This window comes from Suncus etruscus, chromosome 16, assembly GCF_024139225.1.
Source record: "Suncus etruscus isolate mSunEtr1 chromosome 16, mSunEtr1.pri.cur, whole genome shotgun sequence".
In the NCBI taxonomy this organism is placed as follows: domain Eukaryota; kingdom Metazoa; phylum Chordata; class Mammalia; order Eulipotyphla; family Soricidae; genus Suncus; species Suncus etruscus.
Window position 1 is genome coordinate 86,566,612 of NC_064863.1, and position 140,843 is coordinate 86,707,454.

Here is a 140,843-nt window from a genome sequence, read left to right on the forward strand (position 1 = left end):
CAGGAAGACATTACTCCCAGGCCTTCTTATACACCTCTGTCCTGTGTCTGTCCATTTGTCCTCTCTGTCCATCTGTCCTTTTTGTCCATCTGTCTGAATCCATCTGTTTGCTGGACTGTTGGTACAATAAATGTGAGAAGGAGGTTCAGAGATTCCTGGATGCTGGTGCTCTCTCCCGCCACAGTTTACCCCTCTTCTGGGTGTGGGTAGGGTCCCCAGGACATACGTGTATCTCCTGTTTTACCCCAGTTCTTCTCTGCTGTGTGTCAGATGCTTTCGCCCTGTTCCCAGGACATTTGGGGGAATCCTGGTGAATGTGTCGAGGCTGGACCCCCCCTGCTCATCAAGCAGGTTGTCTGCCTCTGAGTCTACTCCTGACCCCAGTGACCTCTGTGTCTCCAGGGGGTGGGGGTCAGTGAGCTTCCACTGCCTGGTGACTCTCTACCTGTATTTGTTTCCCTCAGGGCACTGTGGAGAGAGCAAGGACAAGGATGATAGGCACCCACAGCTGGGCCTTGTGGGGCCTCTAGCTGAGCCCGTGGTGGCAGCACACAACCATGTACCGGGCCGGGGAGGCGTCCCCCCGCCTGCGGAGTGTGGAGGTGGCACGGGGTCGTGCAGGCTATGGCTTCACGCTCTCAGGCCAAGCACCGTGCATGCTCAGTGGGGTGATGCGGGGAGGCCCCGCAGACCTTGTGGGCCTTCGTGCTGGAGACCAGATCCTGGCAGTGGACGACATCAACGTGAGGAGAGCATCCCATGAGGATGTGGTAAAGCTCATTGGCAAGTGCTCAGGCGTGCTGCACATGGTGGTGGCAGGCACCAGTTACCCTGAGTCCTGCTCCAGTGATGAGGAGCTCAGCCTCTGTGAGGGCAGGGGCCGGCCCAAGGCCAGGCTGGACTCCAAGGCCCTGGGCATCAACCGCGCCAAGAGAGTGGTGGAGGAGATGCAATCAGGTGGGATCCTCAGCATGATGTTCGAGCATCCAGCACAGTGCCCCGGTACTGCCCAGCCCCCGTGGCTGAAGGCCCGGTCTCTCTCTGAGTTACCAGCAGCTGCAGCATGGCCCAACCTAGCAGCTGAGCGAGGACAGATGCTCAGCCCTGGACAGTTGTTACCTAAGGAGGAGCAGGTACACATCCTCTATGATGACTCTGTGTTTGGCCTTGGGCCCGGTACTCCTCCCGATGACCTAGGCCTGGATGCAAGTATTTTAAACGTCGCCATGGTGGTTGGGTATCTGGGCTCCATTGAGCTGCCATCCATGGGTGGCAGTCTGGAGGCCAACAGTCTGCAAGCCATCCGGGGCTGTCTGCGGCGCCTGCGCGCTGAGCAGAAGATCCATTCGCTGGTGGCCATGAAGGTGCTGCATGACCGTGTGCGGCTGTGCAGTGACCGGGCGGCAGTGCTGGCTGAGTACCCGGCTGAGAAGCTTGCTTTCAGTGCTGTGTGCCCCGATGACAGGCGGCTCTTTGGCCTGGTCACCATGCAGACGGGAGAGGTGGGCAGCCTGGTGCTGGAGGAGGAGGGCGCCCTGCGGACCTCGTGCCACGTGTTCATGGTGGACCCAGATTTGTTTCAGCATAAGATCCACCAGGGCATCGCACGGCGCTTTGGTTTTGAGTGTACAGCTGATCCCGACACCAGTGGCTGCCTGGAGTTCCCTGCGTCCTCACTGCCCGTGCTGCAGTTCGTTTCAGTGCTGTATCGGGACATGGGCGAACTGATGGACGGGGTACGGGCCCGGGCCTTTGCCGATGGCGAGGGCAATGTGCCACACCATGCCAGCACCAGCAGCAACAGTGACAGTGGCATCGGCAACTTCCAGCAGGAGGAGCGGAGCAGCCGAGTCCTGGTGGTGGACCTAGGTGCAAGTGCTGCCAGCCGCCATGGCTTGGCAGGCAACTCCTGGGAGTCCACGGGGGGCTGGACCTCTCAGTCCTGGGGTGTCCCCTGGAACAGCACCTTCCATGACCCCAACGAACTCACTGTACCGGACGACAAGTGCTGGGACTTAAGCCAGCACCTGGGACCCATTTCCCATGGGGAGGGCCCACCAGCTGCCTTGCGCAGCTCCATGCCCCCAGCCAGAAGGAGTGCCACGGGTCCCAGTGGCCCTGGCGGACTAGGCCAGCGGTGGTTCCCGACACATGTTCTCCAGGACTGGCAGTGTGGACATGCCAGTGACCAGGAGTCCTACACCGACTCCACAGATGGCTGGTCCAGCATCAACTGTGGCACGCTGCCCCCACCCATGAACAAGATCCCTGCTGATCGTTACCGCCTGGAAGGCAGCCTGGGGCCTTCTGGGCTTGGCGTCCAGAAGAGGGACTGGCCGTGGAAAGCCTTCGGGGTACAGAATGTCTTCAGCCCTCACCGGAACGTCCGGAAAACGAAGGAAGACAGGAAGGTGAGTCCGGAGGGGTCGGTGGAGATAGGCTTGGGCCTCTGCTTCTCGAGACAGTGTGGATTCCAAGAGTTCCTCGTGCCACATTACCGTCTGTGTTCTTTAGGGGTGCCACATGACCCCCCTGAGCCACACCTGCAATCCTGGGCAGGCTGTTGGGATGGGTCCCAGGTCCCAAATCTCTGATTGGAGCCGGTGGGTGGAAGGGAGGGTGATGTGTGGACCCAGAAAACCTGCAGAGGCATGATGGCAGGGTGTGCAGTTTACCTCAGCCATACCCAGGACTGCTCCTGGCTCGGTGCTCACTCAGAGCTATTTCAGGCTCATTGCTCAGGGGCTACTCCTGGCTTGCCACTCAGTGCTTATTCCTGGCTTGGTACATAGCACTTTATATTCAGGAGCTACTCCTAGCTGTTACCAGTACTCAAATTCCTGACTTACTAGTACTCAATACTTTGTGGGGTTTTTTTTTTTTTTTTTTTTTGGTTTTTGGGTCACACCCGGCAACACTCAGGGTTTACTCCTGGCTCTACACTGAGAAATCATGCCTGGCAGGCTCAGGGGACCCTATGGGATGCCGGGATTTGAACCACCATCCTTCTGCATGCAAGGCAAATGCTCTACCTTTATGCTATCTCTCTGGCCCCAGTACTCAATACTTAAAGGCTGCTCTTGGCTTGGTTCAGTATGCAGGGCCTGTTCCTGGCTTGATATACTTAGTACTCAGTAACTTCTCCTGGCTTAGTGCTCAGTATTTAGGTGTTTCTCCTGACTCAGTACATGGAGGTTGCTTCTGGTGGTGTTCAGGGAACCTCACTCCACATCCCACTTCTCCAGGTGGTCACCAGGCTCCTGACAAAGTGCCTGAACCAGCAGTCCTGGGGGTGAAACTTGCTGGGTAGCCTCTGCTTCACTTTCTGCGAATGGAGGTAGAAGTGAAGGGGAGCAATGAGTGAGAGTGACTTGTGATCTCTGTGAGCAGAAAGGATCCCATCACATTCCTGAGCCTGGTGGAGTTTTTTTTGTTTGTTTGTTTGTTTGTTTTTTGCATCACACCTGGCAGTGCTCAGGGGTGACTTCTGTCTCTACACTCAGAAATTGCCCCTGGCAGGCTTGGGGGACCATATGGGATGCCTGGATTCGAACCACCGTCCTTCTGCATGCAAGACAAATGCCCTACCACTGTGCTATCTCTCTGGCCCTGAGCCTGGTGTATTTAATTCTTTCCCTCATACCCTCTCCTTTTTTCCTGGAGCTATACCTGGTGGTGCTGAGGGATTACTCCATCAGCTTTTGTGGCCCCAGTAGCAGATGAAGGGACATACCGTATTTTTCATACTATAATACGCACCCGTCCCCCCAAAGTGGTGCATCTTATGGAGCAAATGCTGCCTGGAGCTAAAAGCCTGAGTCCAGGGTCAGGGTCATAAAAACTATGTGTGTCTTATGGTCAGATGCGATTTATAGACTGAAAAAATATGGTAGCCCAAGGGAGAGAGCACAGGTTTTGCACAGCATGGGGCTTGATTTTAAACTCCGTGCACTGCATATTACCCAAGCACAGAGCTGGGAGGAACCCCTGAGCACTGCTGGGTGTGACCCCAAAATCAAAAAGGAAATAAACAAGATCTGAAGTAGCAAAACCCACACAGTGGATTTTAGAAAAATTTCAAGTGAAAAGACATGATTTAGGGCCTATGTAAAGGCCTCATTGTTCTTCCGAAGTGTGAATCGAAACTGTAGAGTCGGCACCTAAACTCCAGTGTCTGAGAAACCCACTTGGACAGAGCCCCTGTGTGAGGTGAGGTGAGAAGAGGACTGGAGAAGGAAGTCACTGTCAGAGCTGCTGCACCTCAGCTTTCCCAGCGAGAGGGCCTGAAGAGCCTCTTACCTCCTTCTCTCTCCTCTCCCTTCCTCCCTCCTCATTTCCTCATCTCCCCTCCCTCTCTTGCCATCCCTTCAGCTCTCCTCTCCTCCTCTTCTTTTCTTTTTCCTCCTCTCCCCTTTTTCTTCCTCTCACCTCCCTCATCTCTCCCTTTCTCTTTCTGTCACCTCCTCCTCCCCTCCTCACTCCCCATCTCCTCTCCTGCTCTCCTCCCTCCCTTCACTCTCACAGATGTCTCTCCTCTGCCTCAGGGCCCCAGGCTGGGTCGAGGGGTCAACCTGGCACAGACCGCTCAGCGCCCGGCCACCCGCAGGTCCTTCACAAGAGCCAAGAGGTTCAGTATCACGCGCTCCCTGGATGACTTGGAGGTGAGTCCCTGTTGTCAGTTCTGTGTTGTCGTTGTTCAGGGACCCCAGGATCTGCCCCAGGACCTTGCATGGTGGGGCACTGCCCTGGTTCTCTCATATCTGGGCACCCCATAATGCTGTGTCCCTGAGCATCTTTATATCCTGCTTACTGCCAGCTGCTGTCAGACTTGTGTCAGGCTGGCACTGTCAAGGATACCACCTGGTCAGGGGCCAAGTGTCCATGTTTTAACCATAATGTTTTTTTTTTCTGGGCTATTTGAAGTTGCATTTGGTCAAAGTGCTCTCCTAGCACCCCACTATGGATTGGCTTGGCTTGGCTTGGCCTGGAGATGTGCCACAGATACTCATCCGTGGCCCCTGCATGTGGTCCCTCAGCATATGGGTGTGGCACCTGAGCTGGAGTCCCAGACTCCTGCTGGGGAGTCTGCAAACCACTAGGCTGCTGATCTGGGGAGTGCATGTTGGGTTGGGTTACGCCTGTGGCACGTTTGTGACTGCTTCTCACCACGTGACTATAGGGGGCTGTGGTGGCCTGAAGTGAGCCCTGTGTGGTGGTACTTCCTGGCACAGCACAGATCCAGCACCATCTCTAGAACATTATGTCTTCTTTTTCTCTTTCTAATTTTAATTATAACACTGTGATTTACCAAGTTCATAATAGTCATTTTAGGCATTAAATATTCAAACATTGGGGCCAGAGAGATAGCATGGAGGTCGGTGGTTCAAATCCAGGCATCCCATATAGTCCCCTGAGCCTGCCAGCAGCGATTTCTGAGCATAGAGCCAGGAGTAACCCCTGAGCAGCACCGGGTGTGACCCCAAAACACAAAACAAAACAAAATATTCAAACATCAATCTTACCATCAGTGTGATGATCCCTTCACCATTGCCCCAGTTTCCCACCTACCATCCTAGCCTGCCTCCATGCAGGCACAAACAAATCTACTTTATATTGCTTGTTACAACACAAAGGCAATGGAATGATCAGAACTTAGATTAACACAGGCCATTTTGAAGTGATTGTTCTGTTTCTCCATAGTCAGTGTGTGAGTATTGACAAGGGCTAGTTGAGCTAGCTAGGTTCTAGTTGAGCTTCTGTGTTACTGGGTTACTGTTACAGCTCCCTGAGCTTAAGAGATTCCTGTGGAACTTTCCCATCAGATTTCCTGCTATACTGCTATAAGATATTGCGCAGTGGCAAGATCCAGGTTTTACAGATCTGAATTGGCAGTTTGATAAGGCTAAGTTGTGAAGCTGGGCCAAGTCTATTGGAGGGTATAGGGGGTGGTGTTTGCTATTCTAGTTTATGCAGAAAGGGGAAGCTCTCCCAACCCCAGAATACCACAGAGGGATCAGTAGGCCCAAGCTACCTGGCAAGTATCAGTGCCCATTATTTTCTTTTGGAGCTTGGTGCAAGAACCAGACTCTTTTCCTGCCAGGAAGATGGTGGCCGTGGGTGGGGGCTGCTGGTTTTCCCATCTTCTGTTCTTTTGTTTGCTTGTTTTGTTTTTGTTTTTAAGACATATCTGGCAAAGCTCAGGGGTTACTCCTAACTCTATGCTCAGGGGACCATATGGGATATCAGGGATTGGATCTGGGTTGGCTGCATACAAGGCAAAAGCCCTACCCACTATGTTTTCACTCTGGGCCACCACGTTTCCATCTTGTAAGCTGAACTCTGTCCCCTGGTATCAGGCCAGACTTCTACCTCACAGCCCTGTGTCCCTCTCTGTCTCCTTGTTGTGGGATCTCATGTAAGGGGTCATGCAAGCTGCTGCCATCGATGCTGAACTCATACAGTGGGGTTCTTGATGGATGGTGCTTGATGGTGGATGCCCGGGAAGAGTGCAGGAAGGGGACGTGAGGGGATGGCTGGGGGCCTGCATGGCCAGTTGTCCTAGCTTCCTAGCCCTGGGATCTGTGGTTTCTAGCAGGGCTCCCCTATGCTCAGTGGGACCCTCCTGTGGGTGGGGGGACCTGTGTGGAGCAGCCAAGATCTGTGTGCAGAGCAGGGGCCTGAGGCATAGCTGTTCAGCCCCTAACATCAGACCAGGTACCTGCCCTCTTTGGTCTCTGGACCCCTCATTTGGATGCCCCCCTTTAGCCTCTGGATTTCTCTCTATCCCCTGGCCAGGCTTTGGGGGTCTGCCACAGGGACCTGTTGACTGGTGAAATCTAAGGCCCAGGGGATGGTGGCAAGCAGGTGTTATGTGGGAGCTCACTTTGGAATTGCCCACAGTGGTTTTGCGAAAAGCAGAGGGGTCCACTCATTCTGAATCTTTGGTGAACCCTCTTCCACAAAGTGGAGACAGGAGAAATGGGAACCCTGCCTATTGCCAAGTATCACCCATGGGATCCCCTGATAACCCTCTGAGATCCCTGAGATAAGATCACTCACTTCATCATTCTTTTTTTTTTTTTTTTTGGTTTTTCGGGCCATACCCATTTGATGCTCAGGGGTTACTCCTGGCTAAGTGCTCAGAAATTGCCCCTGTCTTGGGGGGACCATATGGGACGCCAGGGGATCGAACCGTGGTCCTTCCTTGGCTAGCGCTTGCAAGACAGACACCTTACCTCTAGCGCCACCTCTCCGGCCCCGACTTCATCATTCTTGATAGCAGGAATAACCTGTGAGTTCTGGCTCCTTTTGATAGCCTCAGCCCAGACAGAAGCCCCTGTTCCGCATAGGAGGTAGGTGGAGGGCCTGAAGAACATGCCCTACTCCTCCGGCCACAGGAGCCTCTCCTCCCTATCACTGCCCCATGGCTCCTCTGCTTCTCCCAGAACCCTCTTTTTCCTCATCACTGTCAGGGTGTTGCAATGCTTTCTGTCCCTGCCATATGCAGGGGACATAGGCCAGATGTGGGTAAGGCTGGCAGTCCTGAACCTAGACAGCAGGGGGCGCTAGGATTCCATGTTTCCCCTCCCTCAGCTGGTGCACAGGGCAGGTGAAAGAGTCAGGAGCCACATTATGGCCCCTAGCACACGGGTTGCTGTAGCGCGCTCCCCCCCCCCCCCACACACACACCCCTGTACTCTCCTCAGATCATGCCCCCTCTCCAGGTCCTGGGTCATCTTCAGTTCTCAGGTCAGGAGTCTGAGTTAGAGTCTCCAGCCAGTCACCCCGTCGGGGTGAGGTCCTGGACAGGGGCAGGTGTCCTGGAAATGCCTCTTTGGCAGTCAGGCTTTTGCCCTCGTGAGCCATCTCTGAAGCCAGGCAAGAGGCAGAGAAAGTTGATCCAGACACCCCACTGCCAGACTGCCTCAGGCTGGGCCCCTCCTTCTGTGGCAGCATAGCCAGAGGGTCCGAGGATGGAGTAGGAAGGAGTGTCCTCCAGGGTCACTGCTGAAGCCCTGGTACTGGGGTGGGTGAGTGCGTGCAGTGTTTGTATGTGGGTGCAGGAGTGTTTCTGTAGGGATGTGTGGGCTTGTGTTGTTGCGTGGGCATGGATGTGTGTGTTCCTGAAAGTGTGCATGTGTGTAGGTGTGTGTCTCTGTGTTTCTGCAGGTATTGTCACTGCATGTGTGTTCATGTGTTTCTGCACATGTCTGTAGATGTGTGTTCATGTGTGTATGTGTCAGTATGTATGTGGGTGTATGTGTGGGTGTGTTTCTGCTGGTTGATACGTTGGTGGGCCTGTGTGGGAGGTGTGTCTGCAGATGTGTTTCAGTGCATGTGTGGGTTGCATGAGGGTGTGTGTGTCGGTATGTGTGTATTTGTGTTTGTGTATATCTGTGTGTGTGTGCGATGTGTTTGTGTGTGGATCTGTGTTGTGGCCCTCTAGGAGGAAGCTGGAGCTGTACTTTCTAAGTGCTCTGAGCACCGTTGCCCTGAGTCTTTTCCCCAGTAAAGCTCTCTGAGGAACTGCTTGGCCTTGTTCTGAACTCCAAGGAACCCTGGACAAGGCTCATCCTAGGCAGTGCTCCAATCCATGTTCCAGAAGGAGCTGAGGTGTGATCACATTGGGCTCTGTGGCCAGTGGCCAGGTTGTAGGGTCACAGCAGCAAGGAGACCCCTGCTGTGAAAGATGGCCCCCCTGATTTTCAGCGCTCCCCAAAGTCAACAGATAACTTTGCAAGAGAGCCTGGGAATGGTTGTTTCTCTGCCGTGTTTTTTTTTCTCCTTGCTGGGCTCTGCTCCCTCTTGGCCTTATATTAAGCAGGTCTTGAGGCAGAGGTGGCCCAGCTGGGACATGGGGAGTCCAGGCGCCCCCACCCCCACCCCCGCGCTGGCCAGCACAAGCTGTAATTAAGGCTGCGCTGCCCGTGGACTGCTAGCGGCAGCTGTGCTCCTGACGGGGAAATTACTGCTCTCGAGGAGAGGAAATACTGAAAAAATGATCTCACAGTGTGATTTATGTAAATGCTGTTTTTCTTGGGAGACAGTTGAGATGGAGCCTGGCACAAGCAGACCTCACTTCCCTCCCTGCACGTCCCGTTGCCCCGGGCGACGGTGGGCGCGTTAACTCGGGGTGCGTGGCATCTTCAAAGTTTCTGACGCACTCAGTGGGTGTGCTCGCTGGACGGCTCCACTGCTCTGGCTCCACGCTCTGGCCCACGATGGAGCTTGCACAGGGACTGTCCAGCGAGGGCCAGACTCCGGTGGACCCCCCAGTGGAGCAGGAGCCAGAGAAGGGACTGTCCGGTGAAGGGCAGGTACTGGAAGAAGAAGCGATGGAGCCTGAGCAGGACTTGTCCAGTGAGGGGCTGGCACCAGAGGAGCAGGTAAAGCCGGGCCGGCCATTGGGGCGAAGCCACAGGCACTGACTGCTGCTTTTCTGGGGCCAGGGCGGGAGCTGCAGGGCTTCTAATGAGACAGGCAGGCCTCGGGAAGCCCTGCGGGAAGTGCTCTTCCTGCCTGGGAGCTTGTGTTGAACCCCTGGGAGCTTGTGGGAACTGGTCTGAGGAGGAGGCAGGGGAGGGCAGGGAGATCCCACACCTGAACTCCTTGGGGGACAGGCTCTTCACTCCCTGGGATTCTCTGAGGTTTTAGAGATGCAGGTGGCAACTTATTTGAAATGGTAATTTCCCAGCTGAGAAGTGCAAATGAAGTGCTGATTATTTTAGTCTTGGGTTTACATTTTAAGACGGAGGCACTTAAGACCAACCAGCACTTGGTGCTGATCCCAGGCCCTGAGACCAGATGCTCACTGGACAGTGCACAGTGCAGTGGGCAGCACTGGCTGTTTCAAAGGTTGGCAGTAATTGCCCGTGTCGCCCGCTCTAGCCTGCTTTCATCTCCATGACCTCACCAGCTCCTCCTTAGGGCTCCACTGAGTACTGCACCATATTCCAGCAGCGGGTCAGAGGGACCAGGGGCAGCTTGTGGGAACCTCTCTCAGGTGTCGGGGTGCATCTGGACAATGTCCCAGGCTGCCCAGGCTGAGGGGAGAGGCCAGTGGAGGGGGGAGGGTTTGAATGCTGCAGGATGCTGCGGCGTGACCCAGCTCCTAAATTCCAGTCTCCACAGTCTGTGCAGGTTGAGAAGTGGTTCCTTCTGGGCAAGAACTGGCAGGACTGGGAGCTGCCCCCTCTGGACCCCCGCAATGGGCTTTGTGTGGCAGGTCCTGGGGGTTGGAGGGAGAACAGGAATGGGGCCCCCTCTTGCTGGATACCTTTATTCCCCAGGAGGCTGCAGGATACTCTGGGGTAGGGGTTGGGGTGGCCTTGATGACCATGAGGATGCTGCCTCTTTGGGGGGCCCCATGGGGGTCCTGTCTGCTCATGAGCCTTAGCCCTCCAAGAGTCCCAGATTGTTCACCTTTAAGAGGATCCCCTGAAGGTTGGGGCTTTCTCCGGCTGTGCCCACAGCTGAATGAGCTTGTTTAACTTCTGGCAGCTGACCTAGAAAGGCCAGGTTTTCCCCACCACCACCAGTATACCAGCTCCACCAGAATGGCTGTGCCTGGGTATGCTCATGGGATGGAGGGATAGGAGAATCTATCAGTTCCAAGAGACTGGGGTCCCAGGGAAGAAAGTTGAATCCTTTTCTTGTGTGGCCTTGGCCCTGGGAACAGGCCCCATGTCTGTTCACACATGCCTGGATTCAGAGACAGAGGCTGTGTTTTTTTCTCTCTGGTTGCTGAAGCCCTTTGGGCACAGAGTGCAGTGTGTGTGTGTGTGTGTGTGTGTGTGTGTGTGTGTGTGTGTGTGTGTGTGTGTGTGTGTGAGAGAGCACAGGACAGTGCAGATACCCAGACAGGAGACATGAGAGGCACAGAGTGCAGTGTGTGTGTGTGTGTGTGTGTGTGTGTGTGTGTGTGTGTGTGTGTGTGAGAGAGAGAGAGAGAGAGAGAGAGAGAGAGCACAGGACAATGCAGATACCCAGACAGGAGACATGAGAGGGTCCCTGTGGTCTGGGTCTTGCCTGTCAGGGAAGGACAGCAGGGTATAAGAACAGCTTGGCTCCTGTCTGTCTCTGTCTGCACACTAGAGGTGCCAGGAGACCCCAGAATAGAATCCAGGACAAGCACAGCTGCAGTCCAGGCTGCTTTGGAGACCTGGGGGTGTCCAGGACTGTCCAGGTACTGCCCACCTCATCCCCACAGCTCCACACTGGCCTGGCTCCCCAGACTTCCACATGTGTATTCATGTGTGCCTCACTTCTGTCTCCCATTTTCCGGCCACTTCTTTCCCTGTCCCGGGGGTGCTGCCCATGTCACCCCCATGTTCTGGGCTCAGTTTCCTTCCTTTCTTGAAGTCCCTGAGTCCTGCTGTCACACAGGCTTCCCACCACCTCCTCAGCTTCAAGAGCTCCCTCTTGTATCCCATGTTCTTCTTCTGGCCCTGGGGGACTCCTGTGGCTATGTAGGAGGTCCCCTGACAGGACAGTCCATGTCCACCAGCGGCCCCCTGCTCAGGGCCCCAGGGTAGAGATGTCTAGGCCCCTTGTGGCTTAACTGGAGACCCCAGGGATCCGACATGCAATCCTAGGCCCTGGGAACCTAAGGGCATCACCCATTCTTCAGTGACTGCTTGGGGGACACCCACTTTTGCCCCCTCATAGCACTCTCTTTAGTGGGACTGTCTCTTGGATGGGGCCTGGGACAGCTTTTGTGTGTGTGTGTGTGTGTGTGTGTGTGTGTGAGAGAGAGAGAGAGAGAGAGAAAGAGAGAGAGAGAGAGAGAGAGAGAGAGAGAGAGAGAGAGAGAGAGAGAGAGATTTGGAACAAGTCCTGCATAATTCTTGTCATGTGTTGCACAATACATGTGACATGATTCATGTATACACAAATGTGGCATAGGCTGTGATACAAATGTGCTATGTTCTCTGTCATGTGTGGACTGCACGTGTGTTCTGTTACACCGTCTTATGTGTTCACAGCAGTGCTTTCACATGTGCCTGACATGTGTATTTCACTCTAGTTTGTGATGAACATGTGTTGTATATTGTGTTTCTTTGGCACATGTTCCCTGTTATGTGTGTTCCATGTGCTTGCAGGTCTGGAGGAGTGTGGCTGTGGTTGACCCTGTCCACTGCTCTGCCTAAGCCACTCTGTGTATCTGGTTTGTGGGCCAGGGGAGCAGGTGTGGGCCTCCAAAGGCTATCTTGAAGTGGTGTGGGGCAGGTTATCCCTGGGCTGAGGGCTACAGGAAAGATGCTCTGTCCCCAGACCTCTGGGTGCTATGCACATTTCCTGCTCCAGCAGACAGAGAGCCAGTGTTTACTCCCTGGTGCTGGAGAAGGGGTGGGGGGGCACGGCTGCACTGCTAGCCCTGAGCAGTGTGTCCTGGGCACCACCTAGGGCCACTTTCTCTGGCCTCTTTCTCCCTCCAGCCCAGGGCCCAGTGCTGGGCATCTTCTACCCGGGGCTAGTCTCCTCCACAAAGCTCTGGGCCCTTTTTATCTTCCCCATCGTTCCTCTGGTCTCCCCGTTGTTGGGGGACTTGGCACTGTGCATTCACCCCAGTGAGATTCTGTACCGATTGGAGCTCTCTGCATTGTCTGGGTCATGCCTATGTGCATGTGCCCATGTGACCCAGCACAGGCCATGTGTGCTGCCCTGGGCACTGCACCCTCCTCATCCCTTGCAGCTTATGTCCCTCCTTCAGTCCTCACAGGGGCGGGGACGCTGTCCAGATCCTCTGTGTCCTGCCCACGTACATGTTCGTATGCCAGTGAACACACACATGTGAACGTGGCAAAGCCCTTGAGATGCAGTCCTGGCATGTTGGCATACAGTACAGTCCACATGTGTGTTCATGTGTACACACAGATTTGTGTGTATCATTTGTGTGTACATGGGATGCTGCCCTGGTGCATGGACGTCTTTTTATGGCTCTGTTCTCACATGTATGCATTTTTGTTCACGGTGCTCTTGTGGTGCGTACACCTCTGCATGTGGCTGCTGTGTGTGGAATGTCCTAGTGTGGCCCTGAGTTTGGGTTCCTGGGAGGCAGGGTGGAGAGGGGCACAGCTGTCCATTGATTCTAGGCATTTGGGAGGAGAAGTCTTTCTAGAAAAGGCGAGGCACAGAACATGAGCAGGCAGGATACAGGGGTCAGTACACACCCACATTCAGTCACTGCACACAGCAGAACAGTCCACATACCTGCAAGACGGACCCCACATGCCAGCACATCTGCAGTCACGTAGCACACTTCTACATAACTCGTACCCATATATATGTTTCTGCACATAGTGGACAGAGACAGCCACACACCCTAGCACACACCTACTCAGATACACCCCACACCCCTCATGCGCCTCCATGCAGGACAGAGCTCAGCATGGTCCCTAGACAGCCTCCACTTTTCAGCTTTCACAGTGTGTTTGATGGCATTTATCTGGCAGGACAGCCCCAGCCCCTAAAGGTGAGACAGCTGGGGGTTTGGGGCATTCGTTGCAGTGTGTCTGGCTGAGTTGAGTTCTGCACCATGACCAGGTGCAGCAGAACTGGAGATCCTGCGTTAACCATACTCCCCTTCGCCTTGTTCTATTTATCTGACCGTGACCTAGTATTACCTTCAGGTATGAGCCTGGAGGTGACAGGCTTTCCGACTACTGGGATGATTTCACTTTCCAACACTCTGGTGTCTGAGCTGCTCTCCTGTCCCTCTGCAGCAGAGACGGGCCTTCCGGGAGGAAGTGGGAAGTGGTGTTGGCGGCCAGAGGCTGCATGATTCACCCGCATTCTTGGGTGAACATAGAACTGATACCCAGTTAGTGCCTGCGGTACTTGTGCGTGGCCCAAGCTTCCCAAGCACAAACTCCGAGTAGAATACTCCAAGCCCAGTAGCACCATTTGCCTTTTGGGAGCCCAGCTGATGTGTGGGAGGGGTGCGCGATGCTCAGAGCCTGTTCTGGAAAACAAGCTCCTTTACTTCAGGATAATTTTCAGTCTTGGGTGTAAGTGATGATGATCGGCGCTGCTTTCTTGTGTCCCTGTGTGAGGCTACCTCGTATCTCCGCCAAGCTGCCTGCTGTTTTTATTGAGTGGGCAGTAAGGCTATTCTGAGCAGTCCCACCCAGGTTTACAAGTAACAGTCTCTGTTTTGGGGTAAATCCAAACAAATAAACAAAGGAACCGGGTTTGAGCTTTGTTTTAGGTAAAATAAGGTGTAACCTAACACCCCCCCCCCCAAAGTGCAGACACACATACAGTACAGGTGTGGACACATGAGCCAATATACTGGCACATATAAGCATGATGTGGACCTCTATGAACATGTGGACACACACAGGACAACAAATACATGTAAGCACAGACATGAGCACATACTGACACCTAGATACTCCTTGAGAACACTGGCCTGTGTACCTATAACTGGACATACTTATGCTCTCCAGAGGTAGGCAGTATGGGGTGCCCCTCTGGGAAGGCTCCCCAGAAGCCTGGGCTCTTGAGGCTCTGCATTGTCCCTGTGTGGACCTTTTGGCGGTTTGTGCGCTTCATCTAACATGGCCCCCACCTCTGGCCCTTGGTGCATGGGTCCCGGAGTGGGTCCAGTCCCTCTGTGGTGCCAGGACCAGGGGGCCACTGTGCAGTGACAAGAAAACCCCAGGCTAGCCCCTGCTACTTCCCTCCATCAACTCCCAGCCCTCCAGGGAGCCGGATGAGTGTGCCCACAACCTTCCTGGGACCTCCTCTATTCCTTTCTGAGGAGAGAACCCCAGCCCAGCCTTATTGGTTTCCCCACCTCTTCTGGAACACCCATCCCTGTTCTTCCCCTCTGGGCTTTGCTCCCCCTGCAGATAGAAGGGGCTGTGAGGGGTTCTGGACTGTCGGGCTGAGTCTTCCCAAGTCAGGAAGCCCTGTCTGTAGCTGAGGACTAGGGCGGTGGAATTTCCGTGATCTGCAGGATCTTCTGGGGATGACTTCCGTGGCGCAACGTCCTGGAGGTGCCGCAGGGGCCGGGTGGAGCTGCTCAGGAAGTGGGAGCGCCCCTGACTCAGAGGTCTGAGCTCCCCACCTGGAGAACCAGGCACTGTGGCTGCCGGGCTGCTCTGAGGCCCGAGTAACCCATGTCTCTCTCTCTTTTCTTGCAGTCTGCAGCTGTGTCCGATGGGGGTAAGTCACTGTTGCTCTTATCCCTTGGGAGGGGGCCACGTTTTACCATCATCCTGGGTATATGGTAGGGAGAGGCCCAAAATAGGGTGCGGAACTGGGTAGCCTGGCTAGAGAGTGCCAGGCAAGCTGGGACTCGCTGGCCTGATGTGAAACCAGCTTTGGAGCAGCTGAGCTCCCACTGTGCTCAGGGGCCCTGAGGTTAAGCAGAGGTGCCCCATGGCTCAAGTTCCTTTTCTGGGAAAAGGTTTCTTGTTGGGGGACGTAAGGGAGAGTAACCGAGACTGCAGTGCTGCTTAGTGTCACATCTGAAAGCAGCACGTTTGACTTGGCTCCTGGCTCCTAGCTCTGCTCCTGGGTCCTGTCTCAGCTCCCAGCTTACTCCTGGGTCACGGCTGGAAGAGCTGCTGCCCTCACTTGGGTGTTCAGAGGCATTGCCACTGAGGGTGTAAGCAGGAGCTCCCAGGCCGCCCCTGGGCTGGGTCTGAGTCTAGGGCCACTCTGTGTCTGCGGGAGATGTCCAAGATATGCTGGGGACCAGGCCTTTCCACTCAGAGTGTGAGGGTGGGCAAGGGCAGCTTGAGTTTCCTGTGCCTGCTCTGGGCCTAGTCTGGGAGGAGAGAGCTGCTTTTGTGTGGGACCTTTGTGAAGGAGAGAAACTCATGTCTCTGGATTCTGGGTCTGGCGATCTGTCATCATATTGTCATTAAGCTGTCCGTGGAAAAAGCTGGCTGGGTGCAGGTCTGGGCTGGACTGAGACGGGGTGACTCTGGTTAGCCCAGCTCTTCCCTTCCTGGGAAGAAAGGTCCTCCTCAGTAGGACCCTAGGGCCATTACCCTTCACTTTCTTAGTGTTCAGGCCCAGCTTGCAAGTGGTGCCCAGGCTGCTTGCAGGCCCCCTAAGAAAGCATTGTCTTGGCTGGGACAGGGCTGCCTCCACTCCCATCCTCTCCCTTCTCTCTGTCTCCATTCTTGCCCCCCTTTCCATAACTAAAAAGACGTACTCTTGGAACCAGAGTAATCGGACTAAAGTAATAGAGAACTTGTCTTGTGTGCAGATGACCTGGGGTCAACCCTGGCATCCCAGATGATCTCCCAAGTACCTTCAGGAGTGATTCCTGAGTGCAGAACCAGGAACAACCCACACCCCCAAAAAAAGCCACGCTGAGAGTAGGGCCACACTCAGCAGTGTGTAGGTGTTCGTGCCACTGTCCGGGCTGGCTATACCTTCCCAAACCGCCAAAACTCCATCTCCTCAGAAGTTAGCATTCAGGGGCTGGAGAGATAGCATGGAGGTAAGGCATTTTTGTCTTGCATGCAGAAGGACGTGGTTTGAATCCCGGCATCCCATATGGTCCCCCGAGCCTGCCAGGAGTGATTTCTGAGTGTAGAGCCAGGAGTAACCCCTGAGTGCTGCCAGGTGTGACCCAAAAAAACAAAAAACAAAACACAAAAAAAAGTCAGCATTCAAAGGCTTATTCTAAACTTCTTTTCTGCCTGAGGGGCTGGAACAATAGCAGAGTGGGGAAGGCATTTCCCTGGTATCCCATATTATCCCCTGAGCCTGCCAGGAATGATTTCTGAGTGTAGAGCCAGAAGTAACCGCTGAACACCACTGGGTGTGACCCTAAAGCAAAACAAAACAAAACTTCAAACCTGGTCTGCCCTGATCTGGCTTCTCCCTGGGTGCCATCTGGGACTGGCCTGCACTCTGTGCATACCAGGAGGTTGGGAAGCTGAAGGGTTCCCCAATATCCTTCCCATCATTACCTGCCTAGGGCTTGTCCCATCTGGAACACTGATTCTGTTGGCCCCTCAGTCATGTCCACTAGCTCAGCACTGGGGACCCCCCTCATCTGTGAGCTGGTGCTTCTCAGCAGGGCACTCAGAACATAGTGTCTTGTGGTGGAGGCAGTCTCGAGGGAGAAGCCAGCTCAGGCCCTGGAGTGGGGCAATTCCAGGCTAGTGGGAGGCTTTGCCCAGCAACTGCTTCCAAACCCAGGATTTTGTTTTCCTCCTACACTGCATTTTTTTGTTTTGTTTTGTTTTTTTGTTTTGTTTTGAGGCCACACCCAGTAGTAGTGGTGCCCAGGCCTTACTCCTAACTCTGTGCTCAGAGGTCACTCCTGATGAGCTTGGGGCACCATATGGGGGGGGGGTACCAATATGATCCTGGTATTTTAATTAATTTATGTGTGTGGTGCTGGAACAAACGAGCCTCTTACACAGACAAGGCAAGTGCTGTACCTGTGAGCATTGTCTTGCAACCTTGTTACTCTGTGTTTATTTATTATTGTTTTTCTGGAGCCATACCAGACAGTCCTTACTTCTGGCTCTGTAAGCTTATATCAAGCTCAGGCTCCATGCTCTGTGCTCAGAGATCACTCCTGACATGACTTGAGGGACCATGACCAAGATTGGCCACCTGCAAGGCAAGTGCCTTAATTCCTGTGTTGTCTCCACCCTGTTTTAGTTTTATTCTTCCTGCCTTATTGAGGTGTAATTAATAAATAAAAGTACATGTGTTTGGGGCCAGAGAGATAGCATGGAGGTAAGGCATTTGCCTTTCATGCAGAAGGTCATCAGTTCGAATTCCTGGTGTCCCATATCCCCCCCCCCCCCCCCCCGTGCCTGCCAGGAGCAATTTCTGAGCATGGAGTCAGGAGTAACCCCTGAGCACTGCCAGGTGTGACCCAAAAACCACACACACACAAAAAAGTATATGTGTTTAAGATACACATGTTAATTTATGAGGTATCCACATCTTATCATATCAACTAATTGACATTTTCAGAAACCACCTCCCGAGAGACCATTTTTCATGGTGAGCAGAGCCAGAGACACCCCAGGATGTTGGCTATTCTGGAGCATGGGAATTGTCTGTCTGACCCAATCCTATGTCAGGTGACCTCTACCTACTGACACCCCTGTGTATCTGTGGTACAGGAAATGTCACAAGGAAGTGAGGTCCAGAGGGAGATGAGGTGTTGGGCCCTGTCAACATGTGTTAAGATAGCCAGCACCAGCTATCACGAGCCCCACTGGTGGGGGCCTTTTGCAGAAAACATGGTCCACAGAAAAGCAGGCAGAGGGCCTGGGACACAGCCCCAGGGTGGGGCCCAGGCCTTGTGTCAGTGTTGCCCTGGGTTGCCGCTAGGTGCCTTGGGAGAGAGACGAGGCAGGGCCCAACAGAGTGCTAGGGAGAGCACAGGGGTTCTGGCTACTTAGGGGTACTGTGATTCTATCTTAATTATGCCCATCATGCAGGCCCAGAGGACCTTACATGAGAGTCACCCATGGGAGATGGGACCCTGCCACACAGGACTGCCCGAGTCAGATGTAGGCATGTGAGATTATTGGCAGGGACAGCTCACGCCTCAACTGAAAACTGGTTTTTTATTTATTTTTATTTTCTTTTATTTTTTGGATTTTGAGCCACACCCAGCGGTGCTCAGGGGTTACTCCTAGCTGTCTGCTCAGAAATAGCTCCTGGCGGGGCCGGAGAGATAGCATGGAGGTAGGGCGTTTGCCTCTCATGCAGGAGGTCATCGGTTCGAATCCCGGCGTCCCATATATGGTCCTCCCGTGCCTGCCAGGAGCAATTTCTGAGCCTGGAGCCAGGAATAACCCCTGAGCACTGCCGGGTGTGACCCAAAAACCACAAAAAAAAAAAAAAAAAGAAATAGCTCCTGGCAGGCACAGGGGACCCTATGGGACACCGGGATTCGAACCAACCACCTTTGGTCCTGGATCGGCTGCTTGCAAGGCAAACGCCGCTGTGCTATCTCTCCAGGCCTGAAAACTTTTTTTAAGTACTAGTTTTATTTATTTGGGGAGAGTAGGGTTTGGGTGCACCTGCAGTGCTTAGAACTTACTCCTGGCTCCACTCAGGGGTGACTCCCAATGCTCAGGGGTCGCTCCCAGTGGTGCTCAGAGAACCCCTGGTAGTGCTTGGGGATCATTCTTATTTAGGGATCACTCTTACTCCTGGTAGTAGTCAGTGGCCCCTATGTGGTGCTAGGATTGAAATCAGGCTCAATTACATTTAAGGCCTTATCCCTGCACTATCACTCCAGTCTCTGTTTTTAATACAGTATTTTGGTTTTGGGGTTACACTGAACACTGGTTAACCTTCTGGGTCAGTCAGTGCTCTGGGCTGCTCACGGCATTTAGGGGATCATGAAGTGTTAGAGGTCAAATCTGGGTTTCTGCATATTTCTGTCTTTTGAACCATCTTCCTGTACCGCCAAATACAAGATCTTTGTTTTGTGTTCATAGCCAGTAGTGCTCAGGGGACCAAATGGTGATGAGGCCAGAAACCCTGGGCCTAGGTCACACGGAGCATCTCTCCAGCCTCAGTGTTCCTAAAACTTTGTTTTGTTACTTAGTATTTTAGAAAACTTGTAGTAGGGATATTTTGTCATTGGGTGTTTTGGAGGGCATTCCTGCCAGTGCTCAGGGTTTACTCCTGGCTCTGCTCTTAGGAATCACTCCTAGCAGGTTTGGGGGACCATATATGATGCTGAAGATCAAACCCAGGTTGGCTGCGTGCAAGGCAAGTGCCCTCCCTGCTGTGTTATCGCTCTGGCCTCAACCCTTTTTTATTTTATTTTATTTTATGTATTTATTTATTTATTTATTTTGTTTTTTTGGGTCACACCCGGCAGTGCTCAGGGGTTACTCCTGGCTCTGTGCTCAGAAATCACCCCTGGCAGGCACAGGGGACCATATGGGATATTAGGATTTGAACCACCATCCTTCTGCATGAAAGGCAAACACCTTACCTCCATGCTATCTCTCTGGCCCCTTATTTTTTAATTTAATTATTGATTCATTGATTGGTTTCTGGGCCACACCCAGCAGTGCTTTAGGGCCACTCTTGGCTTTTGCACTCAGAAATCGCCCCTGGCAGGCTGGACCATATGGGATGCCAGGAGGTCATGTGCGATGCCAGGAACTGAACTGGGTCCCTCTCAGGTTGGCCACATGCAAGGCAAACGCCCTATCGCTGTGCTGTCTCTCCGGTCCCTCAACCCCTTTTTAGGGAAAACAACTGAACGTAAAACAGAACATTTGGTTTAAAAAGTCAATCCAGGGGCCAGAGAGATAGCACAGTGGTAGGGCATTTGCCTTGCACACAGCCGATCCAGGACAGATGGTGGTTCGAATCCCGGCATTCATAATGGTCCCCCTGCCTGTCAGGAGTGCAGAGTAACACTGAGCGCCTCTGGGTGTGACCCAAAAACAAAAACAAAAACAAAACAAAACAAAAAAAAAAAGTCAACCCAGGGCCAGGAGGTGGCTTAAAGATCTGGAGCCTGATGTGCCCTGCAGGCAGGAAGAATACCAGGGTCCCCTGAGCACTGAGTGGGTGGCAGATATCTGTACCGCCAGGTGACCTCCACAACAAAAAGAGTTCAACCCAAAAGGAACATCCCAGAGCAGGTGGCTCACCTACGCTGGGCTAGGAAGGGCAGGCAGGGCTCGGCAGGTAAGCACAGGCCGGACCTGCGTTTTGCAGTCTGCTGGGCTCCTGGTCTTCATCCCTCCCTTCGGAGCCACAGGGTTCCCTGAGGGAAAGTGTCTCCCGCTGCCCGCTCCTACTGTGTACTGTTTAGTAGCCAGTTCCTGGAGGGTGGGCACACAGATGCCTTGGCTGCTCAGTTGCAGGTCTTGGCCAGATTCTATTGATAGCTGTGCCTACCCTGGCTGCCCTTTGCCCATGACTTCTCCTTCCTGTCTCAGGTGGTCAGGTGTTTACTAGCCTCCCAGTGCTGGGTGGGGACCATATCACCTACAAAGACTCCCAAAAGCCTCTTTCCCTCCTTTTTTGGGAGATTATGCCTAGTAGTGCTTCGGGGTTACTGCCGTCTGCCGAAGAATCACTCCTGGTGGTGGGACCACGTGGGGGTGCTAGGGTCGGAACCCAGGCCAGCTGTGTTGTCTCCAGCCCCTCTTTTCCTCCTTTCCATGCCAACTGGCCTGAGAATATAGGTTGCTCCATCAGTCTGGGGCTGGTTTCTCGTGCTGAGAAGGGAACAGGCTGCATCCCACCTCCCTTGCTTTTTCTCAGGAGCCATCTGAGCACATGGCCTTTGCTTGATTCTGAGGTGGATCCTTGGGAAGAAGCAAAAGAGGAAGGGAGCTTGTGACACTACTCCCAGCCCTCATCTGGGCCCTGTCCTCAGACTCAGGGACTTTCTGGGCTTGGGGGGCTTGAGCCCCCTGCCCCCCTGAGCCTAGAGGTGCCCAGATGTTGGCAGACTCCTCCGTCTGGCACTTGGACAGCACCTGTTCCACAACATCTCAGGAATGTGGAAAGTGAAGCCTCACTGTCCTGCCAGAGTGAGACGCCACAGGACGTGGCATGGGAAAGCCCATGGCCACTTTCATGTGAGATGCACAGTGTGTGCCTCATTTGGGCTTTCAGGTACTCCATCAGTCACCCCCTAACAAGGCCCCAACCTCCTGCTCACACCACAGGCTCCTGGAAAGTGCCCAATGCAGCTGCCTGCTGGACCCTGCCTCTACCTGCACCTAGATGTGTAGGGCAAATAGGGCATCCTGAGACCATGCTGTGGGCCATGTTGCATGGTCATGCTGCAGGGCAGCCCCTCAGCAGCAGCATGGGGGTTCTGGTTGCCCTTAGCTCCGACCCCTGTAGAGTCCGGTACAGTCATGTGGCTCATTGGCAGCAGACAGTGACTTGTACTCTGTACCTGCTAGGCCCTTGAGCCTTTTTCTCTCCGGTTTGTTGGAGGTTTGTAGTTTGTGTGTTGGGGCCGATCCTTCCCTCAGATGTTTAAGCATGGACATGCCCTTGGCCCTTGGGCCAGACATGGCTGTGATTGCCGTGAGTGCTGGCCAGGTGGCCAGAGTGCCTAGGCGCTGTTGGCAGGCACAGCCAGGTGAAGAGGAGAAGAGGGGCCAGGGTACCCTAAGGAGAAGCCCAGAGAAGGGGGCGCCTGGAGGCTGAGAGGCTGGTTGGAGCAAGAGGAGAGAGCCAGGCAGGCCATGGGAACCTCACTCTGGCTGGCAGGATGAAGGGGGCATCACAGGCTGTACATGGAGCCCCGCAGTGTGATCCTCATGGCCCAGCTCGGCAAGGTGTGTTTTGGGTTTGCAGTTGGTGCTGAGGCTTATGGTCTGCACTGATGGTGTTGGTTATTAGGCCAGAGTCAGAGGGTCTGTGGAGTGCAGAGAGTCGGCAGGGTATAGTGGGAATAAATAGGTAGTAGGGAGCAGGGGTGGTGGAGGGGTGGGGGTCTGCAGGGGCATGTGAGTACCTGATGACCCCAGGCTGCCTCTTACTGGACCCAGACAGGAGGGGAGATGGAGCACAGCAGCTTCATCCCGCCGTCATTCTTGTTCAGCAGCTTGTCTGTTCAAACTCTGGATGGCCACTTGCAGCTCCAAGGTCCTGGGCATCTTCTTGTCCCCTGCTTAGCCCAGTGGTTGCCAGTGCAGGGAGGGCCACAGGATGGGACAGGAGGGGAGGAGGAAGGGAAGGACCAAGAGGAGGGCCCAGGGCAGGGCTGCACCAGGTCCTGGTTCCCAGGGAGTGTCTCCAACCCCCCTTCCCCTAGTCTGTGTGACTGAGGACTGGGCCTTCTGTGGGGTCGAGTGGCTCTGTCCCTCTTGGGAACCCCCACCCCTGCACTAGCTTCTGCTAAAGGTTGGATTTCATTTCTAGATCACTGTCAGTTTCAGATGATCAGGGAGGAAGACTCCAGAACACTGACTCCCCCTGGAAGCCTGGTTCCTTCCCAGCCTGCTTACCCCAGCCCAGCTGCCTGCCTAGAGGAGAGGAAAGAGTATCGCAGCCAGAGGGAGGGTTGAGGGTGGGGCTGCTGCTCTGAATAATTCAGGTGAGCAGGCAGGGCCCTAAGGTCCTACTGTGAATTATGAATGTGGCTCCTGGGCCATGGGGACTGCTGGGGCTGCGCTGATAAGAGCCAGTGGGCTGAGCCCAGGGCCCAGGCCTGGGCCTGGGCCCTGCGCCCCAGGGTTCCAGCTGACCCGGGATGGGTTCAGAGAGCTGGCCTGCAGCACCTGGCTGGAAGTACCTGGTTAAGTGGCATCACTGTGGCGCTTACCAGCTCTGCCCAGGTAAAGTCCCCGTGTCTGTGTTGGCAGGGAGGCTGACAACACCTCAGGTATGTGTGAGGGGCCTGCAAAGGGCCCAGCCCAGCGATGGCAAGGGGGTCGTCCTTCTTGGTGCCTGAGCATATACTCTCGGGGTGGGTGTACTGGGGCTTCAGCCAAGGAAGATGTGTATTCAGAACAATGCCATGGGAGACCAGCAGCCACAGAAACACACCTGGATGTGTGGGTGGTCCCTCTCTGAGTCCCACCCCCTCCTCTCTGGCTCTTTCTCTTTCTCCCTCCCTCCTTCTCTATCTCCCTCTTTCCCTCCCTCCCTTCCTCCTTTCTCTCTCCCTCTCTCCCTCTCTCCCTCCTTCCCTCTCCCCCCTCCTCTCTCTCCCCCCTAGGGGTGGGGCTGGGAGGGGACTGGATGAAGGGGGATAGGCGCAGCTTCTGAAGGAGCAAAGGCCGGTGTGGGAGGTGGCAGGACCATCTGGCTGCAGATAGCACAGACCTCTGCCTTGGCTTGGTGGGGGGAACAGAAGGAGTTTGCAGTCCTGTGCCAGTGCCCCCACAGTCCTGGAGCCCCCAAACCAGTGAAGGGCGCTGTGTGCTTACTGCCTGCCTTGCCCTGACCTGTCCTCTGCTGCTTCCTGCAGTACACTGGCTCCGGTTGTCTTGTGCTCCCTAGCTCCCGACTCCTGGTCTAGCTGCCTGTACTACCACTCAGGGCTCTGCAAGCTCCCTAGCCTCCCTCTCCGAGCTCATTTTCTCAAGCTCCATAACCATCCCAGGATGTCAGCGGTAAAGGTGGGCCAGTGCATAGCATCTCCCACAGGCTGAGCCACAGGTGCTGATAGCCCTGGCACAGGCCCACGGCTACCCTGGAACTTCTTTTTTTGGGGGTGGGTGGGGTGGGTTTGGGTCACACCCGGTATCGCTCAGGGGTTCCTCCTGGCTCCGTGCTCAGAAATCGCTCCTGGCAGGCTCGGGGGACCCTATGGGATGCTGGGATTCGAACCACTGGCCCTCTGCATGCAAGGCAAACACCTTACCTCCATGCTATCTCTCTGGCCCCTGGAACTGCTTTTTTCCAGGATGTATCTATCCCCCGAGTGTCTGGGTCTAAAACCTCTCACAGAGTAGAGCCGGGGTTACCTGTGGACCCCAGGAGGGCTGACTTCTGAGACTGTGTCCACGTTCCTCCTGCCAGACAGGAATCAAGCCCCATGGCTGGCCCTCCCACGACCCTGCAGGGTGTGAGCATGTGTGCGTGTGTGGAAGGGCAAGTGCTCAGATGATATGGGGGAATTGTGAGCATGTGTTCATGTGTCCATGTAGGTGTGAGTGCACAAATGCCCTTGAGCACTGTCGGCATGTTATGAGTGCCGACGTGTGTGCGATTGAGGGTGCCCGTGATTCTGGACATGAGAACAGGAAGATTGAACCTGTCTGTAAAAGCAACTGTGTGAACATGTATGCACTGATATGAGCATATACTGGTGTCTCCACCTCTTCCTAGGCTGTCTTCTGGATGGTTCTGTGTGGGAGCGGGCAGGGACATCAGCACTGATAGTTGCTGCTCTCTCTCAGGAGCTCTTGGGAGTCATTGGTGGCCTGTGCAGGGGGAGGACTCAGGCCAGCGCACTAGCCGTCACAGAGGCCCCATGGACCTAATGCCTGTGCATCTGTGCATAGCTCCTCATGTGTGCGTAGTCCTGCGTACAGGTGCTGATGGACCGCCTTGGCTTGGCTTCTGTACTAGGACGGACTGACCAAGGGTCAAGGTGGCCTGGCCCAGTCCTGCACCGGCTCTCCCGGGTGCCCCTGTCGTAGCACAGGGCTCATGACACCGGACAGCGTGGCCATCGTGGCCAGGGTGTCCCGTGAGTCACCCGGTGTTCTGTTTCAGCTCAGGGAGCCCTGCCCCCTGCTAGGAGGGAGGGTGAGTTCCCCAGAACTGGGTACACAGTGTCACAGGGGGCCTGTCTGCAGAGCTGAGTGGCGGGGACCTGAAGGACTGCGTGAGCACACACAGCCTGAGCAGCAACACCAGCCTGCCCAGTGTGCAGAGCTGCCGGCGCCGGCGCGATAGGAGAGTCGCCAGCTGGGCCGTGTCCTTTGAGCGCCTGCTGCAAGACCCTCTTGGGGTGCAGTATTTCTCTGTGAGTAGGCCCTGGGTGGGGCGCGGCGGGAGGGGGGGAGGTGCTCTGAGTAGGGCTGGGTGGGTGAGCAGTGCTGTGTCCCTCAGGACTTCCTGAGGAAGGAGTTCAGCGAGGAGAACATCCTGTTTTGGCAGGCCTGTGAGGGGCTTACCCACGTGCCTGCTCATGACCAGAAGGAGGTGAGGCAGGCAGTGGGTGCTCCTGCAAGCTCTGTGCTGGCCTCAGCACTCCGAGATCCCCCCCCCCACAAGGAGCGGGAGGGTGTTTTGGGGCCTGGGACAGGGGGCCCTGGTTCCCACCAGAACTGTGGAGAGGGAGTGGGGCTGCACAGCAGCATTAGTGGGGAAGAAAGGCTCCAGATGCCAAATGGCCCTGTCCCCATAGCTGTCCTACAGGGCCCGGGACATCTTTAGTCGGTTCCTGGGCAGCAAAGCCACCACGCCTGTCAACATTGACAGCCAGGCCCAGCTGGCTGATGACATCCTTGATGCCCCACACCCTGAAATGTTCAAGGAGCAACAGCTGCAGGTGACAGCCTAGGGCCTGGGACCTTGGCACAGCTGGCCCCAACCCCTGTTCTGTGCACTGGCCCCCGAGGTGCTGATATGTGTCCCCCCGAACCCATCCATTGACCTGTCCCAAGCCTGTCCCATGCACCTGTCACTGAGGCCCAGCTTTTGGGCATAGTATGGTCAGGGGAGGCAGGTCGGGATTGTGCTCAGTTCTCATGCTCAGAGCTGCCCCCGGCCACTGATTCAGATGCTGGGTCTGGCCACTGCCCAGATGAGTTTGACTGTGAGGGGCTTGTTGGGGGTGTGGGGAGACCCAGGCTTGTGGGATTACAATGTGGTGGGGCCTCTGAGCCATGTCCCCTCTTGGGCCGAGTGCTGCGGTGCTGGTGACACAGGTCTGTGGTGGTGTGGTCTCTGGCAGATCTTCAACCTGATGAAGTTTGACAGCTACACACGCTTCCTGAAGTCTCCTCTGTACCAGGCGTGCATCCTGGCTGAGGTGGAGGGCCGTTCCCTCCCTGACGCTCAGAAGGTGCCCAGCAGCCCCGCCTCCAGACACGGTTCAGACCACTCCAATGTATCTACGCCAAAAAAGGTGGGCCTTAGAGAGGGCACTTTGATCTCTGGCACCCCATATGTTCCTCCAAGCTCGCCAGGAACTATCCCTGAATGTGGAGCCAGGAGTAACCCCCCGAGTATCATCCAAAGTGCCCCAAACAAAATTCGATGGGTCCTGACCTGGGAGCAATGTGGCCCTTTGTGGGACCCAGAAATGGGAATTGGGAGGTTGAGGGGCACATGTGCTCCAGCACTGCCAAAGGCCCCGGAGGATTGAGCATGTGGATACACTTTTCCCCCCAGCAGCTCAGTAGCAAGTCGCGGTCAGGCCGGTCCCTGGACGAGGAGCCAGAGGAAGAAGGCGAGCGGCAGCGCCGAGGCCCCTTTTTCTCCTGGTCACGTGCTCGGAGCACCGGACGATCACAGAAGAAGCAGCAGCTCGGGGACCACTCCCATCCTCAGGGTTGGTGCTGCCCACAGCTGAGTCCCCTGAGGCATCAGCCCTTACTCTATGTGTCCTCCACATCGCTGGGGCCCCGGCCTGGGCAGATCTGGCTCTCACTTCTCTAGTTCAGGCAGATGGGATGCTCTGGGCTGAGTCATTCTAGTGACAGCTCAAGACACCTTGTCATCTGCACCCCTCCCCCCACTCAGGGCTGCCATGGGGGGGGTGTGCCACTGTCCACTGTGAGGAGGGCATGCACTGAGGCCTTGTGTCCCCCTGCAGAATCCCCTCATGCCAATGGGGGCATGGGCCGCCGGGAGTCACAGGCCTCGGTGTCGTCGGCAGGAAGCCTGGACTTGGTGAGTCCCCTGAGCACCATGTGGTCAGGGCTGGGAGATGCCCCCAGAGAGGCTCTCTAGGGCCGTGTGGCTGGGCGTGTGAGGAGCTGGCTGCATGCCCCCCACAGTCCTCCAAATTCCAGCAGTGATGTCAAGTTCGTGTCAGCTTTGTCCTTGCTTAGGCAAGGGCAGCTGCAGCTGCCTCAGTCCATTTCTGTCAGACAGACACCCCATGCTGGTGCTCCCACACCCTCGCTTCCGGTTTCGGCAGTGCTCTGAGCTTGGAGCACGCCACGCACCATCACCTCATCTCTTTCTGCAGTCGGACTCCAGCAGGGTTCCAGCAGCTGAATGGGACCGTGGGCTCCCTCACTGCTGCGTGCAGCTCCCAGATGGCTCGGCCTGTGTGGTGCTGGTCAGGGCCGGGCTGTCCATCAAGGAGCTGCTGGCCGGGCTCTGCGAGCGCCATGGCCTCAACGGGGCAGCCGTGGACCTCTTCCTGCTGGGCGGGGACAAGGTACCCCGGCTCCCCCAAACTATTCTTAGCCTGAGCTAGCAGCTCTGGGGGCGGGGGCTGAGGATGGCTTGGAGGTGCTTTTGTTCTGTTCAGCTGCATACCTCTTGAGTGCTTCAGGGTGCTGGGGGGGCCCACAATGATCGCACTCCCCGCCACCCCTCCCTCAGCCACTGGTGCTGCACCAAGACAGCAGCGTCCTGGAGTCACGGGAGCTACGGCTGGAGAAGCGGACTTTGTTCCGGTGAGCGCCTCGCTGTACCCCACCCTGCTCTCGCCTGCCCCTAACCCCCACCCAGTGATCCTCACCCTGTCCTCCCAGGCTCGATCTCATCCCCATCAACCGCTCCGTGGGACTCAAGGCCAAGCCCACAAAGCCTGTGACAGAGGTGCTGCGGCCCGTGGTGGCTAAATATGGCCTGCGGCTGAGTGAATTGGTGGCCCGGCTGGTGAGTGCCCACTGCTCAGTGCGAGGGTGGCTCTAGCCTGGGCAGAACCCTCCCTGCTCACCCTGGGGAACCCAGCTCCCTGTCAGCACAGCCTGGATGCTCGGGCCTCTGCACTTTTCCCTGGCCCTGCAGTGCCAGTGGCACTACACTTTCCTCTATAGCACCCACAATATGTGGGACACCCCTACAACATTTTATACCCAGGCCCAGCTGTGTTACCCTCCTGGAGAGTGGGTGAGCCGCCCCACAGTGCAAGGCTTAGGCACTGGGCCTGGCGTGTCCAGCCGGAACTGACTAGGACAGGCAATAGGATGCCCGGGGACCTCCCTGTGGCTGGGCAGCTGCTACCACCTGCTGTTCTGGAAAATTCCCTTCTGGCTGCGTCCTGATGCTCCATCTTATCTAGAGTGGAGAGCAGGAACCCCTAGACCTGGGGGCTCCCATAGCCAGCCTGGATGGACAGCGGGTCATCCTGGAGGAAAAGGAGCCCTGCCGAGGCCGAGGTGAGTAGGCTTGCAGGGCCAGAGTCCCACTGAGGAGCCTAGAGATCAGGCCGGGTGGAGACTGTCCCTGAAAGGGCTTATCCTGGGCAGGGCCTTGGGCCCAAGAACCTTCTCCCAGAAGGCTCCTACCTGAACCCCCTCCCCACTCACACCCTGGGGCGTTAGCTGTCCTAGGGTCATTCTTGGCTTCTCTCCTCCAGCAGCCGCAGAGAAACCCAGAGGTGTGTCCAGCAAGCATGGCCTGGCTGCCAGCTCCGGCTCTCGGAACCCCTTAACCCTGGTAATGCCATGTCCTGGCCCCCTTCTCATCCCGTCCAACTCCCCACCGCCTCCCCTGCCTGGGGGTCATCGCTCACCACTGCCCTCCCAGCCCTGCCCACCTGCTGCCTGATGGGAGTGGAACTCTGGCTTTCCTTCCCTGCAGGGAGAGGGCAGAGCTGTAGGCAAGTCTAATTCTATTAAGATAAAAGGAGAGAACGGGAAGAACGCTAGGGAGCCCCGGCTTTCAAAGAGAGAAGAATCTATTGCAAAGATTGGGAAAAAAAAAAGTCAGAAAATTAATTTGGACGAAGCAGAGGGTATGTGTGCTTTCACAACTTGGGCGCTTGCTCACAACCCCAGCGCCATCCCTCCCTGGGCGCAAGCACTGTCCCCCATCAGTCCAGCCGGTGGAACAACTTTGCAGGAACCCCAGTTTTCACACTGAATGGGCCCTGACGTGCCAGGAGTGCTCGCTCACACTACGTGGGCCCACTGGCCTGGGATGTCCTTCATGTTAGCGGGGTGCCCAGACCTGCAAGAAAGGGCAGATACCCCCGAGGCTGAGAGGGACAGAAGCTTCCCTCTCAAGTTTAGAAAAAGAGAAGCAAAGCAGAGGGGACAGTGTCCAGCTCCCCCAGCCTGCCCCTGGGACCCCGCTTTGTTGACCCTGCATGCACTGTGCCGTCCAGGGTCTCTGAGAACTTCTGTGTCTCTTCACACACGTGAGCCCGGCCTGCTCAACTCACCTCAGCTCTGAGCTGCCCTCCGGAATCCCAGAGCAGGTGTACAACAGATAGCAGTGGGGGGCTACCCCCTCAGAATCAGTCAGGCCCAGAGCACGCCCCAACCCCTGGGCCTGCCCACGGAAAAGTCAGCTGCTTCTGTGGCTCTCAGGGTGACAGGATGAGGGGCATTCTGTATGGGGGCAAGCTGAGGGCTGCGCCGCAGGACTCACCCTGCTCGGCCTTCCTTCCACAGAGTTTTTTGAGCTTATTTCCAAAGCTCAGAGCAGCCGGGCCGATGACCAGCGTGGTCTGCTGAGGAAGGAGGACCTGGTTCTGCCTGCCTTCCTTCGCCTGCCCCCTGGCGCCACCGAGCACCCTGGGGGGAGCCCCACCTCCAGCCCCAGCTCTGCTGACAGCGACAGCCTGCCTGCTGCCTCAAAGCCTCCCGGAGGGCAAGGCGGGGCTGGGGGAGCCCTGGAGGGGGCACCTGAGGCTGACCTGACTCTCACAGGGGAGGGGGACATTAGCAGCCCCAACAGCAGTTTGCTGCCACCCCCACCTACCCCGCAGGACGCTGGACCTCCGAGACCAGGTACCTCCGCCTTCTGAGCCTGTACCTCACCAGAGCAGCGCCCAGTGCAGGCTCCCGTGCCCAGTCCCCTACCTCTTGGACTGCCCTCCCCCACCGTGTCGAACAACAGCAACAGCAGTGGGGGGCTCCTGTCTCCATTCGTGGGACTTCCCCCCTGTCTGGGGCTCACCCCTTCCCATCCTCGCTTGAGTGAAAAGCTGCTCTGAGCAGCAACTCTGAACCTCTGCCTGTGGAGCCCTCAGGGATCAGGCACCGGGATTTGATAAGGTGTGGCCTTCTGACCTCACAGTGTCACCAATCTGAATGGAGCATAGATCTCTGGGTGACCACGTGGTGGTCAAATTATGGTCAGAGAGGGACAAAGCCACTCCTCCTCGAAAAGGGTCCCAAGGAGCACACTAGCTCCCACTAGTGCCATGCAGGGGCCACACCCCCCTGGGGTTTCTCCCCACCTTCATGAAGGCCCTCTTGCTCAGTCACTCCAGGTCTGCCCACATTCGTTCTGGGGGAACCAGGGACTCTTGTGTATGAGGCACAGGGAGCATGGAGCAGGGCGCTGGGTACCTGCACGCATACTGCCCCTGTATGCCTTCCTGGGGCTGAGTCCCCAGGACTAATAAAGATGTCCAGTCCTTATTCCCTGCCGCTGAAGCCAAGCTATATACTCTCGTTCACTTGAGAACAAGCACCAAGGGGAAACGTGTCCAGGAAGCAGTGGTCTTCCTTAGAGAATAAGGAATTCACACACACAACCACACACACACACACACACACACACACACACATACACACACACACACACACACACCTGCTTCTCCCTGGAATTCTCTCTCTCTCTCTCTCTCACACACACACACACACACACACACACACACACACACACTCACACTCACACAAACAACCCTCAAAGTTGAGCATAATGATAGCACAGCAGGGAGGACATTTGGCTTGCACATGGCTGACCCAGGTTCGATCCCCATTATTCTTTACGGACCCCCCAGTCTGCCAGGAATGATTTCTGAGTGCAGAACCCAGAGTAACCTCTGAGTGCTACCAGGTGTGGCCCCAAAACAAAAGCACCCTCACAACTGACTCATTCCCTTGCACTCACTTTTCTACGCCCTCACAACTCATTTCCTCATACTCAGCAGCCCTCTTGCTCACATACCCTTAGACTCATTCCCTCACATAGATTCTGTCTCACACACTCATGGTCACACCCTCACGCACTTAAACCCTCCTCCCCAATATTCAGGCTCTCACATTTTCCCTCACACCCATGCCTTCTCTTGCATGTTCACACGCCCTCTCCCTTCCTCTTGCACTTCATGTCATAGTCCCTCTCACACTCACCCTTTTTCGCCCTTTCACATACCCATTCTGGCTCTCTTCCTCTAATGAGGACTCTCCTCAGTGGGTGCCTTCTGGCCGCCCCTTGCCTTCCCCAACAGTGGTGAGTCCAGGATCCTGGTCAAAGGCACCCTCTGATCTGGTGGATTTGAGAGGGGAGCCCCTTCAAAGTGCTTTGGCACCAGGAAAGAATACTTTAATCACCCCCTCCATTAGAGGGTGGCCGGAGGGGCCCGGAGATGTTACCATTGCAGACATGAAGTTCCTGTTACCTGAGGCCTGGACTAGGAGCCCTGGTCTCTGCCAAGTGACCACAGTGACCCCACAGAGCACAGGGCCTGTGGTCAGTGAAAGCCCCTCGTCAGTGCAGGGTTTTCCCCCAACCCCCATCCTGTCAGGGCAGCCCACAGCTCACAGGCCTGAGCACTGTGGGGCCTGCCGATTTCCCTCTCTGCTTCTCCCTGGTCAGGTGCTGCTCTCCCGCCCTGCCCACTGTGGGCCCTAGAGTCCCCCAGTCTAGGCCTTGGCCCCAACTACAGCCCTTCCCACCACCCCTCTGCTTCCCTCCCCTCACAGACTCAGATTGGGGGTATGAGGAGCTTTCATCCCTGCTACCCTTCACAGTGTGCAGGAGCCTGGAAGGCATCCTCTGTGTTAGAACCTGAGCTTTTTCAGGACCCCCACAGAACCCATCAGTATTCATGACAGTAGAAGGTAGTGGGCCACAGGCTGGCAGAGACCTCAGAAGGACTGGAGGGGGCACTGAAGCAGATCCTGGGGTTCTGACTTTTCAGTCCCCAAACACTCCAGCACATCTTTGGGAGGGTACCCAGGAAGGCTGCACAGAGGAGAAGGTTGAGTGCGTTAGAGATGATAAGGCCATGGCAGCTGGGAGTGCCAGCCCCTGGGATCCAGCAGGGATCTCCTTTGGAAGAAAGGACCATACTTCCTGGCCGGAGTTCTGGGGCCCAGAGCACCTGACTGTCGAGTGTGTCAGTCCAGTGTCTGTCAGGTCCTGGCACAGGCAGCAACATGCCTGGCTGGGGCAGGAGGCTGATGGCAGTAGGGATGGGTGGTGTGGGTGTCCCTGCAGCCTGGACCAGCCCCTGGACACAGGTCTGTGTTCCCAGAGCACCGAGTTGCCAAATGTTTTGAACACACACACACACACACACACACACACACACACACACACACACACACACACACACACACACACACACACACACACTGGGGGACCAGTGAAGAGAGCTGTGTTCCCAGAGCACCGAGTTGCCAAATGTTTTGAACACACACACACACACACACACTGGGGGACCAGTGAAGAGAGCTGCCAAAGCCTTGGTGAAATCGGCCCCCTCCATGACTGGCTACCGCTGATCCCCAAGAAGCTTCTAGGCCCTGAAGCTCCCCCAGAGCCTTTGCTCAGGAGGAGGTGCCTGCCCCCTTCCCATGCTTCCTCATACTCACACCCCCTGGGACAGCATTATGGTTTCAAGGGAAGGTGCACGGGGTGCCATGTTCCTGCCCACAGGCCCCCATGGCACCAGTAGCCAAGTGGGAGTCACTGGGAGGAGTGGGGGTACATCAGAATTGCGGGTGTAGCCCAACAGCAAGCAGCGTCTCAATGTAAGTGTGGTTCCCTGAGGCAGGGAGGGTCTTCTCCCCACACACCACATGGACATCCTGGCCAGGAACAAGTCTGCAGAGGTCCTGAGGAGTGAGGAGCCTGCATCGGGAAACAGGGTCGAAACAGAATCCTGTGTCACTCCATTCCCCCATGGAGACTTCGGGGTCTCTGCCCTGCACTCCCCATCCTGTGTGCCACTAGGACAGCAGGCAAGAAGGCCCTCTGTACCAGGGGGTGGGAGAAAGGAGATGAGATCCTGGGAAGTCCAGGCCTGCAGGTTCTGCCTGGAACCATTTGCGGGGCCTACCCAGACCTCAGCCCTCGGTCTGCCTTTACCATCACCCACCTAGGCCTTAGGGTGTCCCCTGTTGGTAAAAATGGGTGCTGGAGGAAATCCTTGCTTGCATTCCCCTAACCCCATCTCTCCCCACAGGAGGTGGGCCTTGCTGCAGCGGAGGCCTCCTGTCCAGCACCAGGGACGAAGGTGTTGCTGGCTCAGGCTCTTCAAAACCACTTAACAACAGGCCTCCCCAATCAGACCTCCCTGCCTTGAGCCCCAGTCCAGGTGGTACTGCCAAGGCCAAGGCCAGCCCCCACCATGCCACCTTCGTCTGAGGCTGCCTAGCAGCCTGGCATCCTGACAGCAGATTGTGCATGCCTTGGAAGGCACGGGAGTGAGGAGGACAGGCCATCCTGAGATACCGCAGTTGCTCCGGGGCATTGTCCAGCCTCCCACTGTGGAACACACCCAGCTGTGCTCAGGGGTTACTACTGACTGTGTATTCAGAAGTTGCTTCTGCCACTGCTCGGGGACTAAATGAGTTACTGGGGATTCCACCCAGGTTGGCCACATGCAAGGCAGATACCCTCCCTGTTGTACTATCGCTCTGGCTCCAATAAACCCTCTTTAAGGACCCCACGTGCCTGCTTGTTCTGGAGTATGGGATGTGCCTTGGGACTCAGCGAATGGACACGAGCAAAGGGACTGAGCTGAGGCCAGAAGTGGTTCCAAGCATAGGGTTTCCCATCTTCTATAGCAGGGTGGGGGCCTCTCCATCCATGAGATGAGGCTTGGTTCCTGGCTGGTTCCGGTCATGCGCCGGCTCTTGCCTGGGCTAATGTGGCTCAGTGGCACCTCCAGATGCCTCCTCTTCCTCTTGGCCTCATCGGGGCCAGCCTCCAGCAATAGAACCTTTTTCTTTCTTGGCCACACTCTTTACCCTCACAGGGAGGGTGGGTGGGTGGACTCAGCCTGGGAAGTAGAGACCCCACCCACCCAGAGCCTGGTCTTAAGACTTGTGTGACGCTGTCCTCACAAAGTGGAGCCAGTGGGATCTGTCAGCGGGGGCCCAACCACAGGGAGGGTGCTGGGTGGGAAAGAGTTGTGCACCTGTCCTGCTGGCACTCTCCCCTCTTTCTCTGCACTCCCATATCCACTCTGCCTCCCTCGGCCACTGCAGGTGGGGAAATAGGGTTCATCGAAGGTGTGGGGGTTCCAGGGGACAGATGGTCACCTCCCCAAAAACTAGGAGCTGAGTGAACTGGCTGGGACCCAGTATGCACCCTGTTGCCTGCTGTGGTCACTGTACCCAGAACCCAAAGTGTAGTGCACCCATAGACCAGGCCACACCACAGGTCTGGCTTCTGCTGGGGGTGCCCCTGGACACCAGCCCAATCAGCTGGCTCTCGGAAAAGGTTAAGGATAGACCTCAGATAATGTGCAAAAAAGCCCAGCCATGCACAGGAAGGCTTCTTGTAGGAGGAAGCATGTAGGGAAAGTGAGAGTGGTATGCCCCTCCCCCAACTCTCCCATGAGAGACAACTCCCCACTGCAGGCGGGGGTCCAGGTTGGAGTGTTGTAGGCAGTGGAGCATCCCCATCTTGGGTCACTATAGGCCCAGCACATTGCATTATACTGGCCTTGCAGCATGAGGAGCTGCTTTGGGTCCAAACAGTTCACCAAACAGTTCACACTGTAGACAAAGACGGAGAGAGACAGGTCAGCCCTGAGGTCCCAGAAGGGCTGGTGCAGTGTGGACTGGAGGACTTTGGAAGAGGCAACTTCTGGGCCGAGACCGTGGATGTGGACAGTGACAGGGCCATGACAGTGATCCCAGAGGGGCTGGCCGGGCCCCCAGCATGGCTAGAGCAGAGCCACAGGAGCCAGTTAATGATTCTCAGGAGGCCCTGACCCCTGTAGCCTTGGCCCTCAGACCTGGTCAGAAGCAGTCATGGGGTACTGGGCCTGGGTCCCCGCTCCCTGGCCACCGTTCCGATTCACCCTGTTGCTGCTGCTGCCGCTGCTGCTGTCTCAGGGAGCCCAGTCCCAGTCCGGTGGGGTGAGCACTGGGACCCTTTGAGGGGTTTGGAGCCAGGCCCATTGGGACCTACGTAGGTGTTGCAGGGTACAGGCCTTCAGAGGTGAGTGGAAGGCTGAGTCACCCGAGGGCCTGGAGCTGACTCTGGTTACCCCTCCTGGGGTCTCAGTCAGTATCTGAAGTGGGCGGGGGCCCCCCACTCTCAATGGGTGCCAGGATTCCCAGACTGCCACATATAACCCCCAGGCCACGGATCAGAGGAGCCCCAAGAGAGGGAGGGGGCCACTAAGAAAAAGGGGTGAGCAGAGCCCCAGAGTCCTGTCCCTGCTTCCAGACCAAATGATCCTTCTATGAAAATGAGGCACGAGAGGGACCGTTCCACAGGACATTCTCTCTGATCCTAGAACAAGACTGTGACACCAGCTCCTAACAGTACACTGACCATCAGGATCCTAGGGACCCCCCAAACCACCATGAAATCTATGACCCCAAACACAAGTATTCCAGAAACAGAGCAACCCCACGGTGCGGGGTACAAGCCCCTACCCAGAGTGGCTTCCTCACGCAGCAGCCCTGAGGGTGCAGGTGAGTCTGGAGGGCTTCCTGGAGGTGGTGGGCAGTGCATGGATGGGTGGGTTTTGGAATGCTGGATGAAGGTCAGGAGGTGCTGTCTCCCTCAGCAGTGCTCACAGAGGACGGACAGACCTGCAGGTTCCCCTTCCGCTATGGAAGCCGCATGTTCCACTCCTGCACACTGGAGGGCAGCACGCACAGGAAGTGGTGGGTTGGGGTCAGGAGGGCCGTCGAGTGTCCCCGCAGTTGGGCAGAACACGGTAGGCCCCGTGGGCCCGCCTGGCAGCACTGCATTGTGCCTACCTCATGAATGAGTATATGGGGACAGAGTGGTGATAGTGAATGATGACCGGATGAGTAAATGAGTGAATAAGAGGGTGGGTGAATTAATGAGTGGATGAGAGCCAATGGGAGGGACACCCTGGGTCCAAGGAGATTGGCACCGAGGAACTATCTCATGACCCCATCACCCTCAGGTGTGCCACCACCCACAACTATGACCGGGACCGGGCCTGGGGCTACTGTACACAGACGCCCATTCCCGAGGAGGGCACAGGTGCATGCCAGGGGTAGGACAGCAAAGCCAGGCCAGGGGGCACTGGTGTGAGTGCCAGGGCCAAGGAGTTGGGTGTCCCATGGGAGGGCAAAGCCAGCCTGGGATGGATGACCCATGGCTGCAGGAGTGCTGGGAGCTACCTGGACCTCTGGTGACCGACCCCCTAGTGCAGTGGGGTCAGGCCAGATCCAGAGCCACTCACCAGGGTGGGTGGGGGAGAGAGGAGGAGCGAGGGGGGAGGTCTGGTCCCTGCACCCTCCCTGAAGACCCCAGGGCTGTTTGGAAGAGACTCACCCCAGCTCCCTGCCGCCGCCTCAGCTACCCCGGACCCCTGCGCCTCCAGCCCCTGCCTCAATGGGGGCTCCTGCTCCAGCGGTGCCATCCCAGGGTCCTTCCACTGCACCTGCCCGGTGGCTTTCTCGGGCTTGGACTGCAGCTTAGGTGAGTGGCCGTGGAGAGGGGCCAGGGGCGGAGGCGCTGGCGACCCCCGGGTGGGGGCTCACAGTGCGAACTCTAGAGAAATGCTTCGATGGGACACGCCACGAGTACCTGGACGAAGGCGAGCGCTGGGCCCGCGCGCAGGAAGCCCGCGTCCAGGAGTGCGAGTGCATCGGGGGCCGCATCCTCTGCGCGGACACCGCGGGCGCAGGTACGCGGCCGACCCCGTCCCGCCACCCGTCTCCCTGCCCCTCTCACCCCCGCCCCTGCCCACCCCCAGAGTGTCCGGGCAGCCCCTGCCTCCACGGAGGCACCTGCCACGCGGTCGTGGCCACCGGAGCCACCGCCTGCGCCTGTCCGCCGGGCTACGCTGGGCGACACTGCGACATCGGTGAGCCGGGCGGGCGGCGGAGGGCACGCGGGCGCGGGTCGAGGGAGGCCTGGCCCATCGACCCGACCGGTCCCGGCCCGCAGAGCCCGCCCAGCGCTGCTTCCTGGGCAACGGCGCGGACTACCGCGGCGTGGCCGGCACCGCCGCCTCCGGCCTCCGCTGCCTGGCCTGGGACTCGGACCTGCTGCACCAGGAGCTGAGCGCGGCGGCGGTGGGCGACGCGCAGCTGCGAGGCCTGGGCCCGCACTCCTACTGCAGGTGCGCGGGGCGCGCGGGGCCTCCCCGGCCTCTCCCGGCCTCGCCCGCCCGCCCACGGCCCTGACAGCTCCTCCGCCCGCCCCGCGCCCAGGAACCCGGACCTGGACGAGCGGCCCTGGTGCTACGTGCTGGAGGACAGCGTCCTCTCCTGGGACTACTGCCGCCTGGCAGCCTGCGGTGCGTGGGCGGGAGGGGACACCGAGGCCCCCGGAGGCCCCCAGTCCCCCCGCGGGCGGGTGACGCCGCGATCTCTGCTCTCAGAGTCTCTCGCCAGGAAACAGCCGCCCGCACCGGACTTGCCGGGCCGGGGATCGGCCCCCGCGCCCGGCCCCAGCTGCGGCAGGAGGCACCAGAAGCGGAGTTTCCTCCAGCCCCGCATCGTCGGCGGCTCGTCCGCGCTGCCCGGCTCCCACCCCTGGCTGGCGGCCGTCTACATCGGGGACCGCTTCTGCGCCGGCAGCCTGGTCCACACCTGCTGGGTGGTGTCGGCCGCACACTGCTTCTTGGGCAGGCGAGCGGGGCCCCGTCCCTCCCGAGACCCCTCCCCGCGGGCCGCCAGGGGCAGGCGTCTAGCGCCGGCGAGCAGGACGGGCCCTGGCTTTGGGGCTTCGGGCCCGCCCCGCCGTCTCCTCCTCCCCACCTGCTGCCCGGGGCAGCGGGCACGGTTGCCGGCCTGGGGCTCGCCAGGCTAGGACTGACTCCTCAGGCAGATGGGGAAATGTCGGTCCAGCCTGGGCAGCGCGGTGGACGGGACCGGTGGCTGCGGACGTGGCTAAGGTCCCACTGTCCCCCTCACCCCCAGCCCGCCCAGCGACAGCGTGACCGTGGTGCTGGGGCAGCACTTCTTCAACCGCACCACCGACGTGACACAGACGCTGGCCGTGGAGAAGTACATCTTGTACCCTCTGTACTCAGTGTACAACCCCAGCGACCACGACCTGGGCAAGTGCTGGCACTGGAAATGCATCCTCTTCCCGCCGTCACCCTGCCCACCGGAATCTGGACAGGCCAGGTGGCAGGAGGCTCTAAGCCGGGGTGGCCAACAAGTTCGACACACACAAAGAGCCAAAATTCTAAACTGTGAGAGTCAGAGAGCCACATCAGGCAGTGGCCTGCCCAAACAGACAAACACTCACACAAAAGCATGTCATTTTAAGATCATCTAAGCAACACATATTGCATTTCGCCATTTTGAGTGAGGGTCAACATCCTGTTCGCCACCCCTGCTCTAAGCCGTCCACCGTGATACCTCGTGCTGACCGGTGCCCGGCTGCTCCTCTGTGTCTTGCAGTGCTGATCCGCCTGAGGAAGAACGGGACCCGATGTGCCCTGCGCTCCCAGTTCGTCAAGCCCATCTGTCTGCCAGAACCCAGCAGTCCCTTCCCCGTGGGGCATCGGTGCCAGATAGCAGGCTGGGGCCACCAGGATGAGAGTGCGTAGGGCCCCGTGCCAGGGTTGGGCCATGGCCCTCGCACCCGGGGCTGGGCCATGCCCTGAAGTGCTCCCTGAGTGCTCATTCCCTGCAGATGCGAACAGCTACTCCAGCCACCTGCGAGAGGCCCTTGTGCCCCTGGTGGCCGACCACAAGTGCAGCAGCCCCGAGGTGTACGGTGCCGACATCAGCCCCAACATGCTCTGCGCAGGCTACTTTGACTGCAAATCAGATGCCTGTCAGGTGGGTCTCAGCCAGGATGCCTGGGGGGGGCCGCAGAATAGGGGCACTGGGGATGGGGTCACCTGGGCCCCCAGACAGGGAACTAGGCTCTGGAAGGCCTCATAGCAGCGCACCAGAGTGGAGAAACTGAGGCCCAGAGAGAGAGAGAGGCCACACAGCCTGGCAGTGGAACTGGGTGGCCTGACACTGACACTGGGTTCCGGGGCAGATGGCCTTGGGAGGGGCCTTCCTGGAAGAAGGGGCACTTGCTTTCAGGAGTTTGAGGATGGGGCTTCAGGGAGCTCGTCTGCTCCCTGTCTATGCAGCAGGGAAGAGGAAGCAACCCCACCTGTCCCAGGCACTATGAGGACCAGGGAACATGGGCCGCCCCATGCCAGCTCCTTGGCTTGGAAATGTCCCCCATTACCCTCCTGCCTTGGGCAGCTTTAGTCAGGGGCACCTTTGGGGGAGGAGGGTCCCTGCGTGGCTGCTCACCAGAACTGCCCCTCCCTCAGGGGGACTCCGGTGGGCCCCTGGTCTGCGAGAAGAACGGAGTGTCCTACCTGTATGGCATCATCAGCTGGGGTGATGGCTGTGGGCACCTCAATAAGCCGGGAGTCTACACTCGCGTGTCCAATTATGTGGGCTGGATCAACGATCGCATCCGGCCCTCCAAGCAGCCTGTGACCCCCACCTGAGATTCCCTGCATCCTTCTGACCCTGCCACCCCCAATAAAGAGGTTTCTGAGGATTGGCCTCCCTTCATCACTAGCCAGTGACTCTCTCGCTGGGCGAGGAGATAGAAACCGGGCATGTGGTCTCCACGGACCCCCACTCGTCCCACAGCCCCCATAAGCGAGTGCTGAGGGTGGGAGGCGGAACCTCTTGCAGTTGCTGGGCAGTGCTCAGGTCTGGGGGTCTGCGGAGGCTGGGTCAGCCTTAGGCATGGCCTTTCATTCCTCACTCCAATGCGTTTGTGGGGGACCCTGTCCGGACCCCACTGGCCCCACAGGGTCCCCAGCGGGTGTCAGGGGAAGGGGAGAGACCTCTCGGCCGGCCTCCGGGGCTGGGCTGGGCTCCAGGCAGCTGGGCTGCAACAGGGAGGGCGCAGGGCGGCCAGGCACCCCTTGCACGTGTCTGGGGAACAGCTGCTGCCCTCGGCGGGCGAGCCGGGGGGCGGGGAGCGCTGGGGAATGCTGCACCGGACCTCGCCGGCCTCCCGGGACAGTGGGGCCCGCGCCAGGCAGCGGATGTGGCTGGATCCAGCAGCGCCCACGGGGCCCTGGGGGCGGGCGGCATGAATGGGGCTAGCAGGCTGGCAGCGCTCCACGCAGGGCAGGGTGGCTGGAGGCACAGGTGACGCGGGGCAGGGCAGCCAGATGGCCCCAGACGTCCGCCCGAGCTTGTCAGCGCCTCGTGCCTGTCCTCTGGCACTGCGGGAGCGGAGTCGCCTGGCCGGCCTGGCCTGGCCTGGCCTGGGACCCCGCAGCCAACCCGCTGGGCCGAGGTCGGTTCTGGCGTGGGAGGTGGCGCCCGGGAGGGCGGGCGGTGGGAGTTCGGACCGGACCTCGCTCCCGGTCCCGTCTTTCCAGGGCTCTGCCTGGGCCCTTCCCAGGAGCGGCCGGCCGGTCTGTGCGGCTCCCGGAGGCGCCTCGCGGCCCGCGTCCAAGCCGTCCGGGGGCGGCGAGCGGGGGCCGGGCCGGTGCGGCCGGTGCCGCCCCGCGCCCCACCCCGGCGAGGGGCCCCGCGAGCCCCGCCCCGGCCCTCCGCGGCCCGCCCCCCGCTCGCCCGGCCCCGCCGCCGCCGCCGCGCGCTGAAAGTGACCCTGGCCGGGCTGGGCGGCCGCGGGGCGCGCGCCAGGCACCATGACAGAAGATGACCGAGGCGGCGCTGGTGGAGGGCCAGGTCAAGCTGCGGGACAGCAAGAAGGTGGGCGCGGGCGCCGGGGCGGCGGGGGGCGCGGCGGGGCGCGGGCTCACGCGGCCTTGTCCTCTCCGCAGTGGAAGAGCCGGTGGCTGGTGCTGCGCAAGCCGTCGCCGGTGGCAGGTGAGCGGCCGGGCGCGGGCGCGGGGCGGCGGGGCGCAGCCCGTGGCGGGCGAGAGCCGGGAGCGGCCAGTCGCCCGAAATAGCCGCGGCGAGGCGGGGGCAGGGTCCCGAGCCCCGCGGCCCCAGGACCGCTGCCCGTGGGCGTGGCCCCGGGGCGCTCGGCTCGGCTCGGCTCGGCTCCGCGCTCACCTCCCCGGCCGGAGCCTGCGGGCTCTGCGGGCCGGCCACCGGGCGAGCTGCTCCCCTCGGCCCAGCACAGTCGGGGCGCCGGCGGGGACTTGCTTTGCAGCTGTCCGGGACAGGTGTTTGGAGCCCGCCCCGCGCTCGGGGCCCGGGGGGGAAGCCTGGGCGAGGCCGGCGCTGCGCGTGGAGCCGCTCGTCCTGCCGCACCCGTGAGGCCGCTCCCTCCTACACTGCCGCCCGAAGAGCGCCGCGGGGTGCTGAGCCCCGGTAGCCCACTCGCGCCTCTGCAGAAAAGGGGTCCGAGCGAGCGGGCAGGGAAAGCTGCCTCATAGGCTTTGCTGGTGTGTGTGTCTGTGTGTGTGGAGGGTCAGGGCTGAAAGTAGAGAGGTGACCCCAGATCAGGACCTGGCCGGTCAGGAGGAGGGACACAGTTCCGGGCGCCAGATGTGGGCGGGAAGGGGCTGGAGGATAGCACAGCAGGCAGGTCGTTTGCCTTCCACACAGATCGCCGTGTTAGATCCCCAGCATCCCAAGAACTTCAGGACTTATCCCTGAGCGCAGAGCCAGGAGTTAAGTCCTGAGCATCACTGAGTGTGGCTCCCAAATAAAAACAAACAAACAACAACAACAAAACAAAAGGAAATAAAAACCAGATGTGGGCAGGAATGAAGCCACTTCCCAGCCCCTCACTAGCAGTACCTGGCTGGGCCCCCTTCTCCTCAGCCCAGGGTGTCCCAGCAGGGTCTGGTCCAGCTTCTTTTCTCTGCTCCTCCCCACCTCGAGTGGGCACAGGCAGGAACCAGGCTTATTCCCCTGGTAAGCAGGGCACCACCCTGGGGACCCCATTGCCAGCACCTGCTGGGGCTGACGGTCCCAAGCAAGTCCTCAGGGACTTCAAAAGATCCCTGAGGCACCATGAAGATGGGATGCCAGTCTCCGGGCTGACACAGTGAGGTGCCCTTGGGAAGGGTCTGTGGGTTCCTGGGTTCCGGAAGGGGTTCTGGGTTCTGGGTTCTGCAGGGGTTTTGGAATCTCCACTCCGAGTGGAGCCAAACAGCAACACCCTCATGCGCATTGCTCTGGAAAGCAGAGCCTGGGCACAAAAAGATGTGCCTCAGTGCCAGGCTTGCCTGGGTATGTCCGTGGGACTTCATCCTCCCTGTCGTTCAGTCTCTTCCCCGTTGTACTTTGGGCTTGGCCTCCTACACACGGACACTTCGGTTTCCTGGGGAGGACCAGTGAGCGGGTTGGCAGCGACATGTGTTGTGGCTCACTTGGCTGTGGGAGACAAGCTCACGCGGCCTTGGAAGCCATGGCGGTGCGGGCTCTGGCAGCGGGACCTGAGCCCCCCACGGCCCATGTAGGCACCAGTAGCAGTTCTGTGGGGCATGTGTGTGTGCAGGCAGGGGGTGAGGCAGCTGTCTGTGTGTGCGTGAGTGTGGGGCGTGTGGGGCGTGTGAGGGTGTGGGGCGTGTGGGGCGTGTGAGGGTGTGGGGCGTGTGAGCATGCAGTGTGTGTGGCATGGTACTTGCTGGGGGTGTGCCCGTGTGCCGGCTCACTCCCGTGCCCTGTAGACTGCCTGCAGTTACTGGCCTACAAGGATCGCCTGGACCGAGTCAAGGGCCTCCGGGAGCGAAGCAGCATCACCCTGGAGGCCATCTGTGGCTTGGAGCCAGGGCTGCAATTCGAGGGCCTGACTCATACCCTGGCCATCGTGTGCCAGCCCCAGGCCGTCATGCTGGGCTTCGACAGCCGCGAGGCCATGTGCGCCTGGGATGCCCGCATCCGCTACGCACTGGGCGAGGGTGAGTACCATGGGCTGCAGAAAGTCAAGCCTGGAGGGTACAGAGTGCCAGAATACCGCGTGTGTAGGATCCCAGATAGCTAGGGGAACAGGGAGCCCAATACTGCAGTTGCAGGAAGCCCGAATATCGAAGATTGTGGTGCACAAGGAACCTAGTGCTGTTGGGCGGAGGGACCCCAGTAGCTCGAGGTGCAGGGAGCCCAGTCGGTCAGGCCCTGCAGGAGTCCGGTATGACCACGCCTGCACGCTCACTACTCTGCCCGCCCCCAGTGCACAGGTTTCCAGTGACAGTGGCCCCGGGCACCAAGCTGGAGAGCGGCCCGGCCACGCTGCACCTGTGCAACGATGCACTGGCACTGGCGCGGGACGTGCCCCCCGTGGTGGGCGGCCAGTGGCGGCTGTCAGAGCTGAGGCGCTACGGAGCAGTGCCTGGAGGCTTCATCTTCGAGGGCGGGACCAGGTGTGGGTACTGTAAGTATGGGGTGGTCCCCTGGAGGCCGCTCCTTGCTCTGCAAAAATGGGAATAGGCTGGGAGGGCAGGGGACCCCGTGAGGAAATAGATGCTGGGCAAAAGGTCGCCCTGGCCTCAGGCTGTGGGAAGGAGGCTTTGGAGACCGCTGCCTGTCATGTGTTGTTTATAGCGGGAACTGGCTGTGCCCGCTATGCCAGCTGCTGGGGGCCGGGATTAAGGCCGGCTCTGTGCCTGGTCTGAGGGCGCCTGTTGGGCGGGATGGCTGGACGGCCTGACTGGGCCATGGCGTCAGGTGGCTGTATCATGCCTGCTGGCCCAGCACAGCTGCAGCGCCACAAAGGGCCCTGCTGGCTCTAGCGGCTGCATGAGGCCACTTGTGACTCTTCTGTTCAGTTTTCTCATCTCTAAACTGTTTGTTGGGGGCATTTCAGGGGCCTGATGGGGGGATGTTGAGTGCAGGCTACTACCCAGCCCAGCAACATGGCACCAGCTCAGGAACCTTCTTAGGTCTGAGGCTACGTGCTCAGGGGAAAAGGGTTAGAGGTGAAGGCTGAGAGGACCGACAAGGAGTGTCTCCTGGGGCTGAACCATCTTAGCCCTGGCCCTGGCCTGGCTGAGCAATTTTTTTTTTTTTTAATTTTTGGGCCACACTCAGCAACACTCAGAAGTTATTCCTAGCTCTGTGCTCAGAAATCACTCCTGGCAGCCTTGGGGGGCCCTATGGGATCGTATGGTTGAACACAGATCTGTCTCATATAAGGCAAATGCCCAATCCATTGTGCTATTGCTCTGGCCCGTGCTGAGCAATTTTCATTCACCTCCTGGGCTCCCAGTCAGGTCTTGCAGACTCAACCCTATGCTCCTTTAAGGGCCCCACCACAGTCTTGGGAACTGGCTCCCCAGTATCCCACTGAAGATACCTCCCCAGAGACATTACTCCCCTTCTGAACCCTCTACCACCCCAATCCTAGTGCTACCCCCTCCTCGGGTACCTGGCACAGGCCCTGATGTCCGTCGGCTCCCTGGGAGGGCTCAGTGTACATCAGGACCTGGTGAAACACATGGGCAGCAGGTGCTCCTTGTCTGGAGGATACTGCCCAGCCATTCAGGACTGTCTTAGGGTGTTTGTCCACATGAAGTGACGCCCTGCCCCAGCCAATTGTCAGGACCTCCTTTATGAGCAGCTCTATGCTTGGCCCCACATCCCCATCTTTGCCACCCTTATGCTGTGGGGGCCTGCAGGAACTCAGGGGTACTGGAGGCCCTGTGGGGTCTCAGTGGTGTGCCATGTTCCCAGGGGCTGGCGTGTTCTTCCTGTCTGCGGCCGAGGGTGAGCAGATCAGCTTCCTGTTTGACTGCATCGTGCGTGGTGTCTCCCCATCCAGGGGCCCCTTCGGCCTGAGGCCACTGCTCCCAGGTGTGTGTAGGGAGGGGGCACCCTGCCTGCTGCCCTCCTCTTTCATAGGGGACTGTAGATGGGCCTATCCCCAGGTGGGGGCTGGGTTGGGTCAAGACCCTCTTCTGGGCTGCTGTCCACATGAACTGCCTACCGTGTGTGCCTCTCACTTCTAGGGGTTCTGACCACCTCATGGTGGACCCCAATTGGCATCCCCTGAGACCCAGAGTAGATACCCCCAAGGTCCCCCAGTACCCTCCCAGTGGGGTGAGGCCTGCCTGCCTTTGAGGGGCTGGAGCCCTGTGCCTCAGTGTGGTTCCTGTCACTGTGACCCTTGCTGAGGTAATCAGGGAGTGTCTGCCCAGCCTTGCTGCCTAGACCAGGGCCACCTCCTTCAGCTGGACTGTGGCCCCATCCCCTTGCCCTGTGGCCCATAGGTGCCCCTGCAGGCTCCTGTGTGTATTGTAACCACTGGGGACCAGGACTAGGCATCTCACTGGCCCAGGCATATTCCAAGATATGGACCTAGCACGTTGATTACCTCACACTGCATCGAAGGGTCCTCCATCCCAGCCCCACTCAGTGCCAAGTGGGGAGGTGATGCTGCCCACAGGTTGGGGTGGTAGGATTCAGGTGTGGGAGGCTGGGCAGCACCTGGAATCAGGATGGGTGCTGGCTTACTCCTTCTCTGCACAGATCCTGGGCCTGGGGTCACACAGGACCGAGTGGCCCAGGAGACCCTGGAGGCCCTGCAGCTGGAGAAGCGACTGAGTCTCCTGTCACATGCAGGCAGGCCAGGCAGTGCAGGTGGGTGCAGGCATGGGAGGCTCAGTCTGGCTCTGCTCTGCCGCCCTCCCCCTCTCTCTCCTAGGAGCGGGTGGGCGTGACACTGTCCCTCGCTCTCAGGAGATGACCGCAGCATGTCCAGCTCGTCCTCGGAGACCAGCCACTCAGATGTTGGTGCAGGCAGCCGGCTGGCCACATGGCCAGAGTCCACCTCCGCTGGCACATTGCAAGAGGGCCCTGGGGAGGCGTCCCCTGGCACTTCCCGGCCACTCCCCCACCCGCTGCGGCTGCGACCACTGCAGGACGTAGGCCGGCAGGGTTCCTCGGACAGCGGCATCGCCACAGGCAGCCATTCGTCCTGCTCCGGCAGCTTCTCTTCATGTGCAGGCAGCAGCCTGGATGTGTGGCATGGGGCAGAAGAGCAAGGCTCCCTGCTCAGCCTTCCACCGGGCCCTGGGCTGTGTGCCTGCCCGCCGGCTGCCACTGAGTACCAGGTGCCCAGTGGGCTGCGAGCCCACTATGACACGCCACGCAGCCTGCGCCAGGCCATCGGGGACCAGAGCCCAGCTGAGCAGGGGGGCCCTGAAGGAGATGAGGTACCCAGGGACTCCAGCTGTCCCCCTGGCTGGTTGGGTGCAAGATGCCTGGGGCAGGCCACGGAAGCATCGTCACCAGGAAGCTCGGCCCTGGGTGAGTCTTGGGAAGTGGGGGGCCACCAGGCCGGGCCCCCTCCAGGACTTTTTTCCATCTGTGATGTGTGTGGAGGCCTCAAGGTAAACCCCCCTCCCTGAAGGGTGGGAGGGGTGGTTGTAGGGCATGGCTGTTGGTCCATGAAGCTAGTGACCACAGCTTGGGGCACAGGGCAGCCCTCTCACGGTGCCCACAATGGGAGAGAGCCCCTGGGTGGAGCCAGAAGTGCTTTTCTGGGGAGCTGGGCAGGCAATGTTACACACAGTGGATGTGAATTGGCCCAATGTGTGCGTGGACATTCGGACCAGGGGTGAAGCTTCCCTCCTCCCTCCACAGAGCACGGACTGAGGCTCAGGGGTATCTCGTGACTCTGGGACTCTCCCAGCTTACCCAGGCCAGCCTTTCCTGGGACTTGAACCCCAGCTGGGGGTAGCTATGGAATAGGGCTGGGTACATAGAGCCAGGTCTCCTCTTCTCTGCCTGCAACCCCTGCCCAGGCTGTATAGGATGTGTGGGGGCACTAAGGTGGTGTCTGCCATCTGGAGGCCAGGGCTGGGCAAGGCATCTCATGTGCTGCCAAGCCTGACTGGTCGGGCTGTGACCTTGGAGCTCTGCCAGGATGCCTATTTGTAGCCTGACCCTGGGCCCTGGCATCACCGGCCTGGGTCACACTTGCCCACCGATCTCAGCATCAGTGGACCCCCTGCCTCCGGTGACCACCCTGTGCTTCCGTGGTGCCCCTCGGACTGGAAATAAAACCTTTCTTACCAGTCCCGCCTCCTGTGTGGTACATATCTGAGCCTGTGGGCCCTGAGTTGTGTTCATGTGTGCAGTGATGTGCGCACATACGTGGAATGGTGTTTGCTGTTGCATACATGGGAAGGAGCCCATGTGCACCCAGGACACTTGTGAGCATGGCATGTATGTGGAGTGTGTGAAACGTGTTACAGACCATGGTGCTTTGCTGCATGCTGAAGCTTGGAGCACACACATGATAGCACACACACAGGTTTCCATGCAACACACTTCTACCTGTGTCATATGTATGTGTACACATATACTCTATATGTCTGTGCATGAATGTAAACGAGGCTGGTAAATTCAGATCCCAAGATGGAGAAGTCACTGGTGAGGTCAGAGTTGCTGGATGTCAAAGTCACTGGTGAGGTTGGATCTCTGGCAAGTAGAGCACTCACAAAGAAGCATCCAACAGACACTTCAGCAGGGTAGCTCAGTTTATTGTAGGTGGGAAATGGATATTTATATTAGGGGAGGGTAAGGTGTAGACCAGTGTAACTCCACCCTGGATTTAGGTGTAGCTACCTGAGACCCATCCATTTCTGGGAGGGGTCTTGGGAACCAGATATTATGTGTGACCTTACCTGCAAGACCCCGCCCATTCCTGGGAGGGGTCTTGGAAGAGGTAGATAAGCCTTTGACTGAGGGGATTCCGCCCCTTTTTTGCCCTGCTGGGCTCTCTGGCTTTTGGGTCTTTGCCTCTTTTGGTCTTTGACCAGGATGGAGGTCAAAGGAAGATGGCTGAAAGGAGTTAAGATGCAGGGCTAGCTAAGAATGGCTGAATGCTTGAAAGGTTAGGATAGAGGCCACACATGTGGTGGATAGGGTATGAATAAAGCTGATGCTTCCTGATGCCTGTCTCTGGATGAGTCTGATTCCACTGTTCACCTAACCTGGGACCCGCCGGCTGAATGGGGGTTGCGGAGCCACGTGGCCTGGGGTGGCAGAGAGAAATCCTTCACCATCCACCACCATCCTTAATTATTTGATTCAACAGACCAGGGGTCTCAAACTGTTTGCGGCCCTCTGTACAACATTTTATGGCCCTGCTCTAGAGGGATCTTTTTTTTGTTTCGTTTTGTTTTAGTTGTTTGGGTCACATGTTCAAGGCTTACTACTGACTTTGCACTCAAGGATCACCCTGACTTTGCCTCCTGTGGCCCCCAGGTAAATTGAGTTTGAGACCCTTGGTGTAGACTCTGTCAGCCAATCGGGTAGGTTGTGAGAGGATGTGTTTAGGAAGACAGGGTAAGGGGATTAGGGAAATCAGGGTTGTGTGCTCTGGATGTTAAAACAGGGTATGTGCTTAAGGTGATTAACTAAATTTCCCTCTCTTTAACTATAAAAGAAAATGCAGAAATGTGAGGTAAAACAAAGTAATTTGTGCCCCAAGGTTCTAAGATAAAGGAGGATGTCTCTATCTAAAAGATAAAAGGGGAGACAGTTTTTTGCATAGGCATAGCAAAACTTGGGAAAAATAGAAAAAAACTTTTGGCCTAAAAACAGAGTGTCCCTACTCACGAAGCATCCTGCCATAGACCAACTACATGCTCCAGCCACAGTAATTTGTCGAACCCCAAAGCCTTTCTTTTTTCTGTGTGTGTGTGGTTTTTGGGTCACACCCGGCAGTGCTCAGGGGTTACTCCTGGCTCCATGCTCAGAAATTGCTCCTGGCAGGCACAGGGGACCATGTGGGACGCCGGGATTCGAACTGATGACCTTCTGCATGAAAGGCAATCGCCTTACCTCCATGCTATCTCTCCGGCCCCCCAAAGCCTTTCTTTTTTTTTTTTTTTTTTTTTTTTTTGTTTTTTTTGGGCCACACCCAGTGGTGCTCAGGGGTTACTCCTGGCTGTCTGCTCAGAAATAGCTCCTGGCAGGCACGGAGGACCATATGGGACACCGGGATTCGAACCAACCACCTTTGGTCCTGGATCGGCTGCTTGCAAGGCAAACACCACTGTGCTATCTCTCCGGGTCCCCCAAAGCCTTTCTTAATGGTTCCAGGAAAGTTTCTCTTCAATCCTGGTTGTCACAGTCAGGCTTCAGTAATTAGAGATCTTGGTGTTTGTATAGATCTTGCTCGAAGTTTGAGTGTCTTGAAGCATCTTTTTGTATCTCACTGTTAGGTGGTGAGGCAGGGAAATTATCTGCCTTGAAAGCAAGTTATTGATGATTTCCAAGGCACCATCAAGGGGCAAGAAGGTGCGAGGGCAGATCTAGGGCCTGTCCTGGTAGAAGGTCAATTCCTGGTGTATGTGCAGGATGCTGGATCCAAACCAAGCTGGATCCAAATATGTGACTCAAGGTTTAGGGGTGATCGGCCAATGTCCGAGGCACTGAAGCCTAAATCAAGTCACTATTGTGGGGTTACAGGATTTGTCTGTCTCCATGTCAATCAACTCCCACATGGTTTCTCATTGGTTGTTATTCTATGAATGCAGTACCTCCGATTGGTAGTGAAACTGGACGGTCCTCCCTGCTAGGTGTGATGTTTTTTCATAGATAAAAGGTGAAGATGGAAGAGGAGGAGTTCTCTTTCGTTTTTGGAGATTCGTTGTGGGAAAATTTTTTTTTTTTTTGGTATTTTTGGGCCACACCCATTTGATGCTCAGGGGTCAGAAATTGCCCCTGGCTTGGGGGAACTATATGGGACGCCAGGAGATCGAACCGCGGTCCTTCCTTGGCTAGTGCTTGCAAGGCAGACACCTTACCTCTAGCGCCATCTCTCTGGTCCATAGTTGTGGGAAAATTTTAAAGTCTTTTCTTTCTCTAAAAAAAAAAAAAAAGTAAGTAAGAAAAGAAAATGACACCCAAACAGGGACCTGAACCCTGGACCCTTACTGATCATTTTTTTTAAATGATGTAAAATAGGGGGAGATGTGGGATTATGGGATATGTTTGTCTCTATGTCAGTCAACTCCCACACGGTTTCTCATTGGCTGTTATTCTATGAATGCAGCACCTCGGAGTGGTAGTGAAACTGAATGGTCCCTCCTTCTAGGTGTGACATTTTTCCATAGATAAAAAGTGAGGATGGAAGAGGAGGTGGCTCTCTGTTGTTCCTGGAGCTTCGTTGTGTGGCTGCTTGCAGGAGTACCTTCTGACTCAGACCCGGTTAGCCAGTGTTTAAGGGTCTTAACTTGAGGGATTAGATTCAAGACTCTATAGCAAATGTTCAGGGTGGAAGTCTTCCTGTAACAAAAATTTTGGAGTTCCCATTCCTAATGGATAGTAACTCCTCTCTATATCTAAAATTTCCCCATTTTAATGCACCCATGCAAAAAGAACAGTGACACAGGATACTTATTGGAGCCTCAGTCCCAACCCTTACTTCCCCCCATCTTCCCATGTAGGTGCAGCTAATGACATGAAGCTCACCACATAGAGTAATAAGTGCAGTTAAAGAAATAACTACACTGAAAACTATCCTAGCAATGTGAATGAATGAGGGAAGTAGAAAGCCTGTCTCGAGTACAGGTGTGGGGGTGTGGGGAGGAGGGAGATCTGGGAAATTGGTGGTGGGAATGTTGCACTGGTGAAGGGGGGTGTTCTTTACATGACTGTAATCATACAACTACAATTATATTTGTAATCACGGTGTTTAAATAAAGATAATTAAAAAATCCTTATGTTAGAAGTAAAAAGTTACTATATACACACATAATACAGCAGAAGGGAGAACCATCTCTAGGCCAATTAAATGTTAGTAATAAAGCATGTGGAATGTCAGTTCCATTAACAAATCTCATCAGCCATTCACACTGAGGAAAAAACTTCTCAGGGGTCTTCTGATGAGATATTCCTTAGAAAATCTTAAGATTCCTCTTAGGTTATGGTGTGACAGTTATGTGGTACACATCATAGATTTGTGCATATATCATTCTCAAAACAATCAACTTTTCCATATCTGTGTCATATGCATCTCACAACACTTCTTCATAGACTTCTCTGAACATAAACATTAGAATCTTTCTGAAGATATATTTAACTCAAAAGATTTTAAACATTCTTACACTAACACAAGTCTAGAACATCCTTTTCCATACAACTCTTTTCCATATAGTTCCTTTTCCATATAATTCCCTAAAAAATCACAAGAACAGGGTCCAGAGAGGTGGCACCTGTGGTAAGGCATCTGCCTTGCAAGCGCTAGCCTAGGACGGACCACGGTTCGATCCCCCGGGTTCCCTTTTGGTCCCCCCAAGCCAGGGGCAATTTCTGAGCGCATAGCCAGGAGTAACCCCTCAGCGTCACACGGGTGTGGCCCCAAAAAACAAACAAACAAAATCACAAGAACATGGAAGCCAGAGAGATAGCACAGCGGTAGGGTGTTTGCCTTGCACGCAGATGACCTAGGATGGACCTGGGTTCAATTCCCGGCATCCCATATGGTCCCCCCGTGCCTGCCAGGAGTGATTTCTGAGCATAAAGCCAGGAAGCACCCCTGAACAAGGCTGGATGTGGCCCAAAAACCCAAAAAACAAAATCACAAGAACATTTCCGCAGATATATTACAGTTTGAAAATAAGTTTGCTAGAACATTCTTATAATGAGCTCTGTAATAAGATTCTATAGTATTCAAGTTTCTTTTCCATTGATTTCTGTGGACAAAGACATTAGAATATTTTTGCGGACATAATTTTGAAAGTAAGTTGCTAAATAATATATATATCAAACATCACAGTAATTGGGAAACATTCACTGGGATAGCTGAGAACCATTCAGCATCCGATTGGCATGTCACTATCTCATTTTTGCATTTTAAGTTAGTTACTATCAGCTGGTTAAGTGACTGGCTTCTCTGGCCTAGGAACTGGGGGGAACTGTGGCAAATTACTAGCCTCAGGGCTTTTGGCGGAACCAGGTGTAATTACTGGAAATATGCTTTTGTTTTCCACAGCTGGATGCTTTTTAGAAACAGTAGAGGGTGGTTTAGAAAGAGCTGAAAGCATTTTAGAAAGTTTGGCTGGCATTTTTTGGGGGGGGGCCACACCTGGCAGTGCTTAGGGGTTACTCCTGGCTCTGTGCTCAGAAATCACTCCTGGCAGGCACGGGAGACTATATGGGATTCTGGGATTTGGATCACCATCCGTCCTGGGTCGGCCACTTGCAAGGCAAATGCCCTTCTGCTGTGATATCTCTCCAGCCCCCTAGCTGGAATTTTTTGCATTTCTTGATACATACAAACTATAATAACAAGAAGAACCATTACTAGAGTAACCAATGTATAATTTACTACCTCAGTTTGTTTTATCTTGACTATTGGAAAAAAGAAGGTAACCGTATACATGAAAAGAAACCAGGGTCCCTCAACGCAAAACCAAGCTATTGTCACAACTTTTTTTTTTTTTTTTTTTTTTTTTTTTGGATTTTGGGCCACACCCGGCATTGCTCAGGGGTTACTCCTGGCTGTCTGCTCAGAAATAGCTCCTGGCAGGCACGGGGGACCATGTGGGACACCGAGATTCGAACCAACCACCTTTGGTCCTGGATCAGCTGCTTGCAAGGCAAACGCCGCTGTGCTATCTCTCCGGGCCCTATTGTCACAACTTTATATCAAAAATAGAAGCTAATTAAAAAATCCACAGGGAAAAAAATCCACTTGAGCATCCATGAGACTCCCACAGAGAACATCTTACCAATCATAGACGAAATTCCTGCTCCAGGTGCCAGCCGTAAATGAAGCCTGTAAAGGTCAGGTCGTAAAATGTAGAAGTCACTGGTAAGGTCAAATTTCAGGCGAGTAGAACACTCACAAAGAAGCATCCACCAGCCACTTTGGGAGAGTAACTTAGTAGAGGTGAGTAAGGTGTGGACTGTCAGTCAACTGGGTAGGATGTGAGAGGGGATTAAAACAGGGTGTGTGCTTCTGTGTTTAGAGAAGACAGGGTAAGGATAATCCAAAAGAAAAAGGTGGGTATGTGCTCTGGATGTGAAAACAGGTTTCGTGCTTAAGGTGATTAGCCACAAATGCACACTCTATAATCTGGATACGGGACATTGCTGCATGATCTCTTCATGCTTGTGGGGTATTATATGTGCTTGTTTGTGATGCATGTATGGATTGCAGTGTGCATGTATGCGGGACATTGTGATTTATCATGAGGCGTTGTACACTTGTGTGCACATATAATGTCTGCATGTACATGAGGTATATCTGATGTCTGTGTATATGCATGACCATGGGATGCTTATGTGATCTGCATGTTTGTGGGGTGTTGTATGCTAGTGCATGCAAGCACACCCTTCTGTGTGAGGTACTCATGCATATGTGGAGGCCTACTTGTGTCATGTGTATACATGTACATGGAGTCCCATGCTCCTTGGTGTGTACATGGGATATCATGCTCCTGTGTGATGTGTACATAAGGTACCATGTTTCTGTGCTGTTTGTTTATGTAGGATGCTGCATGCTTGTCTCATGTATGTGTCACCCCACCCCTATCTTCAGCATAACCTTACCTGATGGTAAGACCTGCCCATTTCTGGGAGGGGTCCTTGGTAGGTAACAAAAGGTTTGCCTGAGGGGCAGAAAGGGGATTGATGGGGAGACTGGGGGAGATTCAGCAAGAGAGCTGGAGCGAGAAGCAGGATGGGGGAAGAGACAGGTTGAGTGCAGGACTAATAATGGAGATGGCTTGAAAGGTTTTAAAGCTTCAGCGCCACATGTGGTGGCTAGGGCCTGAATAAAGCTGATGTCTCCTGAAACCTGACCGCTGTGAGTCTTTTCCTCGCTGCCACGCTAAGACCCACTGGCTGGAGGGAGTTGCAGGAGTGTGGTCCAAGCTGGAGGAGAAAGGCCTCACCCTCCATCCATCTCACCATCATTCATCAGCATGCAGGACTTTTAATACAACATATATGCATGGATATGGGGTCTTGTGCCCCTGTGTGGTATGAGTACATGCTGAATAGATCTCTGGGTTGTGTGTGTGTGTGCTACTGTGTGACAGCTGGTGGCACTGCCTTTTGGTGGTCTGTGGGGCAGGGGCTCTACTTTCTAGCTGCTGAGTATTGCTTTCCTGGGTGCTGGGATCGCCCTGGAGTCCCTACTTAGATACAGCTCCCAGAGCCACACCTCGCCCCCGTTAGCTGTCAGGCTCAGGTCCCCTGAACTCTGAGGTCAGGAGCCCTGGGCCAGGCCTGGGCTCTGGAGGTTGAGCTCAGCAGGCTCAGAGAAGTCACCGTGAGCCTCAGTTTCTCTTCCTATAGGCAGGAGGTGTCCCTGCACCTGGGGCAGTGGGTAGCCACATCATATCCGTCACCTCTCTGCACAGGTCCCTCAGGCTTACTGTGTGTGTGGCCATGGGCACCAGGATCGGCAGCTGGGTGGGCAAGGAGCACCACCTGGGGCTCAGCCTTGGAGTCCATAACCCACTACTGAGTCCCAGACGTGGGTGCACTGCTGCCAATGGGTCTTCTCAGGCCAGCCGGACACACAGTGAACAAGCACTGTTGCTCCTGGGGAGGGCGGGGCAGGTGTCAGAGGTCAAAGATGTCTTGGCCCAGCCTCAAACACTCTGGAGCTCACCCAGTGAGCTGCCAGGCCCAGAGGCATAGATGTGCTGAGGGACTTGGGTATGCCAGCCTGGGGGCATTAGATGTGGGCATGAGATGGGATGCACTCCCACAAACCTCAGGAGGCTGCAGGTGAGTGGAAATTGGGGACACTGACTTGTGTTCTTTGGCCTAGGGAGCTACTATAGCAACCCCCCCTCCCCCCCAGTACATCTGGGTAGGTTCCAGAGCTGCCACCGGGTGCACCCAGACCGGACAGGGACAGCAGGCGAGGGCTCCCTGGGACCGTGGATCTGACCCTAACCCCGAGATGTTGGGGGGGCCACATCTCTCCCACGGCTGACTCCTTACAGGAAGCCCCATCTACAAACATCCTGGCCAGCCCTGTACCCAGCCTACATGGGGCTGGAGCTGCAGGAAGCTCGGGTGGGGGTTCCTTGGTGGCCCACAGGGAGCCTCACTATTGAGTTCCAGACATGGGTGCACTGCTGCCAGTGGGTCTTCTCAGGCCAGCTGGACAGTGAACAAGCACTGTTGCTCATGGGGAGGGATTCCCCCCCCCCCCCTTGTGCTTTGTAGGGCTCAATGGCACTTCCCACTACTCGACAGCCACCACCGCAGCATGCACAGTGGGGTCGTGGCACGTGTAGGCAAGGAGGAGAATCCAGGAAGGAGGCCCCGTGCTGACCTCCGAAGACCGAGGGCATCCTGGCTGAGAGCACACCACTTGGGACTCTGATGGCCCCAAGGATCTTCCATGACCTACACCTGGAGGATTCTGGAACCCAGATGGTCATGTAAACAGTCTAAAGTTCGGGGTAACCCTGTAACTGCAGCCCCTTTCCTGGCACAAGCCAAGCACCTTCTCTCCTCAGGTCTGGTGGGAAGCAGCTTTTGGGACCAGACCCAGTCTCAGCCAGAGGTCCCTGAACCCCAACTTGGCCTGTCTAGCCATGGAACTACCCAGCGCATGTGGCCAGACTTGGGGGACACCTGCTCAATGTGGTGTGGTGAGGCAGCCCTGGGTAGAAAGGGGAAGGAGAGACTGTAGGATGTCTTGTGGCTGTGGCAAAGTGGGGCTCCTACAGGAGCACCCTAGATGAGCTGGGCCGACTCCCCACCTCCACTCTAGGCCCCATCCCTAGGGTGCCTTTCTGACACCTGCTGCTCGTGGGCTCCACTAGCCATGTGTCCTGAGCAGTCTTATGTCCCAAGCTGTGGGTACCTCACAACCACCTGCATATTTGGTCCCCCCACATCCTTAAGTTCCTTCTGGAAGCTTCTCCCCAGATAAGGAGCCCAGGGCAGCTTTTGCTGGCCCCAACATCCCTGGGAGTGGTGGTTGTGGGGGGTTTCTTTCCTGTGGTTTGAGAGGCCAGGGACACAGGACTAAACTGCCTGCCCTGTCCCCTGTGCTCTGCCTTTTCTCTCCCTCAGAGAACCCAAAGTGTGTGATGTAACAGAAGTGTCTCCATTGGTCACTCAGCCACCCAACAGGAGGGAGGAATACAGGGGCTCATAGGCACAGACAGGACAGCAGTGACATAGTCTGAAAACCAAAATTTGTATTTGGGGGGCCATCATCTAAGGTGTACTGATCCAGGCTCCCCATGCTGGGATGGGCTTAGAGCTCGTTGTGGCCTCTGGAGATCCTGCTTGACAGGTCCTGGAAATGCTTCTTCACCTGTGGGTGGGGTGGTGGTCACCAGCAGTGGGCCTAAGGCATTTCCCTAAAGGCAGAGCCATGGTGGTGGTGGCCTTGACACCAGCTCACTGGCCCCCCAAATCCAGGCTGCCAATAATTTTAAGAATGATGTGCCAGGTTGGAGTGACAGAATAGCAGGGAGGGCATTTGCCTTGTACATGCGCCAACCTGGGTTCCATCCCTGGCATCCATATAGTCCCCTGAGCTTTCCAGGAGTGATTTCTTTCTCTCTTCTCTCTCTCTCTCTCTCTCTCTCTCTCTCTTGGTTTTCAGGCCACACCCGTTTGATGCTCAGGGGTTACTCCTGGCTAAGCGCTCAGAAATCGCCCCTGGCTTGGGGGGACCATAAGGGGCGCCGGGGGATCGAACCATGGTCCTTCCTTGACTAGCGCTTGCAAGGCAGGCACCTGACCTCTAGCGCCACCTCGATGGCCCCCCAGGAGTGATTTCTGAGTGTAGAAATTTCTGAGTAGCCCCAAAACAAAACAAAGAATTGTGCGGCCCACACACCCCAGTACTCCGCAGCCAGGTGCCGCACCCACACACCCCTGCCATGGCTTCACCCCAAGCTCCTTGTGGCCAGCCTCACTGCCACACCTTGTAGCCCAGCTCCTTGGTGCGGTCCTCCAGCTGCGTGAAGCGCTCACGGTTACGGCTGATGTGCTCGGAGTCACCCAGCTTCTCCATGTGCCTCAGCTTCTGGTGCGAAATCTCCAGCTGCTGCTGGTAGTGCTGGTGCTTCTCGATCTTGGCCTCAAAGTGCTTCAGCTCCTCCTGGAAGCACCCGGGGCAGGGAGCAGATTTGGACCCTTCTTGAAGGTGGTATCCTCGAGGGAGCCAAGGCGGTACATACACACAGTTGCACGCGTGCGCGCGAGCACACACACACACTCTCAAGCACACAACGCCTCGAGGGAGCCAAGGCGGTGCATACACACAATTGCACGCGTGTGCGCGAGCACACACACACACACACAAGCACACAAAGCCAAGGCGGTGCATACACACAATTGCACGCGTGCGCGCGAGCACACACACACACACACACACACACACACACACACACACACACACACACACACACTCAAGCACACAATGCCCGGCCAGTTCCCAGGGACTGGGAAGGCAGCCTCCCTTCCCAATGTGTCCACAGCAGCAGAGACCCCAGTAGGACCTGGCATAACACCCCACTATTGTCACCTTTTGAGACCTCTGGCCCAGTCCTCCAAGTTTGCAAGAGTCAGGAGACCAGCTCCTCTGGCCTCAGGTTACAGGGTCAAAGTCAGCCAGGACAGGGCAGAGACAAGTAGGGAACAGAACAGGAGGGTGGAGCCAGAGTAGGAGGGGGGGGGGATGTAGGCAGTCAGAGGGAAAATGGGTGGAGTCAGTCAAGGCAGGATGGAGTGTGTGGGCGTCAGGGCAGGAAGGGGGATATAGGAGGAGTCAGAGCAGGATGGGGGTGTGGGCAGTCAGGGAGGATAGGGGGTAAGGGCAGGGTCAGTGGGGTGGGGTGGAGTTACAGCAAGGGCGGAGATAGAGGCGGAGCCTGAGGAAGGACGTACACGCCCTGGCAGGGGCAGGACGAGAGCTCACCCGGAAAGATTCCAGTTCTCTTGGGGAGAAGTTGGCCGATTTGGCCATATTCCACAGGTCCAGAACACGGGGCTCCTCGAATTCTGGAGGGAGGGAAGTCGGGTCAGCGCTAGTGAAGAGCAGCTGCACGGAGTGACGAGGCTTCTGGGCAACCCCATGTCGACCTGGCTGTCCTGGCTCCTGAGAGACCTGGGAGGCAATCTTGTCCAGCAGGAGGGGCTGGGCCTGCCCATTTGCCCGACTCACCGGTCTGCTGGGCGCCATAGCCCTGCTGGCTGATCCGCTGCAGCCGCTCCATGCCCAGGCCCAGCACCCGGAGCTGCTCCTTGAGTGCTGCGTGCCGACTCTGCAGGGCTGCTGCTCCCAGGTCTGCGCCTGTCGGCTGGATGTAGTTCTCGTGGGACTCTGTGGGTAGTCACATGAGCGACCCGGTCATGTGCAGGGGGCATCTTTGTGGAACCTGGAGGCCATGGTCTCCAACACTGGACGGGAGCCTGAAACTGGGTGCCCTACCCTCATCCACCCTACCCCTTCTGGAAGGTTCCCGAACTTGAACTGAACTCAAGAACTGAACTCACCCTCTTCCCGGCTCAGCGCCTCCAGCAGCACATTGTATTCCCGCATCTTCTCACGGTGGTGCAGTAACTCCCTCCACAGCTTGTCGAGCTCTGGGTCTGAGAACTTGCCCGAGGTCTTGGCCTGAGTGGACAGAGCCTTGGTGGGGACTGTGGACCCTTTCCGGGGCTCAGGCTTGGCATCAGACAATGCATCTCACCTTCACCCAGGGGCCTGTGACCCAGAGTGTCCAGCCCAGAGAAACGACCTGGGAGAGCCCAGTGGGATCCTCAGGGAGATGGGGGTACCTTGTGCCACAGCTTCTCCAGCCGGGGATCCCCAAGGCTGTCATCCTGGGCGTGGTCACTGATGGCATTGCTCAGCAGCTCCTGGGCATTCTTCCTCCCATCCAGCCCGTATTTGTTCACAATAACTAGGGGGCAGTGGGCTCACACTGTCCAGGAGGTAGTTGGATACACAGCCCCTTGCTCCCTTCAGGAACCTGGATATCCCACCAAGCCTCCAGACCATGCAGGGCAGGCATGGAGCAGGGGTGAGGGGGCTGCAGGAAGGTAGGAACAGAGGGGTGCAGAGGTGTAGATGTGGAAGGATCCAGGTATGGTGGAGGAGGGCAAATGTGAGCAGGGTGCAGGGGGGCTGTAGAAGGGAAGGAGTGGAGGGGAGCGGGTGGGTAGGTTCCTGTGTAGGCCCCTTCCTTGTTCCCCCTGCTATGAGGGGCTGCTGGGAAGGGTGTCTTAAGGCACCCCCTTGGGAATCCTGACACCCCACTGGGGGTGTTACTGGGGGAGTCTCTGCAGAGAGACATGACCATTCCTCACTGCCCAGCAGAGCCCCAATGCCCTGGGACCTGGTGTGTCTCCTTAGGGGTCTCCCTGGACTCCCTTGACCAGGGCCCTGCCAGGACGGCCCCCCCTTGCTGGCTGGAGGGTTACCATTGAGGCTTCGGATCAGAGTGGCCTCCTTCTCTCCTGAAGGATCCAGACCCTCGGCCTTGAGTTTCTTCCAGTTGAACTCCTCCCGTTCCTGGAGCTTCAGGTCTGAGTGCAGCTCCGACAGCTGCGATGGTGACAGCTGCAGCTGTGGACATACACTCCTGTGCCACAAGGCTGGACTGGGCCCCCCCCTCGAGCTGGAGTTGGTGGGGACTGGGGTGAGGGGCAAGGCCACTGCACTGATACTGAGATAGGCCAACTGGGAACTGCAGCAAGGCAGACGCAGACGGGTCAGACAGAGGGGCTTTTCCTAGGCCAAACCCTCAAGTCCAGAACCATTTGAAAGATTTTCTTGCGGGTCATTCAAGCCCTGTAGAGTTCCCAGAGGGCCCTCCCTCCCCACTTCTCCCAAGCACTAATCAGGTGAACACTAATCCCTAGAGTAGAGGGAGGAGGCCAGCACCCTCAGGCCCTCAGGAACAAGTGGGGGGGGGGGGCTGCGCAGGTCTCAGTAAAGGGCAGCCCCGCTCCAGGACTGGCAGGCTCCTTTCCCTCAGGCAAGGTCATTCACAAACCAGTTCCCCTCAGGAATGTGAGATCTGAAGGTGAGAAGGTGAGTGAAGGTCACTCACAGCCCAGCCAGATCCTCAGTCCAGGAGTCCGAAAGGGCTCCCTCCCCGGCCCCCTGCAGCCCGCCATCTTCAGCACCCAGCGGGGGGTCCCAGTCTGCTTCTTCACCCCTCCTTTTATTTTTGGTTTTCCGGCCACACCCGGTGACGCTCAGGGGTTACTCCTGGCTATGCGCTCAGAAGTCGCTCCTGGCTTGGGGGACCGAACTGCGGTCAGTACTAGGCTCGCGCGCGCAAGGCAGACGTCTTAGGGATGCGCCACCGCTCCGGCCCTTCCTTTCTTCCTTTTCCGAGCTGGGGTCACCCCTCAGGGGTTCTCCCAAGCCAGACGCCGCAGTGAAGGGCCGGCGGAAGGGGTTCCACGCCCCCCAGCCCAGCACCAGCAAGCGCCCTGGCCTCCCTCTCCCACGCTTGTCACCCAGGCTCCGAGCCCTTTCCCGATGCAAGGGCGGCCCCGGCCCCTCGTTGTGGGGCAGACTGCACGGCTCCACCCTGGCCTCCAGAGTCCCGACCCCACGGCCTTAGAGAACCCGAGCGGGTCCGTGTGCACTGAACCCCGCGATGCGCAGACACCCGCGCTCACCCTGTGCGCCTTGTCCCAGAGCTGGTTCAGCTTCTCCATGCGGAACTCCTGCTCGGGCGCGCGCTTAGGGGCCAGCTCAGGCTGGTTCTTCTCACGCGAGTACTTGCTACCGTGGCTCGCCGCCGGCCCGAGTCCTAGCAGCAGCAGCAGCAGCAGCGACAGCGACATGATGCACGGTGCGGCTCGAGCACTGCGCAGCACCATCTTTTCTCGACGCTACGGCCTCTGACCCCTGCGCGGACACGGGTTCGCCCGGCTCCCAGTTAACGCGCCGCGTTGCCTCCTGGGAGTTGTAGTCCTACGTCGAGCCGCTGGCCGAGGCAAGGCCGCCTGCGGACTACGAGTCCCAGAGAGCCGTGCGGAGACAAGCGGGCGTTTCTAGGCAACGGAGTCGCGGCTTCGGAAGCTCCCGCAGTCTGGGGCGATCTGGTCCTTGCTTAGTTGTGTCCGGAGGTGTCCGGAGAGCATGCAGGAGCCAGCGGCCTGCTTGTAAGATCTGGACGGTCACCGCCTAGGAAAGGGTGTGAGAGACATTCCCGTGGGGAAGGGCTGAGGAAGGGAGCACCGGCCAGGGAGCAGCAACATTCACTTCCCCCCTTTTTTTTTTTTTTTTTTTGGTTTTTGGGCCACACCCGGTGACGCTCAGGGGTTACTCCTGGCTATGCGCTCAGAAGTCGCTCCTGGCTTGGGGGACCATATGGGACGCCGGGGGATCGAACCGCGGTCCGTCTCCTAGGCTAGCGCAGGTAAGGCAGGCACCTTACCTCGAGCGCCACCGCCCGGCCCCCCCCTTTTTTTTTAAAAAAGAAAAAACTTGATTGATGGTTTCTGGGCCACACCCAGCGGCGCTCAGGGGCTGCTCTTGGCTCCGCACTCTGAAATCTCCCCGGCAGGCTGGGGGACTACATGGGATACAGGGAATCAAACCGGGTCCTTCCCGGGTCGGCCTCATGTAAGGCAAACGCTCTTCCACTGGACTTCTCCGGCCCCACTCACTTCCATTTTTTGGGTGGTGTTTAATTTAATTTTTTTTTCGGGTCACACCCGGTAGCACTCAGGGATTCCTCCTGGCTCTAGGCTCAGAAATCACCCCTGGCAGGCACGGGGGACCCTATGGGATGCCGGGATTCGAACCACCGTCCTTCTGCATGAAAGGCATGCATCTCTCCGGCCCGTTTTAATTTTACTAGTGCTCACTCCAGGCCCTGCACTCAGAAATCACTCCTGGCAGTGCTCAGGGGACCATGTGGGACGCCGGTGATCTAACCCGGGCACTCCTCGTGCAAGGCAAGCACCCTCCCTGCTGTGCTGTGGCTCTGGATCCCCACTCACCACCTCTTACCATGCCAGGTGTGTTGATTCAGGGCTGCTGGCTGCCCTGCACGGTGCCTGGTACCTCCAGAGCTCTTTTTGTGACCTGATGTTCTACTTTTTTCGATGTGGGTGATTCCATTCAGCCTCCTGCCGGCTGCAGCCCTAGGGTTCCTGGTGTGATGGTGTGCTGGGGAACTTAAGCTCCTCCCTGTCGCTGCCTGCCCTGTTGTGACCACATTCCATCATGTAGGACAAGGTTCAGGCTCATACTCCCGCCTACTGGGTTCTGAGTCCCCACCCACATTCCTCAGTGCCTGCTGGAGCTGGGCCCCAGGGTCTTAACCCTATCTATGTATGGGCCTTGCTCTAGAGAGGGGAACCCTATCTAAAGGGGAACTCTAAGAGGGCACCCTGGCTCCAAAGAGCCTCACTCCTGGACTTCCTCTTTTTGTTCTGGTGCTTTAATTTCAGGGTGAGGGTCCCCACAGTACCTAAGGCTGCATGCCCCTGAGGGTCCTGGACATGTCCTGGGTACCAGGTGGCCATACTGGCACCTTCTTGCTTCCACCTCCAGGGTGTGCCCCTTGTGGATCCCACACTGGCATCGGCTCACCACCCCTTCTTGTCCTTCCCTTCTGTCAGCTGCTCTGATGGATAGAAACTAAGCATATTCATTCAGTAACTGTCAACTCCCCCATCTTCTCCTTGTTTTGCTAAGTGTCCCTGATGTACCCCAGGATGTGGACCATGGGCTGCTGTTCTCTTTGGGTCGGGCCACACTCAGCAGTTCTGAGAAGTTACCCCTTGCTCTGAGTTCAAGTATCACTCCTGGTAGGGCTCAGGAGACAATTTGGGGTGTTGGGGATTGACTCCAGTTTGAGTGTGTGGAGGAAAATGCCTTACCCTTATACTTTCTCTCTAGCTAGATACTCTCCACTACTTGTTTGGTGCTTCAGCCGAGGCTTATTTCTCTCAGAATCTGTGTTCTCAGAGAGCTGGGCTAGGGCCTTCTCCTGCCATCTCCCGGGGGCCAGCATAGATGATGCTCAACTATAGTGTGGGATATATGGAGGGATAACGGGTGGATGTATGGCGAATGGAAACTTGTGTGGGTGGAAGCGTGGGTGAATGAATGGATGGATGGATGGGTAGATGGATAGATAGACGATGGATAGTATGGGTAGGTGTTAGGCTCCACACCTGTAAATCCACCCTGGGGGAAATAATGGGTCTGGAGCATGGGTTCCTGTAGGAAATAAACCAGGCCAAGCTTGAGAGTATGGTTGTGGAGCTTTCTGCCTCATCAAGAGAGACAGACAGACAGAGACAGACAGACAGAGACAGAGACAGAGAGAGCTGCTTACCAGAACCACAGTTTTCTGTTTTTTTTTTTTTTATTAATTATTTTTTTTATTATTTTAATTATGACAACAAAGATGCAAAGAAAGAGGACAGGGTAAAGTTACAGTGGAAGCCCAATCACCCATAAACAGGATTCTCAGTAGTTCCATCGATGATATCCCAGCCTTGAACTTTCAGCCAAAGAACATTAAGAAAAACAAAACTGAACCCATGTACAATACAATTACTTTGTCCCTCAAATCCCCAGTTGTAGTACATATTGTTTCTTAGCAGCACACCATATAATCTAAAGATATTAGACTTATGTAACTCTTTAAACATTGAGGGCAAAGTACATTTATCTAGTTCCATGCACATGCTTACTAGTTTAAGTTAACCTCAAAAGTTTTAATGGGTTGTTTTTCTTAAGGATTGGAGTCAAGAGAACATAGTAAAAAACGATATTAAAGTGGCATTTGTTTGCATAGGCCCACCAAAACATAAGGGACATGGAAAGACAAATTATGGTCTAAATACATGGAGACCCTACCCCTGAAGTTTCCTGGCACAGGACTGACTCTAGGCTCCAGGCAAACTAGTTTGTCCAATTCAAGTCATAGTCTGTAGTGGCAATACACCTCCATTCCTCACATAGTCTCTGTTGTTGGTATCATTCTTCTGTATTAAAGATCCTGGAGTCTGCATATCCCATATTGCAGTCAGGATGGTGCAGAGCATCCTCATCGTTTCACCTCACACTTAAGGGGCAATAGAGAGAACCATGTCCTGTAGAGCAGGTCATCGTTGTTGTCATGTCTTCTCGCAGGTCATTGTTGTTGTCACGTCTTCTCAGTGTAAACGGAAGTGTCTTATTAGGAGGTCGATGTCACACCCTTGGTAGTGTCTTTCCTGGTAGAGGACTGCTTCCAACTGTTTGCTATAAAAGACCTTGGATGTTTCGTAGATAGCTTGCCTGGTTCCAGCGTGAATGGAGAATGCCCATTCAACTGAGGCCTATGCCAGGTCATTATATCAATATTCAGGGTGTAAGGTACATTGTAATGAGATTTATTAGATAATAACTAATCTGTATGTATAGTGTTTTCCCATTTTAATGTGTCTATGCAAACAAGGATCAATGCCACGAAGCGTTATTGGTGCATCTGGAGGCAATAGGAACAAGACCAGCAATTTCCATGACATAGTTCAATCATAGGCATCAAACTGAGGGATAGTTCCACCACAATCCTTACTGAACAGCTTACAAAGAAAAGACAAGATGAAAAGTGGATAGAAACATCATGGTAGAAGAATATATAGAGAGTTACAGCAGTTAAAGAAAATAACCATAAAATATTCAAAAAATATATGTGTTCAATATGTGTTCGATTTGTGTCCTTCTAAATAGTTCTGGGATTTGTAAGATCTACTGTATGTCTTTGGTCAGAGATTGAAGCTGTGTGTTACTGAAGTTAAGAAGGGTAAATCTGGGGTACTGATGGTTGGGAGGAGCATATGATCGCGCGGGGGCGCCAAGACCACCCCAGGATGGGCAAGTAAGGACAAAAGGCCTATCTTGAGTTAGTCCTATTCAGGTATGCTTTTGATATATTGAACAAGATGGAAAGTAGGAAAATATTGTTGTAAACTAGGGATTATCTTTGTCTAGGGTGAAACCAAAGTGTAAGTTGAAACCAATAATTCCCCCTTTTCTGTTTACAGAACAGAAAAAACAATTCTGTTTGCAGAACTATGAGATAAATCAATATAGATCAGCAACAATTTACTTTGAATCCAGATTTCCCTGCCTTGCCACATAACGATGAGATAAACCAGGAGACACATCAGGGCATCCTGACTTCAACATAGGGTATGTGCTGAAACCTGACAGAAAAACTGCAATTGAGGAGAAACTTTCCTGGGACCATGAAGAAAGACTTTTTGGTTAGACAAATTAGTGTGTCTGGAGCCTGTAGTTGGTCTTATGGAAGGATGCTTTGTGGATAGGGATACCCTGATTTTTAGGCCAAATTTTTTTTTCTTTCTATCTTTCCAACTTTTGTTGCACCTATACAAAATATAGCCAACCCCTTCATCTTTAATGAGAGGCATCCACCCTTTTCTTAGAACCATGGGACGTGAATTACTTTGTTTTTTAAGGTCAATTAGGGGGAGATATTGGGTTAACTGGGTCCTGCCCTACTCAGTATTTGTTCTTCACCCCAGGGTGTGATCTGGTGTTGGATTACTGGGTTCCAATTTAGTATTTGTTCTTCACCCTAGGGTGTGATCTGGTTCTTGCTAATAAAAAGCCCTGGTTTCAGAAAGGCATTTGCTTTCATTCTCCTGTCTTCCTCCACTAACCTATCTGCCTCTTAGGAGCAGAAGGCTTGTGTGTTGGAATTCCTGAATAGTTTTTACCCCCCCCCCCCTTTTACTGTGTGGATTATATCCTGTGTCAGCATTTGCTTCCAGACCCATGTCTCTCCAGGTCCTGGTTTTAGAGCCTGAAGCTTCCTTCTCAGAAGTCCATATACGCCTGTAATTTTTGCTTCCACTTGCCATCAGAGGAAAAACTTCTATATGCATTAAAAACACAGGTGATAATTTGCAAATTTCTATCTTTTTAGAAAATTCCATTGAACTCTGCAGTTACTGAAGTAAAACCTATTGCTATCTGTCAGTTTTTCTTTGGAAAATAGCCTGAGTCAATCCTGTAATATATGTTATTTACCTGTGAATGCTAGTTGCAGTGATAGATGCATAAAGTTCAAATGTCTGAGACTTTTTGTGACAGGTGAGGCACTAGACTGGATTTGAATTGATCCTGAAAAGGTGTGACAATAATAAATTCATTGAGATACTTTTTTGGTCACATTCAGCAGCGCTCAGGGGTTACTTCTGGCTCAATGCTCAGAAATCACTCCTGACAGATTTGGGGGACCATATGGGATGCCAGGATTTGAACCACTGACCTTCTGCATGAAAGGCAAATGCCTTACCTCCATGCTTTCTCTCTGGCCCCTCATTAAGATGCTTTTTTTATTTTTTTCCGGGCCACACCCATTTGATGCTCAGGGGTTACTCCTGGCTAAGCACTCAGAAATTGCCCTAGCTATTCATTGCAACACTCAGTACAATAGCTAAGACTTAGAATCAACCTAGATGCCCAACAACAGATGAGTGGATCATGAAGATGTGGTACATATACACAATGGAATACTACATAGTGGTAAGAAATGATAAATCATGCAATTCGCAGCAACATGGATGGAACTAGAAGATATTATGTTAAATGAAGTATGCCAGACAAAGAAGATATCACTTATATGTAGTATTTAGAATACCTACATGAAGGGGTTGGCGAGATAGCATGGAGGTAGGACATCCTTCTTGCATGCAAAAGGATGGTGGTTTAAATCCCAGCATCCCATATGGTCCCCGAGCCTGCCAGGAGCAATTTCTAAGTGTAGATCCAGAAGTAACCCCAGAGTGCCGCCGGATGTGACCCAAAAGCCAAAAACAAAACAAAACAAAAAAACAAAAAACTTACATGAAGAAATACAATGGGGCCCGGAGAGAGATAGCGCAGCAGCGTTTGCCTTGCAAGCGGCCGAGTCCAGGACCAAAGGTGGTTGGTTCGAGTCCCGGTGTCCCATATGGACCCCCCGTGCCTGCCAGGAGCTATTTCTGAGCAGACAGCCAGGAGTAACCCCTGAGCACCGCCGGGTGTGCCCCCCCTCAAAAAAAAAAAAAAAAAAAAGAAATACAATGGTAGATGTCTCAAATACTGTAGGTGCCAGAATATAGCTAGAAGGAAACAAACTCGGTGGAAGAGAAGAAACACAAAAGGCTTTATTCTCAAATGTGCTTGTAATCATGGTGCTTAAATAAATATTTATATTAAAAAAGACTTTATTCTCTTTTATACTTCAAAGAAACATCCAGCAATGGACGCAGCTGTTTAGAATGAATTAACTGCTCATTATAGAGATCTCTAATAATGTTCTAATGCCTTTATCCACAGAAACAGGTCAATAATGCGTTTGAAAGACAGGACTCACACTACAATGCTCACTATTAGAATGTTTTAGTGTCTAAGTTTATTACATCTTAATAACTCTTTAACTTCTTTGTCCACAGGGGTTCCTGGAGATTTAGGTAGGTTGCCCGAGGTTTGCATTTTAGTGGTTTATCATATTAGATTCCAAATACAGTGCTCAACATGGTAATGCCCTGACAAAATACCTACTTTATTCCATCTTCCATTTCATATGCCTGCCATTAGATCTAATTTTAATGTACACAGAGACTATTGAAATAGGCAACTGCGAGTGCCATCTTGCGCCCCAGCATGTGTGCACCTTATCTCAGCTGGTCGTCTGAGACCCCCTAAGCGCAAACCCGAGTCCCTTTGCAGCCCCATTTCCGCTCCAACAAGATGAAAGAAATGATGAACCAAGAGAAGCTCGCCAAACTGCAGGCACAAGTGCGTATTGGTGGGAAAGGAACTGCTCGCAGAAAGAAGGTGATTCATAGGACAGCTACAGCAGATGATAAAAACTTTAGTTCTGGGCCCGGAGAGATAGCACAGCGGCGTTTGCCTTGCAAGTAGCTGATCCAGGACAAAGGTGGTTGGTTCGAAATCCCGGTGTCCCATAGGGTCCCCCGTGCCTGCCAGGAGCTATTTCTGAGCAGACAGCCAGGAGTAACCCCTGAGCATCGCGCTGAGCAATCGCCGGGTGTGACCCAAAAACCAAAAACAAACAAACAAACAAAAAACTTTCAGTTCTCCCTGAAGAAGTTAGGAGTAAACAGTATCTTTGGCATTGAGGAGGTGAATATGTTCACAAACCAAGGAACAGTGATTCACTTTAACAACCCTAAAGTTGCAGGCATCCCTGGCAGCAAACACTTTCACCATTACTGGCCATGTTGAGGACAAAGCAACTGACAGAAATGCTTCCCAGCATCTTAAAACCAGCTTGGTGCAGGACAGTCTGACTAGTTTAAGGAGAATAGCTGAAACTCTGCCCAAACAATCTGTGGATGGAAAAGCACCACTTGCTACTGGGAAGGATGATGATGAAGTTTCAGATCTCCTGGAGAATTTTGATGAGGCTTCCAAGAATGAAGCAAACTGAATTGTGTCAACTTCTGAAGAAAACTTGAAAAAGTTACTGGAAGCTGCTATTTGATATTATGACTGCTTTTTAAAATTTTGTTCAAGTAATCTAATAAGATCTAGATCTAATATTTTCAGTTCAAACCCCTTGGACATTGTAGCGCTTTTCAGTTTTTCTTATATACAACTCATTCTTTGCAGGTAATTAAGCTGAAGAAGCCTGGGAATAAAGTTTGAAACAATAATAAAGTTAATTAATTAAATAAATTAAAAATAAATTGTATTAAAATAAATTTAAAAGTTAATTAAATAAAAGGCTAATAAAGTTCTTTGCCTAGTTAAAAAATAAGAAATAGGCAATTGCACACCATTTGACTTTTGCTGCAGGCCCCATTCATTGAATATGTTTTTGCAATTTGGTTTTATTTTCAACTCAAGCTTGTTTACTATTACACCATACTGCCCACATTGTCAGTTTGCTTCCAGAAATCTGGATTGCAACATGGTAGACGATACTCTATTGGGTATAGGACTACCCCATGCTCACTACCATATTGCTTAGGTACCTTAGCATGTAATAAGTATGATTGTTTGTAAGAATGCTACATGCACACATGCTAACCCCCCAGGAAGCTTTTATCGTAGCAAAGGTTACGCCCCACCATCGATGAACTGCCTAGAAACTTGAAAATCCACCGCCCCATTATGCCAACCTCATATTTTTAAGCATCAGCTGAGCGCCATGTCATAGATGGGTCGCAGTCCTTCAACTACAACCTATGACTAGATCCCAATGTCTATGTGGGGTGGTATGAGGTATGTATGTGGTGAACACCTCTATGTCTAATCTGTTTTGTACGTAATACCTGCCTATGCTTTGTATAGTCCCTGTTATATATAACACCCCCACACTCATCTACCACCTTATAAATTCCGCTTCTATCTTCTCACACCTTTCAACCCTGATCCCATTAAGTCTCGCCCTATTTAATCCTCTTTACCCCAGCTCTTAACTCCTCAGGATCTAGAATCTTACCCCTGCCCCAGCAAGCTTCCAGCCAGTTCCCAAAGTGAAAAGACAGTCTCCCAGCCCACCTTGTATTAGCCTGGAAAGGAGTTGTAGCCACTACACCTGCTGACTCATTCAGTGGCCCCTTTTCTTCCACCTCCCCTCACTGTGGACTGTTGCTTGTTATCGGATTCAGCTCCAGAGAGATCCTCAGCTCAAGGATACTACCCTAACTTCTGTGAAACCACATCATAGACTATAAGACCATGGCATGGATGAAACTGTTCCCTGGATGTTATCCCCCAATCTCAAAAGTTTTAAAGGGAGGGCCCGGAGAGATAGCACAGCGGCGTTTGCCTTGCAAGCAGCCGATCCAGGACCAAAGGTGGTTGGTTCGAATCCTGGTGTCCCATATGGTTCCCCGTGCCTGCCAGGAGCTATTTCTGAGCAGACAGCCAGGAGTAACCCCTGAGCACTGCCGGGTTTAACCCAAAAACCAAAAAAAAAAAAAAAAAAAAAAAAAAGTTTTAAAAGGGATATCTATATTTCCTTTGTATATATCTGTAGACACATTTCTTGGTTTTTAGGTCACATCCGGGGGCAGTGCTTAGGGATTATCCTGGCTCTATACTCTGAAATTGCTCCCTGACAGGCGCGAGGGACCATATGGGATGCCGGGATTTGAACCACTGTCCTGTATGCAAGGCAAATGCCTTAACTCTATGCTCCATCTCCCCAGCCCTCTAGACACATTTTTTTAATAGTTATAATTCTTAGTGTTTATTTTCATATGTAGAGGTTGCTTCCCCCATCACCTTTTTTTTTGGATCTTCTTAGGAAATTGCTAGTAGATATGTACTTACTTGGGATCTGAGACCTGAGTTCAGTGTTTAGAACCAGGTTATAGAGTTTCTTATTTTTACCCCCAAATGCACTGGTAGTACCATATGGCATTGTTTATTTTGGCATAGCACACTAAAATGGGGGAAAAATTTTTTTTTTTGGTTTTTGGGTCACACCCAGTAGCACTCAGAAGTTACTCCTGGTTTTACACTCCGAAATCACTCCTGGCAACTCAGAGAACCATATGGGATGGCTGGGATTTGAACCATCGACCTTCTGCATGAAAGGCAAACACCCTACCTCCATGCAATCTCTTAGACCCTCTTCCTTTTTTGTGGTTTTTGGGTCAACCCGCAGCGCTCAGGGATACTACTCTGGCTCTACAGTCAGAAATTGCTCCGTGGCAGGCTCTAGGGACCATATGGAAATGCCAGGATTCGAGACCAACACCCGTCCTGGATTGGTCACTTGTAGATAAATGGCCCTACCATCTGGTGCCTATCTCTCTGGCCCCATAAAATGGTGGGAAAATCTTAAGTATAGAAAGAAGTTCTTATTTATTAGTGATAGTGTAACATGATGTTCTCTGGGAGTTAGGTTGAGTGTTTCATTACCTCACAGTTTCCCAGAAGGGAAAGGGAATTCCTATTTCCCTATCCAGCAAGGACAGGGAAGCAGTTTCAGTCATATAGATCCACAGTAAATAATCCACACAGACAAGAGAGTAAAAAGAGGCAAGAAGGTCGAACACAAAACTCTTTATCAACTATCCAGCTGCTCCAAATCTAGAGATCACTCCCCTGCAGCAAAAAGGTTCCTTCCTCTCATCTTTTTCTCCTATTTATTCAGATCCAAACAACGCCACTACCCTACCTAAAATAGGGGGGTGGAAAAGCAGGCAGAGAGAACAGAAAAATATTATAAAAGCTTCTATATATCGCACAGGATCAATGTTGTAGTGCAGGGGTGCCTTTCACCCTGAACATGGACACTATGTCATGGACACTCAACATAGGCCTCAGTTGATCAGGCATCGACCATCCAACCTCAAACCTTGGATCCTATCCTCAGAATAGGCACAGTTTTTTGCACCAGCACCAGGAATCAAACTCCCCCTAGGGAGGCCTTAATGGTGTACTAGCATCAAATTGCTCCAGGCTAGGTTCCTGATAATGAGGAAACATCAACAACTTGCTCTAAGGGCAGGTTTCTCTGCCTCGCCATCTATCAATGAAATGAATCAGAGGACACATCCCTGACACCCCAGTTTTGACATAGATACCTGTGCAAAGCCAAGATATCTAATTGCAGAAGCCCTGACGTCAACTACTGTGATTGAATAGAACTTTTCCTGGGATCATGAAGAAAGACCTTGGAGGTTGGACAATTGGTATGCCCAGAGCCTGTTGTGTTATAACAGTATGCTTCATGGGGTAGAGACACCCTGTTTGTTTGTTTGTTTGTTTTGTTTTTAAGCCAAGAGTATTTCCCAATGTTTGCTGAGGCCTATACAGAAATAAAAAACAACCAAAAGTCAAAAAACCCTGCCCCCCACATCCTTTAAAATTTTTTTTTAATATCTTTTTTTATAGAGGCTTCCATCTTTTTCGTAGAACCCAGGGGACTTGAAATACTTTGTTTTACCTCATATTTCTATGTCTTTCTACAAATTGAAAAAAGAAGAAAAAAGTGGATAGGGCCCAGGGGCCAAGTGGTCTCAGGTGCATTGTGGTTGTGAAAAAAAAAAAGGTCAGAACTAAATACCCAAGCCAAAGTCAATGACAATAGAATCAAGAGACCTAAACTATAAAGCTAAACACAAAATGGACAGGTTATACTGGTAGACAGGGGCTAAGTGTGGAGGTATGGGATGTATGCTGGGAACACTGGTGGAAGGAGGTCAACACTATTGGTGGAAATGGTCCTAATACACAGTAACTATATGCCTGGAATACAACTATAAAGGACTTGTAATGCGCAATGGTCTCAAGACAATTTTTTTCTTAAAAAAAAAAAAAAAAAGATCATCTTTGGGGCCGGAGTGGTGGCACAAAGGTGTAAGGTATTTGCATTGCATGCACCAGCCTAGGACCAACGGTGGTTCAATTCCCCAGTGTTCCATATGGTCCCCCAAGCCAGGAGTGATTTCTGAGTTTATAGCCAGGAGTAACCCCTGAGCATCATGGGGTGTGGGCCCCCCCCCCCAAAAAAAAAGAGGGCATCTTTCTGAAAAAAATTCCAGGCCTTTTCAGTCAGGTAATGGAAAAAAAAAATCTCCTCCTGATAAATCAGCTAAAGCTGTTTGCCTTGCTGAGGGGCAGAAATTGAATCAGTTTTCTTTTTTGAAATGGGGACAGGACAATGACACGAGGATCATAGTTCAGTAATGCAACCAGGTTGCCGTTCAAAGGCAAGTAAAAGGGAAGTATAAACCTAGGAACATTTAATTAGGCAGATAGCTTTCAGGAATGCAATATGAGGGCTGCCAAACTATTTTGCACCCAATCAGGGAGAGGGGAAGATGTTATGGGCTACATGAAGGCATGCCAGATGTAGGTTTTATCTCCCATCAGGACACATGCCAATGCGCCTTGAGGGCCTACACAATGCAGAGACAGGCTAGAGGACCAGAGTATAGCAGCCCCAACTAAATGTTTATTTTTTATTTTGGTTTTTGGGTCACACCCGGCTCAGGTGCTCAGGGGGTTACTCCTGACTCTACACTCAGAAATTGCTCCTGGCAGGCTCGATGCCAGGATTTTGAACCATCGATCTTCTGCATGCAAGGCAAATGTCTTACCTCCATTCTATCTCTCCGGCCCCAAATGTGTATTTTTTTTTATAATTACTTTATTTAAACACATGGCTATAAGATTGTTCAATAAACAATTGTTGTTTTTTCACCAGTTAAAGTCATACAATATACAATACCCACTTTACCAGTGCTCATTTTCTCACCACTGATGTCTCCAATTTCCCTCCCATCCTCCTTTATGCCTTCTCCCCTGCCTGTCTCTGGGATAAACATTTTTTCTTTTCTCTCCTCTTCCTCCCTCCTCTACTCTCTCCTCTTCTCTTTCTCCCTTTCTTCCTCCCTCCTCCCCCATCCAGAATGGTTTGGACTATCTTTTATGAGGAAACCACTTCCTAGACTTCAGCCTCATCCCACAAGAACAGGAAATACGTACTACCTTCCCCTCTGGACTGCAGAAGACCCATCTGGAAAACAACTGGGAAAGTAGGAGCCAGGCTGTTTGCTGTTTTTCCTTGAGCAATCATTTTTTTATTAGTATGCACAATTTTATATAACTAAATTGAATCATCCAGAGTAAATAAACATAGTTTAAGAATCTCACAGCCATCAAGACTAAGTGTAACAAATGACAAAAACACCCACAGACATATTCAAGAATGGAAATTGAAACTAAACAAAACAAAAAGTGCAGTTCCAGATGGTTTTACAAGTTGGTTTCTCTTAAAGGGGGGGGGTTTAGAGTCAAAGGAGCACCTGTAAAAACAGTGTAGAGTGGCAATTATGGTTTGCATAGTTCTCACCAAAGTATGGGGGGACATGGAAAGGAAAAACATTGGTCTAAAAATACAAGAAGACCTTACCCTGACATAAGTCCAATTCTTAGGCTCCAGCCAAACTAGTTTGTCCAATACAGGTCATTGTCTGTAGCCAAATGTGTGTTTGTTTGTTTTTATTACTTATTTATTTATTTATTTATTTATATTATTTATTTATTATTCATCATGATTTACAAAGTTACTCATAGACACTTAATGTTCTAGCACCAAGCATCACAAGTGTCAGTCTCCCTCCACCAGGGACCCAGGATTCCTCCATAGCTCCAGCTGTTTTTGTTGACAGGCAACTTTTAAGTTTGGTTGGCTTTTTTTTTTTTTATAAATTATCTTTATTTAAACACCGTGATTACAAATATAATTGTAGTTGTATGATTACAGTCATGTAAGAACACCCCCTTCACCAGTGCAGGATCCCACCACCAATTTCCGGATCTACCTACTCCCTCCCACCCACCACACCTGTACTCAAGACAGGCTTTCTTTTTCCCTCATTCATTCACATTGTTATGATAGTTTTCAGTGTAGTTATTTCTCTAACTGCACTTATCACTCTATGTGGTGAGTTTCATGTCATGAGCTGCACCTACATGGGAAGATGGGGGGAAATAAGGGTTGGGACTGAGGCAGTAAAATACTAGAAATGAGATTTGTAGGGCAGTATCAAGGTCACAATACAAGATGGATGTTATGGATATATAAAGTATATGCATACAATACTATCAATAGGAAAACAAGGAGAAAAAAATTCCAGTGACTGTCCCAACATAAACCAGTGCTAGAACGGCCCGCCCTCCTCCCAAAGTGCATTCCCATTAGTGTAGTGAGAGGTAGGGGGGAAGCCTGAGGACCACTAAAAGTCCACCTGAACTCACTTCTGGCCATCTGAGCTGGCACCCAGGAGTCAGGGAAAAAAGACAAGGACGGCTGGGGGCCTGCCAAGCCTCCCAGCACTCCCCAGGCTAGGGAGAAGGGCTCTGATATGGGGCCTCCCCAAACCCCATACCTGACAAGAGCTGGTCTCCAGAATCAAGGAGGAAACTGGAAGCCAGATGTCTGGCCGCCCTCCTCCCCATGCACCTCCCCCTGGAGTACAGAGGGAGGGGGAAGCCTGAGGACCACTAAGAGTCCACCTGAACCCACTTCTGGCCATCTGAGCTGGCACCCAGGGAAGGCCTGGAGTCAGGGGAAAAAGACAAGGATGGCTGGGGGCCTGCCATGCCTCCCAGCACTCCCCAGGCCAGGGAGAAGGGCTCCGGTATGGGGCCTCCCCAAACCCTATACCTGGCAAAAACTGGTCTCCAGAATCAAGGAGGAAACTGGAAGCCAGATGTCTGCCCGCCCTCCTCCCCATGCACCTCCCCCCTGGAGATTGGAGGTAGGGGGGAAGCCTGAGTACCCTTAAGAATCCACCTGAACCCACTTCTGGCCACCTGAGCCGGCACCCAGGGAGGGCCTGGAGTCCAGGGGAAAAAGAGGGGGTAGGCTATGGGGCCTGCCAAGCCTCCCAGCACTCCCCAGCCTAGGGAGAAAGCTTCCGGCATGGGGTCTCCCCAAACCCCGTGCCTGGCAACAGTTGCATAAGCTCAGTTTTTCTGATCTGTTAGTTCAGAGTGAAAATTTTTAATTTCAGTTGACAAATCCTCTTGATGCTTAATTGTGCTCCAGTCAAGTCTATCGATGCTTTTTTTGAGTTCTCTGAACATTTTCCATGATTCTACTCTAAACTTCTTCTTCTTCTTCTTCTTCTTCTTCTTCTTCTTCTTCTTCTTCGTCTCTTTGTCTTTTCTTCTTCTTTTCTTCTTCTGCTTCTTTTCTTCTTCTTCTTCTTCTTCTTCTTCTTCTTCTTCTTCTTCTTCTTCTTCTCTTCTTCTTTTCTTCTTCTTCTTCTTCTCTTCTTCTTCTTCTTCTTCTTCTTCTTCTTCTTCTTCTTCTTCTTCTTCTTCTTCTTCTTCTTCTTCTTCTTCTTCTTCTTTTTTCTTCTTCTTCTTCTTTCTTTTGGTTTTTGGGCCACACCCGGTGGTGCTCAGGGGTTACTCCTGGCTGGCTGTCTGCTCAGAAATAGCTCCTGGCAGGCATGGGGGACCCTATGGGACACCGGGATACGAACCAACCATCTTTGGTCCTGGATCGGCTGCTTGCAAGGTAAACACCGCTGTGCTATCTCTCCAGGCCCCCATTTTATTTTAAATATATAGTGCCCCCATGCAGTTTTTGAAATGGAGACCAATGAGAAAAAAATACCAGTGAATGTCACAACGTAATGTCCCGACATACACCAGTGCTAAATTGGCCCGCCATCCACCCCATGTGTCCCCCACTTAGTGTTGGAAGAGAAAGTGGGAAAGCCTGAGGACCAGAGTCCTCCAGGGCCAGCAACCAGGGAAGACCTGAATTAGGGGAGGAAATAGGGGAATGGCTAGAGGCCTGCCAAGCCTCTCAGGACCCCCCAAGCTAGGGAAAATGCCTGCGGTCTGGGGTATCTCCTAACCCCATACCTGGGAAGAGCCGGCCTCCAGGATCAAAGCACCGGAAGCCAGCTATCTGCCTGGCCCCTCCCTCTGCTCCTCCTGGAATAGAGTCCATCTGGAACCCACAACAGGACATCCGAGGTGGCACTCAGGCCAGGCCTAGAGTCCAGGGGGAAATAGGGGAATGGCTGGAGGCCTGCCAAGCCTCCCAGCACCCCCCAAGCTAGGGACTTAGTCTTTTATCTTTATGAAGCAATAAGAACCCTATTTTGTCATTTCCCCTACACTCTGTTAGGTAGATAGCAAGAAGTGAAACTCTGACAATGCCATAATGCCCTGTGTCAGCAGAAAATACAAGGTGATCTTGTAACTCCAAATTCTAAAAGATCAGAGTTTTCACTTCATGAAGGAAGATAATTATAAGTCTAGGTCTTTCTGTAAATAAATATTTTGTAAGGGATTTCTATTGAAAGGGCCCAGCCCTGCATAGACCTGACATATTACCCATCCATTTTATGTCTCACCTTCACAAACTATTATCTATATCTGCCCTCCCACATCCGTATGCTCAGGAACAGCAAGAGCCTTGTCAAGATTGGCCTTATACCATTTGAATTACTGTATTTTCCAGCATATAAGACGACTTTTTTTTTTTTTTTTTTGGTTTTTGGGCCACACCCGGCGGTGCTCAGGGGTTATTCCTGGCTGTCTGCTCAGAAATAGCTCCTGGCAGACACGGGGGGCCATATGAGACACCGGGATTCGAACCAACCACCTTTGGTCCTGATCGGCTGCTTGCAAGGCAAACGCCGCTGTGCTATCTCTCCGGGCCCAAGACGACTTTTTAACCCATGAAAAACTTCTTAAAAGTCAGGGGTCATCTTATATGCTGGTATGCAGCATGCTAAAACTTAGTCCAGCTTCAAGAGTGATCTACCCCCCTCTTACTGCCACATCCCATCCAGCTGCCAGGCATCATCACTCAGTCCTCTGCTTGTCCTGATTCATCTTTTAGGGCACACAGAGGAGCTGAGTTACCGAGAGCTGCATTTCATCCAGCTGCCGGGTGTCATCGCTGGTATGCGGCTTTCTGGTGCTCAATTCTCTGCTTGTCCTTATTCATCTTTCAGGGCACACAGAGGAGCTGAGTTACAGAGTGCCGCATCTCATCCAGCTGCCTGGTCTGCGGCTCTCCAGTGCTCAGTCCTCTGTTCAGCTTTTATGGGACACAGAGGAGGCACTCTGTCTCTCTCTAGCTGCTCTATTAATCACTGCACCCCAGCCAGCTGCTCTTGGAGGAGCCCCCTTTCCTTGCTCTCAATGTATATCACAATTAAAAAACCAGTCACTTGGAACCGGAGAGATAGCACAGCAGGTAGAGCGTTTGCCTTACATGCAGCCAATCCAGGATGGATGGTGGTTTGAATCTTGGCAACCCATATGGTCCCCCGTGCCCACCAGGAGCGATTTATGAGCTCAGAGCCGGGAGTTACCCCTGAGCACCACCAGGTGTGACCCAAAAACAAACAAACAAAAAATCAGTCACTCACTACAAATGACAAATGTAAAATGATTGTTGGTACTACAAAGTCTAGCTTTATTAAACACATACTATTAACCTTTGGGGGTTCTACTCTTTTTCTCTTACGTTTTTTAATTTCCATTTGATGTGCATTAAAAGAGAGGTAGTCTTATATGGCAAATATAGCCCAAACCCTATATTTTAACAGGAAAAATAGGGGGTCATCTTATATGCCCAGTCATCTTATATGCCGGAAAATACGGTATAGTGATTGTGTTTTTTTTGGGGGGGGGGGTCACACCTGGCAGTGCTCAGGGGTTACTCCTGGCTGTCTGCTCAGAAATAGCTCCTGGCAGGCACGGGGGACCATATGGGACAACGGAATTCGAACCAACCACCTTTGGTCCTGGATCGGCTGTTTGCAAGGCAAACGCCGCTGTGCTATCTCTCCAGGCCCGTGATTGTGTTATTTGAATTATGTATCTCTCTATGGGCTAGAGTGGTGGTGCAAGCGATAAGGCATCTGCCTTGCATGCACTAGTCTAGGACAAACCTGGTTTGATCCCCAGGCATCCCATATGGTCCCCACAAGCCAGGAGTGAATTTCTTATGTAATTATGTATCTTTTTTTTGGGGGGGGGGCACACCTGGCAATGCTCAGGAGTTACCACTAGATATGCGGTCAGAACTTGCTCCTGGCTTGGGGAACCATATGGAACCCCAGGGATTGAACCAAGGTCCATCCTAGATCAGCCACATGCAAGGCAAACTCCCTACCACTGTGCTATATCTCTGTCCCCTGAATTATGTATCTCTTGTTATCTGCTTCCTGGGGCTGAATGTCCAGCCCTGACCCATGAAAAAGCTGATAATGGCTACATAAACTCTGAATCCCTTAGACTCGGGTGGAACCTAAACCTGCTGCAACAGGAGTGGTAAGACCCCAGCATGCTGGCTTAATAAACCCTGCTTTGTAACTTGCATTGATGTATGGTATCTTTGTCTTATCACTGGGATGTTAGCACGGACCTAACAGTTCCAACAACTCCTTGTACTTGGATCACTTTTAAAATAACATATTTTGTTCTAAGTATTTCTTTGATGTTTCAAATATTCTCTCTTTGAAGGTATTTTTTTTCTAAGCTTCATTCAACATGGAAGTAAAGTATATCTAGTTCTAGTAAGTTCAATATTTTGATATGTTTACTGTTCTTAAAGTTTCTTTTACTTTTCTATTTCCTTGGCAATGAAGTGCCAAACCCCACTAGGGTAAATTGCTGCTAGCAACCATTCTACCACCTACTGAAACAATTTGAATCAGCTTCTCTGAGGAATTATCTTGACCTTCGCAGGACCATTGGCTTCCTGATTGCCTTGAACTGATTGTCATCAGCCCTATCTAACCTAGTTCATCTAATCTACTTGAAACTTGACTGGTAGTGTAGAACAATACAATACATAGATAGTGTTATTTATTACTACCCCCTATGTTGCAAGTCAGCCCCTGAAGAGGTTGACTGATGGAGGGATGGAGGATGAGGTCTTTCCCCTCTAGCTCAGAACACGCATCTGCCACCCTGTCCAGCTGACGGTTCTGAGGTGAAACGGCAGGTAAACAGCTTGCAGACAGTCAGGCTTGTGGAAATATTAGCTTTATTCGGTGTACAAGACTGAAGTCCAAAGACTCAGCATAAGTTCCAGCCAAAAGCCCCCTGCCTTCCACAGACCCTTGTTTTTATCCCTCAGAATCAGGTACCACCCAATGGTGGGATCAGAATCAGGTACTACCCTAGGGTGGGGGCAGAATGCCAGGTCACACCCTAGGGGTAGGGCACAATCACCGATCAGGGTAGAATCAGTAACATAATAATCCCCTAAAATATTTACATACACAACACCCCCAAACCCTTTTTCAATTTGTGGAAAAAGAGCAACTTCTTAAAGGACACAGACTCTTATGAACCATGGTCAGCAATAAGAGGATTCTGTCCCTTTAAGGACTAAGAGGTTCAGTTAGGAGGTAACTAATTAACACTCCAAACAAGTTTTTCCAGGATAGCATAGGGTTTTAAATTTTACTAGGTATAAATTCTGTATCCCTTTCATAGTTTATCTCTTTCAAAACCAGACCTTAGGAAATTAGTTTAGCCCCTACAGCTAAAAACCTGTTCCCTTAGGTAAAGGAAAATTGTTATAAGAAACCTGGTTTCTTGCTAATTTTTTGGGGGGGGTCACACCCGGCAGCACTCAGAGGTTACTCCTGGCTCTATACTCAGAAATCACTCCTGGCAGGCTCAGGGGACCATATGGGACACTGAGATTCGAACCACTGACCTGCACGCAAGGCAAAAGCCTATCTCTCTGGCCCCTTTTGCTAATCTTAATTTACATCAGTATGACACCTAGGGTCAGACCAGAGAGGAACTACTTTGAAATGTAAAAAAAAAAATTTTTTTTGGTATTTGGGTCACACCCGGCAGCACTCAGGGGTTACTCCTGGCTCTATGCTCAGAAATCGCCCCTGGCAGGCTCGGGGGACCATATGGGATGCCAGGATTTGAACCACTGTCTCTCTGCATGAAAGACAAACACCTTACCTCCATGCTATCTCTCCGGTTCCTGAAATGTAAAAATTTACCTTTGTTTTATCCTCTGGGCTCCTAACTGTGAACTATTCTAAGATTACAAACAACCTAGAGCCATTGTTTAAAGATTAAACAATATACACTGATAAGTTTCTGTACTTTGCAGAAAACACACAACGTAAGACATTCATCTCATATGTGTGATTGACATTTTACCCCGTATAATACTCCTAGCTTGGAGATTAAATTTGAAGCAATGGCTTGCCAGAACATGTGTCCCTTATACATACAATGTGTGGTCTCATTTTCTTCATATTTTGCCACTGGTTCATGCATCCCACTCCCCTGAAAGCAGATTCTCAAAAGTCTCTGGCCTGTCAGACTGAGCTAGCTTAGCAGTCCCTATATGGCCCTGCTTTGCCTGCTTTGACTATATTCCTATAAACCTAGTTCCGGAACATCTTTTCTTGGTGTTGTGTTTTGCCCAGACAGGTTAAAAACAGTCTTCGAAGTCTATTTCAATCAGCAACACACTGCGTGGAGGTTGCTGGGCACCCATGGGAACCATAGTGAAATTAACATTTCTTAAGTTGATTAACAACCGCTATTTGCCCTACTTCTTTTGTATAACAAAGACAGGAGAATTCCATTCTGAAAATGAGGTTTCAATGTGTCCTTACTTAAGCTGTTCCTCTACCACAAACACTAGTATCTTAACTTACATTGTTGACAGACCACTGTGGCATTCACACAGCATCTTGAGATTTCTGCTGAAAAGTGGCGGAGGGGTGGTAAGTGCTGAACTGCAGTGGTCCCAATAAAAAAGGAATGACCTCTGAATTAGGGGCCAAGAGGGAGCTGAAGAGGAATTATGAGCTGACAGTGCCACTCATCTTTGTTTTGGTAAAAGCAAGCAAGCAAACAAACAAACATCTGGGGCTGATCTCATCCCCAGTTTCTTGAGGCTGGATTACTAGATCAGCGGTAATCTCTAGGGTTCAGTGGTGCCCTTAAAGGGGCAGTATTGGGAGATGCTCTGTATTCCATGAGGAAATAGCCTGACACACATCAATTATTTTGAGCTTTTTTCCAGTACTGAATTAACATCAGCAGCATGAGTATGTACCTGATGTTTAATAGAACTAACATTTTGATGTGCTATCAGGTACCCTATAACTTTGCCTCTCTTTCTGATAGAGTGCAAGATAGCTTGACAATTTTTATTAGCATTCTCAAAGGCTGTATTATTAAGTGCCACTGTGTTTCTTTTTAAAATTTTTTAACTTTTAATTTTTAAAATTAATATATTTATTTAAGCACCACAATTATAAAACATGTTTGTAGTTGGGTTTCAGTTATAAAAAAGAATATCCCCCTTCACCAGTGCAACCTTCCCACCACCAATGACCCCACCACTTCCTTCCCCACCCATTGCCCGTATTCGAGAGAAGCATTCTATTTCTCTCACTACCATTGTCATGATAAATGTTAGTGGAGTTATTTCTCTAACTAAACTCACCACTCTTCATGGTGAGCTTCGTACATGGGCTGGTCCTTCCAGTCCTCATCTCTATTATCTCTGGGTATTATTACAATAATGTATTTTATTTTTCTTAAATCCCATAGAGGAGTAAGACTATTCTGTATCTATCTCTCTCCCTTTGACTTATTTCACTCAGCATAATAGTTTCCATGGCCATCCATGTATAAGAAAATCTCATGACTTTATTTTCCTGATGCCTGCATAGTATTCCATTGTGTATATGTACTGCAGTTTCTTTAGCCACTCAACTGTTATTAGGCATCTGGGTTGTTTCCAGATTCTGACTATTGTAAGTAGTGCTGCAGTGAATACAGTGGGCAGAAGACATTTTTGTATTGTGTTTTTTGTGTTCCTAGGTATGATATAGCTGGATCACATGGGAGCTCAATTTCCAGTTTTTTGAGGAATCTCCATATTATTTTCCATAAAGGCTGGACTAGATGGCATTTCCACCAGCAGTGAATGAGAGTTCTTTTCTCTCCACATCCCTGCCAGCCCTTATTCTTATTTTTGTGATGTGTGCCAGTCTCTGTGGCATGAAATGGTACCTCATTGGCTTTTTTAAATTTTAGAATAAATGTATTAGATTTTAGACTAAATTTCAATAGATTAGCACTCTTTTCAGAAAACACCATCTGTGGACATACAGGGTGATGCTGGCAAACACAGCTCTTAAGAGAAGTTCCAGGGAGTGCTGCTGTGGTATGAAAGAGAGGGCATTGCCTCCGGAGACTGTCCAGACAAAAAGCTTTCTTTCCCTTTTCTTGAGGCATGTTAGAATCCCCTCTCCCTTCTTGTTTTATTTTTATTTATTTATTTTCTTATTTTAAAAATATTATCTGTATTTAAGCTCCATGATTACAAACATAATTGTAGTTGAGTTTCAGTCATAAAATAACACCCCAGGGAGCTGGAGTAAATAGCATGGAGGTAAGGCCTTTACCTCTCATGCAGAAGGTCATTTGGTTCGAATCCCGGCATCCCATAGGGTCCCCTGAGCCTGCCAGGAGCGATTTCTGAGCCTGGAGCCAGGAGTAACTCCTGAGCACTGCAGGGTGTGACCCAACCCCCCCCAAAAAAAAGAACACACCCCCTTCACCAGTGCAAAATTTCCATCACCAATGCCCCCCATCTCATTCACTGATATTGTCATGATAGTTGTCAGTGTAGTTATTTCTCTAACTGCACTCTCCACTCTTTGTGGTGAGCTTCATATCATGAACAGGTCTGTCCAGCCCCTAAGCTCTATTGTCTCAGCATTATTACAATAATGTCTTTTATTTTTCTTAAAACCTAGAGGTGAGTGAGATTATTCTGTGTCAATCTCTCTCCCTCTGACTTATTTCACTCAGTATAATAATTTCCATGGCCATTCATGTATAGGAAAATTTCATGACTTTCTTTCTCCTGACGGCTTCATAATATTCCATTGTGTATATGTATCAGAGTTTTCTGAGCCATTTATCTATTGAAGGACATCTTGATTGTTTACAGATTCTGGCTATTGTAAATAGCGCTGCAATGAATATAGATGTGAAAAAGGAATTTTTATATTGTATTTTTGTGTTCTGGGGTATATTTTTAGGAGTGGTATAGCTGGATTATATGGGAGCTCAATTTCAATTTTTTTTGAGGAATCTCCATATTATTTCGCCTAAAAGCTAGATTAGACAGCATTTCCACCAGCAGTGAATGAGAGTTCCTTTCTCTCCATATCCCCCCAGCACTGATTATTCTTGTTTTTTTGTGATGTGTGCCAATCTCTGTACCATGAGATGGTACCTCATTGTTGTTTTAATTTGCATCTCCCTGATGATTAGTGAAGTGGAGCATTTTTTTCATGTACCTTTTGGCCATTTGTATTTCTTCCTCAAGGAAGTGTCTGTTCATTTCTTCTCCCCATTTTTTGATGAGATTAGATTTTTTTTCTTTTTTTTTTTTTTTGGTTTTTGGGCCACACCCTGTGACGCTCAGGGGTTACTCCTGGCTATGCGCTCAGAAGTTGCTCCTGGCTTCTTGGGGGACCATATGGGACGCCGGGGGATCGAACCGCGGTCCGTCCCTAGGCTAGCGCAGGCAAGGCAGGCACCTTACCTCCAGCGCCACCGCCCGGCCCCAGATTTTTTTTCTTAAGTTCTGTCAGTGCCTTGTATATCTTAGATATTAGCCCCTCATCTGATGGGTATTGTGTAAATAGTTTCTCCCATTTCATGGGTGGCTTTTGTATCCTAGTCACTATTTCCTTTGAGTCTTAACGTCATTGAGTGTTTTACCTACATGTTGTTCTTATACCATATGGTTTCGGGTTTGATATCTAGGTCTTTAATCCATTTGGATTTGGAGGTCTGAGTTTGCTTTTTGGCATGGGGCTGACCAGTTGTCAAAACACCACTCGTTGAAGAGGCTTTCCTTGCTCCATTTTGCATTCCTTGCCCCTTTATTAAAGATTAGTTGATTGTATGTCTGGAAAACATTCTCTGAATACTCAAGTTTATTCCACTGATCTGAGGGTCTGTCTTTATTCTAATACCATGTTGTTTTAATGGCTATTGCTTTGTAATGCAATTTAAAGTTGGGGAAAGTGATGCTTCCCATATTCCTTTTCCAAGGGTTCTCTAGCTATTTGTGGGTGTTTATTGTTCAAATAAAATTCAGGAGTGTTTGATCCACATCTTGAAGAATGTCCATGGGTATCCATTAGAGAGATTGCATTAAATCTGTATAAAGCTTTGGGAGAATATTGCCATTTTAATGATGTTAATCCTGCCAATCCATGAGTAGGGTATGCGCCTCCATTTCCTGTATCCTCTTTTATTTCTTTTTTTTTTTTTTTGTGGTTTTTGGGTCACACCCGGCAGTGCTCAGGGTTTATTCCTGGCTCCATGCTCAGAAATTGCTCCTGGCAGGCACGGGGGACCATATGGGATGCCGGGATTCGAACCGATGACTTTCTGCATGAAAGGCAAACGCCTTACCTCCATGCTATCTCTCCGGCCCTCTCTTTTATTTCTTGAAGCAGTGTTTTGTGGTTTTCTTTGTATAGGTCTTTCACCTCTTTAGTTGACTCCAGGTATTTGGGTTTGTGTGGCACAAATGTGAATGGGATTTTTTTTTAATAATGTCCATTTCTTCTCTATGATTATTTGTGTATAAGAAGGCCATTGATTTTTGTAGCCTGACACTTTGTTATTTAAATCAATTTTTCTCCAACCAGAGAAAATTTTTCAGGGCCGGAGAGATAGCATGGAGATAAAGGTGTTTGCCTTTCATGCAGAAGGTCATTGGTTCGAATCCCGGTATCCCATGTGGTCCCTTGAGTCTGCCAGAAGCGATTTCTGAGCGAGGAGCCAGGAGTAACCCCTGAGTGCTGCCGGGTGTGATCTCCCCCCCCCCCCGCAAAAAAATCAATTTTTCTAGAAGCTTTTTGGTAGGGTTTTTAGGGTTTTCTTTTTTTTTTTTTTTTTGGTTTTTGGGCCACACCCGGTAACGCTCAGGAGTTGCTCCTGGCTATGTGCTCAGAAGTTTGCTCCTGGCTTGGGGGACCATATGGGGACACCGGGGGGATCGAACCGAGGTCCGTCCAAGGCTAGCGCAGGCAAGGCAGGCACCTTACCTTTAGCGCCACCAACCGCCTGGCCCCTTTTTTAGGGTTTTTCTAAATATAGTGTCATGTCATCTGCAAATAGTGAGAGCTTAACTTCTTCCTTTCCTATCTGAATACCCTTGATATCTTTTCCTTGACTAATTACTATGGCAAGTACTTTCAGTATTATGTTGAATAGGAGTGGTGAGAAGAGGCAGCCTTGTCTTGTACCTTATTTTACAGGAAAGGCATTTAGTTTATCCTCAGTGAGAATGATATTTGCCATTGGTTTGTGGTAGATGACCTTGACTATAAAAGTTCTTTCCATTCCCATTTTTTTTTGGCTTTATGGGCCACATCTAGTGATGCTCAGGGGTTACTCCTGGTTATGCGTTCAGAATTGCTCCTGCCTTGAGGGACCATATGGTACACTGGGGGATCAAACAGCAATCTGTCCTAGGTTAGCGTGCGCAAGGCAAATGCCCTACCACTTGCATCACTGCTCCGGCCCCTCCATTCCCATCTTGTTGAGAGTTTTTTTTATTATGAATATGTTCTGGACCTCACTGAATGCTTTCTCCGCATCTATTGTCATAACCATATGGTTTTTTTTGTTTTGTTTTGTTTTTTTGTTTTTTGGGCCACACCCGTGACGCTCAGGGGTTACTCCTGGCTATGTGCTCAGAAGTCGCTCCTGGCTTGGGGGACCATATGGGACGCCGGGGGATCGAACCGCGGTCCATCCTAGGCTAGCGCAGGCAAGGCAGGCACCTTACCTCTAGTGCCACCGCCCGGCCCCAACCATATGGTTTTTATTTTTCTTTTGTTGATATGGTGTATTATGTTGATTAATTTATGTATGTTAAACCATCCTTGCATTCCTGGAATGAAACCTACTTGGTCATGGTGTATGACCTTCATGATGAAGCGGTGGATTCGATTTGCCCAGATTTTGTTGAGGATCTGTGTTCATCAAGGATGTTGGTCTGTAGTTTTCATTTTTTGCAGTATCTTTGTCTGGTTTTGGTATCAGTGTGATATTAGTTTTATAAAAATATTTGGGAGTGTTTCTGTTTTTTTTTTTTTCAATTTTATGAAGAGCCTGAAACGTATTAGTAGTAGTTCGTTTTGAAAGGTTTGAAAGAATTCATTAGTGAGTTCATCTAGGCCTGGGCTTTTGTTTCTGGGAAGACTTTTGATTACCATTTTAATTTCCTTAATAGTGATGGGTCTATTTAGATATGCTAGGTCACCTTGATTCAACCATAGGAGATTATAAGAGTCCAAGAAGCTCTCCATTTATTTCAGGTTCTCATGTTTTGTGGCATAGAGTTTCTCAAAGTAGTCTCTGATTATCCTTTGAATCTCTGTATTATCTGCAGTAATCTCCCCCTTTTCATTTCTTTTTCTTTTTATTCTTTTGAATTTTTTTGGCCACACCAGGTGATGCTCAGAAGTTACTCCTGGCTATGTACTCAGAAAGCTCTATTGGCTTGGGGGGACCATATAGGACACTGGGTGATTAAACCATGGTCTGTCCTGGGTCAGTCACATGCAATGCAAACTCCCTACCACTATGCCATTGCTTCAGACCCCTCTTTTCATTTCTAATCCATTTTTATTAAGCTTCTCTCTCTCCTTTTGTGAGTTTTGCTAGTGGTTTATCAATCTTGTTTATTTTTCCAAAGAACCAACTTTTGCTTTTGTCAATCTTTTGGATTGTTTTTGAATTTCCACTTCATTGATTTCTGCTCTAAGCTTTGTCATTTCCTTCTGCCTACCTATTTTTGGTTTGTTTTGTTGATCATTTTCTAATTTTAAAAACTATATCACTGGGGGCCGGAGAGATAGCATGGAGGTAAGGCGTTTACCTTGTGGGCAGAAGTTTGGTGGTTTGAATCCCAGCATCCCATATGGTCCCCTGAGCCTGTGAGGAGCGAGTTCTGAGTTCACTTCTAATTATAGTGCATTGTTATCTGTGAAGGTAGTCTGTACAATTTCTATCCTCTTGATTTTATGGAGGTATGTTTTATGAGTCAGCATGTGGCCTATTTTGCAGAATGACACATGTGCATTGGAGAAGAATGTTTATCCAGTTTTCTGGGGATGGAGTGCCTTATATATATATCTACCAGTCCACTTTCTTCCATTTCTCTTTTCAGAGCTAGTATATTCTTGTTGTGTTTTAGCCTGGTTGACCTATCAAGGGTGACGGCATTATTAAGGTCTCCTACTATTACTGTGTTGCTTTTGATGTCTTCTTTCAGATTTGTCAACAATTGTATTAAATATTTTTCTGGTCCCTCATTGGATGGGTATATGTTTGATTTCTTCCAGCTATATATATTCCTTAATTATTATGAAATATCCATCTTTGTTCCTTATAATCTTTCTAAGTCTAAAGTTTGTGTCATCTGATATTAATATGGAAACTGCAGATTTATTTTTTGAAACTGTAGATTTTTAAGGAGTTTGCTTAAATGATTTTCCTCTAACTTTTGATTTTGAGTCTATGTTTGTTCTGACTGTTCAGATGTGTTTCTCATAGGCAGCAGAATGTTGGATTCAGCATTTTGATCCATTTTGCCACTCTGTCTCTCTTTTTTTTTTTCTTGGATTTTGGTTTTTGGGCCACACCCGGCAGTGCTCAGGGGTTACTCCTGGCTGTCTGCTCAGAAGTAGCTCCTGGCAGGCACGGGGGACCATATGGGACACCGGGATTCGAACCAACCACCTTTGGTCCTGGATGGGCTGCTTGCAAGGCAAACGCCGCTGTGCCATCTCTCTGGGCCCTCTTTTTTTTTTTTCACTTTGTGTCTCTTAACTGGTGCATTTAGTCCATTGACATTGAGAGAGATAATTATCATTGGATTTAGTGTCATAGTTAGGTAGAAGTTTGGTATATCTGTTGGTTTGTCTTGTCTTAAAGTAGATCTTTCAGTTTTTCTTTTTCTTTTTTAATTTTTTATTTTTAATTATGAAAACAATGATGAAAAGAAAGAGGACAAGGTAAAATTACTGTGAAAGGACAATCACCCATAAACAGAGTTCTCAGAAGAAATCCCCTTGCTGATGCCTAAAGTTTGAACTTACAGTCAAAGAACATTAAGAAAAATAAAACAAGCTATAGGCCCCCTGGGCTGACCACTTAGTCCAGGGGAACAAGATCCCCCCCAACACCAGGTGGGTCTTCAGGGCCACGCCTGGTTAATCGGGCCCTGGGGGGAGGGGGTGAGAGATTCCTCCCTATGCATCCAAAAACTACAGAGGCACGGCTGGGCTCAGAACACTCCACATGCCAGGATTTCTGGGCATCTTTGACTGGTATGTTGGGGGCTCTGGGCAGGACAGCTAGCCATAGGCCCCCTGGGCTGACCACTTAGTCCAGGGGAACAAGATCCCCCCCACACCAGGCGGGTCTTCAGGGCCATGCCTGGTTAATCGGGCCCTGGGGGGAGGGGGTGAGAAATTCCTCCCTATGCATCCAAAAACTATAGAACCGCGCGGGGGGGGGGGGGGCTCACGCCTCTGAGCATACTTTATGTATTGAGAGTATTCCTTATTCTTATGTTATGTTTTGCGTATCCAGAATATTCATTTTTATTCTGCCCTTTCACACACCCCTACAAAGCTCTTTTTTACTCCTTTACTCTTTAACCCCCCAAACTTCACTAACCTACATTACTCTTTTTAACTTCAGTAGTATACAATCCTAATCACAGACCAAAGCCATGCATTGTGTGTAACAACCCCAAACTGTTTCAAGATACATAAAATGGACACATATTTCTTTAGAATATTTTGTGTTCTTTCTCTGACAGCTATAATTCTTACTAAATGTTGTCTTATGCAGTGACGATTCTAACCACTTTTTATCTTCTCTTTTTGAGCTGTTTAACAAGGAATTTGGTGAAAGAGTCCCCCAGTTTAATGCTTATGATTGAACCATATCATGGGAATCGTTGGAATTGTTCTTATGACCCCCATATGCGCCAATAACACCATGTGGCATTGCTCCTTTTTTACATAGGCACATTAAAATGGGGAAATACTATACATACAATAAGATCCTATCTAATAGAGATTGGAACACACAAATCTTGTAGTGCAAAGGGACCTTACACCCTGAACATTGACATAATGACCTGGCACAGACCTCTGAAGAAAGGGCATTTTCCATTCACCCCTGAACTAGGGAAGCCATCCACAAAACATCCAGGCTGGTCTATAACATCACCTGGAACCAATCCTCTACCACGGAAGACCCTACACTGCTCAGACATCGACCTGCTCAAAAGAGACTTCCCTAAACACTGAGAAGACTTAACAACAACAACGACCTGCTTACAGGACAGGGCTCCCTGCATTGCCCTTTGATTGTGAGGTGAAAGGAGAGGACGCTCCACATCCTGACTTCAATGTAGGATATGAAGATTCCAGGATCTTTAATACAGAAACATGATACCAACAACAGAGACTGTGTGAAAAATAAAAGTGTGTTGGCACTACAGACAGTGTCTTGGATTGGACGATCTAGCTTGCTTGGAGCCTAGAGTTGGTCTTGTGCCAGGAAACTTCAGGGGTCGGGTCTCTTTGTATTTAGGCCAAGGTTATTTCTTTCCATGTCCCTCATATTTTGGTGGGCCTATGCAAACAACAATTGCCACTCTAACACCATTTTTACTGTGCTCCTTTGACTCTAATCCTTAAAAAGAACCCACTTAAAATTTGAGGTTAACTTAAGCTAATATGCATGTATATGGAAATGTAAAAAAATACTATGCCTGTAATGTTTAAGGAGTTACGTATGTTTTATGGCTTTAGATTGCCTTGTGTGCTGTTAAGAAATATTATAATGTGTTACAATCTGGGGACTTGAGGGACAAAGTAATTGTACATGGATTCTGTCTTATTTATCTTAATGTTCTTTGGCTGAAATTTCAAAGTTAAGATATCAGCAAGGGGACTTCTGAGAATTATGTTATGGGTGATTGTCCTTCCACTGTAACTTTATCTTGTCCTCTTTCTTTGCATCCTTGTTCTCATAATTAAAAATAAAAATATTAATAAAAAAATCAATGAGATGCTAAAAAAAAAAAAAAGAAAAAGAAAACAGAACTCATGTTCAGGTTTTCTTTTAAGGCTGGGTTTGAGTCAGTAAAGTTTCTGAGCATTTTTTTTTTATCCTTGAAGCTATGTATACTTCCTTCAAACCTGAAAGTGAGACTGGCTTCAAACCCAAAAGTGCAGAGTCTGGCTGGGTGCAGTATTCTAGGTGAAGTATTCCTTTTATTGTGTTTTGTCACTATAGTCAAGGACTGCCTTCTGGCCTTGAGGGTTCCTTGTGACAGGTTTGTTGCCAATCTTAAGGACACTCCTTTGAATGTAATTTCCCCCCTTTTTTTTTTTTTTTTGGTTTTTGGGCCACACCCGTTTGACGCTCAGGGGTTACTCCTGGCTATGCGCTCAGAAATTGCCCCTGGATTGGGGTGACCATATGGGATGCCAGGCTATTGAACTGCGGTCCGTCCTACGCTAGCACTTGCAAGGCAGACACCTTACCTCTAGCGCCACCTTCCCGGCCCCAATAATTTCTTTCTTTTTTTTTTTTTTTGGTTTTTGGGCCACACCCGGTGACGCTCAGGGGTTACTCCTGGCTATGTGCTCAGAAGTCGCTCCTGGCTTGGGGGACCATATGGGACGCCTGGGGATCGAACCGCGGTCCTGTCCAAGGCTAGCGCAGGTAAGGCAGGCACCTTACCTCTTGCGCCACCGCCCGGCCCCAATTTTTTTTTTTTGTGATTTTTGGGTCACACCCGGCAGTGCTCAGGGGAAACTCCTGGTTCCATGCTCAGAAATTGCTCCTGGCAGGCACGGGGGGACCATCTGGGAAGCCGGATTCGAACTGATGACCTTTTGCATGAAAGGCAAACGCCTTACCTTCATGCTATCTCTCCAGCCCGTAATTTCCCTTTTTGATCTTGCTGCTTTCAGTATTATATCCCTATCTGTGGAATTTGTCATTGTGACTAGGGTGTGTCTTGGGGTGCTTCTTTTTGTGTCTCCTTTATCTGGTACTCTTTGGGTATGCAGGATTTGGTTGCATACACTCTTTAGCTCTGGGAGTTTCTCTGCAATGATGTCCTTGACTGTTGATTCTTCCTGGGGACTTTCTTCTTGGGTCTCTGGAACCTAATAATTCTTATATTGTTTCAGTTGAGTTTATTATAGACTTCTATTTTCATCTGTTCACATTATTTGAGTATTTTTTCCACTGTCTGATCATTGTTTTAAGGCTCTGTTCCACTCATTTTTTTGGGGGGGCCACACCCGGCGGTGCTCAGGAGTTACTCCTGGCTCTGTGCTCAGAAATTGATTCTGGCAGGCATGGGGTACCATATGTGATGCCAGGATTCAAACCATCATCGGCCCTGGGTCGACCGCTTGCAAGGCAAACGCTCTACCACTATGCTATCTCTCCAGCCCCTCTACTCCTTTTTTTTTTTTTTTGTATGTTGTTATGCACCTCATCTTCCAGCTCACTGATTTGATCCTCAACTTTTTCAGTGAGGTTTTCATTTTACCTCCCACGTTTTTTCAGTTCTGTTATTTTAGTTTGGAGTTTTCTGATTTCTATCTTCATATCCTCTTGATTCTTATTTGTGGTCCATTCACCTAGATCTATGCTTTCTTTGAAAAAAATTTTTTTTTTTTTTTTTTTGGTTTTTGGGCCACACCCGGCGGTGCTCAGGGGTGACTCCTGGCTGTCTGCTCAGAAATAGCTCCTGGCAGGCATGGGGGACCATATGGGACACTGGGATTTGAACCAACCACCTTTGGTCCTGGATCTGCTGCTTGCAAGGCAAACGCCACTATGCTATCTCTCTGGGCCCCTATGCTTTCTTTGAGTTCTATGAACATCCTCCATATATTTTCTGTAAACTTTATCTGAGAGGCTAATTAAGTGGTTGACAATTTTCAGGTCATCAGAGCTGCCATCTTCATTCTCTATAGATTTTATTGGTCTGCATTGTTTCCCCATTGTCTCGTTGATTTCTTATGTGAGTCCCTTATCCTTTCCCAATCTACATCTCATAAGTCAACCAAACACCTACATTCTCATCCCAGAATGACCTAGGGTGTGAAGTTTTGTCTTAGCCTCATCATTAAGCCACATTTCTCACTGTATATATTATGAAGGGCTCAGGCAGGTCTTGGCAATCACATGAAAATCCTGAGAAGTTCAAAAAGTACTTTCACGCTAGCCTGTAAAGTACTCAGTGCAGTACAGGGATGTTGGTCCATATGAGGCACAGCCCCCCCCCCCCTTTTGGCATAGGACTTTTCTTTTTCTTTTTCTTTTCCTTTGGTTTTTGGGTCACACCCGGCGGTGCTCAGGGGTTACTCCTGGCTGTTTGCTCAGAAATAGCTCCTGACAGGCACAGGGGACCATATGGGACACCAGAATTCGAACCAACCACCTTTGGTCCTGGATCAGCTGCTTGCAAGGCAAACGTCGCTGTGCTATCTCTCCGGGACCGGCATAGGACTTTTCAAGAGACTAATTGAGGCTATATTCAAGCCTTCATCAGATAGATGCTAATTATCCTCCAGATGGGAGGGGTAGGAACAGCAAAGCTTATGGACCCTAGCTGGTAACTGTGAGTTTTGCTCGGAACTATGTAGGTTATTCTCTATGGGACTGCAATGAAGTAAGATAGATGTAAAATCACTCCACAGACCTTATTTCCAACCCAGGGTGAATGATTCTAAAGCAGGCTCACATATAAAATAATCCAATCAGCTGAGGGTGAAACACGTGTAGTCTGGTGATCTTCTACCTTGTATGAAGAGCAAGTGTCTGCCAGAACTGTTCTTTTATTTACTACAGAGACCACCTCACTGGGGGAGTAAGGGCAGAGTAAGGACAGATAGCTCTGGCTATCCTGAGCCAGTCCCACCCAGGTTTACATGTAAGGGTAAAACCTAGTTGTAAATAAATAGATACAAAGAAACCAGGGGTGACTGTTGTTTTGAGGGAAAGTAAGGTGTAAACAAACAGATACAAAGAAACCAGGAATGATCTTTGTTTTGGGTAAAATAAGGTGTATTCTAATAGATAGGAGCTCATTTTTACTGAGCTGTTTACAGACTCTGAGTCTTAAGAGATAGTAGCTGGCTCATCATCAGCATCTTCCTAATATAATGTTCTAGACCTGGCAGATGAAGGTTTCTCTGGTCTTATGTCAGCAGTGAACAGTGAAGCCCTGCAATGGCTTCTAATTCAAAAACATGCCATCACTGGGATGGCATTTCTATGGATTAGTGTAGAAAAATTTTTTAGAGAGCATAGCATGTATATTCTGGAGTGAGAGATGTATATGAATGCACCAGAATAACATCAAGCTGCTCATCGTGCTTGTCACTGCCTTGGTAAAGGACACAGTAAAGGGCACAGTAAAGGGCTTAGCACTTTCAGTTAAGAACCAGGAGAATATCATGTCCCTAATCCACCAGGGAATCATGTCACTCACCATTTTATTGAGGTCTTTGTGCCAAATATTAGGCTCCACACACCGTAAACCCACCCTTGGGAAATGAGTCTAGAGCAGTGATCTCCATAGGAAATAAACCAGGCCAACCTTGGGAGGGTGAAGCATACATGGTCGAGGAGCTTTCTGCTTCATAGAACAAGTGAGAGGGGAGAGAGAGAGAGAGAGAGAGAGAGAGAGAGAGAGAGAGAGAGAGAGAGAGAGAGAGAGAGAGAGAGAGAGAGAGAGAGAGAGAGAGAGAGAGCGCTGCCCACAGACCCATAGTTTTTATTAGGTACTGAGGCCACCCTGGGGAGTAAGGACAAAAGGCCTATATTGAGCCAGTCCCACCCAAGTGTGACTTAGACATGTAGAATAAGATGGTAAGTAGGAAATCACTGTTTTGGGTGAAAACAAGTTGTAAATAAATACAAAGAAGCTAGAGATAACCTTTGTTTTGGATAAAACCAAGTTTTAAGTTGGAAACCAATAGGTAGGTGGATGGATGGAGGGATGGGTGGGTGAGATGGAAGAATGTGTGAATGAATGGGTAGGTGGATGGAATGATGGGTGGATTGATTGAGGGAGGAATTGGTGGATGTGTGGGTATGTGAATGGATAAGAGGATGGATGGATAAGAGGATGGATATATTGGAGGGTGAACGGTGGATGATAGAAGGATGGATGGGTGGATGGGTAGATGAGAGAATGGACGAATGGGTGAGTAGATGAATAGATTATAGATGGAAGGATGATTGATGGATGGATGGATGGATAGTGGATGAGTAGGTGGATGAGAGAATTGGTGGTGGGTGATGGATGGATGTCCTGGAGGTACCTGCTCCTCTATTATCTGACCCAGTCAGAACTGGAATGGTCAGAGCTTCTGGGGGCTATGCAACATTCTGGCACAAGAAAAGGGCAGCATACTTCCCAGCAGGGGTGCTTCCTAAAGCATTTGGGACTACCAAGGCAAGGGCAAAATTGGGGTCCCAGTCTGGGGGCCTAGCTGCACCCAGTGGTGTCACCCAAAATCCTGAAGTGCTGTCTCTGTGGGGGGAGCCATGGGGGAGGTTGATCACAGAGCCATCAGCTTCTTTCAAACCTGTTTTCAGTAATTGCTTTTCTGCTGCAGGTTTCAGCCTGGTGGGAGTTTCCTGTCAGAATGACTAAGTGGGTGGTTGCCATGGACAAGTTAATTGTCCTAGGGGTGAGGCCAGGCAATCCAGGTATCTGGGAGGCACTTCCCGGGCCCCTAGCACAGGGCTCTCACCCTGAGAAAGGAGCGGGCAGGGGAAGGGCTTCATCATAGCTACATACCTGGGATGTGGCCCCAGGCCAGCCCCCAGAAGCCTGAATCTGGAGAAATGAGGGTGGGTTAGGCACTATTAGAGATGAAGGCAACGGGACCTTTCCTGACAAGACTCAAGTCTAGTGCCTGCTTGCCTGGCTGACCTTGTGCACGAGGACCCATATCTGTCCATATCCTTGCATTCCTGGGAAAGCTCTCTGGAGACAGCACAAATGGGGGGCAGGTGTGAGTGAGCAGTTCTCAGCGTCTGGCTCAACGGCAGCCATTGTGGAAGATGTGGGGAGGGAAGGGGCGGTGGACACTGGACTGGATGATTCTGCAGCAAGGGCCTTGCTCCCTGTCATGTCAGAGCTTATCTGGGCTCCTTACCAAGATCTGGGGCCACATTAGTGTCCCAAGGCTTCCTGGGGCACCTCACAGCCATGGTTCTAGGGGACCCCAAATCTAGGTTCTGCACCCACATTTCCCCAAAGAAAGAAAGTGCCTTGGAGGGTTGGGCAGCCAGAGTATGGGGGGTGCTCTGGAAGTGATCAGCACCCTTGCTCCATCTGTTCTGCAGCCCCCACAGCTCTGACCTGCAGCTCGTGGGGCAGGTGACATTTCCTATGAGGCTGTGTGGGTGATGTGCAACCCTATGGAGCCTGCTCTGTTATTTCTGGCAGGCAGTAGCAGTACAGAAAGGGGGTGAATGCTTGCATTCCAGTAATGCTAGTGTCACTTTTCATGTGCAGGAGGGGTTTGATCTCTGCTGACACCTGCTCCTTCCTGTCACTCCCCCAACCTGAAGGCTACAGGCTCCACCTGTGGCTTCTGGGAGCAGGGCTGCAAATCAGAGACCTCTTCTCCCTTGTCTCCTTCCTCCCCCTACTCACTGTCCTCCTCCTCTCTGCCCTCCTCCAACCTCCCTCTCTGTCTTCCCCCTCCCCTTCCTTTCTTTTACCTCCTCCCCTTCCTTCCCTCCTACCTTGACCTATCCTCCTCCTCTTCCACACTCTCCCCTTCCCTTCTCTTCTCTTTTTCTACTCTTCCCAATCCTCACCCACTTACCCATCCACTCATTCACCTACCCATTCATCCCCCTCACACACTTCCACCCATCCATTCGCTCATCCATCCACCTATGCACTCACCCATCCATCCATTTACCATCCATCCATCCACTTACCCACCCACTAGTCCATCCATCTTTGCACCCTATTATCCACCCATCCACCCATCCACTACCCACCCACTCTTGGCCATCCACCCTTGCCCACCCATCTACCCATCCATCACCCACTTGCCCATCCATCCATCCATCTATCCACCTACCCATCCATCCATCCACCCACCCATCCATCCATCCACCCACCCATCCATCCATCCACCCACCCACCCACCTACCCATCCATCCATCCATCCATCCATCCATCCATCCATCCATCCATCCATCCATCCATCCATCCATCTATCCATCCATCCATCATCCATCATGAAGAATCTGTTTATACAGTCTTCGTGGGGAGAAGTGAAACCTTGTGAATGCCTTTATAGAACTAAGTTGCTCCTTTTATTTTGTGTCTTTTTTAAAAAAATAATATTTTATTTAAACACCTTAATAACAAACATGATTGTGGTTGGGTTTCAGTCATGTAAGAGGACACCCCCCATCACCAGTGCAACATTACCATCACCATTGTCCCAAATATCCTTCCTCCCCACCCCGTCCCCGCCTGTACTCTAGACAGGCTCTATATTTCCCTCATACATTCTCATTGTTAGAATAGTTAGCAATGTAGTTATTTCTCTAACTAAACTCATTACTCTTTGTGGTGAGGTTCATGAAGTGAGCTGTACTTTCCAGCCCTCCTCTCTTTTGTCTCTGGAAATTATTGCAAGAATGTCTTTCATTTTTCTTAAAACCCATAGATGAGTGAGACCATTCTGCATCTTTCTCTCTCTGACTTATTTCACTCAGCATAATAGATTCCATGTACATCCATCTATAGGAAAATTTCATGACTTCATCTCTCCTGATGGCTGCATAATACTCCATTGTGTATATGTACCACAGTTTCTTTAGTCATTCATCTGTTGAAGGGCATCTTGGTTGTTTCCAGAGTCTTGCTATGGTAAATAGTACTGCAATGAATATAGGTGTAAGGAAGGGATTTTTGTATTGTATTTTTGTGTTCCTAGGGTATATTCCTAGGAGTGGTACAGCTGGATTGTATGGGAGCTCAATTTCAAGTTTTTGGAGGAATCTCAATATCACTTTCCATAAAGGTTGGACTAGACAGCATTCCCACCAGCAGTGGATAAGAGTTCCTTTCTCTCCACATCCCCACCAACACTGCTTGTTCTTATTCTTTGTGATGTGTGCCAATCTCTGTGGTGTCAGGTGGTAGCTCATAGTTGTTTTGATTTGCATCTCCCTGATGATGAGTGATGTGGAGGAATTTTCATGTGCCTTTTGACCATTTGTACTTCTTCTTTGTCAAAGTGTCTGTCCATTTCTTCTCCCCATATTTTGATGGGATTAGATGTTTTTTTTTTTTTTTATAAAGTTCTGTCAGTGCCTTGTATATTTTGAATATTAGCCCCTTGTCTGATGGGTATTGGGTGAATAGTTTCTCCCACTCAGTGGGTGGCTCTTGTATCCTGGGCACTATTTCCTTTGAGGTGCAGAAGCTTCTCAGCTTTGTGGTCAGCGAAGGTAGCCTGCAAAATTTCTATCCTCTTGATATTATGAAGGTATGTTTTATGTGCCAGCATGTAGTCTTTCCTGGAGAATGTCCCATGTACTTTGGAGAATGAGTATCCAGGTTTTTGGGGGTGGAGTGTCCTATATATACATCTAGTAGGCCTCTTTCTTTTTTTTTTTCTTTTTTTTTTTTTTGGCCACACCCATTTGATGCTCAAGGGTTACTCCTGGCTAAGCGCTCAGAAATTGCCCCTCATTTGGGGGGACCATATGGGACGCTGGAGGATCAAACCACAGTCCTTCCTTGGCTAGCGCTTGCAAGGCAGACACCTTACCTCTAGTGCCACGTCACCGGCCCCATAGGCCTCTTTCTTCCATTTCTCTTTTCAGGTCTAGTATTCTTGTTGGGTTTCAGTCTGGTTGACCTATCAAGTGTTGACAAAGCTGTGTTGAGGTCTCCCACAATTGTTGTGTTGTTATTGTTATTCTTTTTCAGATTTGTCAACAATTGTATTAAATACTTTGCTGGCTCCTCTTTCAGTGCATATATGTTTAGGAGAGTGATTTCTTCCTGCTGTACATATCTCTTGATTAATACAAAATGTCCATTTTGTCCCTTGCAACTTTTCTGAGTATGAAGTTTGTGTCATCTTATATTAGTATGGCCACTCCAGCTTTTTATGGGTGTTGTTGCTTGGATGATTTTCCTCCATGTGGTCTTCCAAGGACCCCGACCAGCGGGTAAAGCTGGGGACCACGTCAGTAATTCGCAATTCTCGAAGAAGAATCCTGCCTGAAATAGAAGAGGGACTGGGAAATAATGAGACTCGAGACGAGGGTTTCCGATCAAGAGTCCGTTTAATAAAGGAAAAAATAGACCTTTTATAGACAATGCAAAACAGAGAGAGTAGGGGCGAGGCACAGTAAGAATTGCTGTAACTTTCCACGGGAACATCTTGATTTTCCAAGGTTAATAAGATTATCATCAGTCAAGAGATTTACATTATCTTTGAGCAACAAAATTCAAAATCTAATCTCAGTTTGGGCCTTTTGACCCCTGTCTTTACAAGGACATCTTGGAGCCTAATGACTCCCTAGCTCTAGGCTATTTCTATTTCTTTGGGTCCAAGGGCAAAGAAGGCCACATGCAGCTTGTAAGCACTTTGGCTAAGACTTTCAGAAACTCCATTTTGATTAGTGAGAGGGCTTTTTAATTATTCCAAACAGTCTCCAACACCTCCAGCCTTTTATTTTGAGTCTATGTTTGTTTTGACTATTCAGGTGTGTTTCTTGTAGGCAGCAGAAGGTTGGATTGAGTTTTTTGATCCATTTAGCCACTCTGTGTCTCTTAACTGGTGCATTTAGTCCATTGACATTGAGAGAAAGAATTGTCATAGGATTTAGTGCCATCTTTGTGTCAAAGTTTGGTGCGTCCGTTGTTCAGTCTTTTTTTTTTTTTTTTTTGGTTTTGGGGTCACATCTGGCAGCGCTCAGGGGTTACTCCTGGCTCTATGCTCAGAAATCGCTCCTGGCAGGTTCAGGGGACCATATGGATGCCGAGATTCAAACCACTGACCTTCTGCATAAAAGGCAAACGTCTTACCTCCATGCTATCTCTCTGGCCCTGGTCAGACTTGTCTTAAAGTAGATCTTTCAGTTTTCTTTTAAGGCTGAATTTGAATCTATAAAGTTTCTGAGCTGTTGTTTATCTGTGAAGCCATGTATTCTTCCTTCAAACCTGAAAGTGAGTTTTGCTGGGTGCAGTATTCTAGGCAAAGCATTTCATTGAGTTTTGTCACTATGTTCCACCACTGCCTCTGGCCTTGAATGTTTCTTGTGCAGGTCTGCTGTAACTCTCAAGAATGCGCCCTTAAATGTCATTTCCCTTTTTGATCTTGATGCTTTCAGAATTATGTCTCTATCTGTGGGATTCGACATTGTGACTAGGATGGTCTTGGGATGTTTTTCCTGCGGTCTCTTTTAGGTGGTACTCTTCGGGCATGCAGGATTTGGTCGCATGTATTCTTTAGCTCTGGTAGTTTCACTTTAATGATGTTCTTGACCATTGATTCTTCCTGGAGATTTTCTTTCTGGGTCGCTGGGACTCCAATGATTCTTAAGTTGTTTCTGTTGAACTTATCAAAGACTTCTGTTTTCATCTGTTCACATTCTTTGACTAATATTTTCATTGTCTGATCATTTGCTTTAAGACTTTTTTCCAATCTCTTCTGCTGTATGGAGTTGTTATGCATCACATCTTCCAGCTCACTAATTCTATCCTCAGCTGCTGTTACCCTTCAGGAGAGGTTTTCCATTGATTCTTTCAATTTGTCTACTGAGTTTTTTAGACCTGTTATTTGACCTGTTACTTCAGTTTGGAGTTTTCTGATTTCTGTCTCCATATTTTCTTGGTTCTTAGTAGTGTTCTGTTCAACTCGATCTATGCTTTCTTTTAGTTCTGTGAACATCCTCCATATTTCTTCTCTAAACTCCATATCTGAGAGACTGACTGGGTGGTTGGCTGTTTTCAAGTCATCAGAATTTCCATCTTCATTCTCTATGCCTGATGCTGGCCTGCGTTGTTTCCCCATTGTTACACTTGTATTGTGGGTTTTCCTACGTGTTGTGGTGGTATTCATTGGTTAAATGATGTGCGCGGCCGCTGCTTTGCTCCGCGGTCATTCTCCTCTGGCCCCACCCTTTTTGGGCAAGTAAACTCACCTCCAAGGAAGAAGAGCCCTCCTGGGATGAAACCACACACAGGATCAAATCTTAGGCCCGAGCATGTAGCAGAGAAGACAGTCCAGAGAGATATGCTGGACTTCAGAGATCCAGCACAGTTTGTCTCTATTTTGTGTCATTTTTGATCCTCCCTTCCCTTCCTGTGCTGAGTGAGGTCCAGGGTCATACATGCTTTGGATGGCAGAGGCAGCGCTTCCTGCATTGCATGTGGCCTATGGAAGGAGCTGCTATGTCACCACCGAGAAAGGCCTAGGCCCTGCTTGGCTTTTGAATCAGTAAATGCATTTCACTCACCTACCATTTCAGAAAAGAAATGTAAATGAGAAATTCAGTGTTGAAGGGATGCCCAGGCCTTTGAGGTGCTCAGGGCAGGTGTATGGGTGGCAGCTTCAGATGTAAGCACAGAGACTGCCTTGTCTGAAGGGTTTTGAGAGTTGTGTCCGTATCCCTGTACTCACATGCACGCATGTGTGTGTGAGAGAGAGTGGAGACAGAGACAGAAACAGAGAGAGGCAGAGAGAGACAGAGAGAAACAGGGGTATGTGCCTTGAGTTTGAGATGCTGAGGTCAGAGGTGCCTGGTGTGTACTAAAGCTAGAAGCTGCAGAAAAGCTCATGGTCAAAGGTAAATAAACAGGGGCTGGAGAGATAGCCCAGAGGGCAGAGTGCTTGTATGAAGTCTGTCTGCATAAAGTACCACGAATACTTCTAGGAATGTTCCCTGAACAGCATCAGGGAAAACCATGAACAAAGAATCAGAGGTGATCCCTGAGCACAGTCCTTGTGGGTCTTGTGGGAGGTAGGTGAGGAGACCCCGGGCAGATCCCAAGAGAGGAGAGTTGAAGGCTTCTGGGACCAATACATGTGAGAGCATTGGGGTGCTGCAATGCATTAGGACTTTCAGAATTACATGACCCAACACAGCTCACAGGTCCAGTAGTATCCAAGGCATACTGGGTTGATACTGTGGGGCCGCAGGTCCTGATAGACACAGTGAAGATTATGCGATTGCACTTGGGGTGCATAAAAAGGCCAGCCCCTTTCTAGCTGATGTGGCAGCTGGTTGGCACTTTCAAGGGTCTATCCTGTTGGTCACCTGTTTTGGGGGTGCTGGAGATGGACCAGATGCCTGCAGCCTGCAGCTCACCTCACCATACCCCATTGCTGTGGCCACTTTTCTCTTTCTATTTGAGCATCAGTATTGCTCAGGGCTTACTCCTGGCTCTGCGCTCTGGGGCCACTCTTGGGATGGGATTTGGGTTTGTCTCGTGCAAGGCCAGCACTCTCCCTGCTGTCCAGCCCTTATGCTTTCAGCCCTAATGCTGCAGTTTAAAGAGATTGCTTCAAGTTATGTTTGCTTTTATTCTTTCCAAGTCTTTCATTCTTTGGTTAGTTGTTTGATTTCAATTCTTTTAATGTTTATGTATTTATTAAATTTGGGGGCTCAGAAGTTTCTTCAGGGGTCACTTCTGGTGGCACAAGGGACCATATAGGAAGTTGAGGATTGAACCTGGGTTGGCTGTGTGCAAGGCAAACACCTCCCAGCTGTGCTAGCACCATAGTTCCCACACCTCGTTCATTCATTTACACCTTTCTGATCACAGACCAGTGTTCACCCCCGACCTCCCACAGCTCTCCCTCCTGCACATCCTCTCCCACCCACACACTTGCTGATCCTTTTCAACCCTGTTTGTCTTTCTGTGAGTCTCTACTTGCCCATGTTTCTTCTCCTCTATACTGACCACTGAGTACCCTTTCACTGCCTTAGTACCCACACACCTAACTGCCCCTAAAGACTTGTGTGCACCTCCCCTACCTCTAGCACTCCCACCTCTGCACACCCCTGCATGGCCCCACAGTCATGTCCAGGCAGGCAGGTTTGGAGTTTTGTGTGTGTGTGTGTGTGCGCGCGCGCCCGCGCGCGCGCGCGCTCACGCATGAGGAGCTGTGCCTGTGAAGGGCCCAGCAGGTGTATGCCATCCCTTGATGTACCAGGAAGACATTTACAGGCACTGAAGGGCTGGGTGAAACCTGGCAAGGGCACTCACATAGGTGCTGTGTGGAAGTGTGAGCCCGACTCTGAGTTCCAGCGTCTCTGTGTCCAGCAGGGTAAGAAGTAGGCTCAGGGTTCCATCTCTGCCATACCCTGATAATCTAAACAAGATTCTGTGGGGCCAGCCAGGAGACTTAGGGGATAGGACTTGCACCGCTTTATCACTAAGTTGGCCCCTCAGTCTTCTTACTGTTTCTCTAGTAAATATACACATTTGAGCAAAGTAAAATACTGAAATAATTCATGTTGAGGGGTCAGAGAGATGGGGCGGGGTGGGGGGATGCACTTGCCTTGCATAAGGCTGACTCCGGTGTGATCTCTAACATCTCATGTGGGATTACGGGATTTGTCTGTCTATATGTCAATCAACTCCCACATGGTTTCTCACTGAATGTTATTCTATGAATGCAGCACCTCCAATTGTTCGTGAAACTGGATGATCCCACCTTCTAGTTGTGACATTTTCCCATAGATAAATGGCAAAGATGGAAGAGGAGGCGTGGCTTTAGTTCCCAGTGGTGCGCGGACTGGAGTTAGGGTACTGTGAGATTTTTAAAGTCTTTTCTTTCTTTAAATGTGTGTTGGATTATTTTGCAGAGCACTTTCTGGTTAAAACCCATCTTGCTAGTGTTCGGGGTCAGAACTGGAGGGTTTAGATTTTAGAATCCCACATGGTTCCCCAAACAGGGCTCTCTCCTAAGCACAGATCTAGGAAAAGCCCTGAGGTACTGTGGGGGTCTCAAAACCCTCCTCTCCACAAGAGAATCATCTGATGGTCCCAGCCCCCTAGTCTGATGTTCATGTGAAGGGTCTGAGTATTTACTCTGAAAAAAGCATTTGCTGTGTTGGAGAGAACTTAAACCCTCAGAACAGCCATGCACCCTTTTCATTCAAATGCAAACTATGCTAATGGCATGATTTGAATGTATGATTTTGAGGTGTAATTCCATCAAGTGTATATTTAGTGTGGGAACATTTGGGTGGGCTGCTGTTCCTCAGGTTAAGGAGCTAGTTATTTAGATTTATAAGGAATACTTACATCCATAGCTAATCTCCAAAAGAACCTGGTGTCTCTCAATCTTCCCAGGGAGACTGGGCTGGGCTGAAATGGAATGAGTTGCAGGGGTAGATTCCCCTTTTCTTCTCAAAGCTACAGCAACCTACAGCCAACCCTGACATCCTCCAACAGAAACAGCCCAGCTCCACCATGGACCCTTATCAAACTGCCAACCACTAAACTGTTCCAGTTTTTTTTTTTTTTTTTAGGTCACACCCGGCAGCGCTCAGGGGTTCCTCCTGGCTCTATGCTCAAAAATCGCTGCTGGCAGGCTCAGGGGACCATATGGGGTGCCGGGATTTGAACCCCCGTCCTTCTGCATGCAAGGCAAAGGCCTTACCTTCATGCTATCTCTCCAGCCCCTAAATGTTCCAGTTTTGTAGTTCCTGGACCGTGTGACTACACAGAAACTCCAAATTTTCATATTCCTTTATTTAAATACCGTGGCTTATGTGGTTGCTTGTAATACAGTTGTTTCTGATGTTCAGTGCTCCAGCACCAATCTCACCACCAGAGCAACCTTTCCTTCACCATCACCCACAGTTTTCCACCCACCCTCTGTCCTCTTGACAGACAAATCATTTACTCTGTGCACCTGCCCTCTGAACCATCCCCCAGCTGGTTCATGAAACTTTTTAATTTATTTTTTGGGATCCACCATGTGGCATTCAGGGGTTACTCCTGGCTCTGTGCTCCGAAACCAGTCCTGGCAGGCTTGGGGGATACTATGGTTTGCGGGGATCAAATCAAGGTTGGCCACATGCAAGAAAAATGCCCTACCTGTCCTTTTATAGTTCAAGCCCTGTGAAACACTTCAGGACTAAATCATGTCCTGTTACATATGTGTGTGTATATATGTGTGTGTATTTATATGTGTAGATATATATGTGCATATTCACACATCAAGTTTGTTTTGCTTGGGGGCCACTCCTGGCTTTGAAGTCATGGGTCATTTCATACCATCTATTCTATACCATCATTTCATACCACCCTTGCAGATGAAGTGCCCTCCCGCTCTGTGATTGTTCCTGCCCTGTGTGTCAGCTTCTCCATTCCTATGGATGGGTCTTATGTTCTTGTCCTGGTCCCTTGTCCCTAGAGACCTGCTGTGTGTTTTCGAGTGTTCGGGGCCAGTTGTGCTGCTGGTGTGATCTCAGATCCTAGCCTCTGGGGCCATTCCTGGCTGTATTTGGGCCTTTGTGATTCAGAAAATTCACAAAGCTAAGAACTTTATTTCTTGATGTTCTTTCTCCCCGCTTTTAGTTGTTATACTACATCCAACGATGTTCAGGACTGGCTCCTGGCTCTGTGCTCAGGGAACTCTCCTGGCAGAACTTGGGGTTACCCTATGTGATGCCCAGATCAAATTGAGTCGGCCCCATGCAGGAACAACACCTCCTCACTGTTCTCTCTGGCCCAATTTGTGGGGATTATTTAAAACTTGTTCATAGTATAATGCTTACAAAAACTCTTACTTTCATAGTGTGAAGGGCCATAGTGAAGGCACAGCAGGAAGGGTGCTTGCCTTGCATACTGCTTACCTGGGTTTGATCACCTCATCCTATGTGGTCCCCCAAACCTTCCAGGAGTACTCCCAATAATGTGTGGCCCCCAATAATGTGATTACTTCCCATTGTGTCTGTGTGGGTTTTATGGCAATGAGGTGAGCATGGAGGCCCCAAACCCCTGTGTGGTTGTGACCTGCACCACTCCTGCGGCATCTGCACACAGTACTCCACTGACAGTCCCATAGGCAGAGGTTTCTTATCAGCTTCAGCAGTGCCTGGAAGCTCTGCCCCTCCCAGAGTCTGTGACCCAGTGGGGTGGGAGTGGGGCCTTCCAAACACCAGGCAAGTGGCCTTTGGTGAGAAGGGTGTTGGGAAACCCGGGCTGAGAACGGAGAGTGTCTGTGTCTGTCAAGGCATGACTGGCTGGGCCCAACTCTCCAATCAGCACCATGTGCATGGCTGGGCTGCATCTAGTGTCATGGAGTGGGCAGTATCCCCAGGTAAGGTCAGTGACAGTAATACCCACAAGCCAGGAAGAGGGTTGTAGTACAGGAGGTAGGGAGGAGGGTGGCAATGGTGATGGTGATGATGGTTATGGTGATGGTCAGAGGTGGTTGGTAATGAGGAAGGGAGGAGGGTGATGGGGAGGAGAGTGAGGGAACAGGAGAGTGAGGAGGGGGAGAAAGACGGGGTGTAGGGAGAGGGAAGAGGAGGATGAAAGGAAGGGGATGGGGTGGAGGAGGAAAGGGGTGAGTGAGATGCGGAAGGAGGGAGAGGAGGAGAAAGAAAAGTTGGATGGGGAGGAGAGGGCAGAGGGGAAGAAAAGAGGGAGGGAGGAGAATGAGGAGGAGGAAGAGAAGGATAGGAGGAAGGGGATCGGGTGGAGGGGATAGAGAAGAGGAGGAAAGCGGTGAAGGAGATGGAAAGGAGAAGGGAGTCTGCTAGAGGTTCCTGTTGGGAAGGAAGGAACTGGGCTGAGGGTCTCCCTGCAGTGTCCATGTAGGGTTCCCTCCTGCCCCTTGCTCTCCGCAGCCCCTGGACCCTCCTTCTGCCCATGGGCCTCAGAGCGGGTTGGGTCTGGGAGACAGCAGTACCATAGGTGCTGGGGTGATGCTCACCCGCCCTCTGCTTAGAGAGAAACAGGATTGGGTGGTCTTCCGGTGTGGCCTTACCTGTCAGGTTCCAGAGTTCTGCTTCTCAGAGTGACCTACCTCCAGCCCTGAGAGTCCCCGGGCATCCCCGCTTCCCTCTACTGCTCAGGCCGTTGTGCTCTGGGGGCGCAGGAGTCCTAAGACAAGCCAAGACTGCACAGAGCCCAGCAGGTCGGGCTGCAGACAGGGGGACAGTCCCTAGTCCTCTCCGTCTCTCCCCAACCTTTTTGTCCCTGGGCTGTCTTCTCTGACCCTTCCCGATCTTCTCTGCCACTCCCCTGTCCTCTCTTCCCCCCCATCCCCTCTGTCTCTTCCTCTGTCCTCTCTGTCCCTCCCATTGTCCAGCTCCTCTGCACTTTCTCTGGCCTGCCATGTGGTGTGACCTGGCACCAGTGTTGCCCTCTAGTTTGCAAGCACGGAGTTGCCTACTAGAGGTGACAGCCCAGGCCACAGCTCATCATGCTAGTGCAGATGCCTCCACACTAGCTCAGCTGGCTTAGGGGATTCCAGGTTCTGCCCATGTCCCCTGATGTATGCTCAGACCTGGGTCACTGCTGTCAACCCTTGGAGCCTATGTAACTGTGGAGCCTGTCATGGGGGGTGGATCCTACCATTGGAGGAATCTGCCGTGTTTGGTGGAACTGAACTCCACCCCCACCCCACTCCCACCCCCATCCCTGGCCAATTCAGACCTCCAAGGACCTTGGAATGTTTGGGGTTTCCTTTCCATTAGGGTTCCTCAGCTCAGGCCAAGCTGCCTGCTTGACTCTCCACTGCTGTCCTGCCCACAGGCTCCCACTCACGGCCTACCCTGCCTTCTTGCACTCCCAAGACTGCTCCTCCTCCAGAGCTGCAGGTGCTGGGGCCAGAGGGAGCCTCAGGCCAGGGAAGATGCAGCATGGGGGAGGGGAGTGAGTGAGGATGGGGGTGGAGATTTCTTAAGTAGAAAAAAACAGCATTGATAGTTTAAAAATAAACTGTTTTTATTTCCAAAGGGCAAGCCAGCCAAAACAGAGCTAAAAAAAAAAAAAAAAAAAAAAAAGCTCTTGGCTGAATATGTCAGGAACGAATTTAGCCTCTCCACACAGTGAGAGGAACTCATGCAGATTCTCTATGTGTTGCCTACCCTGCAAAAAACATGTATGTGCGGAATGCACCGAACAAGCCAACAGAGCTGCCTCAGGGGTCGATATCTTGCAGAGAGGCTGGTGTGCATGGGAGTTAAGAAGCTTCTCCTGGAAGCAGTGGTGTCCCTGCTCGGAACTGTGTGTGTGTGGTAAGAATAGATTGATTTCTGTGTGTGTGTGTGTGTGTGTGTGTGTGTGTGTGGTATGTGTGTGCATGTGTCTGAGTATTTTGTATGCACATATGTGTGCATTGTGTGTTTTGCAAGTGTGTGAGGGAACATGTCTGGCTCAGGCCTGGGGTCCATCCCTGGCCAGAGCCTGCCATCTGCCCCTGGCAGGCTCCTGCCCTGCCCTCCTGTGGCTAAGTCTGGCCTCCTCTGAGGTGCCAGCCACACCCCACATGCTCTTGGCTGCCCTAGACAAGGTTGAATGAGGCAGGACACATGCGCCCCATCCCCTGCCTGTGACCCCATCTGCCACATTCTAGCCCCTACCCCAGAGTCTGGCCCAGCACTGCACAGCCATCTGCTGCTCTGTCCTTTCCTCTCTCCTCCTGTGTGCCCTGGCCTGGCTTCTTTACCTGAGGTGGGGGTGGGGCTGGAGGGCGGGAAGGGGCTCGAGGTCTGGGCTATGGTTTTGCCCAGAATTTGGCTGTCCCTCAGGTACTCAGGTCTCTGAGATCAAAACCTCAGTTCTTGGGATCAGGAGACCTGACCTGTTCCCGATCCAAGGCAGCGGCCCTGAAGGACTCAGACCAGCAACTTCTGACTTGCTCCTGAAACTTTCTTTATTCTTTAAATAATTTTGCTATTGCTGTTGTTTTGGGACCACATCTGGCAGTGCTCAGGGTTACACCTGGCTTTGCACTCAGGGATCAAACCTGGGTTGGCTGTGTACAAGGCAAACACCCTTCTACTATCACTCCGGCCTCCCAAATTAATTCAAACTTTCATAAGTTCAGTTTAAAGGTTGTATTTAGCCAACCATGCTTAGCAGCAGCATGTCGTGAAGACTTGTTCTGTTTTGGGGTCACACCGGGTGGTGCTGGAGGACTGCTTCCAGTTCTGTGCTCAGGATTCTTGGGGAGACAACCTGGTTCCAGGGACTGAACCCCAGTGTCCTGCATGTGGAGCCTGTATTCTCACTCTATAAGTTCCCTTGGCCCCATCACAAATGCCCCTCCTGTGGAATCTTCTAGAGACTTTGTAGGGTCAGCCTGAACACTGATGTCTCTGACCACTTCCTATAAATTTAATGACATGGAAAATAAAAGCAAAACATCTTTCTTACTAGTATTCCCATGTGGTTAGTCACAACTCAAGAGTAGCACCTGTTTCGAATACAGGCAGGGGATGGGAAGGAGGGAGGGGGAAGTAGAGGTGGGAATGTTGCACTGGTGAAGGGGGATGTTCTGTTAGTGACTAAAACCCAACTATAATCATTTTGCTATTGGAATTGACCCTTTAGTTGTGTCACACTTTGTGAGATGCTCTTGCTGGGGACTCTTAGGTAGCAGAGATGGGTCAGGACCAGTGCACGACCTCCCATTAGGTTTCTCAGGTTCTGGGTGTAAAAGGGCTGGCATTTGTGGGTGTTTCCAAGGATCAGGCTTGTGAGTGTTAGCAGAATGTATCAGGCTGCTATCAACCCTTGCATCCACTCTCCTGGCTGTGCTTGGTGCTCAGAGGAGTCTATAGAACCCCCCATTCACAGTTTTTCCTGGGGCCGCCCCAGCTGCTCCTCTTCCCACATACTGTAGAACCACAGGTACCCCTGGAATGGTGCCAGGACCCCACTGTGGCACAACCCACTCTTAGCATCCATCCCCCACTATATTGTTGTGTTCCCCACCCTAAGTTTCTGTGCCCTTGTACCCTTTTGCTCTTGCTGTGGCTCCTCGGCTGAGTCTCTGCCTTGGTAGACCTGCAGCCAATTGAGCAGCCCCATAGAAAAGTTTCTAAGAGGAGAGGAGATGAAGGAGATGACACCAGAGATATCAGACATTGCTTACAACCCAGGCACTAGGAATGTGGTGGCATGTTGCACAAGTTTGAAGGATTCCACAAGAAGGAGGTCTTTAAAAAATCATGTGCCATAAATATTTCATGTGTGTGTGTGTGTGTGTGTGTGTGTGTGTGTGTGTGTGTGTGTAAGAGGCAGGTGCTGTGAACCCTTGGGCACCCCCAGCCCTGAGCACTGCTGGCTTCCACTCCCACGCTCTCATGCTCTGTGGCCCCCATTTAGGCTACAGCTCTGTGGAAGAAGCAAGTGCTGAGCAGTCCCCTTGCATTTGCAAAAGGACTTAATAGGGCGGGGGGGGGGGGGCTCCAAGACCCTGCACAGGGCATGTGGACTTCTCTGCTCTCAGAACCCTACTGGATTCCAAACCCCAGACCCCAGTAGGTCTGGGACAGGGTCTGGGTGACTCCTAAGAGAGCCCTGTAATCCCTGTTTATTTTTCTTGGTGAGGGGAGCATGCCCAGGGTTACTCTTGGTTCTGTGCTCAGGAAACCATATGTGTGGGTGTACCTATTTAAGACCCTAGACCCACCCACTTCTGGGAGGGGTCTTGGGAACCGGATAGTAGGTGTAACCTTACCTGCTAGACCCTCCCATTCCTGGGAGGGGTCTGGGAAATGTTATATAAGGCTTGGACCAAGGGAATTTGGGCCCTTTTGGCTTTTTGCCCTTTGGCTCTTGGCCCTTTCTGCGCTGCTGGGCGCTCTGAGGAAGATGGCTGAAAGGAGTTTAGATGCAGGGCCAAGAATAACTAGTGCTTAAAAGGTTATGAGATAGGCCACACACATGTGGTGAATAGGGCATGAATAAAGTTAATGCTTCCTGAAGCCTGCCTGTGAATGAGTCTTAATTACGCCGATTACCTGGGCCTGGAATTCGCCAGCTGGATGGGGATGAAGCCACGTGGCTGGGGCCTAAGCACAAAGGCCTCCATCCATCGCCATCCAGCCCCATCGTTAATTATTTCATGCAACACATATGTGTACTAAAGATTGAACCTGGATCAGCCACATGCAAGGCCAGTGCCTTCCTTCTTGCACTATCTCCCAGACACCCTGTGGTTCTGATCCAAATTGTGGGCCCTCCAGGATGAACTCTGAGCCTCATGACCCTTCCTAAGCCTGCACTCAGCACTACACATGACTGGAGAGAAAACAGAAAACTTCTGGATGCAGGTTTGTGGTTTGATGCTTCTGCTTCACTGAGACCCACCAACCTCCCCCGATTTTAATGCCTATGGCTCTGGCTATGTTTTCCCACCACACACTGCCAGCCACCCTGGAACACCCTCTTCCCTTCCCTGGTCAGGATCCATCCTGTGCTGTCTGTGGTTAGGATGCCATTTGGACAAAGGAAGGTGATCAAGCTGCTGGGCATGGGGAGAGGCAGGGGGAAGGAGGGCAAGGGGGCAAGGGGCTTTGGTGGCTCTGAGCCCAAAAGATGCCCCCACCCCATGTTCTGGCATTCTATCAGAGAGGGAGGTGGGCTTGTTCCTGGGTCTACCCAGAACATAGTCCCATCTACCAGGGAGGGTCACAGGGACAAGGTTGGGCCTCATTATCCACCCCCCCAAACCAGGGGCCTCAGTGGGAAATAGCAACACCCCATATCCCTCCATGATCTGTGAGGACTGCAAGGGCTCCCCAGCTCCAGAATATTCCAGCCAGAGCTAGTCCTCCCCAGCCTTAGAGGGGTCTGGTCCTACCCGCTGGAAGGGGGTGGAGTGCCTCAGGCCATGGGTTGCCAGGATAGAGTTCTGGGAGAGTGACCCCATAGTAGTGTACTGGTGACTGGTCCCCACATATTATCATTGTTAGTCATACCCAGATCAGCCCTGAGGACCCTATGGGCAGCCTCCTGAGGAAGAACTTTTCTGAAGGTGCCAGGACCCAACTCTGGGGTGGCACAGGGCTGGATCTTTGTCTCAGAGTCCCCAAAGGGGTGCTCATGAGTTTGGGTCCAGGGTGAGAGAATAAATTTAGGGAGCCAGTTTTCAGACACTACTGTCCCCTCTATATAGGGTGAAAGGGTAGATGGGCTAGAGTCCCACCTTCCTATAGGGTGAGAAGGGCAGGCTGGATTGAGCACCATCTTATTGGGTGAGAAGTAGGACTGGAGGGCAGGATGAAGAGATTTGTTCTATCAGATGAGAAGGGTGAGGCAGCTAGAGATGTATCTTCCTCCTGGTGAGAAGGGCAGATTGGATTAATCCCACCTTCCTGTTGGATGAGAAGGGCAGGTGGCTAAATTCCACTACTTGGGTGAGCACCTCTTCATTGGTTCACAATTTACAACTTGATTTCACCCTAAATAAAGATCACCCCTGGTTTCTTTGTTATCTTTGTTTACAACTAGGTTTCACTCAAAATAGAGATTTTTCTACCTCTTGTTTTCTATGTCTCAAGCATACCTGGGCAGGACTGACTCAGGAAAGGATGTTTGCTCTTCCTTCCCCTCCTGGGGGATTGGTCTCTGTACTCAATACAAACTGCATTTCTGGCAGGCAGCTCACTTTCCTACTCAACGAGGCTAAAAGCTACCTGACCATGCCTGATTCACCATCTCAGAATGTTTTATATTATTTCTTGTGGCAATCCTGCTCCAGACCCATTTTCCTGGGGTGGGATACAGCATGTTGAGCCTTTATACTTATAGAGCCCCTTATCTCCACACAAGCTCGATCCAGATGAGAGCTGGGAAGTGCTTTGAAGGGGCAGGTAGCTGAATTGAAGGGATTCCAGACCCTAACCCCAGCATGCTCAAGTTCTTCGCCTGTGCTGGGACACAGAGGGAGGGTGGTCATTGGTGTCAGGTCTGGCCTGTGCCCCTCCACCCAAGGTTGAGTCCCCAGATTATCCTTCACAGGACACCCTGGATTCTCACCAGCATGCTCACCATGAAAAGAAAGACAGTAATATGGAAAGTGACTTCCTCTCTTTTTCTTTTTCTTATCCTGGAAGAAACCCAAGGAATCTATAGATGTAGCAGGCATCTGGAACCAGGCATCTGGCCAGGCTGGCCAGGGTCTACAGGCAGCTGAGGAGGTGCTAGATATGGGGGGCTGGCCCCAAGGTGTGGTCAGCCTTTCTGTGCCTCAGTTTCCTCTAGAATTCCTGCCTGATCAGGGCAGGATACGTTGAGCTGGGATTTCCAGGGTACATGGAGCAGTTGCATGATGTGGGAAGGATATAGGGATCTTGACATTCAAGATAATAGTGCTCCCTGGAGCCTGAGCTTTTGAGGCATCTGCCTCCTGGGCATGGGGGCATGGCCAAGCTGGGGAATGGGTGCAGGGGTGTCTTACTACCTCCTGTCTCCATCCAGCTTCTTTCTCCCTGGTCTAGGCTCTGGTCCCCGGGCCCATGTTGGGGTCCCCTTCTTCTTTCACCCCAGTTTAGATGCTCCTGATGGACACTCCAGGACAGCATCCCTCAAATCTGCTTCCCTTTTCACTCGGTATTCCAGGGTGTCCAAGAGCTTCAGATTCTGGAACTTTCCAGGTTCTCAGGGGACAGGAGGGTGGGACAAAAGCCAACAGCTCGTGGGGGTTTGGGGGTCAGATGAATCAGTTTGGAGAGTGCCCTGTAAGATTGTTCTCTGGGGCTCTGCAGACATTCAGTGTGGGAGAGGGGCACAGAGTGGCTGATGCATCACATACTGTTATCCCCATGTCTCTTCACAGGGCTTGGAGGCTCTCTCCAGCTCGGGTTCTACCCAAGGTCTGCCTGGCCCAGACCCCATGCTGGCCTGGCACCCAGCCTGGTGTTAATTGGCTGCAAGTCTGTGCCAGGCTACAGGGGTTTCTGGAGCATCCTGGGGGTCCTATGGCCCCACCTCTCCCCTCCCTTCCTCGCCCATGGTTAGGGTGCTGTGCTGGGAGCCAGTCTGGGTTTGTCCTGGAGCCCCTTGTCTACGTGGTGAAGATGGGGGTTAGGGCTCTGGGCACTGGGGCACAACTTGGCCTTCCAGTTTGTTCACTGGGGGTGTTGCCTGCACAACCCCAGAGCCAGTAGTCAAACACACAGGGGCCCTAATCCCAATTACCTCCTCCAGGTGCTGCTTGGGAACCCGACCCAGATTCTCAGACCAGATAAATGGATCTTCCAATGGTTTCCATGTCCATCCTGAGGGTGGTGAAGAGGGGACCTGACGGAGGTTGTGATACCTCAAACTTAGCAAGGCATGGAAGCAATTCTCTGCTAGCCTCTGGGTCCCATCTTTACAGTTTTCAGCTTTAGGTGGGGCCCACCAGGACCCCTGCTCAGGCCTGAGGTAGCATTGCCTTAGGACCTTGCTGGGGTTTAGGGAACCAGGTGGCTCAGGGCTGATCTGGGTATCCCTGTGAAATGTGGGCTTGGGGCACTGTACCTTCACTAGGAAAGAGGGTTTCTGGTGGAGTTTGAACGACCTCCTAGACTCCTGAAACACACCCACCCTCTACCCTACACCTGCCTTTCACCAGTGCAGGAAGGTAGGGAGGGCTCAGAGAGGTTTAGGGGTGCAGGAGGCAGGACTACAGCCACTAAGAGCTACTGGCTATTAAGAGTGGGGGGCAGTTTGTGGTGAGGATGGCACTCTGAAGGGCAGGGATAGGCCTGACCCAGGCAAGGGGAGGCTGCTTAGATTTGTTCCCCTTTTGATGCCTGATAGCAGGAACCTTTGGTTCCCACTGTGGTTAACCCACTCTGGTATGGGGCCACTATGACCCCCACTCCTAAGGGAGGGGCAGCTAGGATGGGGAAAATGGGTGCCCTGGGAAAGGGGATGGTGCACCCCCCATCCTGCATTTATACCCAAGCTGGATGCAGTGGGAGGAGGCTGGGGGCTCAGAGCAGGTGGCTTTGGTGCTCCTCAGCCCTGCTCCCAGCATAGACCCTTCCTAGGTTTGACTGCTACCTCACCCAGGGAAATTTCCAGGTTCATGGTGGCCCCAGCCTGCAGTCTCTGTGATAGTTAAGAGGTCTTCCAGTGTGAGAAGTCAGCGAACACCCTGTGCTCCCTGTAGCCCTACGACTTCTGGGTGAACAGACATCACAAAAATCATGAAAACAAGTGTAAGAAGCAGGAAAAGAGAAGGAAAAAAAGGGGAGGAGTGTGGGAGACGGAGCCTGATTCAAGCCATAAAGTTTGCTTAGCCCCGAGCCAAAAAGAAACTCTGCAAATAAATTTAGCCCGGCACAAAGAATCTGGCTTAACCAGATTCCTTAATCTTTCCATGGAACCTGTTTTTGTAAATGCTCTCAAACACGAAATTATAGATAGGTTTTTGTAAGGTTTAAACTGTAATCCTTATTGCTTGCACAAAAGAAAGATCTATTAACTATTTGTTTAAGGATTTGCTTTCCCTCCCCCCATCCTGCCAGGTTCCTCTTTATCCTTCCCGCCATCAAAATGTGTTTTTGCTCCCATTGGTTAAAATCGTTGTACCTGTACAAATCTGATTGGTTTAAGTTTCAATCCTATGTTGCTGCTCCTCCCACTGAAGCAGGGCATAAAAGCCCTCCTCTCTCCTCAATAAACCTCTTGACTGGAACCCACCTTGAGCGCTTTATTAACTTCTGCAGCTTAATTTTCTAGGTGTTCACAAAAGAGCTTAACACTCGCGAATTATTTGTAGCTGCCTTCTGCCTTCTGTCCTGGTTGAGAGAAAGCTGCTGGCCGGAATTCTCTCCCAGCAAAGGGCAGGAGCAGAGGCGGGTACAGAGGAGGAACATGTTAATGGTTGTCCTGGAATGTGCTGGGTCTCTATGTAGTTGGGTGGCTGTATGGTTGTGTGGTTGTGTGGTTGGTTGGGCAGTTGGGTGGTTGTTTGGTCAGGAAGTTGTGTGGTTGTGCTATTCTGTGGTTGGGTAGGTGTACTGATGTATGGTTAGGCAGTGTGTGGTTGGGTGATTGAGCAATTGGGTGGTTGGTGGGGTAATTGTGTGACTGGGTGGTTACATAGTTGAGTAGTTGTGCAATTGGATGGCTGGGCAATGGTACAACTGGTTGTGTGTTTGTGTGGTACTCATATAGTCTAGTTAACCTGCAATGCTACTTCCTGAGCAGAGCCAGGTCTACCCTAAGAGAGCATCAGCACTGGGTGGGTGGATAAATAAATGGATGGTGGGTGGGTAAATGGATGTGTGGGTACATGGATGGGTGGATGAATGGATGAATGGATGGGTGGAAGGATGGGTGGGTGGGTAGATGGGTAGGTAAATGGGTAAGTGGATGAATGAATGAATTAATGGAATGGTGGATGGATTTGGGTGACTGGGCAGGAGGCTAGATGAGGTCTGGTGGCTCGCAGGGCCAGCTCCTGAGCTCCCTGGCCAACTCCAACACAGCCTACAAAGCCCAGCAGGGGGACAAGGTCATTTCTCCCCATTGCCTACACTGAAGGGAGCTGTGTGGGTTATTCACTCCTGCCCAGTGAAGATTCAGAGGTCATTCCTCCCTTAGGTATGTCTCAGAACTTGAGGCTTCTGGTGCTTACCCCCTATGGTATCAGGACTGTGGGTGTCTTGTAGCAGCGGGTTGGGGCCAATGACCCAGCCACCCTGCCACACTCCCTGGGGGCTGCCAGAATTGCAGGAAGCATCTCATCAGCCTGCTCATTCTCTCCAGGACCTGCTCCTTGAGCAGACCTGAGTGGATGGTGGGCAGGGGGTGGAGTGAGGCTTTGGGGCCAACTTCCCAGCTCAGGTGAGGATTAGGTCCTTGTGGTGCATCAGGGTTACAGGGCCTGGGTCTCTGCCACACACTCTGTGTATTTGCACACAGGTGAGCATGGGAGTATATGAGCTGAGTATGGCACACATGTGCAGAGCATGCTTATATGTGCGAGCACTTTTGCTCCTATGTGCAAGACATGTGGTTACATGTATATACCATGAGCATGTAAATGTGTGGCACTTGCTCACACATGCAAGGCATGTGTACATGTATGCACATGCATGTGCTGTGAACCTATATGCCCTTTTGTGCACATGTGCACTGCATGAGCATGTGGATATGCTCATTTGTTTATGCCCTGTGAGCATGGCACGTGTTCATGTGTGCATGGTAAGCTGTGAGCATGCATGATTAGGCAGGACACACGTTCCTTCTGTGCAGGGGTATTGTGAGCCTGTTCATGAGGATGACATACTTGTGGCCATGTGCTCCCGTGCCCACGGCTGTGAGTACATGCTTGGTGGGGCTGTTGTGGGGTGGGATATCCTGAACCCTGAGCTGGCTGGAATTTTCAGCTGCTTTTTTATTCTTTTTCAAATTATTTAAGCACCACGGTCACAAACCATGTTTGTAGTTGGGTTTCAGTCATGAATTGTACACCCCCTTCACTAGGGCAACTTTCCTGTCACCAATGTCCCCCATTTCCCAAGCTGGAACCTGGTGCTTTGGAGCTCTTGGCCTGAAGCAAGGAGCAGAGGGCCTGTGTCCTCGCTCCCAACTGGGAGTCAGGAAATCCCCTGTGGGCTTGACCAAAGGCTGCGGACAAACCTGGGACCTGAGCGCGTACTTGCCTTGGGGGATTGTGGGGTCAGTCGATCTGTGATGCCACATGCTGGGGCTGGTGAGGGCATCTTTCTGCTCTGAGTCCTCATCAGGCCCAGGAGGTGCTCCCTTTCCCTCCCCAGGGCAGCCTCATCTACTGAACACAGGATCAGGATGTGGATGCAGGTCAGTGACTTACCCTGGGAGCCACCCCTCCCCCCTTGCACACTGGCTGGCCCAGATGCCCCTCCCAGGCTGGCTCCCGCCCACTCCCTTAGCTGAGCACCCCAGAAAGCAGAGCCTGAGGCAAGGTTGAAGGTCTGGATTGGCCAGTGAAAATAAAGATAGAGCTGTGTGGCTCCATGGGCCGCCTCCTCTTTGGGGCGGGGGAAGGGGGTGTCCTCCATGCTCCTCTTCCAGCTGAGGGTGGCCCTAGCCTTGGCCCTGCCCTGGATTCGGCTGCGAGAAGCCAAATAATCCATTATTGAGGAGTCACAGTTGGGTCCCTGGTTCCCTTTTATCAAGAAAATTGACTTCGAGTAGGAGCAGGTCCCCCAGAATCAGCTGAGAAGAAATAGGGCAAGATCTCTGTGTGCTCAGGTTCCTCGTAGCACCTTGGGGAGTGTGAATTGGGGGTAGGGGAACAGACTGAGACTGTACAAGGCCTGTCCCCAACTCCCTACAGTCCCCCAGTCCTGGGCAGGGTAAAGTTTCGAAGCATGACTGTCAGTAATTTCTGCTCTTGACTGGACTCCCTGGGCCCCACAGCCTGCACCGCGCCCCTCTCCCTTCAGTTCCCCCCATCCCACTGTTGCTTTGAACCCCTCGGAATTGCCCCCCAGCCTCATGGGGGCACCGAGACAAGGGTGCTACTGAATTTGATGGCCGGTGTCCCAGTAGCTGGTGCAGGAGAGGTTTGGGGGTGCCGTGTGTACTGGTGCTGATGGAGGGCTTGTTTGTCTGGGAAATTGGTACCTGCCCCAGCGAAGACAGTGCAATTCTCAGAGGGATCTTAATGCATGTTTGTGGATAAACACCTTACCACAGAACCACGGTATGCCCCCAGAGCCCTGAGCAGAGAATGGGGATGGGGCTCACTGGCTGGGGTGGACCCTCCTTGCTCCCAGAGGCTGAGGCAGGAGTGCAGGGGACAGCCTCTGGCTGATGAGGCCCCCTCGAGGCCCAGTGAGCACGGGGATGAAGTTCAAAAGTGCATCTTTCCAGGGGGATGTTCAGCACCCAGCACCGGCTGGGAGCCAGCCACAGGCTCACACCCGCTGGTCACTGGGCCTGCTGGGTGAGGGCCTGGGTTCAATCCCCAGGAATACATGATACACAGACATAGACATATACAGAGACACCGAGTCACACAGACCCATACACACAGACACATACATAGACCCACACATAGAAACAGACACACAGAGATACACAGACATAGACACACACACACAGACACATACCGAGATACACATGCTGCACGTGGCTGACAATGCCAGGAGCCCTGAGAGAAGCAGAGGTAATACTCCTACACGCTGGCCCAGCAGCTGCTTGAAGGTCCAAGACCAGGGTTTCCAGTTCACCATTGCCCTCTGTTCAGTAACCCTTACCTCCATCTTCTGCTCAGCAAGGAGACTCACCACTGTCCCCCTAAGCAAGGTGGACTCCCTTGTTCTGCCTCAGCTGCCTGAAAGGCCTCTACACAGGTGGGTGAGTACAGTGGGGGTGGGGGAGTGTCTCCCAATAGGAGCCCAGCTGGAGGCCTGGGGGAATCCGAGCTGAGTTAGGTCAGGGACCAGGTGTTTGGTACCACTGCAGTCTTCAGGGCCTGGCTGCTGGTTCTGGGCGATGGAAAGGGCCAAAAGAGTAGGGCAGAATTCAGGGACCTCCCTGGAAGAGCTCCCGTCCTCTGCAACCCCAGGGTTCTTCTGGGGAGCAGAGTGAGGTGGGGTGGTGGGGGGATACACGCCTCCAAAAGCCTTTCCAGGGGCTTAATTGCTGCTGCAATTATTTCTGGGTGCTTTGTGCAGAGACTTTGCCTGCTTAAAATTCCACCCCCGGCCCCATAAATGGGGGCCCCTGGGGCCTGCTTCCCCCACTGCTCTGTGACTTGAGGGACTGGCTCAGCCTGGCTCCAACAGTAGGGTAACAAGGAGACTCCCGGAAATCTGCCAACCCTGCCCCAGAGGGGGAAGGGCCCTGTTGCCAAGGAAACAAGCTCCAGGACTAGAGAGGTGCAGAGCTTGGGGTGTGGGGGATAGTGAGTCTACCCAATAGACACTCTCCCACCCCCTGTGGGGTGCTCCACACACACCAGACTCCTTTACCCTGAGAGGCAGAGTCCTCCTTTGATGAGGGCAATGCCCTGTGCAGGTTCGAATACCTTGCACCCCCCGGATTCCCCAGATAGACCACCCAAGGCGGGGCTGGGACCTGGAAGATTCTAGGTAAAGTAGATTCCTTGATTTATTTAGCTGTGCTGGGCTAGAACTTGGGCTCATCCTGCTCAATGCTGGCTCCTCTGTGGAGCCAGGTCCAGTCATTTTTGCCCTCCAGGAATCAGGTCCTCCGGTCCCTGCTGTCCACACTGCATCTCTGCTGGACCATGGGAGAGATGGTACAGAAGAGGTGGGGGCATAGACAGGGATTCCCCTCTCCCAGATGGGAGTCTTCACCATCCATCCACACCTACCCATCCTGGCTGGCAGTCTCAGGTGAACCCCTTGCATGGGCTGATTTACTCTTGATGGGAGAGCAGATACTTGGTCTGGGCCTATCTTGTAACTGGAGCCATCTTGAAAATGCAAGAGAGCTGCTAAGAGCACCCCAGGCTTATGTTTTCTTCTAGGTAGTCCTTGGCCCTGATCTGGAATAGCACTCCTTTCTCAAGCCCCAATGAGGAACTGTGGCTGTGTGTGTGTGTGTGTGTGTGTGTGTGTGTAAGGTCCCCTGGGTCTGACTCACTCCATAGGACCACAGTGACAAACTTCCTGCGGCAGTTGTAGTCTTAGTGCCAGGGGAAAACCAAGGCAAGGGCCTTAGTAACACCTCAGGGCTGTGGCTGTGCCCAGGTGAACTACAGCCCAAACACACCCTTAGACTCCCTGAGGAGGGACAGAGATGGGTCCCCAGGACAGAAGCAGGGTTGTGCCTCAAGTCGGCCAAGGGGTCCATGTACCACCATCTTCCAGGGACAGAGAAACAGGTCAGAGGACACTGTGATATGTTGAATTAAATACTAATTATAGAGTCCTTGAAGTTGCATTGAGTTGATGGGGGAGGCTTTCTCGGCCTGCCCAGCACCTGCAGCTTGTTTGGCTTGGCGGGTCAGAGGGTTTAGAATAATGGTGAGGAAATGATCCACAGGCAATAAGATTTCAGGAGAGATGAAGCTTTATTAATAAGGACCTAGCCACCATGTATGGCTTCCAAGCTAACCTTTTAAGCAGCCTCCTCCAGCTGCCCTGCATCTGTTCTGTCTTCTCTCCATCCTGCTTCCTCCTCGTGAGGCTTGTCCTGCTGAATCTCCTCTTACCCCTAAGGCAACCCCTTAAATTACCAACCAGACCCTTCCCTGCTATGGGAAGGTCTCCCTCTCCAGGTGAGATGCCCAAGAAGTTGGGGGGAAGGGTAACAGTGTTAGACCCCTCTGTTGCTAGACTCGGTCCTGTGCTAGACCCCTCTGTTGCAGGCCCTGAGCTCTGGGGTGGCCTCGCCAAGACTAACCCCTTTCTTCCATACATGCTCCCGCAATGGGCCAGGACACTCCCACAACTGCTGCCTTGGATGGCCATGGGTACCTGCAGCACCAGGAGCTCAGGGGAGGCTCAAGGTACTGGACTGGGTCTGCCATGGAGGTGCTTGCTCCAGCCAGTTGGGGGTTCTGGAGGCCACTGCCCCACAGGGTTCTTTGCCTAAGGCTCCAAAGCTTTGTGGAGAAGATTACTTCTCTGTTCCCTCTGTACCTTTGACAACATTATCTGAAAACCCAGCCCAGAAGGAAATTCCTTTCCGGTCAGAGATTCCCATGGCAACTCAGTAAAGGCTGAAGGGGGATTTCCCTTTTTTTTTTTTTTGCCTCACCTCCTATCCCCATTGCTTTTTTTCCTCCCTTTCCCTTCTACTCATCAGCACACCAATTTATCTACCTACACGCCCACCCATCCATCTATCTTCTCATCATCCACTTATTCACCTAATCATTCATCCATCTACTCTTTCATCATCCATCCATCCTTTGATCATCCACCCACCCACCACCCATATACCCTTCCACTCATCATCCACCTGTCCACCCACCCATCTATCTATTCATCCATTTATTAATCCATCCAACCATCCACCTTCCATCCATCCACCCATCCATCTATGCACCCACCCCACATCCACCCAACCTCCATCCATCCATCCATCCATCCATGTAACCTCCATCCACCCACCTACCCACCCACTCATTCTTTTATCCATCCTTGCACTTAGTCACTTCATCTATCCACCCATATCTTGCTTATCCATTGCTCACACATACTTATAGTCACCTTTAGCATGATGGCCCTCAGCTCTTCACCCAGGTCGTGAACAATGAAAGAAGCAAAGTGAAGAGTCACGTTCTCTAGGAGATTGGTACTGAGGTCCCAGACAGGAAAGGCAGTTCCCATTCCCCTGTCTGATTAGGACTGGGGGAACAGTTCCAGTTGTAGAGATCTGCAGGAAATAATTCACACAGTGATGAGGCACAAGAATGGGTTCATTGGTGGTGGGAATATTGCACTGGTGAAGGGGGGCGTTCTTTACATGACTGTAATCATACAACTATAATCATATTTGTAATCACGGTGTTTAAATAAAGATAATTATATATTAAAAAAAAAGAATGGGTTCAGGAAATCCAGTGCTCAAGCAAGGAATTCAAACCACCCAAGCTTTCTGCTCTTAAGATGGAGCCCAAATCAGTGGAAGATGACTGAAGAATGAGCCTTTGCCTTCCTCGGATCCCTGCATTTATTGACAAGAATCTCCCTAGGGTGAGAGAATACCAAGTAAGGGATAATCCAATATACTATCACCAGATCACACCCTAGGGTGGAGTACAATTATTGATTAGGGTAGGATCAGTAACCCAACAGCAAAGTGTTGCTTTAGCTGAGTCAATAGGATCATCAATGGCTCCCTATGCTCTCTGATATCTCCTGTTCTCCAGCAGTTGGGAGAAAGCTGCTGTTTCCTGCTAGTCCGACCTTCCTGGGCATTTTAATATCTATTTACCCTAGTCTAAAGCGGTGGCCTTGGCATAATTGAATTCATAGGAAAAGGAAATAATTTTCTATTAAAGTGCTAAAAATTGATTGCTTTCATTCCCTAGAGATGGCTGGGGTGGGGTAGTTGGCACTGAGTTTCCATCCTTTATGACTGGGGCAGGGTCATCCTTGTCAGCTGTGGCTCAGAGCCTGTGCAGGTCTGGGGCTTGGATCTGGGGGTCAAGTGGGCAGGAGGCTTTCAGGACCCACACACTGGCTTTCTGCCGGCCACACTCTGCTGACCCTTAAACATTACAAAGCTCAGTCAGAGATGCCATGAAAACTGGGCTCACTGGGGTGAGGATACCTGGGAAGCGTGTAAGATCGTAGAACCCCTCCAGCCACTAGGACTTGCCTTTCTTTCCCAGATCCAGAGACTGGGGCTCCTTCACTTCATTTCAGGCCACCAATGCCTGAAGGTTGTGGTTCTTCCCTCTACCTCCAGGTCAGATTCTGAGATCTCAGCAAGGACGGTCTGGGGTCTGGAAAAACAGCCCACACAGCTGATCCTTGAAGCAGAAGCCTCATGCCCCAATCCTGAGAGATTGGGGAGCTCAAGTCTGAAAGCAAATGCCAACACAGCAAATAATTCACACAGACTGAAGGAAATAAAACAGGTTCAGAAAAATTTCACCACAAGCTTTCCACTCACCAGCAAGAGATACCAGCAGCAGATAGGCTAGCTGTGGAAACTGCAAACACAACCAGCTTCTCTCTGAAACCCAAGGTCTTTATTGGGAAGAAAAAACCACCCCCTAAGGTGGAGAACAAGTAGGGTAAGGGACTAATCCAGAGGTACTTCTAGGTCATGAGCATCAGCAAAGAATTACACTGAGTAGAATAAAAAGTGGTTATTCCAATATCTCCTCCTTTTTAATTTTATAGAAAATGCAGAAATATGAAGTAAAACAAAGTAATTTGTGTCCCAAGGAAGTATGCAAAAGTCAGAAACACCCCTCCCAGCAGAACAGGAATGTGGGGATCAGAGTGATAGCACAATGGTTAGGGTGTTTGATTTGCATGCAGCCAATCCAGGTTCAATCCCAACATTCGTTTGGTTATTCAGGAATAATTCTGAGAGCAAAGTCAGGTGTAACCTCAGAGCACTGCCAGGTGTGGTCCCCAAACCAAAACCAAACAGAAAGAGAATATAGATGGGGCACAGGAACCAGTCAGCAGTTTGGGCTTCAGAAATGTACCTGGCAAGTCCCAGCCAAGGCAGGCACAGTGCCTGTTTCAAGTAGATGCTAATGGAAGGCCCTGCCCCTGCTCCCTTGTGTTGGGGTTCTTGGCCCAAGGTACACTGAATTCCCTGTGTCGTAAGTGTGGGGTTTGAGGCATGTGTAGTTTCCACATCAGAAGATCAGAACTTGAGTGAGGCTGGACCTTGATAACCCCAGCACCCACAGATCCTGAGCTTGCCTCTCAGCTTCCATTCTCTGGATGAAGCAGCTTGAATTGATGTTTCTGACAACTCTAAACCTGGTAATGACCCAGGCAGGACATGAATGGGATGATGTATATGAAAAGAGGACCGATTTGTCTATAAAAGTGAGGTGCCAGGGGGGCTAGAGAGATAGCACAGTGGTAGGGCATTTGCCTTGCAAGCAGCTGATCCAGGACAGATGGTGGTTCAAATCCTGGCATCCCATATGGTTCTGCCAAGCCTGACAGGAGTGATTTCGGAGCACAGAGCCAGGAATAAATCCTGAGCACCGCCAGGTGTGACCAAAAACAAAAACAAACAAAACAAAACAAAACCCCTCAAACCCAACAAATAGGATCCAATGCCTCATCAAGAAGGTCATACACACTGGGGCCAGAGTAAGCGGTAGAGCATTTGCCTTGCTATTAACCTAGGAGAAACCGGGTTCCATCCTCCAGTGTCCCATATGGTCCCCCGAGCCAGGAGTGATTTCTGAGTGCATATCCAGGAGTAACTCCTGAGCATCACTGGGTGTGGCCCCCCCTCCCCCCAAAAAAAAAGGTCATACACCATGACCAAGTAGGAATGCAAGGATGAGGCCGGAGGATCACTTGAGTCCAGGAATTCTGAACTGCAGTGCGCTATGCTGATTGGGTGTCCGCACTAAGTTCGGCATCAATATGGTGGAAACCCCCCCCCCCCCCCCGGGAGGGGTGAAGTGGCTCAGGTCGGAAACGGAGCAGGTCAAAGCTCCCGTGCTGATCAGTAGTGGAATCACACCTGTGAATAGCCACTGCACTCCAGCCTGGGCAACATAGCGAGACCCTGTCTTTAAAAAACAAAACAAAAAAAAAAAAACCTTCATTTACATTAGTGTCACACAAACTCAAATATTTTAGATCAACTTAAATAAAGACGTGAAGGACCTACACAAAGACCTATACAAACTACAAAACCCTGCTTCAAGAAATAAAAGAAAGGACACAGGAAATGGAGACACATACCCTGATCATGAATGGGCAGGATTAACATAATTAAAATGGCAATACTCCCCAAAGCATTGTACAGATTTAATTCAATCCCTCTAATGATACACATGATATTCTTCAAAGAAGTGGATCAAATACTTCTGAAATTCATTTGGAACAATAGACACCCATGAATAGCTAAAGCAATCCTGTGAAAAGGAGTATGGGAGGCATCACCTTTCTCAACTTTAAATTGTATACAAAGCTATAGTCATTAAAACAGCATGGTATTGAAATAAAGACCCTCAGATCAGTGCAAGAGAACTTGAGTATTCAGAAAATGTTCCCAGGTATACAATCAATTAATCTTTGATAAAGGGACAAGAAATGCAAAATGAAGCAAGGAAAGCTTCTTCAATAAGTGGTGTTGGAGCAACTGGTCAGTCACTTGCAAAAAAGTGAACTCAGACCTTCATCTAACATCATGTACAAAGGTCAAATCCAAATGGATTAAGAACCTGGATATCAAACCTGAAATATTATGCAGCCATCAGAAGAGATAAAGTTTCCATAAAATTTTCCAAAACATGGATGGACATGGAAACTATTATGCTGAGGAAATAAATCAGAGGGAGAGAGACACACACAGTAGTCTTGCTTATCTCAGGACCAGAGCAGTGACACCAGTAGTGAGGTGTCTACCTTGCCCGCACTAGCCTAGGATGGACTGCAGTTCAATCCTCCAGTGTCCCATATGTTCCCCCAAGCCAGGAGCAATTTCTGAGCACATAGCCAAAGTAACCCTTGAGCATCATCGGGTGTGGCCAAAAAAAGAAAAAAAGAATAGTCTCGCTTATTGTTTTAAGAAAAATTAAAGATTGGGGCCGGAGAGAGAGCATGGAGGCAAGGCGTTTGCCTTTCATGCAGAAGGACAGTGGTTCAAATCCCGGCATCCCAAATGGTCCCCTGTGCATACTAGGGGAGATTTCTGAGCCTAGAGCCAGGAGTAACCCTCAGTGCTGCCGGGTGTGACCCAAAAGTCAAAAGATCCCCCCAAATTAAAGACATTATTGTAATAATGCCCAGAGATGAGGGCTGGAAGCACTGGCTCACGACATAAAACTCACCTCAAAGAGGGGTCAATGTAGTAAACAAACAAACAAACAAACAAACAAAAAAATCACTAACAACTACCATGACAATCTTAATGAGTGAGAGAAGTAGAATGCCTGTTTCAAATACAGGCAGGGCTCTGGGAGTAAGAAGATGGGGCATTAGTGGTGGGAATGTTGAAAGAAAAAAAAATGTTGAAAGAAAAGAAAAAGCTTTTCTGTTCTGGAGGCTAGCTTTTGCCGGCATGGGGTATGGGGAGATCCCAGGCCTAAGGCCTTCTTTCTAGCTTGGGGGGTGCTGGGAGGCCAGGGAGATTCCAGGCCATCTCCCCTTTTCTTCCTCCTAGACTCCAGGGACATGCCTGGGTGCTGTTCCAGGCAGCCAGAAAGGTGGGTGCCGGGGAGGACTCTAAAGGGGACCCCAGGCCCCACCCAGCACAAGAGGGTTGGGCTGGGGCAGTCACCAGCAAATTTTTTTCTCACCAGTCTCCATTTTCTTTTTCTTCTTTCTTTCTTTCTTTCTTTCTTTCTTTCTTTCTTTCTTTCTTTCTTTCTTTCTTTCTTTCTTTCTTTCTTTCTTTCTTTCTTTCTTTCTTTCTTTCTTTCTCTTTCTTTCTTTCTTTCTTTCTTTTCTTTCTTTCTTTCTTTTCTTTCTTTCTTTCTTTCTTTCTTTCTTTCTTTTCTTTCTGGGCTTTCTTCTTTCTTTCTTTCTTTCTTTCTTTCTTTCTTTCTTTCTTTCTTTCTTTCTTTCTTTCTTTCTTTCTTTCTTTCTTTCTTTCTTTCTTTCTTTTCTTTCTGGGTTCAAACATGAATTCTATACAGAGGTACTCTTCTAATAGTATTGCTTATAAAACAGATCTCAAAGGGAAAAGCTAACAAACAATCAAATAAAAAAATAGTGGGAAAAATTGTCACTATATTAGAGGATATTCGAAAAGAGTTATAGATGTTAAGGGAATACATCTGAGATATACAAAGGAGATACATGTGTCCCTTTTATATTTTAGAAATAGTCAAAAGGAAGGGTGTTGTTTTCAAGACACCACTTTGGTCTGTGATTTAGCCGAGCAAAGAGTGCATGGAGCCATGTTATCCCCAGGGGGACTGGGAGAAAGGAGAAGGCTGTGGGGGGCAGCCGAGACTGCATCTTCCCCTAAGCTTGGTCAAAAAGCCTACCGCATGGAGTCATGTCGTCCCCGTGTTGCCTGCTGAAGCTTCCTGAGAGGCGTTTGCTTCCTAATTGCTGGAAGCCGGAAGTTCACCAGTCCCCTCCCCACCCCCTGCAACAACTCGGAAGCGTGGGGTTTTCTTTAAACTGCTCCTCGCCGGAACCCACTTGCTGTAACCCTGAGCAGGTAACCCTGGGGAGATCTCCATTTTCAAAACCATGTGGGGGCAAGTGCCCCCACGTGTATAATATAAATCAATAGAATTTCCTATGATTAATGTACGTTTTGCATATGCAGAATGTCCATCTTGTATTCTGCCCTTGCCCACCGCCCTACAAGTCTAGTCCATGTCTAATCCTTCACTCCCTTACCCCCAACTATAATTACTCCACATTTAACTCTTTTTACCTTCAATTCTTGACTCCTCAAGACGCAGATCATTATCCCCACACAAAGCCAGCTGCCAAACCGTACCCTAAGTGATATGATAGACTCTCAGCCTAAGAAGATCACAATACACTGTTGCTATTTATTTACTTTCAGAGGCCTCCTTTCCACATCCTTCCTTCATTGTGGACCTTTGCTTGCTAAGAGACTACGTTTCTGAGAAGTCACAGCTCAAGGATTTTTACCTGATATGGGTGTATTGTCAGCTGGTTATCAGACTGCACAGGCCAAATCACAGACCAAAGTGATGCACCAGATTTAACACACCCCCAACTGTTTCAAAAGATATAAAAGGGACATATATATGTCTTTTGAATATCTTATATGTATCTTTTGAATATCTTATATGTTAAGGGATTAACAGCTATAACCTGTCTGAATATTCTCTTATACAGTGATGATTTTCCCCACTGTTTTGTCTGTTCTTCTCTTTGTGATCTGTTCAATAAGGAATTTTGGTAGAATTCCTAGATTTAGAGCTTATGTTAAAACTACGTTATGGGGATTGTCGGAATTGTTCCAGTGGTCCCCATATGCACCAATAATGCCATGAGGCATTGTTCCACTTTTGCATAGGCACATTAAAATGAGAAAATACTATATATACAAATAAGTTCTTATTTAATAGAGATAGAAACACACAAATCTTGTAATGCAGTGGGACCTTATACCCTGAACATTGTCAGAATGACCTGGCTCAGGCCTCAGAAGAACGGGCATTGTCCATTCACCCCTGAACCAGGGGTGCAATCTACGAAACAACCACAGTGGTCTATAACATCACCTGGGAGCAATCCTCTACCAGGGAAGAGCCTACCACTGCCTCAGCGTCAACTTACTCCAAAGAGACTTTCCAGAAGACTAAACATCCAGAAGACTCAACAACAAGAACAACAACAACTACTACTTGCTTTCAGGGCAGGGCTCTCTGCATTTCCCTCTAATTGTGAGGTAAAACTAGAGGATGTTCCACATCATCCTGACTTTGATGTAGGATATGCACAGATTCTAGGATCTTTAACTACAGAAACATGACACTACCAACAGTGACTGTGTGGGGAAAAAATGGTTTATTGGCACTATAGACAATGACTTGGTTTGGACAACCTAGTATGCCTGGAGCCTAGAATTGGTCTTATGTCAGAAAACTTCAGGGGTAAGGTCTCCTTGTATTTAGGCCAAGGCTTTTCTGTAACTCCACCCTGGATTTAGGTGTACCTACCTGAGACCCGCCCTTTTCTGGGAGGGGTCTTGGGAACCGGATATTAGATGTAACCTTACCTGCAAGACCCCTCCCATTCTGGGGAGTGGTCTTGGAAGGTTATATAAGGCCTTCGACCCAGGGGATTAGGCCTTTTGCCCTTTTGCTCTTTTGGTCTTTGACCAGCATGGAGGTCAAAGGGAAGATGGCTGAAAGGAGTTAAGATGCAGGGCTAGCTAAGAATGGCTGAATGCTTATAAGGTGGATAGGCCATGAATAAAGTTGATGCTTCCTGATGCCTGTCTCTGGATGAGTCTGATTCCGCTGTTCACCTAAACCTGGGACCTGCCAGCTGGATGGGGGTTGCGGAGCCACGTGGCATGGGATGGCAGGGAAAAATCCATCCCTCTCAATCCAGCCCCATCGTTAATTATTTAATGCTACATCTGGCAATTCTACAACTTGGTCTTTGACCAGCATGGAGGTCAAAGGGAAGATGGCTGACAGGAGTTAAGATGCAGGGCTAGCTAAGAATAGCGAATGCTTGAAAGGTTATGATAGAGGCCACACATGTGGTGGATAAGGAATGAATAAAGCTGATGCTTCCTGATGCCTGTCTCTGGATGAGTCTGATTCCGCCGTTCACATAAACCTGGGACCCGCCAGCTGGATGGGGGTTGTGGAGCCACGTGGCCTAGGATGGCAGAGAAAAATCCATCCATCTCCAACCTTCACTATCCAGATCCATCATTAATTATTTAATGCAACACTTTTCCTTTCCATGTCCCCCACATTTTGCTGCACCTATGCAAACAATTGCCACTTTAACACTGTTTTTACTGTACTTCTTTAACTCTTATCCTTAAAAATAGAGAGAAAAAGAAAAGCTTATTAAACCTTCTGCTAGGCCTTTAACGAGTTAACTGGTGATTCAATGATTTTCAAAAATATACTTGCTACTGATCCTTTTCTTTCTCTTACATCTCGTTAGTTCTTAAATTTTTAAAATAACTTTGCCTTTATTCTTTCTGAAACAAATGTATTATGATCAATTGTGTCAACTATGTGATATATTCCCTTAAAATAAATTTAAAAAAAAGAAAAAAGAAATTTACTCAAAAATAATAATTACTACTGAAATTAAAATAAAGATACTAAAAATTCCTAAGTGAGCACTGTAGTGGGAGTCCATGGCTTCCAAACACATTATCAACCTGTTTAAGTGGATAAAAACATTTGAAATATTATTATAAACATTTATAAAGAGCAGTTGATTAATATCTGCTCAATCTAAACAGTTGTATTCATTGTTGCAGGAGTCTTTGAAGTATAGAAGAGAATATAAGCGTTTGTGTTTCTCCGCTTCCACTCAGCTTCTTATCTGTTCCTCCTTATACTCTGGGGCCAAGAGAGTTTGAGACAGCTACCATTTAGACCCTTGTGTTTCTTTGTGCATTTATTCTAAATACTGCATGAACTCATGACCCTGAGATTAGGAGTCTCATGCTCTACTGACCGAGCTAGTCAGGCCTGAACCAAAGGTGCTCCTGCAAAGTAATCGCTTAGAGAAAGAAAAGACTTTAAACATTTCCCACGTTACCCTAACTCCAGTCTGCAGACCACCCTGCAGCATTTGCTTGATGAAACTCTGGGAACAAAAGACCTCCTCTTCCATCCTCATCTTTTATCTATGCTAGAAAGTGGGATCATCTGGTTTTACTACCAATCAGAGGTGCTGCATTAATAGGATAACATCCAATGAGAAACCATGTAGGAGTTGATTGACATAGAGACAGACAAATCCCTTAATCCTACGTCTCTATTTTACATTATTAAAAAAAAAAAGATGGGGCTGGAGCTGTGGTGCAGAGCGGTAAGGCATCTATCTGCCTTGGCAGCGCTAGCCTAGGATGGACTGTGGTTCGATACTCTGGCATCCCATATGGTCCCCAAGCTAGGAGCAATTTCTGAGCATATAGCCAGGAGTAATCCCTGAGTGTCACTGCATGTGGCCCCCCAAAAACAAAAAGTAATAAAGTGATAAGAGGTACATAAGGCCATTACACAAATAACATGACAACTCCAAGGGTACTGTCTATACTAAATTCTAAACAATTATTACTATTTAATCTAAATAAAAAGGAGAAAGCTATAACTACTTAATAAAATATACAATAAAAGATGTACATGTTAAAATTACGTTTAGACAATAATACACAGAAAATGTACATATCTCTTCTAAATGTTAAAAATAATGACTGAAGAGTAAATAAATTCTGGGTCATAATTTTAGTCAGTTACATAGTCACGTGAAGCCTGAGAAACTAGTTGGCAGTAGTCATGGTTCTGGAGATGATTTAAAATGAAGGATCTCTCTCAGAAGCTGACACCAGGATCAAACAGTCTCAAGGTGGAGTGAAGTGGTAAAAAAAGGGCAACTTCAATAATATTTATGTGATTGGATTCACGACCCAAATGACCCAAGTGACTCCGCCAGCATCTGCAACCAGACTGATGATATCTTGCAGGATGAGCCACTAAAGATTCAGATGCCAGTTTTCGTCCTTTCCCCACTCTTTAATCAATGGATGACGTCATCTTCTTCCCATAATGGCAACAATAGTCAAGGAATATAAATATAATAAAAGAGAGAGATACCAAATAAACAGACATTTCAAACAAAACGAAACAGCACTGAGAGAAACTTCTTAGCACTACTGGAATTAGACAAACATATGGAATAATATCACACCTAGAAGGTGGAATCATCTGGTTTGACTACCAATCAGAGGTGCTGCATTTATAGAATAACATTCGATGAAAAACCATGTAGGAGTTGATTGACATAGAGACAGACAAATCCCTTAATCCTACCTCTCCCTCACCACACTCACACTCAATACACACATAAACAGACCCATCCAAAGCTTATATCAGAAAATTTGACCCAAGTAAAATGGGACTAGCACTTTTAAATATAGATTCGGCATGTTTGTAGAAAATTTGATGTAGATGGAGTGGAACTTTGCTGAAAAGCTTCAAGGTTTAGATTAAGCACAAAACATTTTCAAAGCATTCCTAATTTTGAAATTTAAAATAGTAAGTAAAATGGTTAATGAGCACTGTAGAAGGAGTCCGCGCCTCGAAGTATAGTATCATATGCTTCAAATAGCCAGGTTCCTTTCTAGAAAACACTGGAAACAAAGTAACTTGATATAATAAAAACTCAGCAAGAGGGGCTGGGGTGGTGGTGCAAGCGGTAGGGCGTTTGTCTTACATTCGCTGACCTAGGATGGACCTAGGTGGTTCGATCCCCCAGAATTTCATAAGGCCCCCAAGTGTTTCCTAAATGATGAAGTCCAGTGAGAACAAAACCCCTTTCCTCATCTATAGAATCAAAATCCTGGAAATGGTCATTTTCATTCTCCACAGTCTTTGACTCATTGGGTGGTGTTAATTTATTGTCCCAGTTACCTGTTGAAGTTGCAGCTTGTTTTCTCTTCTCATTAACTTGAGTGATCTGTGTCAGTTCTGTGAAATAACTTACATCTTATCTTGCATTTGTGTCTGAAGTTTTTCATTTGTGGGAATCATGCTTCTAACAAGGCAAAATGGGACCCAGTAATTCTTGTCTGAGTTGTCATCTGTTGAAACATAAGCATTCGAATGAGGAGATTACCAGAAATTCATTCATTGTCCATTTTTACCCATAGTAGTGAATCAATTATTTTTTGTACATGGGCATCCTCTTTAAAGTGTCTTTCTGCAGTTGTATAGGTTTTTTCTTGAAGTAAATTTAAGTTTAGTGAAAATAATGTTAAAGACAGAATGTTGGTGGGTGACATGTCACTTTTTCTATATTTTAATAATTGAGTTTTGATAGTCCTGTGAGCTTTTTTTTTTTTTTTTTTTTTTTTTGGTTTTTGGGCCACACCCGTTTGACGCTCAGGGGTTACTCCTGGCTATGTGCTCAGAAATCGCCCCTGGCTTGGGGGGACCATATGGGACACCGGGGGATCGAACCGCGGTCCTTCCTTGGCTAGCGCTTGCAAGGCAGACACCTTACCTCCAGCGCCACCTACCCGGCCCATCTGTGAGCTTTTTAAACTATGGCTTGATCAGTCAGATTATATGGTAAACCTGTGATGTGGTTGATTTACCATTTCTTGCAAAGTGATAGAAAAGTTTTGCACGCAGGGCCATTGTCTGTCTTAATGGTTTGGGGAACCCACATAATAGAAAAGCATTGTAGCAGAAGGTACAAACTGCTTTAGCTCTTTGGAAGTCTGTTGTGTATGTAAACATTTTAATGGGATTATTATGTTACTGAACCTACCCTGATCGGTGCAGTCTTGGGGTAGCCATTGTAGAAATGGTCAACAATAGCACTGTGTATGTGGATGGAAAGCCAGAAATTCAGATAGCACAGTTTAACTGGGATCCAGAGACTGTGGGTCTTATCCATGGATCTTTTCTCTGGGGTTACATTGTGGCACAAATTCCAGGTGGCTTCATTTCCAACAAGTTTGCAGCAAACATGGTACAAAACTCCAACAGTCACGGATTTCTTCCTCAGGCCGAGATCAGGAGGCTTGTAGTTGTGGGTGAAGGAGATGAGTTGCACATGTGAAGGGAATCCTGAAAATTAGATGTTAAGGACTAGGAAGAGAGAGGGAAGAATAAGGAAGACTAAATTGGGGAAGCTAAAGTTAGGAAAAAGGGAACTATATACAAAATATGCAAAACAGACAGACACTGAACAAGATATACACATACAGACTTCACAAAAAATATGGCCATAACACTCACTCATACCAAAAAAATTTGTTGGAAAGGATCCAAAACAGAGCAAAAGAAAAAAGAATTCAGCTGAATCAACTAAAAGTGCTTTAAAATGTAATAACCATTTATATGAATCATTTCAAATTCAAAAAAAAATTTTTTTAATGGCAGAGCAGATCTGAAAGAGAATTTTATGCATAATACAAACATGGAAAACTCTACTATAAGTGTATAACAGTATATATACAAAGTTATTGTATAACAGTAACTCTATGATAGTCAATCATAGACGAGAAGCACTGTGAAGAAAGTCCACCTAAAAAGTATCATTATGTCAGCGTCTTAAAACCTAAATTGAGGGAAATAAAGCAATGATGTTAAAATAAAAAGAGTGAAAGTCGTTAAATGAGTATACCTAGAAAGAAAAACAACATTAATATGATGAGAAATTTTTCTTTCAGGTGAACTTTGACAAAATTAAATTGTAAGATTTCATGATTAACTGAGACATATAGCAATAATGAAATTAAGACATAAATCCACCATACAAGGAAACACATTGGGGGTCCATGATTTTCAATCCTATTCATTGATCATGCTTGTGGAAAGAATCATAGAGCATTAATAACAGCAGATAAGGAAGTGAAATGATTATCTGGTGTTCATTGTAGATCTTTAAGAAGTATAAAACAGGATGTATGCTGCTGTGGATTTCACCAATGTATTAGGGACTTTTTTGATCCTCGTGTCATCAAAATTGATCCAATGTTATTTTGCAGCAATTTTACGGTATGAAGTACAGTGTCCATAGTGAATTTTACCATAATGGTTTGACACCGATGATAAGTTGTATTTCTTAATCTTGCTTTTATACTCTGAAGTGAATTCTACTAAATTGAGGTCTTCTTAAGGAAAATCCGCATAAGTGTGCAATTTTTTTATTTGTTTGCCATCAAAAGCAAAACATTTCAAGTGTATTATTAGTACTGGTGGCAGTTTCCATAAATATGTTTTCTTTAAAAAAATTCCTTCTGGTGTTGCAGCTATTGCACTGAACTTTGTTGTCAGCCCTTAACTCTTCTTCTTTAAAAAATTCAGAGAGGCATTCCTGTAATGTACATTTATCTGTAGATGTGACAGCCAGAGACAAATGAACAAATGTCTCATAAACCTCAGACTTTTGGTAGCATGTGAGACACTGTAGTATAGATTTGAATTGTCCTTAAAAGAGATCATAAATAATAGATTTGTGAGCCTTTTGGTGTTCTGGACTAAATTGTTCATAATTTTCATTTTCCATAAGATGTGTAGTTTTATCTGTCATTAGATTTACAGTAAGCGGGCCCGGAGAGATAGCACAGTGGTGTTTGCCTTGCAAGCAGCCGATCCAGGACCAAAGGTGGTTGGTTCGAATCCCGGTGTCCCATAGGGTCCCCTGTGCCTGCCAGGAGCTATTTCTGAGCAGACAGCCAGGAGTAACCCCTGAACACAGCCGGGTGTGGCCCAAAACCCCAAAAAAAATTTACAGTAAGCAAATCCTGATATAGTCCCTCTATTAGAAACATCAGTAGTTTGTGTGGATCCTGCTGATTGTGTTTAGCAAACTGGTCATTAAATAAAACAATTGTTACTTTGAAGCTTTCAGGGTTAATATATTTATGAAATCCATTTCCCATGGTTTTGATGAGCCGACCAAATTCTTCGGCTAATTTACCTTCATGCCCCATTGGATTTTTCTTGTTAATATCATTTTTATAATGATCTTGATGAAAATACTGAGTCGTTTGAAATATTATACAAGCATTGCAAAATTAATTCATGTAGCAAGAGTTTCCTATATTTTGGAGCCCAGTTAAGATAGGTTCCTGTCTTTCCTTTTGCATCTCGGAGTATAAGGGTTTATCACTACCATCAGTCTCACTCAATGTATGGTGTGTGACAGCTAAATCCTTGTTCCCTGCCCCAGAGACCTCAGCTGTTAGTGTCTGGAGTATTCTGTTTTCGCTCTGAAGGGGAGTTTATAGTCTGAACCTGATCATTTGTGCTAGCCCGATTTCTAACAAGGCGTAATGGAACCCAAAATTTCTTGGGAGAATTGTCTTTTGTAGAAACATAGGCATAACCCCTTCCTCTCAGGAGAAGATATCCAGCTATCCATTTTTTATCCTCCTTGATCCAAATAGGTTTATGGGTTGTTTCTTGTCTCTGAATATATTCTTTAAAATGTCTTTCTGCTGCAGTGTAACTTTCCCCTTGGGGTAAGTTAAAGTAATTTAGTGTGATAAGAGTCAAAGATAGCAAATCTGTTGGTGGTAAACCTCTTTTTCTATTTTTTTTGTAATTGAATTTTTAAGGTTCTGTGAGTCCTTTCTACAACGGCCTGTCCCCTACAATTGTAAGGAATTCCTTTTAGATGTCTTATCTACCATTCTTTACAAAAAAATTCAAAAGATTTGCTAACATAGGCTGGCCCATTATCAGTTTTTTTTATAGAATATGGAATACCCATCACAGAAAAACATTGTAAAAGAAAATTATAAACAGCCTTAGATTTTTGAGAAGACATAGGAATTGCCCACATAAACCGAGAATGTGTCCACCACAACATGAAGATAAGGTTTTAGTGGAAATAAGTCTGTTTGAGTTATATCCATTTGCCAAAGTTCATTAGACTGTAAGCCTCTTGGGTTTGCTCCTGCTATGTGAGTCTTTTTTGTTAACGGTGCACATATGTTGCAGTTTTCTACAATTTCTCTAGCTTGTCTCCATGAAATTTGGTAATTCACATGTAAATGGCAAGCATTTGTGTGTAGGGCTGAATGTTCCTCTACAGGTGATTTAAATATAGACATTGCTAACAAGTCAGCAGTTTTATTTCCTTGAGCCATCAGTCCTGGAAGACTTGAGTGGGCTCTAATATGGGTGATAAAGATGGGCTCAGTTCATTTTTGAAGAAGCTGCTATAATTGTTTAAGTAAGTTCTGTATGATTGGGTTATTAGCATTAAGAGAGGCAGTGGCTATTACATGACATAAATTTACCACATACAAAGAATCAGAAACCATATTCATGGCTTCAGATACATTTTCTAATAGGTAAGTTAACGTTGCTAATTCAACTTTCTGTGCAGATTTATATTTGGTATCTATGGTCATATTAATGTTGTCTCCGGTTATTCCTCCTTTTCCATTTTGGGATCCATCGATGTAAAAAACCTTGGCATTGGGAATAGGGGAATCCCGAACAATTGAAGAAATAACAAACTGAGTTTTCTTTAAAAAGTCTCAAGTTTTTCCTGCTAGATAATGGAAGGATATTTCTCCTGTGAAATCTGAGAGGGCCCTTTGTAGAGATTCATTAAGAGGCAATATTGACTCAATTTCCTTTTTTGGTATTGGCAAAACTATTATATCTGGGTCAAAACCTAGTAAAGATATAGATCTGAGTCTTGCCTTGATAATAATCTCTGAAGTCAGTTCCAAATAGGGGACAACTGAGCGAGGTTGTTTGTTATGTAAATACACTATTCCAAAGGTCCTGCCTGTTGCATCAAGGCCCCCATGGGGGTTTCTATAGTAGGGAAGATTAACAGAAATACCTTTTCTCCTGGGATGAATCTTAAAAGAAATGATTTTTTTAATCTGTTCAAGAAGATGTCCAATTCATTTTTGTTAAGTTTCTCGGGCTATCTAACGCAGGGTTACCCTCCAAAGTTTTAAACAGATTAGACAACTCTGCATTCGGGATTCCTAGTACAGGGCAGAGCCAATTTACGTCACCTAAAAGTCTCTAAAAATCATTAAGCGTTCTGAGGTTTTCTTTTTTGATAGAAATTTTTTGTGAACGTATTGACATCTGGTCCAAAATAAATCCCAAATATTGATACGGTGGCATTGTCTGTATTTTTTCTAAAGCTATTTTCAGTCCTGATGTTTGTAAACAGTCAATAACATAAGAGTATAAATCCTGTAAATCTGTTTCATTGTTCATTGTGAGCAAAATACCATCTGTATAATGAAATATCATGGCTTGAGGAAATTTTTCACGAGCAGGGCTCAAAACCTTATCTACAAAAAACTGACATATTTTTGGGGAATTCAGCATGCCTTGGGGGAGAATAGTCCATTGGAAATGTCTGCAGGGATGGGTGTTATTGAGAGAAGGAACTGAGAATGCAAAACTTTTTTTATCGGGGCCGGGCGGTGGCGCTGGAGGTAAGGTGCCTGCCTTACCTGCGCTAGCCTAGGAGACGGACCGCGGTTCGATCCCCCGGCGTCCCATATGGTCCCCCAAGCCAGGAGCGACTTCTGAGCGCATAGCCAGGAGTAACCCCTGAGCGTTACCGGGTGTGGCCCAAAAACCAAAAAAAAAAAAAAAAAAACTTTTTTTATCATCTGGGTGGATAGGAATATGGTAGAAGCAGTCTTTCAGATCAATTACAATTAGTGGCCATTCCTTTGGAATAACTACACGTGATGGTAAATCAGTCTGCAATTTCCCCTTAGGTATCATGGATAAATTTACAGCTCTAAGATCCATCAAAAGTCTCCATTTACCGGATTTCTTTTTTATAGTGAATATAGGTGAATTCCATTGAGAAAAAGATGGTTCAATATGTCCTAAACTTAGCTGTTCCTCCACTAATTCTGTCAGCATCTTTAATTTATCAGTTTTAAGGAGCCACTGACCTGTCCAAATTGGTTCATCAGATTTCCATTTTATTTTTATTGGTGCTGGTGTTTTTATGGTAGTGGCCCCTACTAAAAAGTTTGGGTTTTTAAATCAAAAGAAGTTTGGGCTCTTCTGGAGCTAATGGGATGTGGACTTCTGCTTTCCACTGTGCAGGTCATGGCCCCACAGGGATGGTGAAAATGGGCCCACATGAGGTCTGATTATGCTTTTTGATTTTCTGGGCCGTAAAATATCATAGTCTTAGTACTCAACAGACAGGAGCTCAGGCCTCCTACTTCTTCTAGCGAATACGGGATTTCCTGAAGAGGCCAATTTTCTGGCCATTCTTTATCAGAAATTATTGTAACCTGAGCACCCGTATCTATCATTCCGTCAAAGGGTTGCCCTTCCAAGTGGTCTGATCATTGGTTGTTCATCTTTAAATTTAGTAACCAGAGCCATGATTGGGTTTTGAGCAGCACCCGGATCTGTGCTTCCAAAACCTCCAATTCTAGTCTTATTTGAAGTCCCAAATTTGACATAAGGCACTATTACTATCTGGGCAATCGCTTCTCCTTTTTTAAAGGTCCATGTAACTGGTACAGTAATAACTACAATGCTTTCTCCCATAGAATCTGAGTCAATGACACCAGTGGTTACTGATATACCCTTTATGTTGAGGGAACTTCTGCCAAGAATCAAACCCATAGTATCTGGGGGTGGCAGGTCCACAATGCCAGTTTCTAACATGTAAGGGCACGCTTCTGGGTAAATTGTAATGTCCTCTGGGCATAATAAGTCTAATACAGCGCTCTGTGATGTGGTGTGAATTAATTCCCGTATTGTGATGAATTTGCTAGGGCTGGGCTTGGAAGGATTATTGTCTGTAAACTTTGCCCCTGATTTGGAAGGGCCTGGAGGGGAGGCCCTGTGGGCGTTTCCCTGCATCTTGTATGTGTGTCCTTGAGGAGCTTAATTTAAAAGATGGCAATTCCTTTTGATATGCCCCTGTTTTCCACAATGGTCGCAGACGATTTGCCTCCTAGGGATTGCGTTGAAACCTCTTCTTAGGTTATTATCAATGAGGTTTCCGTATCTGCAATCTTTCGCCCAGTGGAGACCCTTTTTGTATTTTGGGCAAAGACCTGGTTTTTGGGAAGTGCTTTGTCCCCATGGGTAGAAAGGCATTGTTCCCTTGGTAACTGCGAAGATTTGTACCAAGTCTAAGTGGGGTGGGGGTTGGGTTTCCCCATAGACATTCTGACAGGCATAAAGGAAATCATTCACCTCTGCCTTTTCATTTAAAGTATTCAATACTAATCCAAAGGCTGAATTTGCATTATGATAAGCCAAAGATTTTAAGAGGAGGTTTCTCATCTCCTCATCTTCGAACTTCAGCGCATCTTTAATCTTATCTACAAACTCTGCATATGGCTCATAAGGGCCTTGGGTAATTTTTAGAAAGTTTCCTCTACCAATGCTGTTAGAACCAATTTTTTCCCATGATGACAATGCAATATCCCTAATAAAATTTAAAATTTCTTTAGGTAAAGCCGCTTGTGAATATTTGCAAATTGATTTTCTGCTATCAATAATTTATTCGATAGAGTAACAGCTGCAACTTGTTTTTTCGTACCATCCAGTCTATATAATTTGGTTTTTATGCCTTCTGAATAGTACATTTCACATTCAGTTCGCTGTTTAGATGACAGGCATATATCAGTGATTCTTTTAAAATCATACAAAGTCCAAGATGAGTTATGACTCCAAAGTTTTAGTAACTCCACACTGTGTGGTGACTTTGGACCATACTCTTTACATGCTTTTTTAAACTGAACTAATTCTTCCATCTGATAGGGTACATAGTTAAAAATATTTACCCTGTGTAAAGGGGATGAGGCCGGATTAGCAAAATTACTCTGAATAGAGCTCTGAGGCCATGGGTGTGGTTCATCGTCTGAATCTGCACTGTTGTGCGATTCAATTTTG

The 140,843-nt window shown here is 50.3% G+C and overlaps 4 protein-coding genes and 1 pseudogene across 7 annotated transcripts; 4 read left to right on the forward strand and 1 right to left on the reverse strand.

Annotated features, from left to right (window-relative positions):
* The first annotated feature begins 548 nt into the window (after positions 1-548).
* On the forward strand, positions 549-34,209 carry RGS12 (regulator of G protein signaling 12). Of its 2 annotated transcripts, XM_049790061.1 has the most exons (17): positions 549-2,411; positions 4,545-4,661; positions 15,150-15,171; positions 25,248-25,417; positions 25,504-25,596; positions 25,802-25,945; positions 26,351-26,524; positions 26,794-26,950; positions 27,215-27,291; positions 27,593-27,787; positions 27,955-28,028; positions 28,107-28,233; positions 28,640-28,736; positions 28,937-29,016; positions 29,161-29,314; positions 29,976-30,314; positions 33,728-34,209. In XM_049790061.1, the coding sequence occupies exons 1-17, from the start codon at positions 558-560 to the stop codon at positions 33,907-33,909; spliced, it is 4,056 nt and encodes a 1,351-aa protein (XP_049646018.1). In that variant the 5' UTR covers positions 549-557; the 3' UTR covers positions 33,910-34,209. The 2 variants fall into 2 exon arrangements, with proteins under 2 accessions (XP_049646018.1, XP_049646019.1); XM_049790062.1 differs by lacking the exons at positions 29,161-29,314; positions 33,728-34,209 and having other exon boundaries at positions 29,976-30,038.
* A 1,246-nt stretch (positions 34,210-35,455) lies between these two features.
* On the forward strand, positions 35,456-40,195 carry HGFAC (HGF activator). The gene is made up of 13 exons (XM_049790066.1): positions 35,456-35,633; positions 36,017-36,197; positions 36,293-36,392; positions 36,662-36,741; positions 37,060-37,182; positions 37,259-37,570; positions 37,654-37,828; positions 37,920-38,005; positions 38,090-38,339; positions 38,631-38,770; positions 39,120-39,260; positions 39,355-39,503; positions 39,998-40,195. Exons 1-13 carry the CDS (start codon positions 35,526-35,528, stop codon positions 40,178-40,180), a joined length of 2,028 nt encoding a protein of 675 aa, XP_049646023.1. The 5' UTR covers positions 35,456-35,525; the 3' UTR covers positions 40,181-40,195.
* A 1,071-nt stretch (positions 40,196-41,266) lies between these two features.
* DOK7 (docking protein 7) lies at positions 41,267-47,629 on the forward strand. Its single transcript, XM_049790067.1, has 7 exons — positions 41,267-41,411; positions 41,483-41,528; positions 43,286-43,516; positions 43,786-43,986; positions 45,285-45,404; positions 46,080-46,190; positions 46,290-47,629. Exons 1-7 carry the CDS (start codon positions 41,358-41,360, stop codon positions 46,958-46,960), a joined length of 1,434 nt encoding a protein of 477 aa, XP_049646024.1. The 5' UTR covers positions 41,267-41,357; the 3' UTR covers positions 46,961-47,629.
* Positions 47,630-56,740: 9,111 nt separating this feature from the next.
* LRPAP1 (LDL receptor related protein associated protein 1) lies at positions 56,741-61,442 on the reverse strand. Of its 3 annotated transcripts, none has more exons than XM_049790065.1 (8): positions 61,197-61,442; positions 59,985-60,129; positions 59,340-59,464; positions 59,055-59,190; positions 58,723-58,881; positions 58,477-58,559; positions 57,481-57,657; positions 56,741-56,895 (listed from the first exon to the last, which is right to left on the reverse strand). In XM_049790065.1, the coding sequence occupies exons 1-8, from the start codon at positions 61,398-61,400 to the stop codon at positions 56,881-56,883; spliced, it is 1,044 nt and encodes a 347-aa protein (XP_049646022.1). In that variant the 5' UTR covers positions 61,401-61,442; the 3' UTR covers positions 56,741-56,880. The 3 variants fall into 3 exon arrangements, with proteins under 3 accessions (XP_049646022.1, XP_049646020.1, XP_049646021.1); XM_049790063.1 differs by having other exon boundaries at positions 56,741-56,862; positions 61,197-61,440; XM_049790064.1 differs by having other exon boundaries at positions 56,741-56,862; positions 59,055-59,175; positions 61,197-61,438.
* Positions 61,443-68,292: 6,850 nt separating this feature from the next.
* LOC126032406 (transcription factor BTF3-like) lies at positions 68,293-69,026 on the forward strand (annotated as a pseudogene).
* The last annotated feature ends 71,817 nt before the right edge of the window (positions 69,027-140,843 follow it).

Coding starts and splice junctions, on each gene's coding strand:
- RGS12 (XM_049790061.1), top strand. CDS start 558: ATGTACCGGGCCGGGGAGGCGTCCCCCCGCCTGCGGAGTGTGGAGGTG. Junction 28,737..28,936: donor GGAGCCCTGCCGAGGCCGAG/GTGAGTAGGCTT, acceptor TCTCTCCTCCAG/CAGCCGCAGAGAAACCCAGA. Junction 29,017..29,160: donor CTCGGAACCCCTTAACCCTG/GTAATGCCATGT, acceptor CCTTCCCTGCAG/GGAGAGGGCAGAGCTGTAGG.
- HGFAC (XM_049790066.1), top strand. CDS start 35,526: ATGGGGTACTGGGCCTGGGTCCCCGCTCCCTGGCCACCGTTCCGATTC. Junction 36,198..36,292: donor CAGCAGCCCTGAGGGTGCAG/GTGAGTCTGGAG, acceptor TGTCTCCCTCAG/CAGTGCTCACAGAGGACGGA. Junction 37,829..37,919: donor GGCCCGCACTCCTACTGCAG/GTGCGCGGGGCG, acceptor CCCCGCGCCCAG/GAACCCGGACCTGGACGAGC.
- DOK7 (XM_049790067.1), top strand. CDS start 41,358: ATGACCGAGGCGGCGCTGGTGGAGGGCCAGGTCAAGCTGCGGGACAGC. Junction 41,412..41,482: donor AGCTGCGGGACAGCAAGAAG/GTGGGCGCGGGC, acceptor TCCTCTCCGCAG/TGGAAGAGCCGGTGGCTGGT. Junction 41,529..43,285: donor CAAGCCGTCGCCGGTGGCAG/GTGAGCGGCCGG, acceptor CGTGCCCTGTAG/ACTGCCTGCAGTTACTGGCC.
- LRPAP1 (XM_049790063.1), bottom strand. CDS start 61,400: ATGGTGCTGCGCAGTGCTCGAGCCGCACCGTGCATCATGTCGCTGTCG. Junction 58,560..58,722: donor CTATGGCGCCCAGCAGACCG/GTGAGTCGGGCA, acceptor CCCTCCCTCCAG/AATTCGAGGAGCCCCGTGTT. Junction 57,658..58,476: donor GAGAACTGGAATCTTTCCGG/GTGAGCTCTCGT, acceptor GGGTGCTTCCAG/GAGGAGCTGAAGCACTTTGA.